General features: G+C 38.8%; 1 protein-coding gene and 1 long non-coding RNA gene across 3 annotated transcripts; both read left to right on the top strand.

Moving 5' to 3' along the window:
• Nucleotides 1-57888: 57888 nt before the first annotated feature.
• On the top strand, nt 57889-58170 carry SMIM36 (small integral membrane protein 36). The gene has a single exon (XM_060202440.1). The coding sequence runs from the start codon at nt 57889-57891 to the stop codon at nt 58168-58170; it is 282 nt and encodes a 93-aa protein (XP_060058423.1).
• Nucleotides 58171-70466: 12296 nt separating this feature from the next.
• On the top strand, nt 70467-138807 carry LOC132541733 (uncharacterized). 2 transcript variants are annotated; one of them, XR_009552830.1, is made up of 5 exons: nt 70467-70551; nt 81305-81369; nt 85342-85374; nt 118097-118325; nt 123720-124180. It is a non-coding gene; the product is annotated as an uncharacterized LOC132541733 (long non-coding RNA). The 2 variants fall into 2 exon arrangements; XR_009552831.1 differs by lacking the exons at nt 118097-118325; nt 123720-124180 and adding an exon at nt 138457-138807.
• Nucleotides 138808-144179: the final 5372 nt, after the last annotated feature.

Genomic DNA, 144179 nt, shown 5'->3' with positions numbered 1-144179 from the left:
CAAAATTTATCCTGGATTTCTTTTCATTATTTCTAAGCAGTTGAAAGTAAATTACAGTGAACATTAAGGATAGTCTCAAAGGACAAAGAGATTACACTATGGCAGTATGAAACTTAATAAGAGATGATTGGATATAGCAGAGAGTGTGTGTGGGCTGAAGGAACATGGTGCTGTTTGGGGAACATTGATCTCTGCTCAAACTTTCACTCAGTTCTAGTAAAAGGAAAATGTAGAACAGATTCAACTCTAAGAAGCTAATTCTCTAAGATGTATATTAGGAAGAAGGAAAAAAGAAGGAAGTGATGTAAAATAGGAAGAATGAGAAAACAAAATATAAAACATTCTTGATATTTTCCTTCTGTGCAGTCAATAGCAGTTTACCATCAGAAAATAGAAAAATCTAATGAAATTCTTGGAAAACCTTAAGAGCATAAACTAAAGTAGTTTATGTTGGCCTTTGAGGAAAATTTATGGGATGGTTGGCCACTAGTTCCAGCTTTGATGGCAAAGACTATGCACAAATTATTGATGACTTTTTCTACCAGAAGTAGTCATAAAGCTTTCTCTCATTCCTGACACAAGCTCTGGGGGCCCTTGTCTACCCACAATGCTATGCGGGACCTCTCTAATCTTGACTGGTTTCACAACTTTCCACCTTCAGTGCTGGATATGCCAGCATTGAATATTTCCATGATTTTCTTCCAAAGGGCACAAGAACATTGAGAACTGGGTCACAAGAAGCCAACATTATTCCCAACTCCATATATACTAGGTGTTTTTACATGAAGTAAACAAATAAGTCCTTGAAAACCAAATCACAGGGGCCAGCCGGGATCCTTGTGTTGGTCCTTGTCCTTCGTACTATGTGCACTTAACCTGGTACACCACTTCTGTGCACATAGTACGAAGGACAAGGACCAACACAAGGATCCCAGTTCAAGGCCCCTGCTCCCCACCTGCATGGGGATCACTTCACAAGCGGTAAGCAGGTCTACAGCTGTCTATCTTTCTTTCTCCTTCCCTATCTTCTCTCCCCTATCAATTTCTCTTTGTCCTATCAAATGGAAAAATTGACCTCCAGGAGCAAAGGGTTTGTAGTGCAGGCACCAAGCTCCAGCAATAACCCTGGAGGCAAATAATAATAATATTAATAATAATAAGAAAAAGAAGAAGGAGAAAAAAGGAGAAGGAAAAGAAGGAGAAGAAGAAGAAGGAGAAGGAGGAGGAGAAGAAGAAGAAGAAGTAGAAGAAAAGGAGAAGAAGAAGGAGGAGGGGAAGAGGAAGGAGAAGGAGAAGGGGAAGGGGAAAGCCAAATAACAGAAGTGTTAAGAAGAAGAAGAAGAAGAAGAAGAAGAAGAAGAAGAAGAAGAAGAAGAAGAAGAAGAAGGAGAAGGAGAAGGAGAAGGAGAAGGAGAAGGAGAAGGAGAAGAAAGAGAAGGAGGAGAAGGAGAAGGAGAAGGCCAAATAACAAAGGTGTTATGATCCCCTTTAACAGGTGAAGAAAGTAAGGTTATTGTGAACTTTTTTTTTTCTGTCACCCTACAAATAGAGGTTATGTCTTCCATCTGAATCCAAACACATTCTTCTCAATACCTGGGTACACTACCTCACATCATTCAGAGTGATATTTAAAAATATGTGGAATCTGCAAATAAACACATATATCATTCAGAATCACTGACAAAGAAGACAGAGATAAATATAAAACCACATCTTATCAAATAACTAACCAAAAAGTTTTCTTTTCTTTTTTCCTTTTGCTTTTTCTTTTTTTTTTTTTTTTTTTTTTTTTTTGCCTCCAGGGTTACTGCTGGTGCTCGAAGCCTGCACTACGAAAACACTGCTCCTGGATGTCATTTTTTCCCTTTTGTTGCCCTTGTTGTTGTTGGATAGGACAGAGAGGAATTGAGAGAGGAGGGGAAGACAAAGAGGGTGAGAGAAAGGTAGACACCTGCAGACCTGCTTCACCACCTGCTTCACCACCTCCCTGCAGGTGGGGAGCTGGGGGCTGGAACCGGGATCTTTCAGCCCATCCTTGCACTTTGCACCAGGTGTGCTTAATTCTTTTCTTTTTTCCGTATTTATTATTTGCTTATTTTTCCAGAGCACTGTTCAGCTCAGCTCAGCTCTGCCTTTGGTAGTGCTGGGGATTAAACATGGAAGCTTTGGTGCCTCAGATATGAAAGTCTTTTTTTTTTCTTTTTTTCTTTCTTTTTTTTTTTTTTTAACCAGAGCACTGCTCAGCTCTAGTTTTTGGTGGTGCGGGGGATTGAATTTTGGAGCCTCAGACAGGAGAGGCTCTTTGCATAAACATTATGCTATCTACCACCACCCCTGGAAGTATTTTTGCAGAATCATTATGCTGTTGATCCAACCCCCAAAAAGTTTTCTGTTGGTATGCATGAGACCCCTTCTGTTTCATTTGGTTTAAATCCCCCCTGCTTAACACTATTCTATTTACATAACCACTTCATTCTATTTACATAACCGCTGTTAACAAGCACCTCCCTCCAGGGCATTGGTTCAATCCCCACTGTTTCATGATATGTTTTTGCTCCACCCCCTCTCCTTGTCACGCCCTGATCCTCTCCTTGTCACACTCTGATTGTCGCCAGTCACTTTTCTCTCCACCCTCTCTATGTCACATCCTGTTTCCACCCTACTTGGCAAGTATATATAAAGACAGCATTGTGAGTTTTAGGGTACTTGAGTTTAGCTTAGCTCGTCTTAGATTGTGCTGGGTCCTGCATGAATAAAGAGATACTGCCTACAGCTCAACCATGAGTCCCTGGTCGTCTGTTACCCGCCCGTGAAGCCAGCCCGGCGAAAACAACATAACCCTTCGAAAACAACAGTTTTCTAAAGATGACTATCATACATACACACACACACATACACACACACACACACACACACGAAACTTTACTGATACAAAATACAAGGAGTAGAAAAGAAAGCTAGTCAAGGCACATAATAATAAAAATGCTTAAAACCAGTGAAACCTGGTAAAGTGCACACATTATAGTGTACAAGAACATAGGTTTAAGCCCTGGTCCCCACCTGCAGGGGGAAAGCCTCACAAGTGGTGAAGCAGGGCTACAGGAGTCTCTCTGTCTCTCTCCCTCACTATCTCCTCCTCCTTTCTCTATATCTCTCTGTCCATTGTCCGTATCCAATAAATAAAGAATTTTTTAAAGGTTTTTAAAGAGATTTTTAAAAAGAATGCAAACTTAAAAAAGAAGAGAAAGTCGTAAAAGCAGACAGAAGGAAAAAGAAGACACATTTCATACAAAGGAATATAGACAATACTAACATCAGACTGTTGAGGGAAACGGTAATACCCAGAAATAGGAGTGGTTACAAGTGTGGCTTGAAAGGTGTAAGCCAGCTTTGGGTATAAAAAGCTGAACCTGGCGGGTTAAGCGCGGGTGGCACAAAGTACAAGGACCGGCATAAGGATCCTGGTTCGAACCCCAGCTCCCCACCTGCAGGGGAGTCGCTTCACAGGCGGTGAAGCAGGTCTGCAGGTGTCTGTCTTTCTCTCCTCCTCTCTGTCTTCCCCTCCTCTCTCCATTTCTCTCTGTCCTATCCAACAAGGACAACAACAATAATAACTACAACAATAAAAAAACAACAAGGGCAACAAAAGGGAATAAATAAATAAAATAAATATATATATATAAAAAAATTTTTTAAAAAGCTGAACCTGGAAGTAGGACAGTAGAGCAGCGGATTAAGTGCACGTGGTGTGAAGCACAAAGACCAGCGTAAGGATCCCAGTTCAAGCCCCTGGCTTGAGCCCCGCCCTCAGGCTCCCCACCTGCAGGGGGTTGCTTCACAAACCGTGAAGCAGGTCTGCAGGTGTCTTTCTCCCTCCCTCTCTCTCTTCCCTTCCTCTCTCCATTTCTCTCTGTCCTATCTAACAAAGAGGACATCAATAACAATAATAATAACAACAACAACAACAATAAAAAAGGACAACAAAAAGCTGAACCTTATTCTCTTTTACTCTCTCTTCCCAGACTATCACCACAATGTAAGCTCTCTCTTGCTCATGCCCTAACACGTATATGTTTTTTAATAAAATTTAATTTACAGAATAATCATGCTTTTCCATTCAACTCTTTGCTGGGAAAAATATGTGATGAAACTTTAGAATGAGGTGGGGGGGACAGATGCTGTCTGCGCCCCCCCTCCCACCCCCTCCCCTGCTTTCCCTATAACAAGACTTCTTGGAAATTATGCAAGGTATTTTCTTGAACAAATATCTAGGTGTGCCACCTCCCGACCCCAATTTGTGACATCAACAACAAGATATTGACCTCCAATTTGTATATATGTTACATCAACAACAAGATATTGACCTCCAATTTGTATATGTTGTCACAAATTGGGGTCAATATGTAGTTACAAATTGGGGGTCGGGTGTTGGCGCACCTAGTTGAATGCACATGTTACAGTGCGCAAGGATTCCAATTAAAGCTCAAGGCCCCGCTTGCAGGGGGAAAGCTTCACGAGTGGTGAAGCAGAGCTGTCGGTGTCTCTTTCTCTCTCTCTCTCCCTATTATCCCCTTAGCTCGTTATTTCTGATGGTCTCTAGTAAATAAATAAAGATAATAATAAAAAAAATTGCTTCGCTCTCCTCAACATTGGCAGTTAGATTTAGAGTGTTCAGGCATGCGATTGAATGATTCTTCTCTGGAGAAATTGAGGGACTCAGGACTTTGGAGAATGTCCCCAAAAGATCATCCCAATTTTCCTAAAATGAAGCCAGAAAACCATGCCCCCATCTATGCCACATCTGGTGAGTATTCTAGCTCTCTCTCTCTCTCTGTGTGTGTGTCTCTCTCTGTCTGTCTCTCTCTTTCTCTCTGGCTCTCTCTTCTCTCTCTCTCTCGCTCTCGCTCTGTGTGTGTGTGTGTTTGTGTGTGTGTGTGTTTCTCTCCTTCCTCTCTGATCATATTAAACAAAGCAATATTTTGAAAAAACATATAAAATATAGATTACCAGATTATACACCTTACCATGCAGAAGATCCAGATCCGAGCCCCAAGGAGAAATCTAGCCTGCATCCCTGTTCCTTTCCTTTATTTAAATACTTTATTTTGTAATATTTTCCAATAGACATGGAAAAGCAGAGAGCGTTAAAGAAACCGCACCACTGAAACTTTCTTCAGTGTAGTAGGGACCAGACTTGAACCTGGCTTGTGCACATGGAAAAAGCAGCAGACTATCCAAGTTAGCTATTTTACCAACCCTCTTAATATTTACATATCTTATATATTATTTCATCCACTGAGAAAGTAAGAAAATAAATTACATTGGTATATATACATATATACTAATATCCCTCACTTAACATAAACTTCTTCCTCCCACTTTTCCAATGGAACAATATTTGTGTTAAGACTAACTTCAGTGTTAACAATGTTATGATCATTCAAGTATCTCACATCAGGAGTTCAGGAGGATGAAAACTGAGAAATCTATGTTCAGAATTAATATCTAGTACTGATTTAAAATCATTATTTTCGGCACAAGGAAATAAAATTTAGAAGTGTCAGCTAAGAGTTAAAAGTTTCTGCTCCAGGGCTGGGGAGATAGCATAATGGTTATACAAATGCCTTAAAAGCCTGAGGCTCTGGTTCTCAGGTTCAATCCCCAGCACCACCATAAGCCAGAACTGAGCAGTGTTCTAGTCTCTTTCTCTTGGTATCTTTCCCTCTATATCTACTCTTTCTCATTAAACTAAAGTAAATGAAAATATTTTTTAAAAAATCTTTTTTTAAAAAAGTTTCTTCTCTATAGCAACATGAAAAAACAGTTCTTGTAGTCTTATTTCACTTTTCACAATATACCTATTTCCTTTAATAATAAGTTTAATTAAGATTTTTTAAAAATAATAATCACCAAGAGTCAGGCGGTAGCGCAAGGCTAAGTCCACGTGCTGCAAAGCACAAGGACCCAGAGCCCCCCTGCAGAAGAGTCGCTTCACAGGTGGTGAGGCAGGTCTGCAGGTGTCTATCTTTCTCTCCCCTGTCTTCACCTTCCTCTCTCCATTTCTCTCTGTCCTATACAACAACGAACAACATCAACAGTAACAATAATAACCACAACAAGGCTATAACAACAAGGGCAACAAAAAGGGAAAAAAATGGCCTCCAGGAGCAGTGGATTCATGGTGCAGGCACTAAGCCCCAGCAATAACCATGGAGGCAAAACAAAAACAAAAACAATAAATAAATAAAATAATGATCACCAAGGAATTTAGCCTCCCCAGTTAGCCTTTTATTTTCTTTTTTTTTTCTTTTTTATTTAAGAAAGGATTAGTGAACAAAAGCATAAGGTAGGAGGGGTACAACTCCACACAATTCCCAACACCCAATCTCTATAACCCACCTCCTCCCATGGTAGCTTTCCCATTCTCTATCCCTCTGGGAGCATGGACCCAGGGTCGTTGAGGGTTGCAGAAGGTAGAAGGTCTGGCTTCTGTAATTGCTTCCCCGCTGAACATGGGCGTTGACTGGTCGGTCCATACCCCCAGTCTGCCTCTCTCTTTCCCTAGTAGGGTGTGACTCTGGGGAAGCTGAGCTCCAGGACACATTGGTGGGGTCTTCAATCCAGGGAAGCCTAGCCAGCATCCTGGTGGCATCTGGAACCTGGTGATTGAAAAGAGAGTTAACATATGAAGCCAAACAATTTGTTGAGCAATCATGGATCCCAAGCTTGGAATAGTGGAGAGGAAGTGTTAGGGAGGTACTCACTGCAAACTCTAGTGTAGTCCTGCTTTCAGGTATATATTTTGCAGTAGTTTATAGATACGTGTGCACATAAGCTCTCTCTCACAGAAACTGGTGTATATCTAGGTTATGGGACTTTGTTAGAAAGTGAACTACCTGAGATGAAATTAGAGTGTACTATTAAAGGAAAGGTCTCACCCGAGTAATGAAGCTGAAGGGTTGTCATTCCACACGTGAAGTCTCTGGATACATTCTGTGGTGAAGCATGTTGAGGTAGCAAACGTTGCTTTGGTTAGGTTGTGATCGGCAGATGCAATGTTATTTGGTTTGGATTGGGAGATGCATACGGGAAAGTGGGCCCTATCCAAGGGTTCCAGGACTGGGGGAAGTAGGGGCTCTATAGTGAAGATGTGAGGTTCCTGCTGTCTTAGGGTTCAAAAAGACAATCGATAGTTAATATTATCATCACATTATTTGTTAATTGGGTTACCTTTGAAAAGTCCCTTTCTTATGGTTTGCTGGACAGTACCCAGTATCTTGTATATAGCTGTGCTATTGGAAGCTTCTAATCTACTTGGTCTAGGATTTTGAGACAGTCTGCATATGAAATACATAGCCTATATATTAAAAAGATTCAGTTTGTCTTTTGAGAAACTTTGAGACATACAATTGATTTCCCCCTCTCATATTAATTAACTACTGATTTATATGTCTACATTTTGCTAGGAGTGTACATAAACACCATTCCAACCACCAAAGGACTGTGACCCATCCCTCCCGCCCACTCCCATCCCCCATTGGCCCAGGAAGCTACATGCCTACCCCTCACCACTGGGTTTTTACTTTGGTGCCCTACTTAGAATTTGATCAGGTCCTGCTTTTAGTTTCCCTTTCAGATCTTCTTAGTCAGCTTCTGTTGATGAGTGGGATCATCCCATACTCATCTTTATCTTTCTGACTTAGTTCACTTAACATAATTCCTTCTAGCTCTGTCCAAGATGGGTCAGAGAAGGTGGGTTCATTGTTCCTGATAGCTGCATAGTATTCCATTGTGTATATATACCACAGCTTTCTCAGCCACTCATCTGTTGTTGGGCACCTGGGTTGCTTCCAGGTTTTAGCTATTATGAATTGTGCTGCTATGAACATAGGAGTACACACCTCTTTTTGGTTGGGTGTTATGGAGTCCTTGGGGTATAACCCCAGGAGAGGAATTATTGGGTCATATGGAAGGTCCATGTCTAGCCTTCTGAGAGTTTTCCAGACTGCTCTCCACAGAGGCTGTATCAATTTACATTCCCACCAGCAATGTAAAAGGGTTCCTCTGTCCCCACATCCTCTCCAGCATTTGTTGCTGCTGTCCTTTTTGATGTATGCCATTCTTACAGGAGTGAGGTGGTATCTTAGTGTTGTCTTAATTTGCATTTCTCTGATAACCAGTGACCTAGAGCAGTTTTTCATATGTTTGTTAGCCTTTTGGATCTCCTCTGTGGTGAATGTTTTGTTCATTTCCTCTGCCCATTTTTGGATGGGGTCATTTGCATTTTTGCGGCTAAGTTTGCTGAGCTCTTTATATATTTTGGTGATGAGTTTCTTGTCTGATGTCTGGCATGTGAAGATCTTCTCCCATTCTGTGAGGGGTCTCTCTGTTTGTTTAATAGTTTCTTTGGATGTGCAGAAGCTTTTCAATTTGATGTAGTCCCATTGGTTTGTTTCTGCTTTGGTCTTCCTTGCAATTGGGTTTGATTCATCAAAGATGTCCTTGAGGTGTAGGTGGGAAAGTGTTTTACCAATGTTTTCCTCTAAGTATTTAATTGTTTCTGGTCTGACATCTAGGTCTTTGATCCATTTGGAGTTGATTTTTGTTTCTGGTGAGATAAAGTGGTTCAATTTCATTCTTCTGCATGTTTCAACCCAGTTTTCCCAGCACCATTTATTGAAGAGAGCCTCCTTTTTCCATTTAATCCTTTGGGCCCCCTTATCAAAGGTGCCCATAGGTGTTGGGATTTACTTCTGGGCTTTCAATTCTGTTCCACTGGTCTGTGTGCCTATTTTTGTTCCAGTACCATGCTGTTTTGATGATGATGGCTTTATAATATAGTTTAAGGTCTGGGAGTGTGATGCCTCCATTTCTGTTTCTTTTCCTTAAGATGGTTTTGGCAATTCTAGGTGTTTTCTGGTTCCAGATAAATGATTGTAGTGTTTGTTCTATTCTCTTAAAGAAGCCTGGTGGAACTTTGATGGGTATTGCATTAAATTTGTATATGGCTCTGGGGAGAATATTCATTTTGATGATATTTATTCTTCCAATCCATGAGCATGGGATATCTTTCCATTTCTTGGTATCAGTTTCTATCTCCTTGAGTAGCGACTCATAGTTTTCAGTATACAAGCCTTTCACTTCTTTGGTCAACTTTATTCCTAGGTATTTGATTGATTTTGCTGAAACAGTAAATGGGAGTGATTTCTGGATGTCTTCTTCTTCAGATTTAGTGTTTGCATAAAGAAATGCCACTGATTTTTGTACATTGATTTTGTAGCCTGATACCTTGCTATATTGCCTAATAACTTCCAGTAGTTTTCTGCTGGATTCTTTAGGTTTTTCTATGTATACTATCATATCATCTGCAAATAGTGAGAGCTTGACTTCTTCCCTTCCAATCTGTATCCCTTTGATTTCTTTCTCTTGCCTGATTGCTATGGCAAGAACTTCCAATACTATGTTGAAGAGTAACGGTGACAGTGGACAGCCCTGTCTAGTCCCCGATCTGAGGGGGAATGCTTTCAGCTTCTGTCCATTGAGTATGATGTTGGCTGTAGGTTTGCTATATATAGACTCCACTATCTTGAGGAATTTCCCATCTATTCCCATTTTTTGTAGAGTTTTGAGCATGAATGGGTGTTGGATTTTGTCAAAGGCTTTCTCTGCATCTATTGAGATAATCATGTGGTTTTTGGCTTTGCTTTTATTGATGTGATGAATGACATTGATTGATTTACGGATGTTGAACCAGTCTTGCATTCCTGGGATGAATCCCACTTGGTCATGATGAACAATCTTTTTGATGTGTTGCTGTATCCGGTTGGCCAAGATCTTGTTTAATATTTTGGCATCTATGTTCATCAGAGATATTGGTCTGTAGTTTTCCTTTTTTGTTCTGTCCCTATCAGCTTTTGGTATCAGGGTGATGTTGGATTCATAAAAGGTGGAAGGGAGTATTCCTGTTTCTTCAACCTTATGGAATAGCTTAACAAGTATGGGTATTAACTGTTTCCTGAAAGTTTTGTAGAATTCATTTGTGAAGCCATCTGGTCCAGGACTTTTGTTGTTGGGGAGATTCTTAATAACGGTTTCAATTTCTTTGTCTGTGATTGGTGCATTTAGATTTTGTAGTTCTTCTTGGTTCAGTTTTGGAAGTGCATAGGTTTCTAGGAATTGTTCCATTTATTCGAGATTCTCTAGCTTGGTGGCATATAGTTCTTTATAGAAGTTTCGCAGAATTCTCTGGATTTCTGTGGTGTCAGTTGTGATATCTCCTGCATCGTTTACAATTCTACTAATTTGAGTCTTCTCTCTTTTTTGTTTTGTGAGTCTGGCTAGGGGTTTGTCAATTTTGTTTAATCTTTCAAAGAACCAACATTTGGCTTCATTGATCTTTTGTATGGTTCTTTTATTTTCGATGCTGTTTATTTCTGCTCTAACTTTAGTGATTTCTGTCCTTCTGGTTGCTTTAGGGTTCCTTTGTTCCTCTTCCTCTAAGTCCTTGAGGTGTGTAGTAAGGTCGTTCATTTGGGCTTCTTCTTGGTGTTTAATATGTGATTGTATGGCTATAAGTTTCCCTCTCAGTACTGCTTTCGCTGTGTCCCAAATATTTTGATAGGTTGTGTCTTCATTTTCATTAGTTTCCAGGAACATTTGAATTTCCTGTTTGAGTGAGTCTCTGACCCAGTGGTTCTTAAGGAGCATGTTGTTTAGTTTCCAAATTCTATGTCTTTTAATAATTTTCCGTTTGTTGTTAAAAGTTAGTTTTACTCCACTGAGGTCTGAGAAGATACTTGGGATGATTTCAATGCTCTTGAATTTATTGATGCTGTCTTTGTGGCCTAACATGCAGTCTATCCTTGAGTATGTGTTGTGTGGATTTGAAAAGAAGGTGTATTCCAGTTTTTTGGGGTGTAGGAGTCTGAAAATGTCCAAGAGGTCTAGTCTGTCAATCTCTTCATTCAATTCTCTTGTATCTTTATTGGTTCTCTGCTTTGTTGATCTGTCTAAGTGTGAGAGTGGGGTATTGAAGTCTCCCACTATTATTGTATTACTATTGATGTATTTTTGAAATTCTTTCAATAGGTGTTTAATGTATTTAGATGGTCCCTCGTTGGGTGCATAGATGTTAATAATTGTTAAGTCTTCTTGGCTGATTGATCCTCTAATCATTATGTAATGTCCTTGCCTATCTTTTATTACTTTATTTAATTTAAAATCTATCGTGTCTGAGATGAGAATGGCTGTTCCTGCCCTTTTTTGTGGACCATTAGCCTGTATGATAGTTTTCCATCCTTTCACTTTAAGTCTGTGTTTATCTTGTTGTGAGAGATGGGATTCTTGCAAGCAGCATATGGTTGGGTTATGTTTTCTGATCCATCCCCCCACCCTGTGCCTTTTGATGGGTGAGTTTAAGCCATTGACATTTATTGATATTATGGATTTAATGTATTGTAGTGCCATTGTTCTAAAAAACAATTTGTTTACTCTGATATATTACAAGTATTATAGTGATGTTCTTGTTTATAAGAGGTCTTTTAGTACCTCTTTCAGGGCCGGCTTGGTGATAGTTGCCTCCTTTAACTGTTGTTTGTCTAAGAAGGTTTTGATCCCTCCATCTAGCTTGAATGAAAGTCTAGCAGGATATATTATCCTTGGTTGAAACCCTTTTTCATTCAGGGCTCGATAGATATCTTGCCACTCCCTTCTGGCTTTTAGAGTTTGAGTTGAGAAATCTGCAGAAAGTCTTATGGGTTTTCCCCTGTATGTGACTTTTTGTTTCTCTCTTGCAGCCTTTAGGATTCTTTCTTTATCCTTACTTCTTCTCATTGTGACTATGATGTGTCTTGGTGTTTTCAGGTCTGGGTTGATTCTGTTTGGTACTCTCTGGGCCTCTTGCACCTTGATATCCTTTCTGTTATTCAGGTCTGGGAAATTTTCTTGTATTATTTCCTCTAGAATGTTTGCTTCCCCTTCCTCTCTTTCTTCCTCTGGCAGGCCAATTATACGAATGTTACTTCTTTTGAGATCATCCCATATGTCTCTGTTGTTGTTTTCAGTGTCTCTCAATCTCTTTTTAAGCTCTTTCACCTCTTTCTTAGTTTTCTCTAACTCATCCTCTGTCTGGCTAATTCTGTTTTCTGCTTATGTTAGTCTGCTTTCCCTTGCCTCAGCTTCTTTCTTCATTACAGCTATTTCAGCTTTCAGTTCTCTAATTGTCTCAAGATAATCAGTATTTTCCTTGGGGGTCTCAACTGTTGTTTCCCTAATACTGCCATTCCTTTCCTCCAATGTTGTTTTCATTTCTGTGATTAATAAGTTTATTATTGCTTGCATACTTTTCTTATCTATGGTTACTTCTGACTGATTTGTGGTTTCTTCTGGGCTCTTGTCTTCATTCATTGGGGTAGCAGTTTTATTTGTTTTTAATCTTCCCATTTTTTTTTATTTATGTGTTTCTCTCTTTTTTTTTTTTAATGCTCTGTTGTTCCTCAGTTGTTGTGTTTTGAGCACAAGTAACACTGTACTAAATACCTTTATGACAATTGCACTCACCAACCTCCGGACTTACAGTAGCAACTGAAGTAAGTATTGAAGGAGTTTAATTGTTACCAGTTAGCCAAACAATGTCTCCAGTCCATGAAAAAATAGTAACCAAATCCCAGTGAAGAAAGAGAAAAGAAAGAGAGGATAGCAAGAATAGACAGTTATGCAAATCTACTATCCAGAGTATATTCTAGGGGTAACAAGAGTGTAAAGGGAACTAGAGCAGAGATACACACATAGAGAGTCCACTCTGGGTCAGATTTCTTCCCCAAAGTAATTCACAAATTCAGAAAGGCAAAGAAGAAAGAAGTGTATGACAAGATAAAAAAAAAAAGAGAGAGAGATAGAGAGAGATAAGAGAGAGAAAAGGGAGAAGATAAGAAGAAGGGTTGTAATTAAAGAGCAGTGTGAGGAACTTCCCAAATGTGTATCAGTGAGTTTAAAAAAAAAAAAAAAAAAAAAAAAAAAAACCCTGTTTGGTGGTATGGGGTATCCTGCTAGTAGCTGGTCCCAGGCACTGCTAATGGGGGTTGGGGGGGTGGCGGGAAGGATGTATGCTTGAAAATTAAAAGGAAGAAAAAAGAATTTTTTCCCCTATTCTAATTCTTAACCCAAATTAAGTTATAGACAGCTCCTTGGTGTCACTGCTATGGCCCCTTATTGGCTGGGCTGCTAAAGGCAGAAAATCCTATTGTTTACATGAGATGTGTCCGGAGCTCAAAGGCTAGCTGCTTCTCAGTCCGCCATCTTCCGGGAAACCCCCCCCCTCCAGACTTTTTTAAAGGATTTCTCAAAAATGAAAACTAGCTCCAAGTCCTTTGATCCAATGAGAGCTATACTCAAGAAGTCTTTGGATCCGCCCTCAGGGTCACGGTGGACCCTGGAGACTCGCAAGAGAAAGCCCCCGAGCTAAAGTGCTCTCTCCGGGTCCTCTGCCAGCCGCACTCTGCAACTGGCGGAGGAGCCGCCTTCCTGGGCGGGCGGAAGACAATGCCCGGCGCACTCGCCTTGCCCGGCGCCCTGGGAATTCTGGAGCCCTGCTAGTCCGTGTCACCTTTACTCTAATTCTTAACCCAAATTAAATTGTACTCACTTTTTGGTGTCACCCCTTATTAACTGGCCTGCTAAAGGCAGAAAATCCTACCGTTGCTGACGATGAGGTCAGAGCACTCGCTGTTAGCGACTTCTCAGTCCGCCATCTTCCTCTCCCTCCCCGTGTACACCAGCCTTTTATTTTCTAAGAAATTTGATCTTAAAGGTTAAAAAAAAAGATACATTGGGAACAAAATATTTTATTTTTGAAATTAAAAAAATATATTGTAATATATATTTAAAACTTGGACAAAATACGGTTCAAGAATTCAGAACTCTAACCATAAACCATTTGGCCAGAGTAGGTTGGCACATTGCACTGTTTTTTGTTTTTTTGTTTTTATGGTTTTTGTTTTTTGTTAGTTTCCTGTTTATCATCATGCTTCATTTCCCAAATAATTTGGAATTTTAAAATGCATATGGGAATTTAACATGACCATCTTGGATGGGTAAAATCACTTTAGTCTTATTTCCTACTTGATCACTGAGAACAAGGAAAAGAGAAAAACAGTCGGAGAGGCCGGGAACCCAGAGACAGCCCGCACTGCAGTTGTCTTTCTGTATCTCTCTATCTCTAGCTCTCCCTCCACACTCAATTTCTCTCTGTCTCTATCCAGGAAAAAAGAAACAAATTAAATAAATTAAAACTCTCTGTCTCATTAATTAAAATTAAATTGAAAATCTCTTTAAAAATGAAAGAAGTAAAATTAATTACAGTTATGCAATTTTGTTCTCATAGATTCACTGAACAAAGCAAAGTTCCCTATCTTCCTGGAAATAAGAAACTTAAGATTAATTTTCTCTATCAAAATAAAAAGCACAAGGACCAGGTGCCAGTGGACCTGGCTGAGCACACACATTACAATGCACAAGGACTCCGGCCCAAGCCCCAGTTCTCACCTGTAAGGGATAAGCTGTATTAGTGGTGGAGCAGTGCTGCAGGTGTCTCATTCTCTCTACCTGTCTCCACTTACCTTCTCAGTTCTCTCTGTCCTATCAGATAATTTCACTAACTAAATTTAAAAAAGGAAGACAAAAAGCAGAAAAAGAACATTTCATCTGCTATTTAATCATCTTGTACTGCTGAGTTATTATAGTAGTCACAGATTAACTGAAATAGAAAGTTATCTAAAGTATTTATACTCAGTGCTTAATAGATTATAAAATCCAGAGAATGGAGAAAGGTCATTTAAAAATGAGTGAAAATATAACTGTGGAGCAGTCATAGTATGAGCATTGTGAATTCTAGTAGTAGTAATAGCACATAATAAAAAGAAAATGAACCAGGGATCTTGGTCTTGAATCTGCTTCTCAAATATCATTTGAAAATGAAGTCATCATTTTCCCTTCCTGTGCTTCATTAGCCACTATAAAACAAGGGGATCTAACTGGAAGACCCTTCTATATGAATTAGATCTAGATCTTTCAAGATTCTTATAGCTCTTAAGAGAATACATGAGCATGATTAGAATTTGCTCTTTCTAGTATCCATCACATTGATTTATATAATTACCTGCAATGATCTGTTATAGCATCAATTATAGCAGGAAATATGGCAGTCTAATTTAAGTTAAATCTTAAACATCATCTAAAGGGCTAAAAAAAAAAAACTTGGCTACATCTCAATTATATCCCCACAAATTAATGGTATGCTGTCAGGAGTAATTCAAAATACTTTCACTTAGCTTTAGGATATGCATTCTGTTGCTGTTGTTTTGGTTTACAGTAAATTCAAATTAACAGTTTGGTTTGTTCAGGCTGCTTTTAAATGTGGTGCCCTAGTTGCATACTCAATGATTCAGTCTAAAACTATGCCTCTCTGGATAAAAGGGACACTGTCCTTGAAAATTCAACATAGCCCTTGTTGGTTCACATAGAGACCTAGTTTATATGGCAATAGAAGTCCGTTGTGTCTTCCCGACTCACAAGTCACACTATTTTGAGAACAGCTCTTCACTCTGATTTCTTGAGTCACAGAAATGGCACTCTAGAGGCCATATTTTTGTTTGCTTGCTTACTTGCTTCACTTCATTTTTATTAAACTTCTACTGGTTTATAGTATTACATTTTCAGATATACAGTCTTTGTATACTACATGATTATCACCACTAGAAGTCTGATTTCCATACATATACCCATTTTACCAAACCCTACATACATCATTCTTACCCTCTGGTAAGCACTGTTGTGCTTTCAGAAAATATGGTTTTGTTTCTGTTTTGCTTTGTTTATTTAGTTTGTTTCTTTTTCCTTTCACAGATAATCTGAAGTAATATGTTATTTATCTTTCTCCATATGGCCTATTTCACTTAGCACAATACCCTTTAAGTCCAGTCACATTGATGTGAATAGCAAGATTTAATCTTTTGTAATAGTTGATTAGTATTCTAATGTATATAAAACATCTTCATCTATTCATCCATTAACAGATATTTAATCATTTCCATATATGACTATTATAAATATTGTGATAATGAACACATGGCTTAATATCTTTAAAGTAATGTTCTCACTTGGATAAATACATTTATATGTGATAGCTAGATCATATCCTATTTCTATTTTTGTTCTCCATTTAACATCAATGATAGATCATCCAGACAGAAAATCAACAAGGAAACAATGACTGTAAATGAGGTATTAACTCAGAGTGACTTAATAAAAATATATGGAACATGACATCTAAACGAAGTAAAATGTACATTCGTCTCAAAAGTACATGGAGCTTTCCTAAAGATAGGCCATATGTTGGAACACAAAACAAGTTTTGAGAAATTTGTAAAGACTGAAATCACATCAAGCATCTTCCCCAGAGCCCTGCCCCACTATAGGGAAAGAGAGAGACAGGCTGGGAGTATGGATTGACCTGTCAACACTCGTGTTCAGCGGGGAAGCAATTACAGAAGCCAGACCTTCCACCTTCTGTATCCCACAATGACCTTGGGTCCATACTCCCAGGGGGGTAAAGAATAAGAAAGCTATCAGGGGATGGGATGGGATAGAGTTCTGGTGGTGGGAATTGTGTGGAGTTGTATCCCTCTTATCCTATGGTTTAGTCAATGTTTCCTTTTTATAAATAAAAAATAAAAAGAAAGCACACTACAGCCTGGACAAAAACATATAAGCACCATAAAATTCACAGGAGCTTTTCCACAGTAAAATCTACTTGGTTTTTAAGATAATGGTTGACTCCAGCCTGTGGGGAGTCACATAACCAACATGCGCGTATGAAGTATCCCTACAGTAGAAATACTTCTTAAAAAAAAAAATTTTTTTCTTTTTTTATTTTTGTTGCCCTTGTTGATTTATTGTTGTAGTTATTATTGTTGTTGTTGTTGTTGGATAGGACAGAGAGAAATAAAGAGAGGAGGGGGAAGACAGAAAAGGGGAAAGAAAGATAGACACCTGCTTCACCACTTGTGAAGTGACTCCCCTGCAGGTGGGGAGCCAGGGCTTGAACCGGGATCCTTACATTAGTCCCTGCACTTTGCACCACCTGTGCTTAACCGGCTGCGCTACAGCCCAGCTCCCAGAAATACTTCTTACACAAGATGGAAAGTATTCTTGTATGGTATCTCATCATCTTTTCGTTTTGTCACACCATTGTCTGGTTGGTTTAGATCATACTTGGGTCCTATTCAGGATTACTGTGTTCTTTAAGTTTATCATCACAGTGCACTTGTTTAATTATATCAACCATGAGTCTATGTTTATGTAAAACTAAGTACTGGTGTGCAATTAAAAGTAATTAGCACAACATAGAAATGAATTTCAAAGGGAAAAATGTTTGTTTTATTCCTTTAGCATTTATCTCCCTAAATATATAGCCAATATGAACTAACATTTCCACTTTTTTTTTTTTTAACAGAGCACTGTTCAGCTCTGGCTTATGGTGGTGGGAGGGATTGAACCTAGGACTTTGGAGCCTCAGGCATGAGAGTCTCTTTGCATAACCATTATGCTATCTACCCTCAGCCCAACATTTCCATTTTTATCAGTACCAAAATTTAAATTCCAAGAAATTCATTTGTTCCACAAATATATATAGTCTGTCTATCAACATATGACTGACACTGCTAAGAGGTAGGGCCTAAAGGAAAATAGTAAATAAGTCATAATTTAGTCAGGAAAAAGAAAAAGATAAAAATCCATGTGTACAAAATGCCAAGATGACACAGAGTTACATAGGACTCTAGCTTCAAGAAATGCAAAAAGTAAATACAATAAAATAAAGTTGCAACTTGATCTAGTTTTAAAAATTTCATGGGGCAAGGTGGGTGGTGGCACAGCTGGTTGAACACACATGCTACATTGCATAAGGACCAAGGTTCAAGACCCCGATCCCCACTTGCAGAAGGGGAGACTTCATGAGTGGTGTCTCTTTGTTTCTTTCCCTCTCTATCACCCCTTTCCCTCTCAGTTTCTGACTGTCTCTATCCAGGGCTGGTACTGGGGTGGGGGGGGGGTGAGCTCAGAAATAATCAAAGGATTTTCCTTTGTCCTCCTGACCTCCATTTGTCAGCCCAAGAGAGAGTTATGGGACTGTATTTTGGTGTCACTCTGACCAGCCAGTGTTCACCCTCCTACAGACAGCCCAGTATCCTACCCTATCCATAGGATCCCGGGTTGCAAGCTGCTGCCTCTTGGAGCTCAACAGCTGAGGCTCCCCTCAGTCATCTCTTCTATAATCCCCATCCTCCACCCATTCCCACTCCTACTTCTTGGCAACCCCATCTATTTTTGTTATCGCCGCAGTTTTTAATTTTCTACAATGTTGTATGGTTGGAATCACACAGTTTTCTCAGATTGACTTATTTTACTTTGTAGTATGCATTTAGTTTTTTCTATATTTTATCACGGCTTGGCAGCTCCTTTCTTTCTAGTGATGAGTAGAATTTTGGAGACTACACTCTGCAGCAGCCAGGACACAGTTCTGTCAGAATGTGCCACTGACTTGATTCTGTAGTTGAAAAAATTGTTAGTTGGCTCCCCAGAGCCCTACCCTACTGAGGAAAGACATAAACAGGCTGGGGTATAGATCAACTTGTCAACACCCATGTCCAGCTAAGAAGCAATTACAGAAGCCAGACCTCCCACCTTCTGCGCCCCCAAAAAGTCTCTGGTCCATACTCCCAGAGGAATAAAGAACAGGGAAACCTCCAATGGAGGGGATAAGATGCAGAACTCTGTTGGTGGAAACTGTGTGGAATTTTACCCCTCTTATCCTACAATCTTGTCAGTCATTATTAAATCACTAATAATTTTTTTTAAAAAAATGCTAGTTGGGACAACTACCTGAAATCTGCAAACGGAAGATGCATCTGCCAACATCCCAGGGACCAAGTCTCTCCTCCATGCTCTTCAAACATATTCCAAGAGATTGAGACCCTCAACCCCCAGAAATCCTATGGGAGAAAAACTGGAGTGAGAGCTCCCAAGAAACAGTTCTATTTGTCATCTATATATCTTCTTTAAACAGGTATCTTTGCCACATTTTTTAATAAAGTCATTTTATTAATGGTGAGCTTTAAGAAGTCTTTGCATAATTAGAATAGAATAACAGTCAATTAACTTTCCATTATATATTTGTTTATTTGGTCTGTTTGTTTTTTTTTTTTTGCATGTGTAATTCCTTTTCTTTCAAGTACCGTAACAAAAAAAGCAAAAAACAATTAAGCTAGAGTCTTCTGAAGGAAGAAAGGCAAAGGTACTTTGAACAGAGACCAACATAAGCTGGTCGAAGCTGTGGAGATGGAGTCTGCAAAGGAAATGTAATCTACAAAGACTACTTTCTGCCTCCCCTTCTGAGCTGAATGATTTCTGATGGTAAATACATGTTATATTGGTAGTTCTCATCTTCGGTCTCTTTAAAAATATTTTATTTGTTTATCAGTGAGAGGAAGAGGAAAAGCAAGAAAGAAACTCAGGACCTCATGCCTGAGATTCCAATACTTTACCTACTGCACTACCTCCTGAACCACACATCTTTAGTCATTTACTAGAAGTTAGTATGTTTATTTTTAAAAAATACTTTTATTTATTTATTATTGATAGAAGCTGAGAGAAATTGAGAGGAGGAGGAGATAGACACACCTGCAGTCTAATATCCCCACTTGTGAAGCTTCCCTCACCCAGGAGGGGGCCAGGGGCTTGAACCTGGGTCCTTGCACACTGTAATGTACGTGCTTAACCAGATGCACCACCACCTGGCCCCTGTATATTTCTTTTTTACTACAAAATGATCTTGGGGAAAAAAAATTGTCTAGAAGGGATCATTTCTGCTCACAGGATGCCACCTCTAGACTATTCTTCCCAATAAATAGGTAGATAGATGTCAGGTGATAGATAGACAGACAGACAGACAGATAGATATAGATGATAGATAGGATACAATAGACATACAAATATGATAAACAGATATAATGAGAGAAGAATGTAGATAGGATGAGAAATATTAGATTAGGATCACCTACTTCCATCCTCAGACAAAGATTAAAAAAGTCAACTTTCCTGAACGATTACTTTGATTAACAATAAAAATGAGTATAGAAGAAAGAATCACAAACTTAGAAGAATTAAGATCCAATAGGGTGAGCTTGGGCAGGTGGCTAAGTGGGCAGATCAAATTCCTCACATGCACAAGATCCTAGGCTCAATCCTCAGCACCTACTGCCGGGATAGCCTGAGGGTGCTTCTTCTCAAACTAGTGCTCTCTGGGTTGGAGAGAACTCAACTAGGCTGCTGCGTGGGAGAGGGATCAGGAACTCGTGCCACACTAACTTCGCAGGAGATACACTCTGGAACCCTCGGAGCCAGAAAGCAATTTCCAAGTGTCTTTAATCAGAAGAGCAGCTGTTTTTATACTCTCCAAGTAGGGTGGAAACAGGATGTGACATAGAGAGGGTGGAGCAAAAAGTGACTGGTGGAAAATCAGGGTGTGACAAGGAGAGGGGGCAGAGCAGGTGAGAATTCTACCACTGAACCACCAATGCCTTGGAGGGAAGGTGGTGCTTTATGTAAATGTAAAAGTGATTTATGTAAATAGACTGCAGCTTTGAATGGGATCAAATTAATCTCATATAGACATACTGGTGTTTAAGTTGGGGGGGAGCTGGCATACTATCCAACAACCTACCTGGGCTGAAATGGTGCTCTCTTCTCTCCCCCTCTCTCTCAATCTCTCTCTCTCTCTCTTTCTCTCTCATAAAAAGAAAAAGAAACTTTTAAAAATCCCATCAATTTAGTGACTTGAGACCTCTGGGATACTGTTTATAAAATCAATGGATCACATTGGCTTATTTTCATCCCAAATTTTTCTGCAAAGTTCTGATTACTAGAAAATATGGCTTATTATATCTTGGATTAAAATAAAATGCTTAGTACATAGACCATATTCACAGGAGCTAATTGCTTTGAATAAATTGCAGAATTCCTACTAGGAGAAAAATGTTGTTTCTGGCTGTGGAAGCATTGATCTCCTAGATATTTCCAGAGCAACCGGAGATAATTAGCCCAATCAATTTTCCTTTTCTCATCTCATATTTTGGCAATAAAAGTCTATGGGATTAGGGGGAAAGTGGACAGTGACAACATAGAACTTTCATGTTGAGTGTGGAACTATAACCCTATAATATTATAAAATTTCAAATAATTATTAAATCACTAATATAACTTTAATGAAACTACCAGTTTGAAGGAGTCAATTATCAGTGGTATTTTCCAGAAGAAAAATCTGTTTGAGATGTTAAATACTGTAAATTTATAAAAATCATGATAAAAAATTAAAGAAACTATCTCTAAGATTGTGAGAATTATAATGGTTATCATTGGGAGGATGGGGCACAGAACTTTGGCAATGGGTCCAGTATGGAACTATACCCTGTAATCCTATAATCTTGTAAACCACTATTAATCAGAAATTTTAAATTGGCTTAGACAAAATATAAACAAATAATATCATGAGCCATTCCTACAATACATACCCACCACTTCTTTAAATTATAAAATTGCCAAAGTACACATCAACCAAAAAATACTTCTTGTGCTTTGTGTGGGATTCAGGTGACATCTTTTTTCCTGAAAGATTCCATTTTTCAAGCATTTAATAAAATAAGCTTTGTGTATTGTTAGGTCCTTAGGTGTATTTCAGGTGATCTCTGAAACTCCTGGTATCTTGGGGTGTGGACATACCCCACAGACAACTTTAGTAAGTGCTTCATGGGGAAACAGCTCCTGGAAATGAAGATACCGCCATGAAGATAGATATAAACTATAAGTGATCATGTGAGGGGAACAAAAAACAGTTTAGTGGTTCCCGGAAGATGGTGGACTGAGAAGCTGCTAGTGGCTTGAGCTCTGACCACATCTTCTGGAAACTGTAAGATTTTCTGCCTTTAGTAGGCCAGTCAATAAGGGGCCCTAGCGGTGACACCAAGGAGGTGACTATAACTTAATTTGGGTTAAGAATTAGAGTAGAAAAAAAGGGGGAAATTTTTTTTCCATTTAATTATAAAGCACATCTCCTCACCTTCCCCCCCCCCAAACCAGTCCCTGGGGACCAGCTCCTAGCAGGCTCCCCTGCTGAGCTTCTGTCTTTACAAAATTCCTGTCCCACCAGGGAGTATCATTCATTCTAAGTCTATACCCTTCTGAAACCTCTGGCCTTCTTTCTTTCTAAGTACCCAACCCCCCCACCTCACCCCGCATAGCTAATTAAATAATTAAAAATAAATAAATAAATAAAAACTCTTTCCTTTCACCACTCTTTTATGACTGTCCTTTTTTTATCTTTTTCTTTTTTCTCTCTCTCTCTTTTTTTCCTTTTCTCATTCTTGTCATCCTTTCTTCCTTAATCGAACAGCTTCCAAAGCCACAGGCCCCAGCCCCACACCACAAAAGAGTATGCTTTTTTTGAATTCACTGATACACATTTGGGAATTATTTTGGGGAAGAATTCTGACTCAGTGTGGACTCTCATTGCGAGTGTCTCTGCTCAACTTCCCTTCCTCTTTTAGCCACCCCTAGAATATACAGTGGATAGTAGATTTGCATAACTATTTCAGCTATCATTGTCTAGTCCTGAGGTTTTTGTTTTTTTTTCTCATTCTTAACAATCAGCTGCCTCTGATCACGAGGTTTGAGATAATCTGGGACAGGATTTTTTTTTACCCTGGTCTATTTTATTATTAATATTATATAAAGACATATATCTTGCCCCCTTTAGGTTGATCAGAATTAACTCTTAGGGTATCTTTCATTGCTAGGGTAGTGGGCATCTTATCTACAGGCTCTCCCCTCCCTCCTCCTCCTAGCTAATTAAAAAAAATTAAATTAAAAATAAAGTAATCAAAAAAAAAAAACGTTCCTTTCACTGCTCCTTAATTACAGCTCTTTTTCTTATCTTTTCCCTTTTCTCTCACTTGTCTCTATTTTCTTTTTTTTCTTTTTCTTTTCTTTTTTTTTTATCTTGACATACACTTCTTCCTTCTTCTTTGCCTTTCTGAATTTATGAATTATTTTGGGGGAAGAAATCTGACTCAGAGTGCACTCTCTATGTGTGTATCTCTACTCTAGTTCCCTTTCCCCTCTGCATACCCCTAGAATATACAGTGGATAGTATATTTGCATAACTATTCTTGATATCCCTTCTTTCTTCTCTCTTTCTTCTTCACTGGGATTTGGTTACTATTTTTTCATGGACTGGAGACATTGTTTGGCTAACTGGTAGTGATTAAACTGCTTCAATACTTGCTTCAGTTGCTACTGTAATTCCTGAGGTTGGTGAGTGTAATTGTCATAAAGGTATTTAGTACAGTGTTGCTTGTACTCAAGACACAACAGCTGAGGAACAACATAGCATAAAAAAAAGAGAAACACATAAATCAAAAAAATGGGTAGATCAAAAACAAATAAAACTGCTACTCCAATGAATGAAGACAAGAGCCCAGAAGAAACTACAAATCAGCCAGAAGTAACCATAGATAAGAAAAGTATGCAAGCAATAATAAACTTATTAATCACAGAAATGAAAACAATATTTAAGGAAAGGAATGGCAGTATTAGGGAAACAACAGTATAGACCCCCAAGGAAAATACTGATTATCTTGAGACAATTAGAGAACTGAAAGCTGAAATAGCTGTAATGAAGAAAGAAGCTGAGGCAAGGGAAAGCAGACTAACAGAAGCAGAAAACAGAATTAGTCAGACAGAGGATGAGTTAGAGAAAACTAAGAAAGAGGTGAAAGAGCTTAAAAAGATATTGAGAGACACTGAAAACAGCAACAGAGACATATGGGATGATCTCAAAAAAAGTAACATTCACATAATTGGCCTGCCAGAGGAAGAAAGAGAGGAAGGGGAAGCAAACATTCTAGAGGAAATAATAGAAGAAAACTTCCCAGACCTGAATAACAGAAAGGACATCAAGATTCAAGAGACCCAGAGAGTACCAAACAGAATCAACCCAGACCTGAAGACACCAAGACACATCATAGTCACAATGAAAAGAAGTAAGGATAAAGAAAGAATCCTAAAGGCTAAAATCCTAAAGGCTAAAATCCTAAAGGCTAAAATCCTAAAGGCAAGAGAGAAAGAAAAAGTCACATACAAGGGAAAACCCATAAGATTATCTGCAGACTTCTCCACTCAAACTCTAAAAGCCAGAAGGGAATGGCAAGATATCTATCGAGCCCTGAATGAAAAAGGGTTTCAACCAAGGATAACATATCCTGCTAGACTTTCATTCAAACTAGATGGAGGGATCAAAACCTTCTTAGATAAACAACAGTTAAAGGAGGCAACCATCACCAAACCGGCCCTGAAAGAGGTTCTAAAAGACGTCTTATAAATAAGAACATCACTACAATACTGGCAATATATCAGAGCAAACAACAAAAAAAATTTTTTTGAACAATGGCACTACAATACATTAAATCCATAAAATCAATAAATGTGAATGGCTTAAACTCACCCATCAAAAGGCACAGAGTTGGGGGATGGATCACAAAACATAATCCAACCATATGCTGCTTGCAAGAATCCCATCTATCACAACAAGATAAACACAGACTTAAAGTGAAAGGATGGAAAACTATCATACAGGCTAAGGGACCACAAAAAAGGGCAGGAACAGCCATTGTCATCTCAGACACGATAGATTTTAAATTAAATAAAGTAATGAAAGATAGGCAAGAGCACTACATAATGATTAGAGGATCAAGAAGACTTAACAATTATTAACATCTATGCACCCAATGAGGGACCATCTAAATATGTCAAGCACGTACTGAAAGAATTTCAAAAATACATCAATAGTAATACAATAATAGTGGGAGACTTCAATACACCACTCTCTCACTTAGACAGATCAACAAAGCAGAGAACCAACAAAGACACAAGAGAATTGAATGAAGAGATTGACAGACTAGACCTCTTGGACATTTTCAGACTCCTTCACCCCAAAAAACTGGAATACACCTTCTTTTCAAATCCACATAACACATACTCAAGGATAGACCGCATGTTAGGCCACAAATAGAGCATCAATAAATTCAAGAACATTGAAATCCTCCCAACTATCTTCTCAAACCACAGTGGAGTAAAACTAACATTTAACAACAAACAGACAATTATTAAAAGTCACAGAGTTTGGAAACTAAACAACATACTCCTTAAGAACCACTGATTCACTCAATCAGGAAATTCAAATGTTCCTCGAAACAAATGAAAATGAAGACACAACCTATCAAAATATTTGGGATACAGCTAAAGCAGTACTGAGAGGGAAACTTATAGCCATACAATCACATATTTAACACCAAGAAGAAGCTCAAATGAATGACCTTACTGAACACCTCAAGGACTTAGAGGAAGAGGAACTAAGGAACCCTAAAGCAACCAGAAGGTCAGAAATCACTAAAGTTAGAGAAGAAATAAACAACATCGAAAATAAAAGAACCATACAAAAGATCAATGAAACCAAATGTTGGTTCTTTGAAAGATTAAACAAAATTGACAAACCCCTAGCCAGACTCATCAAACAAAAAAGAGAGAAGACTCTAATAGAATTGTAAACGATGGAGGAGATATCACAACTGACACCACAGAAATCCAGAGAATCCTGCGAAACTTCTATAAAGAACTATACGCCACCAAGCTAGAGAATCTGGAAGAAATTGAACAATTCCTAGAAGCATATGCCCTTCCAAAACTGAACCAAGAAGAACTACAAAATCTAAATGCACCAATCACAGACAAAGAAATTGAAACTGTTATTAAGAACTTCCTCAACAACAAAAGTCCTGGACCAGATGGCTTCACAAATGAATTCTACAAAAGTTTCAGGAAACAGTTAGTACCCATACTTCTTAAGCTTTTCCATAAGATTGAAGAAACAGGACTACTCCTATCCACCTTCTATGAAGCCAACATCACCCTGATACCATAAGCTGATAGGGATAGAACAAAAAAGGAAAACTACAGACCAATATCTCTGATGAACATAGATGCCAAAATATTAAACAATATCTTGGCCAACCAGATGTAGCAACATATCAAAAAGATTGTTCATCACGACCAAGTGGGATTCATCCCAGGAATGCAAGGCTGGTTCAACATCCATAAGTCAATCAATGTCATTCACCACATCAATAAAAGCAAAGCCAAAAACCACATGATTATCTCAATAGATGCAGAGAAAGCCTTTGACAAAATCCAACAACCATTCATGCTCAAAACTCTACAAAAAATGGGAATAGATGGGAAATTCCTCACGATAGTGGAGTCTATATATAGCAAACCTTCAGCCAACATCATACTCAATGGACAGAAGCTGAAAGCATTCCCCCTCAGATCGGGGACTAGACAGGGCTGTCCACTGTCATCGTTACTCTTCAACATAGTATTGGAAGTTCTTGCCATAGCAATCAGGCAAGAGAAAGAAATCAAAGGGATACAGATTGGAAGGGAAGAAGTCAAGCTCTCACTATTTGCAGATGATATGATAGTATACATAGAAAAACCTAAAGAATCCAGCAGAAAACTACTGGAAGTTATTAGGCAATATAGCAAGGTATCAGGCTACAAAATCAATGTACAAATATCAGTGGCATTTCTTTATGCAAACACTAAATCTGAAGAAGAAGACATCCAGAAATCACTCCCATTTACTGTTTCAGCAAAATCAATCAAATACCTAGGAATAAAGTTGGCCAAAGAAGTGAAAGACTTATATACTGAAAACTATGAGTCGCTACTCAAGGAAATAGAAACTGATACCAAGAAATGGAAAGATATCCCATGCTCATGGATTGGAAGAATAAATATCATCAAAATGAATATTCTCCCCAGAGCCATAAACAAATTTGATGCAATACCCATCAAAGTTCCACCAAGCTTCTTTAAGAGAATAGAAAAAACACTACAATCATTTATCTGGAACCTGAAAACACCTAGAATTGCCAAAACCATCTTAAGGAAAAGAAACAGAAATGGAGGCATCACACTCCCAGACCTTAAACTATATTATAAAACCATCATCATCAAAACAGCCTGGTACTGGAACAAAAATAGGTACACAGACCAGTGGAACAGAATTGAAAGCCTAGAAATAAATACCCACATATGGACATCTAATCTTTGATAAGGGGGCCCAAAGGATTAAATGGAAAAAGGAGACTCTCTTCAATAAATGGTGCTGGGAAAACTGGGCTGTAACATGCAGAAGAATGAAATTGAACCACCTTATCTCACCAGAAACAAAAATCAACTCCAAATGGATCAAAGACCTAGATGTCAGACCAGAAACAATCAAATACTTAGAGGAAAACATTGGTAGAACAGTTTCCCACCTACACCTCAAGGACATCTTTGATGAATCAAACCCAATTGCAAGGAAGACTAAAGCAGAAAAAAACCAATGGGACTACATCAAATTGAAAAGCTTCTGAACAGCCAAAGAAACTATTAAACAAACAAAGAGACCCCTCACAGAATGGGAGAAGATCTTCACATGCCATACGTCAGACAAGAAACTAATCACCAAAATATATAAAGAGCTCAGCAAACTTAGCACCAAAAAAGCAAATGACCCCATCCAAAAATAGGCAGAGGATATGCACAAAACATTCACCTCAGAGGAGATCCAAAAGGCTAACAAACATATGAAAAACTGCTCTAGGTCACTGATTGTCAGAGAAATGCAAATTATACAACACTAAGATACCACCTCACTCCTGTAAGAATGGCATACATCAAAAAGGACAGCAGCAACAAATGCTGGAGAGGTTGTGGGGACAGAGGAACCCTTTTACATTGCTGGTGGGAATGTAAATTGGTACAGCCTCTGTGGAGAGCAGTCTGGAAAACTCTCAGAAGGCTAGAAATGGACCTTCCATATGATCCAATAATTTCTCTCCTAGGCTTATACCCCAAGGACTCCATAACACCCAACCAAAAAGAGGTGTGTACTCCTATGTTCATAGCAGCACAATTCATAATAGCTAAAACCAGGAAGCAACCCAGTTGCCCAACAACAGATGAGTGGCTGAGAAAGCTGTGGTATATATACACAATGGAATACTATGCAGCTATCAAGAACAATGAACCCACCTTCTCTGACCCATCTTGGACAGAGCTAGAAGGAATTATGTTAAATGAGCTAAGTCAGAAAGATAAAGATGAGTATGGGATGATCCCACTCATCAACAGAAGTTGAGGAAGAAGATGTGAAAGGGAAACTAAAAGCAGGACCTGATCAAATTGTAAGTAAGGCACCAAAGTAAAAACCCTGTGGTGAGGGGTAGACATGCAGCTTCCTGGGCCAGTGGGGGGTGGGAGTGGGTGGAAGGGATGGGTCATAGTCTTTTGGTGGTGGGAATGGTGTTTATGTACACTCCTAGTAAAATGTAGTCATATAAATCACTAATTAATACGAGAGGGGGAAAATTAATTGTATGTCTCAAAGTTTTTCATAACACAAACTGAATCTTTTTAATATATAGGCTGTGTAATTGATATGCAGACTCTCTCAAAAGCCTAGATCTAGTAGATAAGAAGCAACCAATAGCACAGCTATATACAAGATACTGGGTACTGTACAGCAAACACTAACAAAAGGACTTTTCAAAGTTAACCCAATTACCAAATAATGTGATGATAACATTAACTATCGATTGTCTTTTGGAACCCTAAGACAGCAGGAACCTCACATCTCCACTATACAGCCTCTACTTCCCCCAGTCCTGGAACCATTGGATAGGGCCCACTTTCCTGTATGCCTCTCCCAATCCATATCAAATAATATTGCATCTGCCGATCGCAACCTAATCAACACAATGATTGCCACCTCAACATGCTTCACTTCAGACTGTGTCCAGAGACTTCACTTGTGGAATGACAACCCTTCAGCTTCATTACTCGGGTGAGACCTTTCCTTTCATAGTATACTCTAATTCCATCTCAGGTGGTTCACTTTCTAACAAAGTCCCAAAACCTAGACATGCACCAGTTTCTATGAGAGAGAGCATATGTTCACACGTATCCATAAACTACTGCAAAATATATACCTGAAAGCAGAAGTACACTAGAGTTTGCAGTGAGTACCCCCCTAACACTTCCTCTCCACTATTCCATGCTTGGGTCCATGATTGCTCAATTTGTTTGGCTTCATATGTTAACTCTCTTTTCAGTCACCAGGTTCCAGATGTCATCAGGATGCCAGCAGGCTTCCCTGGACTGAAGACCCCACCAATGTGTCCTGGAGCTCTGCTTCCCCAGAGACACACCTTACTAGGGAAAGAGAGAGGCAGACTGGGAGTATAGACCAACCAGTCAACGCCCATGTTCAGCAGGGAAGCAATTACAGAAGCCAGACCTTCTACCTTCTGCAACCCACAATGACCCTGGGTCCATGCTCCCAGAGGGATAGAGAATGGGAAAGCTATCAGGGGAGGGGAAGGGATGTGGAGATTGGGTGGTGGGAATTGTGTGGAGTTGTACCCCTCCTACCCTATGGTTTTGTTAATTAATCCTTTCTTAAATAAAAAAATTAAAAAAAAAAAAACAGTTTAGTCCCCAGTCAATGCCAGAATCATGTCATTAATGATATAAAGAAATGCAAAATGGGAAAAAACCCCACTATCACACAGCATCCACTTGCCCATTTCCTGCTCTACACGGAAAAAAAACTGCACCATAAACCTCACATTTAAACAGCGTTGTGGTCTTCTGGTGCCATCCACTGGCAGTAAGGGAGATTGCAGATGCCTGCACAGAGCAAAGTAAAAGAATCTAAACAGAACTTGGCACTGAACCAGAGACTTAAATAATAACTGATAAAAAAGAAAAGAAGCTGGAAGTATGCAATTTAACATGAAATTTTCAGATTCCTTCCGAGCCTATAACCAGATTTAAGTCTATCTTTCAAAAACTGTTTTCATTGTGTCCCATAGAACTGGAATAGTAAATGGTGAAAGAAGGAACTGAAATAGTAAAATTCTTTACATCAGATCCATGTTATAGGAAGATAATTAATAAAGAAAGAAGATAATTAAATGAAGAAATAGATAGACTAAACTTATTAGATATTTACACAGTCCCTCAGCCCAAGAAGCTGGAATATACCTTCTTTTCAGGTCCATGTGGGACATTCTTAATGATAGACAATATGTTAAGCCATAAAGACAATGTCAACAAATTCAAGAGCATTGAAATCATCCCAAGCATCTTCTAAGACCACAGTGAAATCAAACTAACACTTAACAGCAAACAGAAAATTCATAAAAGTCCCAAAACATGGAAACACAACAGTACACAACTTAACAACTCCTGGGCAAAGAAGAAATTAAGTAAGAAACAAAAATGTTCCTAGAATCAAATGCAAATAAAGACGTGAGTTATCAAAATAACTGGGACACAGCTAAAGTAGTACTAAGAGAGAAATCTGTATCCATACAGGCACACATTAGGAAAGAGGGAAAAACTTAAATAAATAACTTGACTATACACCTTAAAGACTTAGAAAGAAGAGGAAGAACAAAGGAACCCTAAAGCAATCAGGAGAACTAAAATAATTAAAATCTGATCTGGAGATCAAATCGATGGGGTTTACAGTCAACAATATTTATACACCTTTCCCATATTTGGGAGCTATTCTCTTCCCTGATCCAGCTTTCCAGCCCTTTTACCAGCCATGACATCATCTCCCCAGACAGTAACTGGGGTCCACCTGCATATCAGATGTCAGGCTCAGAAAAAAAAAAAAAACTAGTCTAGTCATGTATGTGCCCTTTGGAATATAAGTAAAATAGGCCTACTAACTATCTATAAAATGGAGATTTCCCCACACACACACACAACTCACCATCTGCACCACTCCAGCCTTTAGGTTCATGATTAGTCAACAATTTGTTTGGAAAATTACAGAAGCCAGACCGTCCACCTTCTGCATCCCACAATGACCTTGGGTCCATGCTCCCAGAGGGTTAAAGAATAGGAAAGCTATCAGTGGAGGGGACTGGATACGGAGTTCTGGTGGTGGGAATTGTGTGGAGTTGCAGCCCTCTTATCCTATGTTTTTGTCAGTGTTTCCTTTTTATAAATACAAATTAAAAAATTAAAATTAATGCAGAAATAAGTAACATCAAAAATAAAAGAACCACACAAAAGATCAATGAGGCTAAATTTGCTTCTTCACAAGGGTAAACCAAATTGACAAACTCTTAGCCAGACTCACTAAAATAAAGTGAAAAGACTCAAATAGCATTGTAAATGAAAGAGGAGATTTCTCAACAGACACTACAGAAATCCCAAGTATCATGTGAGGCTTCTATGAACAACTATATGCCACCAAGCTAGAGAACCTGGAAGAAATGGGAAAGTTCCTAGATACACAGAACCTTCCAAAATTGAACCAAGAGGAAATAGAACACATAAACAAACCAACCACAGCCAAATAAATTGAAACAGTTATTAAGAACCTTCCCCAAAATAAAATTCAGGCATAGATGGTTTTACAAATGAATTCTTTTTTTTTTTTGCACTTATTTTTATTTATTTACATTTTTTTTTAATTTTTTATTTAAGAAAGGATTAGTGAACAAAAGCATAAGGTAGGAGGGGTACAACTCCACACAATTCCCAACACCCAATCCCCATAACCTACTCCCTCCCATGGTAGCTTTCCCATTCTCTATCCCTCTGGGAGCATGGACCCAGGGTCGTTGAGGGTTGCAGAAGGTAGAAGGTCTGGCTTCTGTAGTTGCTTCCCCGCTGAACATGGGTGTTGACTGGTTGGTCCATACCCCCAGTCTGCCTCTCTCTTTCCCTAGTAGGGTGTGTCTCTGGGGAAGCTGAGCTCCAGGACACATTGGTGGGGTCTTCAATCCAGGGAAGCCTCGCCAGCATCCTGGTGGCATCTGGAACCTGGTGATTGAAAAGAGAGTTAACATACGAAGCCAAACAATTTGTTGAGCAATCATGGATCCCAAGCTTGGAATAGTGGAGAGGAAGTGTTAGGGAGGTACTCACTGCAAACTCTAGTGTAATCCTGCTTTCAGGTATATATTTTGCAGTAGTTTATGGATACGTGTGCACATAAGCTCTCTCTCACAGAAACTGGTGTATATCTAGGTTATGGGACTTTGTTAGAAAGTGAACTACCTGAGATGAAATTAGAGTGTACTATTAAAGGAAAGGTCTCACCCGAGTAATGAAGCTGAAGGGTTGTCATTCCACACGTGAAGTCTCTGGATACAGTCTGAGGTGAAGCATGTTGAGATGGCAATCGTTGCTTTGGTTAGGTTGTGATCGGCGGATGCAATATTATTTGGTTTGGATTGGGAGATGTATACGGGAAAGTGGGCCCTATCCAAGGGTTCCAGGACTGGGGGAAGTAGGGGCTCTATAGTGAAGATGTAAGGTTCCTGCTGTCTTAGGGTTCAAAAAGACAATCAATAGTTAATATTATCATCACATAATTTGTTAATTGGGTTAACTTTGAAAAGTCCCTTTGTTATGGTTTGCTGTACAGTACCCAGTATCTTGTATATAGCTGTGCTATTGGAAGCTTCTAATCTACTTGGTCTAGGCTTTTGAGAGAGTCCGTATATCAAATACATAGCCTATATATTAAAAAGATTCAGTTTGTGTTTTGAGAAACTTTGAGACATACAATTGATTTCTCATTCTCATATTAATTAACTACTGATTTATATGTCTACATTTTGCTAGGAGTGTACATAAACACCATTCCCACCACCAAAGGACTGTGACCCATCCCTCCCACCCACTCCCACCCCCCAATGGCCCAGGAAGCTACATGTCTACCCCTCACCACTGGGTTTTTACTTTGGTGCCCTACTTACAATTTGATCAGGTCCTGCTTTTAGTTTCCCTTTCAGATCTTCTTAGTCAGCTTCTGTTGATGAGTGGGATCATCCCATACTCATCTTTATCTTTCTGACTTAGTTCACTTAACATAATTCCTTCTAGCTCTGTCCAAGATGGGTCAGAGAAGGTGGGTTCATTGTTCTTGATAGCTGCATAGTATTCCATTGTGTATATATACCACAGCTTTCTCAGCCACTCATCTGTTGTTGGGCAACTGGGTTGCTTCCAGGTTTAGGTATTATGAATTGTGCTGCTATGAACATAGGAGTACACACCTCTTTTTGGTTGGGTGTTATGGAGTCCTTGGGGTATAACCCCAGGAGAGGAATTATTGGGTCATATGGAAGGTTCATGTCTAGCCTTCTGAGAGTTTTCCAGACTGCTCTCCACAGAGGCTGTACCAATTTACATTCCCACCAGCAATGTAAAAGGGTTCCTCTGTCCCCACAACCTCTCCAGCATTTGTTGCTGCTGTCCTTTTTGATGTATGCCATTCTTACAGGAGTGAGGTGGTATCTTAGTGTTGTCTTAATTTGCATTTCTCTGACAATCAGTGACCTAGAGCAGTTTTTCATATGTTTGTTAGCCTTTTGGATCTCCTCTGTGGTGAATGTTTTGTTCATTTCCTCTGCCCATTTTTGGATGGGGTCATTTGCTTTTTTGGTGCTAAGTTTGCTGAGCTCTTTATATATTTTGGTGATGAGTTTCTTGTCTGATGTCTGGCATGTGAAGATCTTCTCCCATTCTGTGAGGGGTCTCTCTGTTTGTTTAATAGTTTCTTTGGATGTGCAGAAGCTTTTCAATTTGATGTAGTCCCATTGGTTTGTTTCTGCTTTGGTCTTCCTTGCAATTGGGTTTGATTCATCAAAGATGTCCTTGAGGTGTAGGTGGGAAAGTGTTTTACCAATGTTTTCCTCTAAGTATTTGATTGTTTCTGGTCTGACATCTAGGTCTTTGATCCATTTGGAGTTGATTTTTGTTTCTGGTGAGATAAAGTGGTTCAATTTCATTCTTCTGCATGTTTCAACCCAGTTTTCCCAGCACCATTTATTGAAGAGAGCCTCCTTTTTCCATTTAATACTTTGGGCCCCCTTATCAAAGGTGCCCATAGGTGTTGGGATTTACTTCTCGGCTTTCAATTGTGTTCCACTGGTCTGTGTACCTATTTTTGTTCCAGTACCATGCTGTTTTGATGATGATGGCTTTATAATATAGTTTAAGGTCTGGGAGTGTGATGCCTCCATTTCTGTTTCTTTTCCTTAAGATGGTTTTGGCAATTCTAGGTGTTTTCAGGTTCCAGATAAATGATTGTAGTGTTTGTTCTATTCTCTTAAAGTAGCCTGGTGGAACTTTGATGGGTATTGCATTAAATTTGTATTAGGCTCTGGGGAGAATATTCATTTTGATGATATTTATTCTTCCAATCCATGAGCATAGGATATCTTTCCATTTCTTGGTATCAGTTTCTATCTCCTTGAGTAGCGACTCATAGTTTTCAGTATACAAGTCTTTCACTTCTTTGGTCAACTTTATTCGTAGGTATTTGATTGATTTTGCTGAAACAGTAAATGGGAGTGATTTCTGGATGTCTTCTTCTTCAGATTTAGTGTTTGCATAAAGAAATGCCACTGATATTTGTACATTGATTTTGTAGCCTGATACCTTGCTATATTGCCTAACAACTTCCAGTAATTTTCTACTGGATTCTTTAGGTCTTTCTATGTATACTATCATATCATCTGCAAATAGTGAGAGCTTGACTTCTTCCCTTCCAATCTGTATACCTTTGATTTCTTTCTCTTGCCTGATTGCTATGGCAAGAACTTCCAATACTATGTTGAAGAGTAACGGTGACAGTGGACAGCCCTGTCTAGTCCCCGATCTGAGGGGGAATGCTTTCAGCTTCTGTCCATTGAGTATGATGTTGGCTGTAGGTTTGCTATATATAGACTCCACTATCTTGAGGAATTTCCCATCTATTCCCATTTTTTGTAGAGTTTTGAGCATGAATGGGTGTTGGATTTTGTCAAAGGCTTTCTCTGCATCTATTGAGATAATCATGTGGTTTTTGGCTTTGCTTTTATTGATGTGATGAATGACATTGATTGATTTACGGATGTTGAACCAGCCTTGCATTCCTGGGATGAATCCCACTTGGTCATGATGAACAATCTTTTTGATGTGTTGCTGTATCCGGTTGGCCAAGATCTTGTTTGATATTTTGGCATCTATGTTCATCAAAGATATTGGTCTGTAGTTTTCCTTTTTTGTTCTGTCTCTATCAGCTTTTGGTATCAGGGTGATGTTGGATTCATAAAAGGTGGAAGGGAGTATTCCTGTTTCTTCAACCTTATGGAATAGCTTAACAAGTATGGGTATTAACTGTTTCCTGAAAGTTTTGTAGAATTCATTTGTGAAGCCATCTGGTCCAGGACTTTTGTTGTTGGGGAGATTCTTAATAACGGTTTCAATTTCTTTGTCTGTGATTGGTGCATTTAGATTTTGTAGTTCTTCTTGGTTCAGTTTTGGAAGTGCATAGGTTTCTAGGAATTGTTCCATTTATTCGAGATTCTCTAGCTTGGTGGCATATAGTTCTTTATAGAAGTTTCGCAGAATTCTCTGGATTTCTGTGGTGTCAGTTGTGATATCTCCTGCATCGTTTACAATTCTACTAATTTGAGTCTTCTCTCTTTTTTGTTTTGTGAGTCTGGCTAGGGGTTTGTCAATTTTGTTTAATCTTTCAAAGAACCAACATTTGGCTTCATTGATCTTTTGTATGGTTCTTTTATTTTCGATGCTGTTTATTTCTGCTCTAACTTTAGTGATTTCTGTCCTTCTGGTTGCTTTAGGGTTCCTTTGTTCCTCTTCCTCTAAGTCCTTGAGGTGTGTAGTAAGGTCGTTCATTTGGGCTTCTTCTTGGTGTTTAATATGTGATTGTATGGCTATAAGTTTCCCTCTCAGTACTGCTTTCGCTGTGTCCCAAATATTTTGATAGGTTGTGTCTTCATTTTCATTAGTTTCCAGGAACATTTGAATTTCCTGTTTGAGTGAGTCTCTGACCCAGTGGTTCTTAAGGAGCATGTTGTTTAGTTTCCTAATTCTATGTCTTTTAATAATTTTCCGTTTGTTGTTAAAAGTTAGTTTTACTCCACTGTGGTCTGAGAAGATACTTGGGATGATTTCAATGCTCTTGAATTTATTGATGCTGTCTTTGTGGCCTAACATGTGGTCTATCCTTGAGTATGTGTTATGTGGATTTGAAAAGAAGGTGTATTCCATTTTTTGGGGGTGGAGGAGTCTGAAAATGTCCAAGAGGTCTAGTCTGTCAATCTCTTCATTCAATTCTCTTGTATCTTTATTGGTTCTCTGCTTTGTTGATCTGTCTAAGTGTGAGAGTGGGGTATTGAAGTCTCCCACTATTATTGTATTACTATTAATGTATTTTTGAAATTCTTTCAGTAGATGCTTAATGTATTTAGATGGTCCCTCGTTGGGTGCATAGATGTTAATAATTGTTAAGTCTTCTTGGCTGATTGATCCTCTAATCATTATGTAATGTCCTTGCCTATCTTTTATTACTTTATTTAATTTAAAATCTATCGTGTCTGAGATGAGAATGGCTGTTCCTGCCCTTTTTTGTGGACCGTTAGCCTGTATGATAGTTTTCCATCCTTTCACTTTAAGTCTGTGTTTATCTTGTTGTGACAGATGGGATTCTTGCAAGCAGCAAATGGTTGGGTTATGTTTTCTGATCTATCCCCCCACCCTGTGCCTTTTGATGGGTGAGTTTAAGCCATTGACATTTATTGATATTATGGATTTAATGTATTGTAGTGCCATTGTTCTAAAAAACAATTTGTTTACTCTGACATATTGCAAGTATTATAGTGATGTTCTTGTTTATAAGAGGTCTTTTAGTACCTCTTTCAGGGCCGGCTTGGTGATAGTTGCCTCCTTTAACTGTTGTTTGTCTAAGAAGGTTTTGATCCCTCCATCTAGCTTGAATGAAAGTCTAGCAGGATATATTATCCTTGGTTGAAACCCTTTTTCATTCAGGGCTCGATAGATATCTTGCCACTCCCTTCTGGCTTTTAGAGTTTGAGTTGAGAAATCTGCAGAAAGTCTTATGGGTTTTCCCCTGTATGTGACTTTTTGTTTCTCTCTTACAGCCTTTAGGATCCTTTCTTTATCCTTACTTCTTCTCATTGTGACTATGATGTGTCTTGGTGTTTTCAGGTCTGGGTTGATTCTGTTTGGTACTCTCTGGGCCTCTTGCACCTTGATATCCTTTCTGTTATTCAGGTCTGGGAAGTTTTCTTGTATTATTTCCTCTAGAATATTTGCTTCCCCTTCCTCTCTTTCTTCCTCTGGCAGGCCAATTATACGAATGTTACTTCTTTTGAGATCATCCCATATGTCTCTGTTGTTGTTTTCAGTGTCTCTCAATCTCTTTTTAAGCTCTTTCACCTCTTTCTTAGTTTTCTCTAACTCATCCTCTGTCTGACTAATTCTGTTTTCTCCTTCTGTTAGTCTGCTTTCCCTTGCCTCAGCTTCTTTCTTCATTACAGCTATTTCAGCTTTCAGTTCTCTAATTGTCTCAAGATAATCAGTATTTTCCTTGGGGGTCTCAACTGTTGTTTCCCTAATACTGCCATTCCTTTCCTCCAATGTTGTTTTCATTTCTGTGATTAATAAGTTTATTATTGCTTGCATACTTTTCTTATCTATGGTTACTTCTGACTGATTTGTGGTTTCTTCTGGGCTCTTGTCTTCATTCATTGGGGTAGCAGTTTTATTTGTTTTTAATCTACCCATTTTTTTTTAATTTATGTGTTTCTCTCTCTTTTATTTTTATGCTCTGTTGTTCCTCAGTTGTTGTGTTTTGAGCACAAGTAACACTGTACTAAATACCTTTATGACAATTGCACTCATCAACCTCCGGAATTACAGTAGCAACTGAAGTAAGTATTGAAGGAGTTTAATCGTTACCAGTTAGCCAAACAATTTCTCCAGTCCGTGAAAAATAGTAACCAAATCCCAGTAAAGAAAGAGAAAAGAAATAGAGGATAGCAAGAATAGACAGTTATGCAAATCTACTATCCAGTATATATTCTAGGGGTAACAAGAGTGTAAAGGGAACTAGAGCAGAGATACACACATAGAGAGTCCACTCTGGGTCAGATTTCTTCCCCAAAGTAATTCACAAATTCAGAAAGGCAAAGAAGAAAGAAGTGTATGACAAGATAAAAAAAAAAAATAGAGATAGAGAGAGATAAGAGAGAGAAAAGGGAGAAGATAAGAAGAAGGGTTGTAATTAAAGAGCAGTGTGAGGAACTTCCCAAATGTGTATCAGTGAGTTTAAAAAAAAAAAAAAAAAAAAAACCCTGTTTGGTGGTATGGGGTATCCTGCTAGTAGCTCGTCCCAGGCACTGCTTATGGGGGCGGGGGGGCGGCGGGAAGGATGTATGCTTGAAAATTAAAAGGAAGAAAAAAGAATTTTTTTCCCCTATTCTAATTCTTAACCCACATTAAGTTATAGACACCTCCTTGGTATGACCGCTATGGCCCCTTATTGGCTGGCCTGCTAATGGCAGAAAATCCTATTGTTTGCACGAGATGTGTCCGGAGCTCAAAGGCTAGCCGCTTCTCTGTCCGCCATCTTCCGGGAGACCCCCTCCCCCTTCAGACTTTTTAAGAGGATTTCTCAAAAATGAAAACTAGCTCCAAGTCCTTCGATGCAATGAGAGCTATACTCAAGAAGTCTTTGGATCCACCCACAGGGTCGCGGTGGACCCTGGATTCTCCCAAGAGGAAGCCCCCAAGCTAAAGTGCTCTCTCCGGGTCCTCTGCCCACCGCGCTCTGCAACCGGCGGAGGAGCCGCCTTCTTGGGCGGGCGGAGGACAATGCCCGGCGCACTCACCTTGCTCGGCGCCGCTGGGGAATTCTGGAGCCCCGCTAGTCCGTGTCACCTTTACTCTAATTCTTAACCCAAATTAAACTGTAATCACTTCTTTGGTGCCCCCCCTTATTGACTGGCCTGCTAAAGGCAGAAAATCCTACCGTTGCCAATGATGCGATCAGAGCACTCGCTGTCAGCGACTTCTCAGACCGCCATCTTCCTTTATTTACCTTACAAATGAATTCTACAAAACCTTCAAGGAAGTGTTAATACCTCTACTTCTAAAGTTCTTCCAAAAGACTGAATACACAGGATTACTCTCTTCCACCTTCTATGAAACTAACATCACCCTAATACCAAAAGCAGACAGGGACACAAAAACAAGAAATGAATAAATAAATGAATAAATAAATGAAATTACAGACCACAAATTTAAAAATTTTTTAAAAATTACAGACCAATATTTCTGATGAAAATACATGCCATAACACTGAAAAAAATTCAACCGAATACGGCAGTGTATTTAAGCACAGCGGGTTAAGCTCAGGTGGTACAAAGTGCAAAGACCAGCTTAAGGATCCCGGTTCAAGCCCAGGCTCCCCACCTGCAAGGAGGGTCACTTCACAAGTGGTGAAGCAGGTGTCTATCTTTCTCTCCACCTCTCTGTCTTCCCTCCTCTTTCCATTTCTCTCTGTCCTATCCAATAACAGCAACAGTTATGACAACAATAACAACTACAACAAGGACAACAAAATGGGAGAAATGGCCTCCAGGAGCAGTGGATTCGTAGTGCAGGCACCGAGCCCCAAAGATAACCCTGGAGGAAAAAAAAATTAATAGAATAAAACAAAAGCTATAAGCATTCATCTGGAACCAGAAAAAAATGTAGAATCGTCAAAACAGTTTTGAGAAAAAAGAACAGAGCTGGAGGCACCATACTCCCAGACACCAAACTATATTGTAAGGCCATTATAATCAAAACTGCTTGTTAAAGGAACAAAAATAGACACTCACCAGTGAAATAAAAGTGAGGATCCAGAAATAAGTACACATGTCTGTGGACATCTAATTTTTGACAAGGGGGCCAAAACTACTAAATGGCAAAAGGAGAGTCTATGCAACAAATGGTGTTAGAAAAAGTGGGTTGAAATGTACAGAAGAGTGAAATGGAATCACTTAACTCCAAATGGATCAAGAACTTAGATTTTATATCAGAAACTATTAAATATTTAGTGGAAAGTATTGGCAGAACTCTTTTCCTTCAAAATTTTATAGGCATCTTCAATGACTGAAATCCAATTACAAAGAAGACAAAAATAAACAAACAAAAAAACAATGGAACTACATCAAATTGAAAAGCCTTTGCACAGCAAGAGAAACAACCACCAAAACAAAGAGATTCCTTATATAATGGGAGAAGATTTTTTTATTAGTGATTTACAAAATTACAAAATAGGGGCCAGGTGGTGGCACACCTGGTTAAGTTCTCACATTTACAAAATTACAAAATAAGAGAGGTACAGTTCCATACCATTCCCACCATCAGAGTTGTTTATATCCCCATTCCCTTCATTAGAAACTGCAGTGTTGGGGGGTCCTCCATTTTGCCTGCAGCTAGTAGGCATAGTTTAGTTATATTTCAACTATTCCAGCCCTTAGGTCCATGACTGTTCAACAATTTGTTTGGCTTTATATGTTAACTCTCTTTTCAGCCACCAGGTTCCAGATGCCAGCATGATGCCAACCAGACTTCCCTGGACAGACAACCCCACCAATGTTCCTTGGAACTCCACTTCCCCAGAGTTCTTCCCCACTAGGGAAAGAGAGAGACATGTTAGGAATATGGATTGACCTGTCAATGCCCATGTTCATTGAGGAAGCAATTACAGAAGCCAGACCTTCAACCTTCTGCATCCCATAATGATCTTGGGTCCATACTCCCAGAGGGGTAAAGAATAGGGAAGCTGGGAGTCGGGCAGTGGCGCAGTGGGTTAAGCACACGTGGCGCAAAGCGCAGGGACCTGCGTAAGGATCCCGGTTCGAGCCCCCGGCTCCCCACCTGCAGGGGAGTCGCTTCACAGGCGGTGAAGCAGGTCTGCAGGTGTCTATCTTTCTCTCCCCTTCTCTGTCTTCCCCTCCTCTCTCCATTTCTCTCTGTCCTATCCAACAACAAAGCAACGTCAACAATGGCAATAATAACCGCAACGAGGCTGCAACAACTAGGGCAACAAAAAGGGGGAAAAATGGCTTCCAGGAGCGGTGGATTCATGGTGCAGGCACCGAGCCCAGCAATAACCCTGGAGGAAAAAAAAAAAGAATAGGGAAGCTATCAAGAGAGGGTATGGAATACAGAGGTCTGGTGGTGGGAATTATGCGAAGTTGTACCCCTCTTATCCTATGGTTTTGTCAGTGTTTCCTTTTTATAAATAAATTTTTTTTAAAAAAAAACCTTATTCTTCTGGAAAATAAAACCCTATCTTTCTCCATGAAAAAAGAAAGAAAGAAAGAAAGAAAGAAAGAAAGAAAGAAAGAAAGAAACTGCAGTGTTTTCTCTATGTTACAGATATGGGTTAATTATTATTTCTATAACTATATATATGTATATATACATATATATAACCATTTTTCTAGAACCCCGCCTTCTTTTCCTTTTTAAAAAATTTTATTAGTGGTTTAATATTTACTTACAAAATTACAAGATAACATGAGTACGATTCTTCACCTTTGCCACCACCAGAGTTCTGTACCCCCATTTCCTCCACTGGAAGCTACAGTAGTTCCCTTAAGGTTGTAGATATGGGTTAACCAATATTTCTATAACTCTCTGTCATATTTGTATGTATTTGCCCATTTGTTTTCCATGGTCCTAGCTTCTCTTCCTTTCTAAGTCACACATATACCTATTAGCACATTCAAATGTCCCTCCTTTTTTCATCTTCTCTCTCTGGGTCTTGAAAGAGCTGGAGTTCAGAGTCCTCTGTTTATCTTCCCCTACCATTTCTCCCCCATTGGGAGTATAGAGCAGAATTCTTTTGGGGGTGCAGAAGGTGGGAGTTTTGGCTTCTGTAATTGTTTCTCTGTTGCACATGGGCATTGGCAGGTTGATCCATACTCAAACAAGAGACCCATGTGTCAACAACTGTATTGTAAATCATTAACAGTTGTTGACACATGGGTTAAATTTCTCACCTCACCACAATAGGTGTCTGCAAAATACTTTCATCCACAACCTAGATCCTTTTCCACTATCATGCACCAGGACCCCAAATAACTCCCCAACACTCCCCAGAATCCTTTGCTTTGGTGCAATACACCAAGCCTAGTCCACGTTCCTTGTGTTTCCCCTTTCTGTTCTTATTCCTCAACTTCTGCCCATAAGTGAGATCATCCCATATTCACCCTTGCCCTTCTAGTTTATCTCACTTCAAGCACAAACTATAAAGTATATCTAATGTTAATTTTCCTCAGTTATAAAATAACAACACTAAGTATACTGTTTGTAAGAAATAAACAGGCTAATATATAATGTATTCCAATATAGTGCTAGCTATTAATTAGAATGATCATGCTTACTATTTTCATAAGAAAAAGCAAGATTAAATCCCACATTAGTTGTGGGGGATTTAATACAATGGAATTTTCAGAGAGAGATAATGTAAGACTTCCTGGTGAGGCAGCATTTGTATTCAAGAGTAGGTTTTAGATGAGGATAACAATGAAGAATGTGCACAGAAGGTATTACAAGGGAGCAGACTATTGTTTAACAAAGTGAAGATCCATTTGGAATTTACTTCTGTGTTTGGTGAAATATAGTAGTGGGAATGTAAATTGGCCCAACCTCTGTGGAAAGCAGTCTGGATAACTCTCAGAAGGCTAGAAAGGGACCTACCTTATGACCCTGCAGTTCCTCTCCTGAGGACATATCCTAAGGAATCAAACACACCATCCAAAAAGATTTGTGTATGCCTATGTTCATAGCAGAACAATTTGTAATAGCCAAAAACTGGAAGCAACCCAGGTATCCAACAACAGATGAGTGGCTGAGCAAGTTGTAGTATATATACACAATGGAATACCTATTCAGCTGCTAAAAATGTTGATTTCACTGTTTTCAGCCCATCTTGGATGGATCATGCTTGAAGAAATCATGTTAAGTGAGATAAGTCAGAAAGAGGATGAATATGGGATGATCTCACTCACAGGCAGAAGTTAAAAAACAGGATCAGAAGAGCAAACGCTAAGCAGAACTTAGACTGGAATTGGTGCATTGCACCAAAGTAAAAGACTCTGGAGTGGGTGGAGGGGAGAGTTCAGGTCCTGGAACAGGATGGCATAGGACCTAGAGGGCATGGTATCGTTATGTAGAAAACTGAGAAATGTACAAACTATTCTATTTACTATCAACTCTAAAACATTAATCTCTCAATAAAGAATAAATAAATTGAATATACAGAAACAGAGTAAGGAAAAGTTGAAAGGACAGGAATTGTACAGTTTTCCTAGATGGACAAAAATAGTGAAAAATAAAGATGGGGAAATAATTTGGAGTTAATAAAAGGTAAGCTAAGGATGGTCTTGTCTGTGTGCACCAGTGACCAGCAAATCTAATTGTGCAGAAAATACCTTCTGTAAGTAACATATAAGGAAGGAGAGCATGAGAGACCAAAACACAACTGTAGAGCTACTGCCCGGTACAGACCTTGGCTCTCCATTTAAAATGTGTGTCATAAAGAACTTTAACAACATCTATGTCTCATAACTTTTTCACCAGCAAAATGAGATAATAAACTTCCATAGATCTTTTGTAAGGACTATGCTTGATGCCCATGAAGCAGTTGCAAGAAAACATGGTGTTTGGACAGCCCTCGGTCCTTCTGATGATAATGGGACAATGGGGGCTGGCCTCTTAGGAGACCCAACATTATTTCAGGGCTGCATCTAATCTAGCCTTAGACAGTGGCTATTATTCATAGGACACCTTCAACCTCAGTAATAATGAAATCTATGGAACCACTGAACCCTTAATTTATCTTTTAAAATTTTTTATATTTATTTATTTATTTTCCCTTTTGTTGCCCTTGTTGTTTTTTTTATTGTTGTTGCCATCGTCATTGTTGGATAGGACAGAAAAAAATGGAGAAAGGAGGGAAAGACAGAGAGAGGAAGAGAAAGATAAGCACTTGCAGACTTGCTTCACCACCTGTGAAGTGACTCCCCTGCTGGTAAGGGAGCAGGGCTTGAACTGGGATCTCTACATTGGTCCCTGAGCTTTGTACCAAGTGCGCTTAACCCGCTGCGCTACCCCCCAGCTCCCCCTTAATTTATCTTTTCATAACATGTTTTTATTTATTTATTTCCTTTTGTTGACCTTGTTGTTTTATTGTTGTAGTTATTGATGTCATTGTTTTGAATAGGACAGAGAGAAATGGAGAGAGGAGGGGAAGACAGAGAGGAGAAGAGAAAGACACCCACAGACCTGCTTCACTGCTTGTGAAGTGACTCCCCTGCAGGTGGGGAGCTGGGGGCTAGAACCGGGATAATTATGCCAGTCCTTGTGTTTTGTGCCACTTGAGCTTAACCCTCTGTGCTACCGCTGGACTACCCTTAATTTATCTTTAATGATCTCAGATTCCCTATTTGGCTTCCTACAAGCAAGCCCCAGAATCTTGGAAGCCCAACTGAAGACAGTACTTTTCCCAGGAGTCCGATGTATTTGTTTTCTAGGTCTGCTATAAATAGAGAGGCCTGACAGAAAGTAAATTTCTTGTATTTCTAGAGACTAAGAGTCTAAGATCAAGGTTTTGGCAGCCTTGGCTTGTTCTAGGCTTCTATTCTTTTTTTAAAATGTTTATTTGTAAAACTGAAATATTGACAAGACTATAGGATAAGAGGGGTAAAGTTCCCACGCCCAAAACTCAGTATCCAATCCCCTCCCTTGATAGCTTATGAAGGTTCTAGGAGGGGATCACAGCTACTCATATACCCTCGATGAAAGACTGGTCCATCTCTATTCAGGGAAGGTCATCCTCTTCAACTGAGTACATAGCTTCAGGAGGGACAAACATGGAGCAGTGAAGGAGGAAGGAGATACCTGCCCAGACAACCAGATCAGCTGATGCAACCCTGGAGATCAACAGGGTGATCACTCTCACATCCTAGGCCTCCAGTCTTTAATTATAGGTTTATTCCAAAAACATTGTCATTGCTTACAGACAATCAGATGCTTTCTTACTGTGTCTTCACATATAGTATTTCCTCTGTGTATGACTACCCTGGTGTCTCTGTGTGTGTACAAATTTCTCTTCCTATTAAGATACCATTCAGATTGGATTGTGGTCCACCTTATCAGTTTCACTTGAGTTAAATCATGCCTCTTTAAATGTTTATTTATTAATGAGAGTAAGAGAGACCCAAAGCTTCATGCTGGCATATGTGATACGAGGGATGGAACTCAGGACCTTGGGCTTGGAAGTCCAACACTTGATCCACCTCATCATCTCCCAGGTTACTATAATCACTTTTTTTTCTTTTGAGAGAGAGAGAGAGAGGGAGAGAGAGAGAGAGAATTTAGGAGGGAATGGAGAAGAGATTGGGGGAGGGAAAGAGAAACACCTGCAATCTTGCTTTACCACCTTGTGTCGCTTTTCTCTTGCAAGTGAGGACCAGAGACTTAAACCTGGGTCCTTGCTCATGGTAACATGTTTGCTCAATCAGGCACATCACCACAGTGCTCCTGCAGGAGACTCTGTCTCCTGGTGCATGATGATGGGAAAAGGACTTAAGTCATAAGTAAGAAGAGTGTTTTGTAGACACTTATCATGGGAAGATGAGAAATTATACCTATGTATCAACAAATATAAAGTAAATTATTACCCTCCTTCTTCTTCTAGAAACCCTCCTCATAAGAGTGATATAAAGAAATACCCTATCTCCAAGTAGAGTCACATTTTTTGATAAACTAAGTGCTAGGCTTCAACATAAGGTGTATTTGTAAACAGTTCATTCATTTCTTCATTTCCTGCATGTGTGTTCAATGATTCAGATGTACTGTGTTCTGGACAGAGTGCTGGGACACTCTCCACAGTGCATAAAGCAAACCTACCCCAGCCAAGATGGCACGCTAGTGGGAGGAGCCATACCTCACAGAGAATGCATGAGGACTCTTGAGCTCCACTAGATATGAATAATCACTACAGAGAGAGAGAGAGAGAGAGAGAATGAGAACAAAATAGGAGAGAAAGGGAGCACCCTGGGCAAAGCAGGTGATTATGTTGTAAAGAGCAGTCATAGAACATTTTCTCGTAAGGTCACATTTTAGCAGTGATCCAAGGAGGTCAGGGAACAAGCTGTGCAGATAACTGGAGGATGAATGTTCAGACTGGCAGAACAACAAGTTCTAGGATACTGAAGTGAGAGTGACTGGGGAGTAGGTGGGAGGGGGGTAGGAGGAGAGGTGGCAGGTGTGCAGGTAAATAATAGCAGAGAAGTAGGTTAGGCCAGGTATGCAGTACCTTAATGTCACTAGAAAAATTCTGACCTTGACTGGAGTGAAATGGGAAATTGTACGATGATTTGAGCAAAGAAATACCATGGACATAGTCTAACATGTGTCTGTAAAAGCTCCCTTGGGGCACACCTAGTTGAGCACACACATTAGGATGTACAAGGTGGAGTAGTGCTGCAGGTATTTTCTTTCTCTGTCTCTATCTTCTACTCTCCTCTCAGTTTCTCTGTCCTATCATGGAGGAAGGAAGGAAGGAAGGAAGGAAGGAAGGAAGGAAGGAAGGAAGGAAGGAAGGAAGGAAAAAAGAATAGCTATTGGTCACTGTACAGGCACTGAGTCCCAGAGATAACCTTGGTGATTATATATATATGTATATGTATATGTATATGTATATGTATATGTATATGTATACGTGTATATATATATATATATATTAAGCTCTGTCAGGTTATTATGTTGAGGAAAAACTAGGAAAGGAAACTAGTGGCAATAATCAATGCAGGAGGTAACAGGGGTGTGGGTGATGCAAAGTGGAAGCAATGAAGATGTTAGGAAAGGTTTGATTCTTGACGTATTTTGAATATAGAACCACCAGAATTTTCTGTCATTCCATATGGTACTCATATCTCCCTCTGGGTTGTTTTTAACACCCTGACAATTAACACAGTAGAGTTCCAGTTGCCTCAGAGCATTCTTATATCTTGGAGCCAAGTAGACATCTGAAATCCATGCATATCCCCCTAAGTCCAAACTACACATCAAAATAAATGAACACTAAGATTACATAAATCCTACATAGGAAACTGGGCATCTTTAACCATCTACACCCTAATCATAGGTTATAAAAAGTCTAAAGCCAAAAGGAATACAGAATGCCTCCAGATGGTGTGATTTTCAGATAAGGAAAAAGAGAATGTCACCATGGGTGTGAAACATTTCTAACCAGAGAAGGGAGAGAACAGAAGAAAGGAAGGCAAATAAGAAAGTGATAAAATGTGTTGTCCCTAAAAATCAGGATCCCAGTCACTTTCAAAGCCAGCAACAAGCAGACATCAGGCTCAACCTGACGCTGTTGACTGGCTACGGAAGAAGGGCAAACGCTAGAAGAAGAAGTGATTAGGACAGCACAATTATTTTTTCATAGCAGCTCCTGTCAATACTTTTGAAAACAAACTAAAAAATCTCAAATTGCTAGACTTAAGAATAAAATTCTGGGAGTCAGACAGTAGCTCAGTGAGTTAAGCGCAGGTGGCACAAAGCGTAAGGACCGGAGCAAGGACCCCAGTTTGAACCCCTGCCTCCCCAGCTGCAGGGGAGTTGCTTCACAAGCGTTGAAGCAGGTCCACAGGTATCTTTCTCTCCTCCTCTCTGTCTTCCCCTCCTCTCTCCATTTCTCTCTGTCCAACAACATCAATAACAACAATAACTACAACAATAAAACAAGGGCAACAAAAAGGAATAAACAAATAAATATTAAAAAAAAGAATGAAATCTATCTTGAGTTTTTCCCATGTAGGATGAAAAATTTAAGATTCATCTTTCCCTTCTCTGGTTTGTTCAGATAAGCATGATTTTTTTTATTGTGTGAAACTTATTATAATAGTTACTAGCATTATTTATGTTTTTATAAATTTATATATTTATAGTATTGTTTAAATACAGGGCCTTCTCAAACAAAAGCTGATTTTTCTTTCACAGTCTTTATGTAGGCTGAAAATGACCTTCCAAGAAATAATTACATTATGATCCCTGGAACCTGTAAGTATTATCATATATGGTAATTTTTGTAAATGTCATTGAGCCCAGTATTATCTCTTTTTTTTTAGCTTTTATTTTTCTTTTCCTTCTTTTTTTTTATTGGGGAATCAATGTTTTACATTCAATAGTAAGTACAATAGTTTGTACATGCATAACATTCCCCAGTTTCCCATATAACAATACAACCCCCACTAGGTCCTCTGAATCCTTCTTGGACCTGTATTCTCCCCACCCACCTACCCCAGAGTCTTTTACTTTGATGCGATAAGCCAATTCCATTTCAGGTTCTACTTGTGTTTTCTTTTCTGATCTTGTTTTTCAACTTCGGCCTGAGAGTGAGATCATCCCATATTCATCCTTCTGTTTCTGACTTATTTCACTCAACATGAATTTATCAAGGTCTATCCAAGATCAACTGAAAACGGTGAAGTCACCATTTTTCACAGCTGAGTAGTATTCCACTGTGTACATATATACCACAACTTGCTCAGCCACTCCACTTCTGTGAGAATATCATACACCAGTATTATCTTTAATAGATGGAGAAATTGTCCAGGATTATCTGCATATGCTCAAAATAGAGTCACAGGAAACCCCATAAGAATTAAGTAAAAAAAATTCCAATGCTCCAGCAGAGAAAACTGAGCAGTTAGTACATCTGTCTTTTATGCTTACTGTTCTAGAGGCTCTATCTTCAATTACCAAGCATCACTGTATTCAAGAGCTTTAACAGTACTTTAACCTCTATATCCTTCTATCTATCTATCTATCTATCTATCTATCTATCTATCTATCTATTTATCTATCTATCTATCTCTTCCTCTTAGCCTCCCCTTCCCACTCCCTTTCCTTCCTCTTCTCTTTGTCTCCCTATCTCTCTATCTTTCCCCCTCGCTCATAAAAATAAATAACAAATATATCTATTTTAACAACAGCAACAATAAAAGAGTGCTATTTCTCAGGGAGTTGAAAATCCATACATAGGGTGGGAGAGACAGCGTAATATGTATGCAAAAATCTTTCATCCCTGAAGTCCCAGGGTCAATTCCCCCAATCAGAGCATAAAAGTACTTTAATAATATAATATAATATAATATAATTTTAAAATACCCATACATAAGTACAGTTGGAACTCAGCATTCACAATGATTGGTTACAGGACAACCACCAACACCCCATACCAAAAATTCATCAGTGTGCAAATTCTCTTATAGTTGACTCTCCATATCTACAGATTCTCCAGCCACAGAATCAACCAACCAATGTCCATTACTGATTGAATCCATGAGTGAAGACCTTAATAATAGAAAAAAAAAAAAGTGTGTGTGTGTGTAATTAAACCTTCATAGTTCAAACCTGTGTTGTTCAAGGATAAATTGTAAATTCTATATGTTTCCATTTGTCATTCTTCCTGGCTTCTTTCTAGATTTATCTAATTCCCAGAATTAAAAATATTGCTCTATCTTTGGGGAAAAAGGCATGCAATTTACAAATTATTATTTGAATTCCCCTCTCCCCCAACCCTTGAGCTGGTCATCCCCTCCATTCTTGAACTTTAAACTTTGTGCCAGACTTCCAGTCCCATTTTTGTCAAATCTTATCATTCTGTGTCCTTCAAAAATCGTATGCCTTTTTCACCTAGAGATCTCTCAACTCTAATTTCAATCCCACTTTTGAGTCTTGATAGCTCCTGGTTATTTTCCCAGCACCATCTTGGAATACTTTGAATTGTAAGTGAGTACTGGTATATCCACTTAATCACACTTCTTGGGGATTGTTTTCTATTATCACATTGCTCTTCAGTGTCATACAAAGAAAGGGACTTCTCCAAGAACTGGCAGTCACCCAAGCAATAGTCTGGAACTGAGGTTTAAAACTTAAGTGCAGGCAAGGACCAGAGTAAGGATCTCTGTTCGAGTCCCCCGCTCCCCACCTGCAAAGGGGGTTGCTTCACAAACAGTCAAGCAGATCTGCAGTTGTTGGTCTTTCTTGCCACCTCTCTGTGTCCCCTCCTCTCTCCATTTCTCTCTGTCCTATCCAACAACAGCAATGACAATAATAATAATGACAAAAGCAAGGGTAACAACTAGGGCAACAAAATGGGAAAAATCGCCTCCAGTAGAGGATTCGTAGTGCAGGTACCAAGCCCCAGCAATAACCCTGGAGGCAAAAAAAAAAAAAAAACCTTGTGTGTGTGTGTGTGTGTGTGTGTGTGTGTGTGTGTGTGTGTGTGTGTGTGTGTGTGTTGGGGCAGGGGGTCCACCCAGTAGAGTGTGTATGTTATAGTGTGCAAGGATTTGGGTTCAAGCCCTTTATAGGTCCCCACAAGCTTCACAAGGTGAAGCAGTATGGTGACTCTCAGCTCTCTCCCTCTGTCTATCTATCTCAATTTCTTTGTCTCTATCCAAAATTAATTAAAAGATATTCACTTTGTTTTGTGGTACACACATGGGTGATTCTATAGTCTATCCACCAACAGATGTGTATAGGGGAGGAAAGGGCCTTCATAGGTGCACCCTAACATCTAAACTCTTGTTACCTCCTTGGCATCATTTTCAATTCTTTTTATCTTAAAACAAGGAGAACTTCACATTCTTCATTTTATCTTATCTATATTGTAGCTTTTGGTACAAATTTGCTTTATGTAATCTCTTAGTCAATACAAAGGAGCCGAAGAATAAAGAATTTGACTCTTCAAGATGATACCTCTCCTGAAATCACTGCCTTTTCAAATTCTGGGTAATGAAGAAGAAAAAAGCATGTTCAAATAACTCATAAGAAGACAAGAGAGAAGGAAGAATGTCATAAAACCTTTAAAATATTATTCACTGCCATACTGTTTTTCACTTTTTATATAATTATTTATATTTTTTGAGTCTCTGACAGATTTTACTGGAAAGACATCACTGTCTATATCTGGATGTGCCAGTTTCTATTTTAAATTGAAAGTCTTATGCTTATTTATTTATTTTTAATGGGATGAAATTTCACAAACAGAAATTTCATTTCATATCAGTCATTCTCTTCATGGAACCACACTCAAGAAGAAGCCAGGAATGACACACTGGATTAGATAAGTGGATGTTAAAAGAAAACACAGGGAGGGGGGAGTTGGGCGGTAATGCAGCCAGTTAAGCGCACGTGGCGCGAAGCGCAAGGACCAGCCTAAGGATCCCGGTTCAAGCCTCAGGCTCCCCACCTGCAGAAGAATCACTTCACAAGCAGTGAAACAGGTCTTCTGATGTCTATCTTTCTCTCCCCCCTCTCTGTCTTCTCCTCTCCATTTCTTTCTGTTCAACAATGACAACATCAATAACAACAATTATAACTACAACAGTAAAACAAGGGCAACAAAAAAGAGAATAAATATTTTAAAAATTTAAAAAGAAAAAATACAGAGAGGGTATAAAAGATATGCTGTTTTGGATATTTTAGCTTGTTCATTTGTTAGTTTTTCTTTATCCAGAGTAATGCTCCATTCTGGCTTATTATGGTGCCAGAGATATAACCTCAGAACCTCAAGCATCAAAGTCTTTTGCATATTCACTAGGCTATTTCTTCAGTACTAAAACTGCAATAAGTATCTGGTGGGATTTTCTTTGTTCTGTTTTTCAATGTTGTACCAAAGAAAGAAAGCCAGGGCCTCATTATCACTGCCGAGTGATCTCCCTGACTCCGTTTTTTTTTTTTTTTTTATTCTTTGAGAGGAGAGGTTAGAGAGAAGACTACCAAAATAAATAAATAAATAAATAAAGTAAGAAAGAAAGAAAGAAACAAAGAAAGAAAGGGAAGAAGGGAAGAAGGGAGTCGGGCAGTAGCGCAGGTGGCACTAAGCGCAAAAACCCGCTTAAGGATCCCGGTTCAAGCCCCTGGCACCCACCTGCAGGGGACTCACTTCACAAGCAGTGAAGCAGGTCTGCAGGTGTCTGTCTTTCTCTCTCTCTGTCTTCCCCTCCTCTCTCCATCTCTGTCTGTCCTATCCAACAACGAATGACAATAATAATAACTACAACAATAAAATAAGGGCAACAAAAGGAAACAAATAAATAGATATTTAAAAAAAAAAAAAAAAAAGAAGGGCTGGGAGTCGGGCTGTAGTACAGCGGGCTAACCGCAGGTGGCACAAAGCACAAAGACCGGCATAAGGATCCCGGTTCGAACCCTGGCTCCCCACCTGTAGGGGAGTCGCTTCACAGGCGGTGAAGCAGGTCTGCAGGTGTCTATCTTTCTCTCCTCCTCTCTGTCTTCCCCTCCTTCTCTCCATTTCTCTCTGTCCTATCCAACAACAACAACAATAATAACTACAACAATAAAACAACAAGGGCAACAAAAGGGAAAAAATAAATAAAATAAATATAAAAAAAACTTAAAAAAAAAAAAAAAAGAAGGGCCAGGTGGTGGTGCACCAGGTTAAGCTCACACACTACAGTGCTCAAGGACCTGGGTCCAAGCCCCTGGTCCCCACCTACAGGGGGGAAAGCTTCATGAGTGGTGAAGCAGGGCAGCAGGTGTCTCTCTGTCTCTCTCCATCTCTACCTCCCCTTCCCCTCAATTTCTCTCTGTCTCTATCTAATAAAAAATAAAGTTTAAAAAAAAGAAAAGAAAGAAAGAAAAGAAACACCACAGCATCATCCTACCATCTGTGGTAGCCCCTTCAGTGTTGTCCAAGTTGTTCCCTTGTAGTGCTCGTGGTCAAACCCAGGGCCTCACACAAAGTAAGGCATGCACTCTACTAGATGAGATCTCTCACAGCCCAAAATCTCTGCCTGCTTTTATTTAGACATGAGATACATACTATTGCTTTATGTGCTGTGTCTGCTTCAGCAAAATGCCATAAAGGAGGTCACTTAAAACAACAGAAACCTTGTTCATTTACAGTTGTAGGGACTAGAAATCTGATCATGACATTGGTAGGATTCCTTCAAGAGGTTCTAAAAGAAAATCTGCACCCCATGCCTCTCTCTGAGCTTGTGGTGACTGCCCACAATCCTTAGCACGCCTTGGTTTATCAGCGCCTCACTCTAGTCTTTGTCTCTATCTTCATATAACTTCATATGGGCACCAGTTACTGGATTTAAGACCCACCCTATCAAATATAATCCCATTTTAACTAATAACATCTGCAATGACCCTGTACTCAAATAATGTCACATTCTAAGTTTTCAAATGGATGTAAATTTAGAAGAAGGCATTGGGAGTCAGGCGGTAGCACAGCGGGTTAAGCGCACATGGCGCAAAGCGCAAGGACCGACATAAGAATTTAGAAGAAGGCATTATTTAGCCTAGAGCACGCAGGAACAAATATCTTGAAGTTGTTCTGTGATGAAAAAAAAAAAGTGGCAAAATCCCTGAAGAGGCTTCCAAGTGAGTCACAACAAATTCTGACTGGAGGATTGAAATAGCACAGAAGGTTAGGGAATCAAGCTATATGCTGTCTTTGTAAAATATTTTATTTAACCAAGTAGACTTTGGAAAATATGGATGACTAAAACTATTTCTAAGACTTTGTGAGAACTGTGGGGGTAATCTACCATTTGAAGGCCAAAAAACTTTGATGGTGCAAGTGGTATGGAACTGTATCTCTGCAATCTTATAATCTTGTAAACCACTAAAATCACTAATAAAAATAAAACGTATTCAAGAGCCGTAATTAAAAAAAGAATAAAGGTGACTGACATTAGGTTTTTTTACTATTATTTTATATTCTAACTTTCCAGTATCAGTAGCCTCTAGTTCATTCATTTTTCTGCTCAGTCTAGTTAATAAGCACATGAAAAAACTCTAGATTGAAATTCAAAATTTTTGGCTTAAAGTTGAATTTCTATTATGTATCACCTGTCTGGTCCTAAACAACTCATTTCTCTAAGTTCCAATATCTTCAGTGATAAAATTGTAAAAATTCTGACAATTTTTCATTAGTCTATAGCATTTTTATCTCTGAACTCATTTAAACCAAACCTGAACTTAGAATGTTGGTGCTGTGAGGCACCGTGTAAAGTTAAAAATACAGTCCAGAAAAGTTGAAATACAAAAAGGTAGTATTGTTTTATGAGAAAAATTCTAGTCACATTAAGGTATATTTTCAAGAAAAACATTTTTATCTGATATTATTCAGTAATGTTTCAGCAGACAGAATGGACTAGCCTATAATACAACTTAGAGTCCTTGACATACCTATGTCCATGGTTTCCACATTCCCCAAAGCACATGACATTGGGTATTCTACATAGATATTTTGTTTCAATCTAAGGTAGCAGAAAAGAGATAGAAAGGAGGTGAAAAGGAGTGGAAATGAGCTAATTAACACTCTGCTGTCTCTCTGAGTTTCAATTTCTTCATTCCCAAAATAGAATCAATAACTCATCTTTCATTAATGTTATCTAACACTAGGTACAAGATATAATTTCAGTATAGACACCAAAGCACCTTGCAAACCACCAGCACAAGGTAAATGTGCAGTACATGTTCATGAATTCATGAGGGAATAAATATGTCCTAATTCTATGTTACCCTCTCCAGCTGATTAGAAATGTCAGTAGCCTAACAAGATTTTTCTTTATTTAGCAACCTCTACTTTGGCCACTAGATGGCAGGTAAAGAAAGTTTCTTAAAGATTGGAGAGGACAGTTTCTTCTTCTAGCGTTTGCCCTTCTTCCATAGCCAGTCAACAGGTAAGGTTGAAAGCTGTCAGGAGCTGCTTGTTGCTGGCTTTGAAAGTGACTGGGATCCATGTGGATTCAGTCGGCTAGGAAGGATCATCAGTTTCCCCAATGAATGGGTACTCACGGGATGCACCACAAGAAGGTCGATCCAATGCATCCCAGGAGAGGACAGTGAAGCAATATGAATAAAACAGTCATCTCTGGGGTTAAGTCAGCAAAACAGGTAGCCAGTCTCTCACCAAGAATAGCACAGGAAGCAAACCCTCAACAAGAATAGGCTGAAAATGAACTTTTAAGCACTTGTAGATACAAAGGCAAAAACAATCAAACAAACTCTCTCTGCAGATAGTAATAAGATACTGAACCAAAAACAAAAGCTTTAAGGTATTTTAAGGCCTCTTGGACAGAATCAATAGAACTGGGACAATGCAAGAAAAAAGGAAGCCAGACCAGATTAAGGGTTATAACTGTTGCACAAATAAACTGAAAACTTATGAGAATATTCCACTCAAAAGAGAAGAGTTGCTGCATGAATTTCACATGAGCAGAAATGCATGAAGTTCTCATTTAGCTTAGCAAATTCTTCTGTCATTAAAGAACTGCCCTATTATTACAAGGAAGAACCTGCATTGAACATACTTTGCATTACCACAGAAACCAAGACTCCAGAGTTCAGAGTGGGTAAAAGAAAAAATTAATTGGTACATCATGTTATCATTTCAATACCTGTGATCTTGGAGTACTAAATATGACGCACAGCTGAATCAGGCAGCTCTTTTCGCTGGTATTCTGTACTTAACATGAACTGATGATGGCTGAATTTATCTGTAGATTTGACTCTGTCCTGTCAGATAAAATAGAAAAGAAAAAAAAGTAAAAAATGGCTGCCAGGAGAGGTGAATTTGTAGTGCCGGCATTGAACCCCAATAATAGCCCTGGTGGAGGAAAAAAAAACTTTCTTTTTTATTTTAATTAATTAATTTTTTTTACAGAATCCCTGAATGCTCAGGCTCTCAAGATGGCTGTGCATAAAGCATCCAGACAGGAAAGTAGTAGGTCATGAAAACTTAGAAAAAATGAGAAACAGACTTCCAGAGCTTTGCCCTTTAAATAGGACCCTCAAAGTGTCCCATCAGCTCATGAAGAAATGGTCGGGTCAGGTAAAATAAGCATACACATTTTGAAAGTCAAGTGCAAAGTAATTATCAAAGGCCAGAGAGATGACACACTGGCTAGGGTGCATGCCCTTTCCGTGCACACAAGCTAGTTGCAAATGTTGGCACCACTTAGGATGTGCTATATCCCCAGAGAAACTCTAGTGCTATAGGGTTTCTCCCTCTCTGTGTCTTTCTATCTGAAATAAAAGGTGAGCCAGACTGCTGAAGTTTCAAGCTGATGACAGTGGAGCATTAAAACAAGTCCTACTGGGAGTCAGGCAGTAGTGCAGCGGGTTGAGCACATGTGGTGCGAACCTCAATGACCGGCTTAAGGATCCTGGTTCAACCTCCTGGCTCCCCACCTGCAGGGGAGTCGCTTAAGCGGTGAAGCAGGTCTGCAGATGTCTATCTTTCTCTTCCCCTCTCTGTCTTCCCCTCCTGTCTCCATTTCTCTCTGTCCTATCCAACAACGATAACAACAATAAAAAAAAGGGCAACAAAAGAGAAAATAAATAAATTTTAAAAAATGAAAAAAAAAGTCCTACTAAGTGTAGAGCCCCATGCAAACACACTGGTCACAGCCCATGAACGTAGTCATACTGGACTGCTGTGAGTCAGCAGGATTCTCATCCTGCCTCCCTCTGGTGATGAGAATTCATAAAGAATGAGAATTTATACAGCAAGAGATGAGAAGCAGGAGGAGAATTTATAAAGGCAGGATAAGAATTTATAAAGCAAGGGATGCCTATATTCCCCTCAAGTTGCTTGCTTTCTGGCACCCACACAGCTGCCACAGAAATCTCCTTAAAAGGTAAACCTGATCCTGTCACTCCTCCACTTGAAATGCTTCAACAACATCTCAGTGCCACAGGATCAAGAATTAAGCCTTTAGTATGGCTCACAAGTTCCTTTGTGATTGAATCCTGCAGAGTTACAGGCCCCTTGCACTCTCTTTGATCCAGTCAAGCTGTCCTTGCTTTATATCTTCTGATTGTTTAGGTTTCCTTTGGCTCAGCCCTTTCCCAAATACTGTTCTCTGAGGCTAGAGGATTCTTTACTAGCTAATTCTGTACATCCTTCAGCTCATACGCAAAAGGCCTCTGTCTCCTGGAAACTTGACTCACATTGTGAGACACTCTCTTCATGCTCTCCTTGTCTTTTATAGACATATCTCCACTATTCTTAAGTGTCAACTTTACAATTATTGAAGAACTATGTCCCTTGATAAACTAAGTGCTTCACTGTCAAACCATTATTTACCACAGTGATTAGGGTATACACTCAAAAGATTTTCTTAATTAATGAATGATAATAAACAATGGTGAAAATATCAAGCACTGGAAATCTGCCTCTTTTTATTAAAGAAGCCTTCACTCACAGATCCACTGACCTGATTTTCCAAATCACTCCAAATGTGAGAATTTAGCCTTTTAATCTCCCCTATATAACAGATGACCATACTGCACAGTATTCCCTGAATAATTCATTTTTTAACGATGTACTTATTAATAGCACTTATATCTGCTCACCAAACTACCTATTTGGACTATAAATTATATAAAGTAAACCTGCTTTAAAACCACACTGTGGCAACATATGATCTCTCTCTCTCTGTTCTCTCTCTCTCTCTCCTCTCCGCTTCTCTCTCTCTCTCTCTCCCCTGGTGAACTGATGAAAAACATTTCCTATGCTTTGGTGGCTGTAGTATTAAGAACAAGAGCTTAAGTTATTAAACTGAGCAGATTTAATCTGTGCAGTCTCTGGGAGCATTGGGGATTAGTGTATTTTTACTCCAGAGCCAATGTAGCTGTCCCAATGAGCAGTCCCCAAACTGGTTCCACTACCTTTCACTAGACTCATTCCCCCACCTGAGAGATGCCATGGAGTTTTACTTGGAGATCGACCCTGTCACCTTGAACCTGATCATCCTCGTTACAAGTTATGTCATCTTGCTCCTGGTTTTCCTCATCTCCTGTGTGCTGTATGACTGCAGAGGCAAGGACCCCAGTAAGGAGTATGCTCCCGAGGCCACTCAGGATGCCCAACCTTCCATCCACTTGGTGGTGATGCAGCAAAGCACTCCAGAGGCCACCTGGGCAAGGGGTCCTGGGCTTCATTTGGGAAATCCTGCTCCACTAGGGAAGAAAAGCACTATGGTCTGAGACTGGGAGAGCTCACTAGGCATTCTGGATAATTAGTTCTCCCTGTGACTGCCATCCTTGCCACAGGCAATTCTTGTTTGACTATGTAAATGGAAACTGCCTTCTCATCACATTCCTTGTGGATAAAGCAACTGCTGAAGGTAAGACATCCAAAGCGCCCTTTGGCCAAGTCCTCCAGGTACAAAATTTTAGGAATAGGACTGTATAATAAAGTTGTTAGTGGTTGCAATCCCGCTGTCCTTGCAAGTCTAACTGAAATTGCACAAAGCTTAAAGCAAAGAATGTGTACCCAGAAATGAAACTAACTTAAATCTGCCTTGCCTTTCTTTTCAAGGCAACCAGTAAACCTTTTCAGACTAAAGGTGATTGTCCCTATGTATACTAACTCTTCAAATTTGATTCCCCACTAGGCACCCAATTATTGTAGCGCCCAGAGGTTAAACAATGAAGCTTACAACCTCAATTCAAACCCTGCTTTGTCCACATAATAGCAGTGTGACTAGAGTTACCCGTTTGTTTCTTGGGATTTAGTGGGAGGACTACAACCTGCTTGAGGGTATTTCAGCTACCACTGAAAAAAACAGACACTGCTTGATACATAGAGCAAGCTGTTGTGATGATGATTAGTATTATTCCTTTCCACAATTCTTATCAAGGACTTTCCAGTCCTCAAATTTAACCTGCTCCAAATTAAAAGTTGCTGAAGGGAGTTTGAGGGAATCATGTTAGAAGAGGCAAGTCAGAAAAAAGAAGGATGAATATGGGATGATCTCACTCGTAGACAGAAGTTGAAAATAAGAACAGAAGGGAAAATGCAAAGCAGAACTTAGACTGGAGTTGGTGTATGGCACCAAAGTAAAAGACTCTGGGGTGGGGGAGGGGTGGGGTGGGAGAGTTCAGGTCCTGGACCATGAAGGCAGAGGAGGACCTACAGGAAGCTGAATTCTTATGTGGAAAACTGAGAAGTGTTACATATATACAAACTACTGTATTTTTCTGTTGACTGTAAATCTAGGTCCTCCTCCAGGACCTAGATTTACAGTCACGTTCCAGGACCTGAACACCCCTCCTTACCCCCCACCCCAGGGTCTTTCACTTTGGTGCCATACACCAACTCCAGTCCAAGTTTTGCTTTGTGTTTTCCCCTCTGTTCTTATTTTCAACTTCTGTCTATGAATTATAACATCCTATATTCAACCTTCTTTTTAATCCCCCCAATAAAGATAAATAAATAAATAAACAACCAAAAAATTACTGAAGACTCACTGCAAAGTTGTATGATTCCCAAGCTTGGTATTTTAGTCCCCAAACACTGCTAGCTTTCTTTCTGATTCCTTTCATTGTTACAGTTAGCTAATAACTTTGTTACTTTGCTCTCTCATCTTCACCCACAATTTCAAATTATTATCTCCATTATATTTTTGTTAATCCTCCCTTCCCCAACTCACTCAGAGCAATGTACTTGTTCACTTACAGGATCATTCAATCCCTCCTTCCAGTGAAAAAAAGTAAAAGAGAAAGAAAAGAAAGTGTCTCGTGGCCCCTGTGCTCCATCCTTTGCTGGGGAACAGGAAATGGAATAAGGAGACATGAGTAAAATGAAGGACATGAGCATTGCAACTGCCCTGCTAAAGTCAGCACAAGGTATGAGAGTCCTCAGAGACTCAAGTGCCTTGCACAAAGAAGGAGCCCAAGAATCATTAGAATACTATTGAATGGTCATTGTCATACTGTTCAATGGCCATTGTCATCTTAGATTCAAGCATGAGGGCAAAGCAGTGTCAAGTGAAAAAAATAAAATAAAATAATTTACATAAAATTTAAGTGAGTTTACTAATGAATAAAACTGAAGACTTGTGTCCAGGAGGGTCTCAAACTCAGGAGTAATCTCCATATTGTTCTAAGAGAACTGATCTAAAGACTGTCATGTTGTGGAGACTGTATATATGTAAAGGGAATTTACAACTAACATCTAAGGAATTCTACAGCATAGTAGCTGTTAGAATGTATTATTCTTGAAGCACTGTTTTCTCAGCATTGAGGCAACCAAGCATGTTCATTTTTATCTTTCCTTCCTATCTCACTGCCAACTGGCTCTTCCAGGAACTTGGGTTTTTGTTTTTGTGTGTGTGTGTGTGTGTGTGTGTGTGTGTGTGTGTGTGTGTGTGTGTGTGTGTGTGTGCGCGCGCGCGCACACGTCCTTGATGGCTGATGAATATCTGTGTCAGATCACTGTGCTCCTGCTCCTTCACATAGTCATGAAATTTTGCAGTGCAGCCTTTTTCACAGAACTAGACTGAGTTCTGATTTTTGGATCTCACGTATGTCCAAGAAAGATGGTGAACTTTAACTAAGTTATTTGTTAATTCATGCTTTTTTTTATAGTAGTTTTTTTTTTTTTTTTTTTAAAGAAAGAAAAAAGTATATTGTGGGTTTATGGGATAAGACAGGGATCACTTTTTTTTTTTTTGGTGGCTAAAGGTTTCTTTTTTATTTTTTATCTTTATCTCTTTTTATTACTGATTTAATATTGATTTACAAATTGCAAAACCATACCATTCCCACCACCAGAGTTCTGGATCCACATTCCCTCCACAGTTCTCCTAAGGTTGCAGATATGGGTTGAATAGTATCTCTACAGCTGTCTTGTCTATATTTGTATATAATTACCCCCCTTTTTTAGTTAAATTTTTAAAAATTTTAAAATTTAGTGACTCATAGTTTTCAGTATACAAGTCTTTCACTTCTTTGATCAGCTTTATTCCTAGGTATTTTATTGATTTTGCTACAACAGTGAATGGGAGTGATTTCTGGATGTCTTCTTCAGATTTAGTGTTTGCATAAAGAAATGACACTGATTTTTGTACATTGATTTTGTAGCCTGTTACCTTGCTATATTGCCTAATAACTTCCAGTAGCTTTCTGCTGGATTCTTTAGGTTTTTCTATGTATACTATCATATCATCTGCAAATAGAGAGAGCTTGACTTCTTCCCTTCCAATCTGTATCCCTCTGATTTCTTTCTCTTGCCTGATTGCTATGGCAAGAACTTCCAATACTATGTTGAAGAGTAATGGTGATAATCAGTAGCCCTGTCTAGTCCTTGTTCTGAGGGGGAATGCTTTCAGCTTCTGTCCATTGAGTATGATGTTGGCTGTAGGTTTTCTATATATGGACTCCACTATCTTGAGGAATTTCCCTTCTAGTCCCATTTTTTGTAGCTTTTTGAGCATGAATGGGTGTTGGATTTTGTCAAAGGCTTTCTCTGCATCTATTGAGATAATCATGTGGTTTTTGTTCTTGCTTTTATTAATGTGGTGAATGACATTGATTAACTTACATATGTTGAACCAGCTTTGCATCCCTGGGATAAATCCCACTTGGTCATGATGAACAATCTTTTTGATATACTGCTGTATCCTGTTGGCAAGGATCTTGTTTAATATTTTGGTATCTACGTTCATCAGAGATAGTGGTCTGTAGTTTTTCCTTTTTTGTTGTGTCCCTATCTGCTTTTGGTATCAGGGTGATGTTGGCTTCATAGAAGAAGGGAGTGTTCCTGTTTCGATGATCTTGTGGAAAAGCTTTAGAAGTATAGGTATTAACTGTTTCCTGAAGATTTTGTAGAATTCATTTGTGAAGCCATCTGGTCCAGGACTTTTGTTTTTTGGAAGATTCTTAACTGTTTCGATTTCTTTGTCTGTGATTGGTGCATTTAGGTTTTTTAGTTCTTCTTGGTTCAGTTTTGATATGCTTCTAGGAATTCTTCCATTTCTTCCAGATTTTCTAGCTTGATGGCGTATAGTTCTTCATAGGAGTTTTGCATGATTTTCTGGATTTCTGTGGTGTCACTTGTGATTCGTCTCCTCTATCATTTACAATTCTCTTTATTTGAGTCTTCTTTTTTTTTTTTTAAGTGAGTTTGGCTAGGGATTTGTCAATCATGTTTAATTTTTCAAAGAACCAATATTTGGCTTCATTGATCTTTTGTATGGTTCTCTTATTTTCGATGTTGTTTATTTCTGCTCTAGTTTTACTGATTTCCATCCTTATGGTTGCTTTAGGGCTCCTTTGTTCCTCTTCCTCTAAGTCCTTAAGACATGCAGAAAGGTCATATATTTGAGCTTTTTCTTGTTCTCTAATATGTGATTGTTGGCTCTGAGTTTCTCTCTCAGTACTGCTTTAGCTTTGTCCTAAATATTCTGATAGTTTGTCTTCATTTTCATTTGTTTCCAGGAACATTTGAATTTCTTGGTTGAGTGTCTCTCTGACCCAGTGGTTCTGAAGCAGTATGTTGTTGAGTTTCCAAATTCTGTGACTTTTAGTAATAGTCTGTTTGTTGTTAAATGTTAGCTTTACTCCACTGTGGTCTGAGAAGATACTTGGGATGATTTCAATGCTCTTGAATTTGTTGATACTGTCTTTGTGGTATAACATGTATTTGAGTATATAACATGTATATGAGTATTTGAGTATATGCTGTGTGGATTTGAAAAGAATGTATATTCTGGTTTTTTGGGGTGAAGACCTATGAAAATGACAAGGAGGTCTAGCCTGTCCATTATTCATTTACTTCTCTTGTTTCTTTGTTGATTCTCTGCTTCGTTGATCTAAGTATGAGAGTGGAGTGTTACAAAGTCTCCCACTATTATTATATTACTATTGATGTATTTTTGTAGTCCTTTCATTAGGTGTTTGATGTATTTAGAGGGTCCCACATTAGGTGCATAGATGTTAATAATTGTTAAATTTTCTTGGTTGATTGATTGATCCTCTAATCATTATGTAATGGCCTTTCCTATCTTTTACTACTTTATTTAAAGTCTATGATATCAGAGATAAGAATGGCTGTTTCTGCCTTTCTTTTGTGGTCCATTAGCCTGTATGATAGTTTTACATTTTTTCATTTTAAGTCTCTGTTTGTCTTGTTGGGTCAGATGGGATTCTTCAAAGCAACATATGGTTGGGTTGTGTTTTATGACCCATCATCCCATTCTGTGCCTTTTAGTGGGTGATTTTAAGCCCTTGACATTTATTGATATTATGGATTTAATGTACTGTAGTGCCATTATTCAAAAATTTTTTATTTGCTCTGATATATAGCAAGTATTATTGTCATTTTCTTCTTTATAAGAGGTCTTTTAGAACCTCTTTCAGGGCAGGCTTGGTGATGGTTGCCTCCTTTAACTGTTGTCTGTCCCTCCATCTAGTTTGAATGAAAGTCTAGAGGAAATATTATGTTTGGTTGAAATCCTTTTTCATTCAGGGATCGATAGATATCTTGCCATTCCCTTCTGGTTTTTAGAGTTTGAGTGGAGAAGTCTGCTAATAGTCATGGGTTTTTTACCTTATGTGACTTTTTGTTTTTCTCTTGCAGTCTTTAGGATCCTTTCTTTATCCTTACTTCTCTTCATTGTAACTATGATGTGTCTTGGTCTGGGTTGATTCTGTTTGGGACTCTCTGGGCCTCTTAAATTTTAATGTCCTTTCTATTGTTTAGGTCTGAGAAGTTTTCTTCTATTATTTCCTCTAGAATGTTTACTTCCTCTTCCTCTCTTTCTTCCTCTGGTAGGCCAATTATACAAATGTTACTTCTTTTGAGATCATCCCACATGTCTCTGTTGTTGTTGTCAGTGTCTCTCGATCTCTTTTTGAGCTCTTTTTCCTCTTTCTTAGTTTTTGCTAGCTCATCCTCTGTCTGGATGATTCTATTTTCTGCTTCTGTTAATCTGATTTCCCTTCCCTCAGCTTCTTTCTTCAGTTCAGTTACAGTATTAGCTTGTTTTGCTGATTGGACTTTTAGCTCAGCTATTTCAGCTTTTAGTGCTCTAATTACCTTGAGGTAGCTTGTATTTTCCTCGAAAGTCTCATCTGTTGTTTCCCTAATTCTGATAGCCCTTTTCTCCATAGCTATCTTCATTTCTGTGATTATTAGGTTCATTATTGCTGGCATACTTTTCTGGTTACTTCTGACTGATTTGGAGTTTCTTCTGGACTCCTGTCCTGATTCATAGTAGTAGCAGTTTTATTTGCTCCTGATTTAACCATTTTTTAATTGATGTGTTTTTTCTTCGGTTTAATTGATGTGTTTTTTTCTTCAGTTGTTTCATTTTGAGTTCAAGCCATGCTATACTAAAGACCTTTATGACAAATGCAGTCACCAACCTCAGAAATTTCAATAATAGTAACTGAAGCAAGGATTGGTGCAGTTCAGCCAATACCATTTAGCCAAACAACACCTCCAGTCCAAGAAAATTATCAACCAAATCCAAAAAAAAAGAAAGAGAAAGGAAAAAAATGAAAGCAAGAATAGACAGTTATTTGTATCGACTGTCCACTATAAATTCTAGGGATAGCAAGAGGAGAAAGGGAAGTAGAGAAGAGAGACACACAGAGAGAGAGAGCCCACTATGAGTCAGATTTTTTCCCCAATATAATTCACAAATAAGTATCAATGAATTCAGTAAGCAAAAGAAGGAGGAAGGAAGAAAAGAAGAAAAGAACAAGAAAAAAAAGTGCAGTGAAAGGAAAGAGGTTGTTTTTCTTTTTTTAATTAGCTAGGAATAGGGAAAAATGAGCGTGGAAGGAAGAGGTAGAGAGAAATAAGTTCCTCTCACAATGGATATGACACCCAGTCACCTAGCAATGGAAAAAACAAACAACAGATTTTGGTCAACCTGAAGAAGGAGGAGGGAAAGGGGACACACATATATAATAATAGTAATAATAGTAGTAATAATAATAATAAAATAGAGTAAAAAAAAACCCTAACAGTCAGTCTATAGCTTAGACAGCTCCAGATTGGCTCAGGCAGCCTGAACAAAGACAGCCAATTGTAAGAACTATCCAAAAAAAACACCTCCAGGTAGTCTTTCTCAGGCAAGTTTTAGGCTCTGATTGGTCGAGTATTTTGTCACTCAAGTAGAGCTCCAGCCACTAAAAAAAAAAAAAAAAAAAAAAAAGAGAAGAAAAAAAAAAAAAGGAAGGAAAAGGGTTGGAATGATACCCCTGGTGAACTAGGAATCTTGGTAAAGAAAATAGTTCAGCAGGAAGCCTGCTAGGAGCAGCTGTCCAGTCCTGGGGGCTGGTTCTGGGGTGGGGCGAAGGGTGAGCTCAGAAATAATAAAAATATATTCCTTTCTTTGTCACCCTGGTCTCCATTTTCCAACCTAAGAGTGAGTTATAGGAGTCCTTCTTGGTGTCACCCTAAGAATGCCTTATTCACCCTCCTGCTGACAGCCCAGTATCCTACTCTATCCAGAGAATCCCAGGTCACAAGCTGCTGCTTGTTGAAGCTCACACCAGCTGCTGCTTCTAAGTCGCCATCTTGGCTCCCAGGGATGACATTTTAAACCAAACAAATAACATTAAAAGAAAAATAGAAGCTTATAAGCACCAATTATAAATTCATTAACCTGAAAGTTGGATGACTTCCAGAATTACAAGGAAAGAGCGAGAAATTAAATTCAATATATCCTAGAGATAGCTGAATATGAGGGTTGGCTCAGCCTGCCCTGCCAATTTCAGCAGTGGGCATTCTTTTTATTTTGGTTTTTGAATTAGATGTATCCAAAATAAAGATAATTCCAGTTACACTATCTTAAGAATTTAATATCTTAGACAGTAAATATAATAGTTTGTACATGCACAACATTTCCCAGTTTTCCATATAACAATACAACCCCACTAGGTCCTCTGTCATCCTTCTTGGATCTGTAATCTGTAAAACATTAATTTCCTAATAAAGAAATTTAAAAAATTAATATCTTAATTTTACTCGTTTTACCAGCATATCACATTTTCTGTCAAAAAAAATTGAATTATACTGCAAATCCTTCAAGAATTTCTTTGTCATATGGTCACGAAGCCTTCTCCACTAAGTAATGAAAAATAATGTAAACAATAAAATACAGTAAGTTCACCATTTTAAAACCCCACCTTTTTTTGTTTGTGAACTTCACCTGGACTAGGTAACTTCTTGTTTATTTTTGCTTTCATGTAGACAAAATATATCTGTGAATAAGAATACCAGTGGTCTGCAAAAAAAAAAAGTATTAAAAAGGGTAGTAATTTAACTTTTAGGAAAAGTGTAAAATGTTTGACTCATCTAATTTAACATAGCAATGTGAAGTTAACATTTTTCAACATTCATAAAAATGCAAATGTGGTCATTATTTCAGTTCATGTTAGGACTAACCAAAAAGGGTAAAATAACAGAAATTGAGGGAGGAAAATAAGTTTTAAGAGAAAATAGGAGGGAAAGGAAAAATACTACTACTAATAAGATCAATGCAAGAAATGAGAACAATAGCATATATGGGGAGCAGAAATGAATTCAGGCAAGAGAAAGAAGAAAAAAGGAAACTGAAAAGACTTTCAGATAAATGCTGGAATGAAAAGATACTTCTTCAACAATTCAAAGCATCCATTTGATTTGTATTTCCTTTGTCTTGTGCTTTTCAAGCAGAACCAACTTTCTTCATTAATATTTTCTGCATAGCATGCAGGCATAGGATGTTATAATAACTAAAAATGTCTTTTAAAATGTTCTCAGTGGGAGGGGCTGGATGGTGGGCACATGCAATTGATCATGCTCATTACCATGCACAAGTATCTGAGTTCAAGTTCCCACAGTCCCCACATTCAAGGGGACGTTCATGAGTATTGAAGCGGAGCTGTAGGCATCCCACTTTATGTATCTATCTCTGTCTCCCCTTCCTCTCTCAATATTTCCCTGTTCAAATATATCAATATTTTTTTAAATGTTACCAGTAAGGAGACTGAGAGATAACTTACCAATAGAGCTCACACGCTATCATGCCCAAGGAGCCAGGTTCAAGACCCCTGACATGTCATGACATAGAAGCAACAAACAAAAGGGAAGCTTCACAAGTGATAGAACTGTGCTGTGGTGCCTCTAAATTTCTCTGTCTCTTATTTTCCATTAAAAAAAAAATTCTAGTGGTAAGGAAAAAGTAAGTGTTACCATTGAGGAAACCACTCCAAAATGCAGGTGACTCCCAAGAGTATTTGGCTTCAAATCAGGACCAAGATTCTATTTTCCCCTTTCATCTACCCCCCCCCCCCACTACACACCCCTGGTCCTCTTGCTATAACAATCTTCCTTATATGGTGGTATTTAAAACCTCATGTTCTATTTCTTTTTACTTTTATCTAAGTCTCCTTTTCTCAACAGAATTATTAGTTGCATAACTGGGAAATTATAGTGTTCTCAAACTGAGTGAAATATGTTGCTAATTCAAACCAAGATAGTCTTGATATTTGTTTTCTTAAGAGATTAGAAGCCCATTACTTATTCTTTTCATTCATTGTCTCCTCATCACAGTGTTTAACAAAGAAATGAAATATTATAGCCAAATTTGGATGATAGCTATGGGAAGGTCACAGATAAAAAGTCTTCCAAGGAAGGGAAAAAGGGTAGATGTATCAAGAATCTGTTACCCACCAGATTCTTTTTATTACTATCTAGTCAGTGCTCAACCTCCTTTATGATGAAAACAATAGAAACTTGTTAAAAATTAGATATCAGCCAAGAAAAGTGCCGGAGCCAGTGAAAATCTGTACAACTGGTCCACATAGGAGGCAGGACTTGACCTTGGTTCTAGATATGCCACCTTCTGATATTTTTTTCACAACTATTAAGTAACAGTTATTAAGCCCATGTTTATTCCTCACCATCTCCCTCTCATGCTAGGATTTCAAATCGAGAAAACTGCTCATTTAATTCGGTTCAGTAATCTGGTGGTCTTAACTAGTTTCTCCTCTAAGAAAACCATAGTTTTTATCAGAAGAAGCATGAAATCTAAATTGGCTACAACACTGTTTTCTGATATTCCAGAAGACACCTGCGTGGAGTGGATTGAAACTGGGCTTTGAATCAAGAAGTCTGACTTCTTACATGTCTGCCACTACCTGCTGTTGAACCCTTAATGTGTCACTTAACTTCCTAATCTTTGTTCCTCAACTTCAAAATGGGTGGAATGTCAATGTTAGTGAGGTTTACCATAATACACATAAGGTAACTGACAAATGGCCGGATTTCAATATAATGAAAGTCATTCTTATTATACCAGTATGTAAGGTAGGGAACCTCATCACTTTGAGCCAGAGATTTTTTTAAATTTTATTTATCTATTATTGGATAGAGACAGAGAGAAATTGGGGGGGAGAGATAGAGAGGGAGAGAGACAGAAAGACACCTGCAGCCCTGCTTCACCACTCTTGAAGCTTTCCCCCTGCAGGTGGGGATGAGGGGCTTGAACTTGGTCCTTGCACACAGTAGTGTATGCGCTCAACCAGGTTTGCCACCAGATGGCCTCCAGAGCCAGAGACTGTTGAGGCAGGTTCAAGTCTCATTCATGGAGATGTTGAAGAAAAGAAGTGAGCTGTTGGAGTGTAGTCATATATCACAAAAATCTGAAATGAGGGGAAAGTATCATTAACAGTTTCAGCTGTGCTCCCCAACCCCCAGTCCACACACTGAAGTATTTATCAGGGCTCACAATGTAGCCTTATTTTAAAAATAGGGCTGTGGGTGGAAGGTGGTGGTACACCTGGTAGAGCATGCAGGTTCAAGTCCCTAGTCCCCACATGCAGAAAGGAAGCTTCGAAAGCAATGGAGCAATGCTGCAGGTGTCTCTCTTCCTCTTTCCCTCTCTGTCTCCCCCTTCCTTCTATTTCTCTATCTTTATTAAAATTAACTGATTAATTAGGGTTGTTACTGGTATGACTAAGATGAAGTCATACTGAAATATTATAGGTCTCTAATCCAGTGTGACTTGTGTCTTTATAAAAAGGGGGAATACACACAAAGAATGCCTTGTGAAAATTTGAGTTATGAGATCAGTTGCTAAAGAATTACCAAATTGTAGAAGGATTCTTTTTGTTTTGTTTTGTTTTGTTTTGATCAGATTCTTTACCAGTATATTCAGTGAGCACTCGACCTTACCAGCACTCCAAAACCTTGAACTTTTTACCTCCCTTATCATAGGTCACTAAATAGGTTTATGTATGTTAAGCCTTGCCTAAACTTCTTTTAAGATTCAGCCTGTGTGTTAGAGCAGCCCTGATGAGTGAATGCAGTGTTTAAATGAATGTTTAGTGCACGTGATGAGAGATTTACTCTTTGAGGTGGTCTGTCAGAGTTAGTGACATGATTCTTTGAGCTGTGATGCCATACTGCTTTGGAAACTCTAGCAGAAGCTGAAAAGTGACCTTTTGTCAGAGTTATCTAAGAAATATAACTTGGGATTCGGGCAGTAGCACAGCGGGTTAAGCGCACGTGGTACAAAGCTCAAGGACTGGCATAAGGATCCCGGTCCGAGCCCCCGGCTCCCACCTGCAGGGAAGTCGTTTCACAAGTGGGGAAGCAGGTCTGCAGGTGTCTTTCTCTGCCCCTCTCTGCCTTCCCCTCCTCTCTCCATTTCTCTCTATCCTATCCAACAACAACAACAACAACAATAATAACTACAACAAAAAAACAACAAGGGCACCAAAAAGGGAATTAAAAAAATCTAAAAAATAAATAAATAAATAGAACCTGTACAAGTAGTGTCACCATTTGTTGTATTTTTGAAGAGGATGAATATGGGGGAAATGTCATTAGGAGAAAAATATATTTGTAATTTTGCTACATTGGATGTAAAGGATGATTCGGAAGACTAGGCCTGAGAAACTCAACTCTCTAAAGGAAAGCAAGGCACAAATAACAAAAGACAAACAAACAAAAACAGAGTCCAAAAACAGACCTAGTAATTTGAAACAAACTAACAAAAAAAAAAAAAGCTCAGAATTAATCATAAAACAGCCAAGTGTATCCCCCGCCCCACCCCAAGATCACGTAGGCACTCCAAATATCATTTAATGAATATTGGCCACATCTTTTCAATCTGCCTGAAAATTTGTAGATGGATCAAGTATTATTCTAATTTTAGGGACATGAATTTCATGCTGTCTTACATAAAACTTTCAGCTAACAGAATAGGATTCACAGGACCTAGAGTTTTCAAGTTTACATTGAAATTCCATAACCACCCCAAATCAGACGAGATCAGATGTGTTAGGGGTGGTATGGCTGTAGATACTATCCAATATCTATGCAAAGTAACAGGGTGATTCATCGAGCTGATTCTGAAGGGCCACACTTTCATATTTGTCTCTGACTGTCTTTAATGTTGATGAGCACCAAATTACATAATCCTCTCAAGTGACACAATTCTCTTGATTAACACAGTCCTCTTGAATAGGGCAAAAGTCTCTGAGAACCAGAGGGCAGACACAGTTGAGTCATGCTCAAGATTATGAAGAGCAGTCTTTTCTCATTACTTCATCTTCCTTGAGAACACTACTGGCTGTGATCTTGTAAGTGAGAAAACATTTATTATCTACTTCTGTTCATTTTACCTTTAACCCTCTTGGGCTATCAATATTTCATATAAGGGGTTTGCGGCCTCAGGATTGAGAAAGATTATAGCTATTTCACATTCTCCCAAGATAGTGAGAAGCTGTCTACATATTACTGTTGTTCAAGGTGTCTCTGTACTCAATCATTATTTAGAATTCGACTTCCGGAGGCGGAGCTACGAGCAGCAGATCGCTTTCTCTCCTCTCCTCTCCTCTCCTCTCCTGGATCAACTAGGAATACCAAAGGAGACCACCCGGACCGAAACAAGACAGGACTAGAATGACCACAGGAACCCAGTAAATCACCTGTGAGTACAAACACGCGTGGATGGTGACAGAGAGGAGAGAGGGGCCTAAGGAGAGATTAAGTGACTGCTAACAGTTCAACAGTTTATCAGTGGAGACACCACCTCCAGTCTGCTCCACAACAAGGGGACAGCTGAAGGGAGGAAAGGACTCCCCAGAGACTCACCAAGTGCAACTCTGAGTCTCCATTGCTACTACCCTCAGAATCTGGAGCAGCAACAGGGAGGGACACCAGGGGACAGAGATCTAACCAGGAAACTCAGGAGAAGACCTATACCTCGGTGGCATAGCTGAGGGGCTGTGAAAGTCTCTTTGCATAACCACTGGATTATCTCTGCCACACCCTGCTTTATCTCTTGGTCAGGAGTCAGTGATTAAGCGAAGAAGCCTATTGACAGTTTAAAAGCCCTCAGGCTCCCATAGCCTACAGGGAAGAAAAAAAAGAGGCTTTTACACCACTGAGCTCCAACTCAGGGATTGAAAAAAAACTGTTAACTTCCACCATGGTAAACCCTTTAATTAAATTACTTAGACACAAGTCAATCCAGGCAATAGTGATCAATAATTTGAAAAGTACTGATAAAGGGAACTCATAACATAATATATAAAATGGTTAAAACAACAAGAAAAAATATTGTAGACTCGAACCAGGACAAGAGTCCAGCTAAAAGTCCTCCAGAGGGTAAAGCACAAAACAACGATTTCAACATCCAAACATTAGCTAAGGAAATAATAACAGGAGTGAGTAAAGAATTTGAAAAAATGTAATCAGAACTGCAGGAACAACAAATGAGAATATGGAAGAAAATTCTAATTATCTCATGGTTATTAGAGAGCTGAAAGCTGAAATCTCTGAGCTAAGAAGGCAACTAGCTGAACAAGCTAAAACAGTATCAGAGCAGGGCAACAAAATAGATGAACTCCAGAAAGCAGCAGAGGGCAGAGAGAATAGAATCTATGAGGCTGAAGACAGAATTAGCAAGATTGAGGATGAATTAGAGACAACTAAAAAAGAAGTAAGAGATCTCAAAAAGAGATTAAGAGATGTTGAAAACAACAACAGAGTCCTATGGGATGACTTCAAAAGAAACAATATACGCATTATTGGCTTACCAGAGGAAGAAAGAGAAGGAGAGGAAGAAAGCATTCTCCAGGCCATAATAGCTGAAAATTTCTCTAGTCTAGACAACACCAAAGACATAAAGATTCAAGAAGTCCAGAGGGTCCCAAACAGAATTAACCCAGACCTAAAGACACCAAGACATGTCATACTTAGAATGGAAAGGAATAAGGATAAAGAAAGGATCCTCAAGGCTGCAAGAGAAAAACAAAGAGTCACCTACAAAGGAAAACCCATAAGATTAGCAGCAGACTTCTCCATACAAACACTACAGGCCAGAAGAGAATGGCAGGATATCTATCAAGTGCTCAATGAGAAAGGCTTTCAACCAAGAATACTATATCCTGCTAGATTGTCATTCAGACTAGATGGAAGCATCAAAACCTTCTCAGAAAAGCAACAGTTGAAGGAAGCAACCATCACCAAGCCTGCCCTGAAAGAAGTTCTGAAAGGTCTCCTATAAACAACCAGACCACCACAAATAGGACATATATCAAAACACTCTAAAACTCTACAAGAATGGCGTTAAAATATCTTCAATCTTTGATGTCAATAAATGTCAGTGGCCTAAATTCACCTATTAAAAGACACAGAGTAGGAAGATGGATCAGAAAACACAACCCAACAATATGTTGTCAACAGGAAAATCACCTAACCCAACAAGACAAACACAGACTTAAAGTGAAAGGATGGAAAACTATCATTCAAGCCAATGGCCCACAAAAAAGGGCAGGAACAGCTATTCTCATATCTGACATGATAGACTTTAAAATATATAAGATTAAAAAAGATAGGAATGGACACTACTTAATGCTCAGAGGATCAGTCAATCAAGAGGACTTAACAATTATTAATATCTATGCACCCAATGAGAAGCCATCTAAATACATCAAACTTCTACTGAAAGAGCTACAGCAATATATTAACAGTTACAATCATAGTAGGGGACTTCAACACCCCCCTATCTCCACTTGACAGATCATCCAGGAAGAAAATCAGTAAAGACATAAGGGAGCTAAATGAAAAGATAGATAAACTAGAACTATTGGACATTTTCAGAGTCATTCATCCCAAGAAACTGGAATACACATTTTACTCAAATCCACATGGATCATTCTCAAGGATAGACCATATGGTAGGCCACAAAGATGGATCAGCCTATTCAAGAGCACTGAAATCATCCCAAGCATCTTCTCAGACCACAGTGGAATTAAACTAACACTTAACAATCAACAAAAAATTAGTAACAGTGCCAAAATGTGGAAGCTCAACAGTACACTTCTTAACAACTTCTGGGTCAAAGAGGAAATCAAGAAAGAAATCAAAATGTTTTGAGAGTTCAATGAAAATGAAGACACAAGCTATCAAAATATTTGGGACACAGCTAAAGCAGTCCTAAGAGGGAAGTTCATAGCTATACAAGCACACATTAGGAAACAAGAAAAGGCACAAATAAACAGCCTGATTGCACATCTCAAAGACCTAGAAGAAGAACAACAAAGGAATCCTAAAGCAACCAGAAGGACAGAAATCACTAAAGTTAGGGCAGAAATAAATAACATTGAGAATAGGAAAACCATACAAAAGATCAATGAAAGTAAATGTTGGTTCTTCGAAAAAGTAAACAAAATCGACAAACCTTTAGCCAGACTCACAAAACAAAAAAGGGAGAAGACCCAAATAAATCGGATAGTAAATGAAAGAGGAGAAATCACAACAGACACTGCAGAAATTCAACATATCATGCGAGGCTTCTATGAACAACTATATGCCACCAAGCTAGAGAACCTGGAAGAAATGAATGATTTCCTAGATACCTACCAACTTCCAAAACTAAGTAAAGAGGAAGTGGAATACATGAACAGGCCCATCACAGCTAATGAAATTGAAACAGTTATCAAAAATCTTCCCAAAAATAAAAGTCCTGGACCAGATGGTTTTACAAATGAATTCTACAAAACTTTCAAAGAAGAACTAATACCTCTACTTTTAAAAGTCTTCCAGAAGATTGAAGACACTGGAATACTCCCTGCCAGCTTCTATGAAGCCAACATCACTCTGATACCAAAAGCAGACAGGGACACAACCAAAAAAGAAAACTACAGACCAATATCTCTGATGAACATAGATGCGAAAATATTGAACAAAATTCTAGCCAACTGGATACAGCAGTATATCAAAAAGATTGTTCATCATGACCAAGTAGGGTTTATCCCAGGCATGCAAGGTTGGTTTAATATACGTAAATCAATCAATGTGATCCACCACATCAACAAAAGCAAGACCAAAAACCACACGGTCATATCAATAGATGCAGAGAAAGCCTTTGACAAAATACAACATCCCTTTATGATCAAAACACTAGAAAAAATGGGAATAGATGGAAAATTCCTGAAGATAGTGGAGTCTATATATAGCAAACCTACAGCCAACATCATACTCAATGGTGAAAAACTGGAAGCATTTCCCCTCAGATCAGGTACTAGACAGGGCTGCCCACTATCACCATTACTATTCAACATAGTGTTGGAAGTTCTTGCCATAACAATCAGGCAGGAGCAAGGAATTAAAGGCATACAGATTGGAAGAGAAGAAGTCAAACTCTCCTTATTTGCAGATGACATGATAGTATACATGGAAAAACCTAAGGAATCCAGCAAGAAGCTTTTGGAAATCATCAGGCAATACAGTAATCTGTCAGGCTATAAAATTAACATTCAAAAGTCAGTGGCATTCCTCTATGCAAACACTAAGTTAGAAGAAATTGAAATCCAGAAATCAGTTCCTTTTTCTATAGCAAAAAAACAATAAAATATCTAGGAGTAAACCTAACCAAAGAAGTGAAAGACTTGTATACTGAAAATTATGAGTCACTACTCAAAGAAATTGAAAAAGACACAAAGAAGTGGAAAGATATTCCATGTTCATGGGTTGGAAGAATTAACATCATCAAAATGAATATATTACCCAGAGCCATCTACAAATTTAATGCTATCCCCATCAAGATCCCAAGCACATTTTTTAGGAGAATAGAAAAAATGCTACAAATGTTTATCTGGAACCAGAAAAGACCTAGAATTGCCAAAACAATCTTGAGAAAAAAGAACAGAACCGGAGGCATCACACTCCCAGATCTCAAACTGTATTATAGCGACATTGTCATCAAAACTGCTTGGTACTGGAACATGAACAGACACACTGACCAGTGGAATAGAATTGAGAGCCCAGAAATGAGGCCCCACACGTATGGACATCTAATCTTTGACAAAGGGGCCCAGACTATTCAATGGGGAAAGCAGAGTCTCTTCAACAAATGGTGTTGGAAACAATGGGTTGAAACATGCAGAAGAATGAAACTGAATCACTGTATTTCACCAAATACAAAAGTAAATTCCAAGTGGATCAAGGACTTGGATGTTAGACCAGAAACTATCAGATACTTAGAGGAAAATATTGGCAGAACTTTTTTCTGCATAAATTTTAAAGACATTTTCAATGAAACGAATCCAATTACAAGGAAGACTAAGGCAAGTATAAACCTATGGGACTACATCAAATTAAAAAGCTTCTTCACAGCAAAAGAAACCACTACCCAAACCAAGAGACCCCTCACAGAATGGGAGAAGATCTTTACATGCCATACATCAGATAAGAGTTTAATAACCAACATATATAAAGAGCTTGCCAGACTCAACAACAAGACAACAAATAACCCCATCCAAAAATGGGGGGAGGACTTGGACAGAATATTTACCACAGAAGAGATCCAAAAGGCCGAGAAACACATGAAAAAATGCTCCAAGTCTCTGATTGTCAGAGAAATGCAAATCAAGACAACAATGAGATATCACTTCACTCCTGTGAGAATGTCATACACCAGAAAAGGTAACAGCAGCAAATGCTGGAGAGGGTGTGGGGTCAAAGGAACCCTCCTACACTGCTGGTGGGAATGTCAATTGGCCCAACCTCTGTGGAGAACAGTCTGGAGAACTCTCAGAAGGCTAGAAATGGACCTACCCTATGATCCTGCAATTCCCCTCCTGGGGATATATCCTAAGGAACCCAACACATCCATCCAAAAAGATCTGTGTACACATATGTTCTTGGCAGCACAATTTGTAATAGCCAAAACCTGGAAGCAACCCAGGTGTCCAACAACAGATGAGTGGCTGAGCAAGTTGTGGTATATATACACAATGGAATAATACTCAGCTGTAAAAAATGGTGACTTCACCGTTTTCAGCCGATCTTGGATGGACCTTGAAAAAATCATGTTGAGTGAAATAAGTCAGAAACAGAAGGATGAATACGGGATGATCTCACTCTCAGGCCGAAGTTGAAAAACAAGATTAGAAAAGAAAACACAAGTCGAACCTGAAATGGAATTGGAGTATTACACCAAAGTAAAAGACTCTGGGGTGGGTGGTTGGGTGGGGAGAATACAGGTCCATGAAAGATGATGAATGACATAGTGGGGGTTGTATTGTTAAATGGGAATCTGGGGAATGTTATGCATGTACAAACTATTGTATTTACTGTTGAATGTAAAACATTAATTCCCCAATAAAGAAATAAATTATTTTTAAAAAATCATTATTTAAACACTAGGCACACACTGGGATCTCATGCTTTGGAGTTTGGCACATCTTCACCTTGGTGGACTCATCTATAATGTTGATGGGCTGCTAGGGTCAGGAAATAATAGAAAGATGGGACTTGATTTGGAAGAATGAAAGGAATCAAGGAAGAAAAAACTGTGCTGTTCTAAAGGAGGGTTCAAAATTGCACAAGTCTTTTAGTGGACACATAGCAGTGGAATTTGAAATCTGAAGTGAGAAAGATATTCATATCATGAAAATTATTTGCAATTAGAAAATGGAGAAAAACAAATAATCTGATAGTTGTTTAGAAAAAAATAAATACTTAGAGTGGTCTGGGAGATGGTGCAGTGTATAGAGCACTGGACTCTCAAGAATGAGGTCCCGAATTCAATCCCCAGCAGCACATGTACCAAAGTAATGTCTGGTTTTTTCTCTCTCTCCTTTCTCATTAATAAATAAAATAAAATAAAAACTTAGATACATTCTCAGGGGGAAAACCCAGAGTTTTAGATAAGGGAACAATTTCTTCTTCTTCTTCCTCTTCTTCTTCTTCTTCTTCTCCTTCTCCTTCTCCTTCTCCTTCTCCTTCTCCTTCTCCTTCTCCTTCTCCTTCTCCTTCTCCTCCTTCTCCTTCTCCTTCTCTTCCTCCATCTCCTCCTCCTCCTCCTCCTCCTTCTCCTTCTCCTCCTCCTCCTCCTCCTCCTCCTCCTCCTCCTCCTCCTCCTCCTACTCCTCCTCCTCCTCCTCCTCCTCCTCCTCCTCCTCCTCCTACTCCTCCTCCTCCTCCTCCTCCTCCTCCTCCTCCTTCTCCTTCTTTCATTGGTGAGGTCGTCTGCCCAGGGATGTCAGGTTGGCATGATGGTAGCAATTGAAACTTGGTGGTTGAAAACCATAAAGATATAAAGCAGAAAAAATTGTAAAGCTATTTTCTAAACTCATCACTGTCAACTTACTATAAGTATGAATTCCTTCTGGTGAAGAAAGTTTTAGTGCGTATGTTTATGTGCCTTATGACACATGGAGATATGCATATATTTATAAAGTTTAAGTGTTTTATACATATCTTTTTGTATTCACCTTAGAAACCACTGCTTTGCCTCCCCTCCCCCCATGTTGGCACTTGATTTTTTTTATGTGAAATGAGAATACTAGAGGGCTGCGTGGTGGCACATGTGGTTGACTGCACATATTACAGTGCACAACAACCCAGGTTCAAGCCCCTGCCCACTCTCCTTGCAAGGGGAAGTTTTACAAGCAGTAAAGCAGTAAACCAGTGTTGCAGGTATTTCTCTATCTCTTTCCCTCTTTCTCCCCTTCCTCTTAATTTCTCTCTGTTTCTATCCAATAAATAAGTAAAATTTTTAATAAATGAAATGAGAATGCTTTCTCTTCAGTCTTCCCAATCCTAACCTTAGGTTTTGATCTGCATAAGTGGGAGTAAGATCCTAGTCTCAGAAATGTCCTCTTTTTCTTAAATAAGAAGCAATAATTGTTCAAGTTTGAACTTGATCTTCATATTGCTAAAAGTTCTAGAAGAATTTCTTCATGAGCTACTTACTTATTTACATTACACAGAAGGATAAATTCTTCTGTTCATTTTTAAAGCCCACTCTTCCTATAGGATCTATTCCTTCAATACCTCCAACAAAAGAGAAGAAGCCTTGAAGCACAGCATGGGGGTTACTGATGTGGGTTCTCATTATAACCAAGTCACTAGATTCCTGGAAGGCAATAGACCTCACCTGTTTCTCCACAGAAGAAAAGCATTGATGTTAGCTAACAATTTCCCAAGGTCCTTCCAGATCAATCATTTTGACCCTTTCATCTTTTATTTTTTGATATCTTCTACTCTCTTTACACCCAGACTGGTTATAATTAAGTAACTTGTGACAGGATTTGTTCTGGAAAAAAACAAACAAACTGTGGTGTGACATTGTCGTTGATCACGGAGCTGCAAAGGAAAATTAAACAGAGGGTTTGAGTCCTTTTCTTTCACAATATGCGTGTGCATCTCCACTTTGGAGCATGTTTTCCATCTGATATTTCAAGTAACTATCCCCATGTTGGTGCTTCTTCAAGTCAAGCTCTGTTTTGCACTTTCTAGAAGGAGCATAAACTGTGACAAATGGCTTCAGTGTAGGCATATGGTGATGTATTGAATTCCTAGTTGTTGGGACATATTAACAAAGTATTTTCCCCAAATGTAAAAAATAATTAACTTACCACTGTGATTGGAATGTTAACAATGTGACACAGATTAAACTTATTAGTTTCAAAGACTTTTTTTAAATTTTTGCATTGCATTTTATTTCTATAATAAAAGAATTCCAATTGTCTTCCCCATAAAGCTTATTTTTAAGATAGAATTTTAAATTTCTTGAAAGTTAACATATCAGATAGAAATTTCACTTGAGGGGGGCAGGTAGTGGCACACCTGGTTAAGTGAATGTATTATCATGCACAAAGGGCCAGGTCCAAGCAGTGCTGCAGGTAGCTCTATTCTCCCTCTCTATCTCCCCCCTACCTCTCAACTTCTCTGTTCTATCAAATAAAGTTTATTTTTAAAAAATAAATTTCACTTGGTCATAACTTAAAAAAAATAAATAACAACAAAAGACCTATGGTAAAAGAAGCTAGCAAGTTGGTGGAGGGTTTGGTATGCTGATATCTATCCTGGGGAAACAAGAAACCATACAGTTATGACAGTTATCCTTTTTTAATATTTTATTTATTTAATTGTTGAACCTTTTTATTTTTTATTTATAAAAAGGAAACAAAATCATAGGATAAGAGGGGTTCAACTCCACACAATTCCCACCACCAAAACTTTGCATACCATCCCCTCCCCTGATAGCTTTCCTATTCTTTAACCCTCTAGGAGTATGGACCCAAGGTTATTGTGGGATGCAGAAGGTGGGAGGTCTGACTTCTGTAACTGCTTCCTCTCTGAATATGGGCATTGACAGGTAGATCCATAGTCCCAGCCTGCCTCTCTGTGTCCCTAGTGGGGCAGGGTTCTGGGGAATCAGAGCTCCAGGACACACTGGTGGGGTCATCTATCCAGGGCAGTCTGGTCGGCATCATGCTAGCATCTGGAACCTGGTGGTGGTTGAAAAGACACTTAACATATAAAGCCAAACAAGTTGTTGACTAATCATGAACCAAAAGGCTGGAGTAGTGCAGATGAAGAGTTGGGGGGTCTCCATTCTGTAGATAGCTAGTAGACATATTTTAGTTATATTCCAAAGGGGCTGTGGCTAGACTTAGCCTCCTCACCTATCCTTATTATATTTCCCTTACTCACTGCCAAGCTATCCTCATAAAAGCAAGGACTGTAAAAGCTGAATAAGGGCAAGAGACTGGCATACTTTCAGGATGACTCTTTAGTCACTATCAAGCCACACCATCAGCTAGGGCCCTATTCGGGGAGTCCTGAGATTCCCAAACAGACATGGTGGGCCTATACCACAAATAGATCCCTCTCTCCAGTGTTACTGGTCATCTATATCAGGAATAACCAAACAGACCACTTTGTGGACCCCATTGGACCTTGCCCTCAACTTGGATCAACAATGGTAGAGAATTTACCATCCTCTGAAGGGGAGGCTGGATAACACACTCTATGTTACACCTGAGCAAGATGGGTCCTGACATTGGGAGAGCTTGGAACGTTCCTACTCATGACACAGAATGTGAGGTCTCTACAAGGATGCAGAGGTCATATAGGCTTCTAAGCTAAATATGGGCCCCAGATCAGATCAAATCAATGGGGTTTACAGTCAACAATATTTATACCCTTTTCCCATATTTGGGAACTATTCTCTTCCCTGATCCAGCTTTCTGGTCCTTTTTCCAGCCATGGTATCATCTCCCCAGACAATAACTTGGCTCCACCTGCATATCAGATTTCAGGCTCAGGGAAAAAAACCTAGTTATTTATTTAATTTTAATGAGAGAGAAAGATATGGACAGAGATCAGATCACTGCTCTACTCTGGCTTATGGTAGTACTGGAGATTAAACCTGGAACATCAGAGCCTCAGTTATGAAAGTCTTTTGTATAACCATTATACTGTATCCCCTTCCTGACAACAACTGTTTTATTTTTTATTTTATTTTATTTATTTATTTATTTTTATTTAAGAAAGGATTAATTAACAAAACCATAGGGTAGGAGGGGTACAACTCCACACAATTCCCACCACCCAATCTCCATATCCCACCCCCTCCCCCGATAGCTTTCCCATTCTCTATCCCTCTGGGAGCATGGACCCAGGGTCATTGAGGGTTGCAGAAGGTAGAAGGTCTGGCTTCTGTAATTGCTTCCTCGCTGAACATGGGCGTTGACTGGTCAGTCCATACTCCCAGTCTGCCTCTCTCTTTCCCTAGTAGGATGGGTCTCTGGGGAAGCTGAGCTCCAGGACACATTGGTGGTGTCTTCAATCCAGGGAAGTCTGGCCGGCATCCTGATGACACCTGGAACCTGGTGACTAAAAAGAGAGTTAACATACAAAGCCAAACAAATTAACAACTGTTTTATAAACCAACATTTCTCCAGGAAGTTGTGTGAAACACACACACACACACACACACACACACACACACACACGCATGCACGCATGCACACACGTGCACAATGACACACACACAAAATATAGTAGGTAAACTTGTTTTCTTTCTTGCAGTTTATAGTTGGGAGGAAGATGGCTCAGCCTTACATAGTAGCTCCAAGACACCATCTGTGTCCCAGGTACCTGCCTATATTTCTGTTCTGGATTTATTTCATGATGTTTGTCTCTGAACTTGCCTTTTCATTACAAGATGGCCATTGCAGCTCCAAATTGTGTGTGTAAGCCCCAGACAAGGAGAGTGAACTCACCCAGAGTAGAAAGCCAAACAGGGAGTCAGGCAGTAGCACAGCCGGTTAAGTGCAGGTGGTACAAAGTGCAAGGACCAGCGTAAGGATCCCAGTTCAAGCCCCCGGCTCCCCACCTGCAGAGGAGTTGCTTCACAGGTGGTAAAGCAGGTCTGCAGGTGTTTGTCTTTCTCTCCCCCTCTGTCTTCCCTTCCTCTCTCCATTTCTCTCCTATACGACAATGACATCAATAACAACAATAATAACTACAACAAAGGAAACAAAAGGGAATAAGTAAATAAATAAATTCTAAAAAAAGAAAAACAGGGTTAAACTTATCAAGCAACAAGCACATTCAACATCTGTTTATGTTTTATTGACCTGGAGTTATGGGATGTCTACTTCTATCTGCAAAGAGGTCTAACAGGTACAGATTTTTGTTGGATTCCTTGATATTTTCTCCAAATTCTGGGTTTTATAAGAAAGTTAAAAAGGAGGACTAGAGAGATAACTTACTGGGGGTATATAGCATAATGGTTATGCAAAGAAACACTCATGCCTGAGGTTCCAAATCCCAGGTTCAATTCCCTGCACCACTGTAAACCAGAGCTGAGCAGTGCTAAAAAAAAAAAAAAAAGGTGGCTGGGGGTGGTAGATAGCATAATGGTTATGCAAACAGATTTCTCTTGCCTGAGGCTCCAGAATCCCAGGTTCAGTACTCCATAACACCATAAACCAGGGCTGAGCAGTGCTCTGGTTAAAGAAATTAACTAATCAATTAATTGACTAAAAAGATAATTTACTGTGGTTGAGTGCACATAGTACCATACCCAAGCTCCTCACCTGCAAGGGGAAAGCTTCATGAGCAGTGAAGCAGGCATGTAGTTGTCTCTTTGTCTCTCCCTCTCTATCTTCCCATTCTTCTCAGTGTCTCTGTTGTTATTCAAAAAAAATTAATGAATAAATACATTTTTGGAGATTAAAAAGAGAGAGAGAGATAACAGACAGAATGCATCCCTTGCCATACATGCAGCCCAGACCAGAGTCAAACCCTGGCACAACAAAGAAAATGCCGTGATGGAGGCAGGTGGTGGCTCACTTGGTTGAGAGCACATATTACAGTGCACAAGGACGCCAGGTATGAGCCCCCAGTCCCCACCTGCAGGGGGAAAGCTTTACCAATGGTGAAACGAAGCCTGCAAGTGTCTTTCTCTGTCTCTGTCTCTCTCTCTCTATCTCTCTCTCTCTCTCTCTCCTCCTTCCCCTTCGATTTCTGGCTGTCACTATCAAATAAATAAATAAATATAATTTAAATTAAATAAATAAAATAAAATGTCATGACACTGGAGAAGGCTCCAGTGCTTTCCCTGTCACTCTCTCTGTGACACTATATCTGGATGAAAAAAAAAAAAGGAGGTAAAATTTAGAACATGAGTTTGAAGTGGGTAAAAGTTGAATAAAGTTCTCTTCTAAAATTACTAGGGATTTACTAAGATACATTTGAGAGATATAGAAAAGGAAAAGAAAGATATGATCATTTTAACTGTCAAAAATGATCTCTACCAGCACTTAATGTAATTATAATCTTGCTTTTATTAATATTTTAAATATGTTTAAATCATATTTTTTCTGATTTTTACATAAATACCCATTCGTGGAGAAAGTATAACAAATACAAAAGAGCACAGGTGGACCAGTGAAATAGCTCACTTGGATAGAGTGCTGCTGGTCCCCACTACATTGAAGAAAACTTTGGTACTATGTTCTCTCTCTCTACTTCTCTGCCTTCTCTGTCTCTAACTAACAAGAAAAGAAAGAAAAAAAGAGTGAGGAAAATTAGGAATCACTTATAATGCTACTGATATTATCCAGAAGCTACTATTTCCTGGCATTTTCCATGCTTTATGCATACCTTACATTGTTACAATCATGTATGTAGACATTAGCACCTTTAATCATTTCTAAATAAAGTAGGTGAATTTACATATGACCTTAGACCTTTATAAATGAGCATTCCAAATAATAGTTGCAAAACTATAGGGAAAAAGTTTAAAGGAGAAGAGATGATTGGCATAGACTAGCTTTTCTCTTGTTCTGCTTCTGGGAGACCAGAAGGCAGTGTTGGCTCACTGTGCACTCTCACTCTAAGACTGTATCATATCCTTTTCTTTCTGTAATTTTCCATCTTAAAAAATGTCAAGTATACATGCCAAGAGTTGAAATGATCCTCCAGGGAACATGAACTGTCATGCCCAGTCTTACTTCAGGATTTACCGAAGGGGATGTTGCTCTGACTAGTAAATTCAGAGAATGTCAAAGTGAGATCAGGTCCTCCACACCTACCTCACAGTCCAAACCCCTAGTGAAACAGCAAAGAAGCAGAATGGAAAAAGGACTTGTTCAGAGTTATATTTGGATATGTACCAGGATCCAAGCTTTCTGAGAGTTTTTCTAGTGTTTTTTTTCCACTTTACTTGAGATATTTTGGATGATGCAACTAATGGGTAGACTTCAAAGGCACTATGACTACTGCAAAAATACACCACCAACTATAGCCAGTTACTAAAGGCATTAACTGAAAAGCCTGGGGATTTAAAACTTGTTTAGAGTGGTATTACTATCAAATTGTTAATTTCATTTGATCAACCTAACTTTCAAGAGAAAATATATTCTATAGAAAGCAATATTTTTCATTCAGTGTTCCCTGGCTATGAACTCAGATAAATATCGTTGAGTTGTGCTGTAAATGCACAAAACTTAGAGCCTGTTTGGGGAGTTTAAAAGACATGAGCCAATATGGCATATTCATACAATGGACTGCTGTACACATGCAAAGGAGAATGAGTTTGTGAGGGAAAGATGGCCATATTGTACTGTTAGAAGAGATACATAGGCTGTGGTAGATGTAAGATGATGTGTAGCAGTATCTCTTCTGTGGTTTAAAAAAAAACAAAAAAAAAGTACATTCAAGGTCAGTGAAATAACTCACTTGGATAGTGTACAGCATTGCTATGTGTACTCAGGTTCAACACTGGCCCCTACTGCATTGAAGGCTATGGTCTCTTTCATTTTCTCTGCCTTTCTACCTCTCTGTTTCTATCTTTACAAAAACTATATATCTTTTATATGTATAGACAATGCCTAGACAAATAAAAACTTTTCACAATCTTTATTCAACACTGGCCCCTACTGCATTGAAGGCTATGGTCTCTTTCATTCTCTAGGCCTTTCTGCCTCTCTGTTTCTATCTTTACAAAAAATATATATATATCTTTTATATGTATAGACAATGCCTAGACAAATAAAAATTTTTCACAATCTTTATTCAGTAGACTGGAATTTTAAGATGGTGGAAATAAAAATTTTATTCCTTTTTATTTTTTTAATTTTTATTTATAAAATGGAAACACTGACAAGATCATAGGATAAGAGGGCACATAATTCCCACCACCAGAAATCCCATTCCCTCCCCTGAGAGCTTTCCTATTCTTTAACCCTTTGGGAGCATGGACCCCAACTTGCATATTTCTACTTTTAAAGTATAATCATCTAAAATCAGTGCCCCACTATCTATGTTTAAAATATCATATTTCTATAACAAAGTTATTGTGATAATTAAATGAGTTGCTGGGAATAGCATTCTTGGGACTTTGACAGGCACTGGTAAGAAGATCTCAATAACATTAGCTGCTATGATGATGGTGGTGGTGGTGGAAGTTGAATATATAGGATATATATAACTGTAAATAACTTAAATATATCCTATTTAAGTTATTTACAGGGAAATTTGATTATATACATGTGTAAATACTCCAAGAACCCTAAAATCTGTGAAGAATTTTGACCCATCCAATGTTTTAATTCCAGAAATTTCTCCTTTGGAAAAAATTGAATAAATATGTAAGTATGCACAAGGATGAAAAAAGAGCAAAATGTTGATAACAACTAAATGTTCAAAAAAAGAGATGGTTTAATAAATGGTGGCGAAGGAGTTGGGCGGTTGTCCAGTGGGTTAAGTGCATGTGGTGCAAAGCGCAAGGACTGGGGTAAGAATCCTGGTTCGAGCCCCCGGCTCCCCACCTGCAGGGGAGTCGCTTCACAAGTGATGAAGCAGGTCTGTAGGTGTCTATCTTTCTCTCCTCTTCTCTGTCTTTCCCTCCTCTCTATCCTATTCAACCAACAACGATGACAACAATAATAACCACAACAATAAAAAGGAGCAACTAAAAGGAATAAATTAATTTAATTAAAAATAAATAAATAAAAAATAAGTGGTGGCGAATCTTTACAATGAAAGCATGTACATCCATTCTAACCTATGGCAGTATGTTAACAATGTGATATTATTTGAGAGATATAATTTCCAAATAAGATATGTGATATGGTCCTGTGATGGTACAAAAATATGACATGCATTTTTATGTCAAGAAACAAATATAACAACATTAGACTTTGGACAATTGTGAACATTTGCTCCTTTATGTATAGGTGTAGTTTGAAATTTTTCTGCAGAACCTGGACTGAAGTTCATGTATTGTACCAAAATAAAAGACTCTAAGGTGGGTGAGGGGGAGGGTACAGGTCCTGGGAAAGGATGACAGATGACTTAATGGGGGTTGTATTATTATGTGAAAAACTGGGAAATGTTATGCATGTACAAACTATTGTATTTACTGTCAAATGTAAAACATTAATCCCCCAATAAAGGGGGAAAAAAAGAATTTTTTTCTGTAGTAAATACCTATTGCTTGGGCTAGTATTTAAAGAAAGCAGGTTACGTGACCTCTTGGGGGGTCACATTTCATAATGTAACCTCTGTACCAACAGAATGGCATAGGAACACTTCTACTTATTGCCTAGAGGATATGCAAGTGCTTTCAGCCTCTAAGAATCAAGTGGGTCATTTTGTTTTAGTCTCTATTGCAGACTCAGCAGACACAGGATTAGTATCCCAACCTGACTCAGGAGACAAACTTTTGGATGTTGGTTGAAGCCTAAAAGAAAATAGGTGAGCAAAATTGGGTCATGTCCTCTACTATGAAGAGTAATGTGCTTCACTCAAGAGACCTACCGATTTAAATGCTAATCTCACCTAAATATATACCTCTATACCAATATCTGTACTATACCATGACCTAACCATTATCTATCACCGAGGGTGGTGAGATAACTTACTTGGGAATGTGTTTACTTTGCCAGGCATGTGACCCAAGTTTGAGGCCAGACCCCATTTGGGAAAGTTTCAATGTTGTGAAGGAACCCCCACCACATAGCTTTAGCTCTCTTTTTCTTTCTGAAAAAGTCAGCCTGGAGTGGTGAAACCCCAGTGACAACAACAATAAACATTACCCATCACTGTCTCTTTGTTTAAGACAAAACTAGCAATACAAGATAGGAAGTGCAAAATCAACAGTAGAATCCATGCTTGCTGTGGGTGTTCAAAGATGGAAGAGAACACTTGGGCTAAACCAAAGAAGAAAACTCTAATATTAATATATATATAATTAGTAATTTCTGTGTTTAATGACTTGGGTGTCAGAATTAGAATTGGTAAAATGGCCCTATTCTGCCACTTCAGTTGTAATCTTGCATAATTCATATTAGTTCAATGAGTTTTAGTATTGTTAAAAAGCAAGGATAGCATCAGTTCTAGCTGACCTTATATTGTGTTATAGCAGTAAAAAATCAATTGTGTATGTCTAAGCATTTTGTAAACATTGTAGATTATGCAAATAAAAGATCTTATTAGGCTACTTCTGTTAAGAATCAATGACTCACAAAGTGTCAAGAAAATGTGTTTTGAAACTATGGCCTGAAGTGTTATGCCACACTGTGATGTTCAATGACTTCCCCTTCATTAGAGAAATGCCATCACTCTTGGGTTCTGCATTTTAATAAAGAGCAATTTCTCATTCCCTTAAGGGAAAAGGAACCAGCAGAGTAGAAATTTTCCATATGAATGGTTTTGTCTGTAAATTATAGTTTCCTTGTAAGTCCCCAATTCTTTATGTCAACCTTGTTATATAAATAAATGGAAAGAAGAAATAACTGGTGAGTCTGGTTCACCAATTTATCCATTCAATAAGCAGTTATCAAATATCCATTATATGAGGGCATAGCTCAGGGGTAGAGCATTTGATTGTAAATATCCATTATTTGTGACACTGTGCCAAGTGCTATGAAAGATACAAGGGTGAATCAAACCCAGAGTCTATTCTCAAAGCCTTTTGCACATTATTAAAAGGAAGAAGTCACAACTGGGAAAAGAAAAACCCATAGTACATTATAAAAATTGAAACATACAGTGGGAGATACCAGTAAATTTTTAGGGAAGTTCAGAGAAGGAGAGAGGTAATTTTAAACTGAAGTTTCTAGATTGTTGTTGAAAGAGATAGAACTAGAATTAAACTGAAGAATAGGCAAAGGTTTGCGCCTGAGAGAAACAGGTGGAATGGGGAAGGAGTATCTATAAATGTAGTAGAGAGTACTAGATACTTGAAGGAAAAGAGGGAGAATGTTTTGGACATCTAGTATTATGACAATCAATGAATTCTCTCCTTAACCTTTAGCTTCTTTTTCTAATTCTGTAAGAAAGGTAAGATTCATCTAGGGTGATTATGCAGTAGAGCTTGTGCTTTTCATGTGTGAAGTCCTGGATTTGGTCTAAAGCACCACATAAGAGCACTAAAGACAAAACAAGGCTAGAATTCCATAGATGATGAAGCAGTGTTAGCATCTTTCTCTCTTTCAAAATATAGAATAAAAAAATGGACCTGTGAGTTGGCTCAGCTTTATCACACATGCGTGAGGCCCTGGATTCCTTCCCAAGACTACATAAAAATTTTTAAAAAGAATCTCTAACACTGAGATAGCAAAAAAAGACATCTCTACTTTCACAAGCTTTGAATAAAGGGACAAAACTAGTTGGTCAACTCAGTGGAGAGGGTTATTGTCAAATATCCATTCAACAAAATGTAAGATTTATTGTGCTTATAATTTTTCTTTTAGATGCAAAATTTTCTTAACTATAACAACCATGTCTATTTCCTAAACAGAAAGTACAGAATATAATTTCTCTTTCCTAATGACTCAAAACCATCCTCAAACTCAGAAGGGGTCAGACTGTGCTGTGTACATCACAGCCAGGATCCAAGAAGGAACAAATTATTATTTATCCCTGTATCCAGTGGTTTCAGATTGCTCTGTTTATTGAAGTTTTTTTCTCTCTCTTTTCTTCTGTTTTATTACTAGACAATCAAATTTCATATATAAGGTTCTCAATATCTATTCATTGACTCTCATTTTTTGTTCTTTCTGCTTCTATTCTACTTGAAGCTTACAAGTTTGTTAACCACGTTCTGTTATAATTCCATGTAAAAGAACAGTAAGCAAGCTCTGAGTAAGAGTTTAAGAGGATTGCCTGTATGTAAAGTATCTTGAGACTTAGTCCCATCTGGTCTGGCTGTTAATTAAAGAGGTGTATGGGGGATGAGGGGTCTGAGGGAAAAGAAGGGTGTATGTCTTTATACGTGTGTTCACGTAAACATGCTTTTCCCTTTATTGTGAATGTGTGACAGCTGAATTTAAGATAACAAAATGTGACTATGATGTGCCTAGAAAATTTGAACAATGTAGACAATTTTAAGATTAGAAATGTTGTAATGTCTATATAAGAGATAATTGCAGATACCTTGCTGCTATGTAGATATAACCTGTGCTGATTATAAGGAAGTTTTGTAAGGAAAACTGCCGAAGAATAAGGTAAACACACTAGATATGAGTCTTCATGCCCACATTTTCCTTGCTGTTAGGCTCTGTAACCCATTATTGAGGCTGAAAATGCCATATATTCATCTTCACAGCCTCCTTTGTATCTAGAACATGAGAATGTGGCCCATCTAAAGGAGTTCTGGAAGGAATATGGTAAAGAAGGAGCAGAGAGGACTGGGTGGTGGCACACCTGGTTAAGTGCACATGTCACAGTGCTCAAGAGCCCCCATCCCCACCTGCAGAGGGAAAGCCTTGCAAGTGGTGAAGCAGGGCTGCAAATTTCTCTCTGTCTCTCTCCCTCTCTATCACCCCTACCCTCTCAATTTCTGTCTCTATCCAATAAATAAACATAATAAAAAATTTTAAAGGAGCAGAAGAGAAAGAGGACAAGAAAAAAAAGAAAGTGATATGTTCCTGAAAGTGACACACATTTGATAAAATTTATCATTATGATAAAGAAGCAATCTCACCTACCTTACTAGGGAAAGATAGAAACAGGCTGGGGATATGAATCGACCTGCCAACATCCATGTCCAGTGGAGAAGCAAGTAAAGAAACCGAGAGCTCCCAACTTCTGCACCCTATAAAGAATTTTGGTCCATACTCCCAGAGAAGTAGATCATAAAAGTAAACCAGAGGGCTTGGTACTCCCATTCCACCAGGACCAGAAGCTTTCATCAGAATTTTGTTTTTATACCATCAATGAAAGGGAAGCAAGTCTGGAAAATGCCAAAAGAACCCAGGCACTGTTCCTCTTATCCGAAAGAGAAGATGAGGGAAAAGGAATGATACCTAGAAGTAGTGATAGGTATAGGAGTGGCTTGGAAAGGAAGTGAAGGCAGGGCTGTTGAAAAAAAAATGGAAAAAAGATAGATAGATAGATAGATAGATAGATAGATAGATAGATAGATAGATAGAAATACAGACATAGATATAAAGGGGACAGGTGGTGGTTCACCTTGTTGAGTGCACATATTACAGTGCACAAGGTTCTGGGTTCAAGTCCCCAATCCCCACATGCAGTGGGGAGAGCTTCACAAGTGGTGAAGCAGTGCTGCAGGTATCTCTCTGTCTCTATATCTCTCTATCTCCCACTGCCCTCTCAATTTCTGTCTCTATCCAATAAATAAGAAATATATAAATAAAATATATTAAAAATAGATATATAGATAGTTAAAGAATCAGCCTTTATCAATGACCTTGGGAAAACTATTGTAGTTTCCAATGCAGGGAATGGGACAGAACTTTGGTGGCAGAAACCATATGGAATTATACCTCTGTTGTATTACAATTTTATAAATAAATATTAAATTACTAATACAAAAAGGGAAAAAGAAAGACTCAAGCTCACATCAAAAAGTGTTTTAATCTGATTTGTTGATCATTGCCTTCCTGGGACAAAGGACAGAGCTGGACAAAGAGTAAAAGCTATAGCAAGGCTTGTATAAATCTATAAATCAGTTAAGATCCTTTTCTAGCTTCAAATCATAAACTATTAGAATATGCTAGCTGGAGGGAAAAACCCTTAAAAGCCCTTTAATTTAATATTCTCCTTCTGTAATCTCATGAGGTAGTTAATATATTTCTTATTTTAGAGATAAAGAAACTGAAACTTAAGTGAATAACTTGACCAAGATCTTATCTAGTAAATGGGAGAGTCAAGATTTAAACCCAGCTCTATATGATTCCTATAGTGGGTTGAATTGCATTCCAAGAGAAAGAGAGAGAGAGAGAGAGAGAGAGGGGTTGAGGTCCTAATTGCCAACACCTCACAATGGACCTTATTTGGGAATTTGGTCTCTCTACAGAGGTAAGCAAGTTAAAATAAGGTCATTAGGATAGCGCCTAATTCAATATAAATGTAGACCTTATAAAATGGGAAAATTTGGCCATGTACAGAGTGAAGACAGTAAGGAGGAACACAGGGAAAAGACAGCCATGCAACAGAATGAAACAACTACAAATCAGGCAATTTCTTTTTATTTATTTATTTAAATTTATTTATAAAATGAAAATAGTAAATATCAGCAAAACCATAGGATAAGAGGGGTAAAATTCTACACATTTCCCACCACCAGAGCACTGTGAAGCAATATACCGGCCAGCCATAGGAACTTGGGCACAGCGCTCACTGCAGCCTTGGTGACAGAGCATACAATGATCTGCACAAACACACAATGAACTGTGGGTGGGTCTAGTTGTGCAAATGCACAAAGCATTGTGGGTGGACTGAACAGACTTAAAAGCACAGCCAGCTGGAAGTCCAGTCACTTTGGCTGCTGCTCTTTCTCCTGGTCAGATGCATCTCAGAGGAGGCTATTTGAGGTGCCCACCATGGCTACTTCTCCTAAGAACTGAACACATGTGACTTAGCTAGCCAGTAAACTCTTTAGACTCCTCTATAGTCATGAGTAACCTATACCTCAGCTGATAATTTTTTATCTCATAGGACTGAACTTTTGATAACTAACTCATGGACTTTATGGACTTAGCATATTCTTAACCCCTGCTAATAATTGCTTATTTTGCAGTACCTAAAATATATGCCTCATACCTCTGTACCTCCCTAACAAAACCTTGATTTGTTTAAACCCACTCCCAGCTGCCCCACAGCTGAATCCATTATACACCACAGCCAAAGTCCTTTTAATTTTAATTACAACACCAGAGTTCCACATCCCATCCTCTGCATTGAAAACTTTCCTATTCTTTATCTCTCTGGGAGCATGGATCCAGGATCATCATGGGGTGCAGGAGGTGAAAGGTCTGCCTTCTCTTACTGCTTCTTTGCTGAATATGGGCGTTGTTGGCATGTTGATCCATACTCCCAGCATGTTTCTATCTAGTTGGATAGGGCTCTGGAGAGATGGGGCTCCAGGGTACATTGGTGGGGTCCTCTGCCTTGGAAAGTCAGGTTGCCCTCATTGTAGCACCTGTAATTTGGTGTCTGAAAAGGCATTAGGATATAAAGAAGAACAAAACGATTAATAATCTGGAACCTAAAGTCAAGAATATAGCAGATGAGATTTGGGGTCTCCAATTTGGAAAAAGTTAGGTCTACTTTAGGTATAATCCAAAGGGCCCATGACTTTAATAACTTTTTGCCTGAGCCTGACAACTAACATGCAGGTGGGCCAAAGGTATTAACTGGGGAGATGGTATCAGGGTTGGAAATAAGACTTGATCAGGGCAGAGTAGCTCCCAAATATGGGAAAAGTATATAAATACTGTTAATCATAAAACCCCATCGATTTGATCTGGGGCCTATATTCAGTGCAGGAGCCTGTGTAACCTCTGCAACCCTGTAGGTCTGATTTCACATTCTGTGGTCATACCTAGGAACATTCTAGGCTGCACCCGTTGCCAGACCCATCTTCCTTGAGTAGTAAAGAATTTTGATCCAACCTTCAAGGAATTTCAAGAATTGAAGACAAACATCAGAAGTAAAAAAAAAAAAAAAAAAAATTCCCGGGAGTCTCAGCCGGTGGTGCAGTGGGTTAAGCGCAGGTGGCGCAAAGCGCAAGGACGGGCTTAAGGACATCATGGTCACTTCACAGGTGATGAAGCAGGTCTGCAGGTGTCTATCTTTCTTTCCCCCTCTCTGTCTTCCCCTCCTTTCTCCATTTCTTTCTGTCCTATCCAACAACGACGACATCAATAACAATAACACTAATAACTAAAACAATGAAACAACAAGGGCAACAAAAGGGAATAAATTTTTTTAAAAATTCCCATCCCACCACCCTCTAAAGACATAAGGAAGAGTCAGCATGCCCACAGCAACTAAATATCAGATTTCTATTCTCTAGAACTATGAAACAATGTATTTCTATTGTTTTAAGCCATCTAGGTTTTAGAAATTTCTGATTACAGTCATAGAAAACCAATACTACTCCCATATTTTAAAACACATTATACTGTGCCTTCCCACAAGGATGTAGATTTAGATATGTTTGACTGGGAAGTTTACTAGAATAGCAGAGGCAATCCAAGAAAATGATGATACCGGGAATCAGGTGGTAGCGCAGCGGGTTAAGCGCACGTGGCGCAGAGTGCAAGGACTGAGTAAGAATTCCAGTTTAAGCCCAGGACTCCCCACTTGCAGGGGAGTCGCTTCACAGGTGGTGAAGCAGATATGCAGGTGTCTATCTTTCTCTGCCACCTCTATCCTTCCCTCCTCTCTCCATTTCTCTCTGTCCTATCCAACAATGACGACAACAACAACTACAACAATAAAATAACAAGGGAATAAATAAACAAATATTTTTTTAAATCTTTTTAAAATGATGATACCTTCCTGAAGGCAATAAAAGAAGCATCAAGAAAATCATCTGTTGACTTCACAAGAAAACCAGTTTGCAATGGGAAACCTCACAAATTTAATCTTTATATATGAAATTGGATTATGAGCCTAAAGTGCTTACCACTCCAGACACCCAGCACACTACAAGGCTGGTATCTCTATATTCTTTTTACAGGTGATGGAATTCACTATATGCAAATTCCACAGCTAATGAAGAAAAGAAAGCCCTCAAACATATAGTTCTGACAAGTTCCACTATTCTTGCTACCAATGATGATTTATTCCCACAGGAAACCTTCAGGGACATTGCCTCAGAATGTGGGCAGATACTAGAAGGACATTGTGTATGTACAATATTTGTCTCGTGTTTTTGTACTTCTATATATCCTTGACACAACAAATTTGGGAGTAGGTTTGTTTTTAGACTTTTTCCCCTCAATCGCTCCCTCCCTCTTCTCACCCTAGACATATTATAAAAGGCTTAAATTGGTCAGTGTGATCAGTTGCGCCCTCTCTATGCTGTCTCAGAACATCCAATGGCATCTCCCTGGTGGCTTCACTTCCTCTTTCTGTTATTGTGCATTCTACTGCAGTGGAGCTGACAATTACAACTAATTACCTTAAGAATTGCCTTGAAATAAAAACAAAAGCTTACAATGAGGAATTCAGTAGGTTGGACTCAGGCAGAGTACCTTTCTCCTTAAAAGAAAGGATGAACATGAGATGATCTCATTCACAGAAGTTGAAAATACCACCATGAGGCCAACCTGACTTCCCTGGGTAGACAACCTCACCAATGTATCCTGGAATACCACCTCCCCAGAGTCCTACCCCACTAGGGAAAGACAGAGACAGGTTGGGGGTATGGCTAGATCTATCAGTGTCCACACCCAGTGGAGAAGCAATTACAAGTCAGACCTTCCTCTTTCTGTACCCCATAGAGATCTTTGGGAAACTTCTAGTGAAAAGGATGGGATATATCACTTTGGTGATAGAAATTGTATGGAACTGTAGCCCTCTTATCCCACAATAAAAATAAGTTGAAAATTAAGAAAACATAAAGCAGAACTTGGACTGGATTTGGTGTATTGCACCAAAGTAAAAAATTCTGGAGTGGGGGAAGGGTTCAGGTCCTGGAACATGATGGCAGAGAAGGACCTAGAGGGTTTGAATTGTTATGTTGAAAACTAAAGAATGTTACACATGTACAAACTACTGTATTTTACTATTGACTGTAAACTATTAATCCCCAATAAAGAAAAACAAATTTGAATCTTGGCTTCTGCCCCTGGCACATGTGATATCATAAAGCTTGTGATCTTGAAATTGTGGAGTTTCAGTTGAGTCTAGTGATTGGTTCTCCTCCTCCTCCACCTTCCCCACCTTCACCTTCCCTTTCCCCTCCCCCTTTCTCTCCCCCTTTTCTTTCCTCTGCCCCTCCCATCCCCTTCTCCACCCCTCACCCTTCCTCTTTCCTTCCCTTTCTTCCTACCCTCCCCCTTCCCCTTCTCCTTCTCCTCTTTCTCCTTTTCCTCCCCCCCTTCCCCTTCTTATCCCTCTTCTTTTTCTTTTTCTCCTCCACCTCCTCCTCATCATCATCCTTCTTCTAGCTGGGAGCACAGCTTAAGTGAAAGCCATTTCTTATTTTCACATGCTGGAGATGGAAAGGAGAATAAATGTCCCTGATCAATCATGAGACATTGTCTCATTAAGAGTAGTTCTGAAATGAAGTTACAGGTTCCAAGATGATAGATTCCAAAAAGGATAGAATATTGTGACTGGAATTGCCTTATTCATCATTTAGTTTGCCTTTCCAGAAAAAGAAACTTTTCTATCATTGTACTGTGTTCATCATGGAATCCTGCTTGATCTTCTCCAAATTCCCATTCCTATTATCTATCTGTACTGTGAGAAAATTCATAATGTATTTTTTACGTAGAAAAAAATATATCGTGTGGGGCCAGGTGGTAGCATACCAAGCTGAGTACACGTGTTACATGTGCAAGGGCCTAGGTTCAAGCCCCTGATCTGCACCTGCAGGGAGAAAGCTTTGTGAAGTGGTGAAGCAGTGTTGCAGGTGTCTCTCTGTTTCTCTCCCCCTCTCTCTTTTTCTTAAATTTTATTTATTTATTTTATTATTGGACAGAGACAGAGAGACATTGAGAGTGAAGGGGGAGATAGAGAGGGAGAGAGAGAGAGAGAGAGAGAAACCTGCAGCACTGCTTCACCATTCCTGAAACTTCCCTCCTGTAGGTGGGACCAGAGGCTTGAAGCTGGGTCCTTGTGCACTGTAATGTGAGCACTTAACCAGCTGTGCCACCACCCGGCCGGCCCATGTCTCTCTCCCTCTCTAACATCCTCTTCCCTCTGAATTTCTGTCTTTATTCAATAAATAAATAAATAAATAAATAAATTTTTTAAATATTTAAATGTAAATTTGTTTTTTAAAAAGTGAAAGAAGGAAAGAAAAATACACAATTACTTTTCCAACAACCCAATAAACATTTTACACACATTGGTCTTGACTTTTTTCTAACCACTCTCAACCATTCTTATATTTAAAGCATCCATGCTAACTGAATGACTACTTTAAATCCCCCTACTCATGGTACTCCCTCACCAGAATCCCTTATAGCTTATATATATATGAATTCTTATAGGTGCAAGAGACCAGTCCAAAGGGTCTAAACTGTCTATGCAAGGGCTGAATATATATATATATATATATTCATATATATATTTATATATATATGAATATATAAGTTATATATATGTATATATATATATACATATATATAACTTATATTAGCCAAGGATGAGGCACAGTAGGTGAATCATAGAACTGGCATATCATTAAACTGGCAAGTTTAATCCCTGACACTGTGCATACTAGGGTGGTGCTCTAATCTTGCTGAAAAATTAGAAATTCCTCAGCTTTACTCCTATATTGACCCAAACTCACTTATCCTCTATGGGACTCCCTTCTGCACCACCCTAAGATATGGAAATCAGGGTCTGCTTGAACATTCTTTGTGGTATTGAATTCCATTTTTATTTTTTTTAATATTTACTTATTCCCTTTTGTTGCCCTTGTTTTATTGTTGTACTTATTATTGTTGTTGTTGTTGGATAGAACAGAGAGAAATGGAGAGAGATGGGAGAAGACAGAGACGGGGAGAGAAAGACACCTGCACACCTGCTTCACTGCTTGTGAAATGACTCCCCTGCAAGTGGGGTGCCAGGGCTCAAACCCGGTCCTTTCGCTTTGCATCACTTACAATTAACCTGCTGCACTACAGCCGGACTCCCTGAATTCCATTTTTAAACAATTCAGGTTGTCAAATATTTTGCTGAATTTGTGTTGAGGCAATACCACCTTCTCTGCAAATTCTGTTACATAATCTAATCTTGTCATAAAAATCTACAGTAAAATAAGTTCAATATCTCCTTCCAATAGCAGTTGTTCAAATATCTAAAGATGAGTGTCTTCTATTCTCTTCCCTCACCCACTCCATTCCCAGTCCCTCAAATATTCTAGATAAATAATACTAACTCCTTCATAAGCAAATGATCATCCTGAATCTCATTAAGTGTGAAATCTAAAATGGAAAACAGTCTTTGTGAACTCATCTGCCTAGCAAGGTCTAGAGTTCTCTCACTGCCCAGTACACACTTCCATAAACAGAGCCTAAGGTGATCTTGGTATATTTTAGTAGTTCTATAAATACAGCTGGTCCATTTTCACATGGTCAGATGAAGTTACATACTATCTGTTATATGAATTTGTAAATATTATCATGTGCAAATTAAAAGAATTGTGAACCAAGGGAACAGAAATATATACAGTGTAAAATTTGGCACACTCTGCTTTCAAAAGAACAAATGAAAAGAAAGGAAAAGAGAAATGTGGCACTGTGATCAAGAAACAAGCTCAGGCTGAGGCAGTCTATGTCTGACATGATCACCATTGCCTTCCCAGGATATAGCACAGGGCTGGCCAAAAAGTAAAAGCTACATCAAGGTTTGTGTAAATCTATCAATTAATTAATATCTTTCCCAGTTTCAAGACATAAATTATCAACATATACTAACTGGAAAGAATCTTAAAAGTCCTTCAATTCAAGACCCTTCTTTCATATAATGAAATCAAGAGGTGTCGGGCTGAGCTTCATTGATGGGAGACAGACGACCCGGGACACATGGCTGGGTTGTATGCAGTATCTCTTTATTCATGCAGGACACAGCGCAATCTATACCAAGCTAAGCTAAAACTCAAAACTACAAACAATCTTGTCCTTATAAATATACTAGCCCAGTAGGGTGGGAACAGGATGTGATGCAGAGAGGGTGGAAAGAAAAGTGACTGGTGAAAATCAGGGTATGACAAGGAGAGGGGGTGGAGCAAAAACATATCATGAACCAGTGGGGATTGAACCAATGCCCTGCAGTGGTTATGTAAATAGAATACAGTAGTTATGTAAATAGAATGCAGTGTTAAGCAGGGGGGATTTAAACCAAATGAAACAGAAGGGGTTTTTAGAAGCATACCAAGAAAGAATAATAATTTACCTCATCTCATCCACTAAACTATTTAACACATTAATGGCCCAAGTTTCCCACTTTCTAATGCAAAGCAATTCCTACCACACCAAGCAGAGATTTACTCATCAACATTCTCCTAATATACTGTTCACTCCACATTTGTACTCACTGTCAATATCTACCCTGCAGGTTTCCACTGAAGTGCTCATCAGGGCAGAAGAAATACCTTTTCCATATAACTAAGAGGCCAGATGATCTTATGTCGTATGCTTTACATTGGTTTGTTCTAGCCCTCCCCCGCCAAGAGAATTGGATCAGTCCTGTTAATTTCCCGGGCCTGCTTGGCCCCGCCCCAAGGAACCCTGAGAGAGGGTTCCTGAGTCCGAGAGTTCCTGAGTTCCTGAGTTGGAGAGTTTCAGGGTTACAGAGTAAGAGAGAGTTGACAGTGGAAGAGTTTCAGAGGGTTCCCGAGGACGAGAGTTCAAGAGTTCCAGAGTGACAGAGTTCCAGAGTAAGAGGGAGTTCCTGAGTTCGAGAGTAAGAGAGAGAGTGCTTGCGCTGCCGCAAAGAGACAGCAGAGTTCTGTTTGGTGATTAGTTTGTCTTAGTTTGTGAATCGTTGTTCCTGAATAAAGAAATACAGCTTCCCTGCCCAGCCGTTGTCTCCGCGTCTCTGTTACCTGCTGTGAAGCTAGCCCGGCCGGCAAGAGCCTCCGAAATTTTAACAACAATCTTAGGTGAATAAAAAGTAATCTCTTACTCACTAGGCACTAAGTTTATCATAATATGGGAGATGATCTTGAACAAAGAATTGCATAAAATAACTTGGGAATGCTAGAGGAAATAAATCTTCCACCATACTTCATACAAAGCTATTACACTCAAAAGGATCTTACTAGGGTTCTACACTACATTAGACAGCCATTATTTCACTGACCTTAGAATTCGATCTCTAGGTCTGGCCTATTATGAATTCTACTAGTCAAATCATAAGGAATATTAATGCTACATATAATTGAGTACCTATGAAGTGCCAGTTCTCCATAGTGTGGTTTTTACATTTTTTTATTTCAAATACTCATGACAACCCTGTATGCTAGCTTTATTAGCTTATTCTTCAAATGAGAAAATAAAGTTTCAGAAATAGAAAGTAACTTTTTTCCCCCTTTTGCTGCCCTTGTTTTTTATTGTTGTTGTTATTGATGTTGTCGTTGTTAGAACAGAGAGAAATGGAGAAAGGAGGGGAAGTCAGAGAGAGAGAGAGAAAGATAGACACCTGCAGACCTGCTTCACCACCTGTGAAATGACTCCCCTGCAGGTGGGGAACCAAGGGCTTGAACCGGGATCCTTACTCCCGTCCTTGAGCTTTGTGCTACATGCATTAACCCACTGCACTACCGCCCAACTCCCCGAGAAAGTAACTTTTCTAGTAATATTTGAAGAAGTCAGTATTGTAGGCCATTTATAGCCATCTAAATTTAAGATTTAAGTCAATGTCATACACAGTCCACAATGCCAGACTCTTTGCCTTCAAATATGTACTAAATTATCTCAGATTCTATCTCAACTAAATCCCAGATACTTAACCAGAAAACTATTAAATTTGGGTTGCCAATATCTATAGCCCCTCCCATCTGTTGCTCTAGACAAATCTCCCAAGAAATTCCTAATTCCTACATTTGCAGCATCTCTCTGCAAGAACTCAATGCTCTAAATTGTTCTATTTGCTAATCACATTACAGGGTCAAAAACAATACGCTATCAAAAACTACATTTTACTCATTCAATATTAGCAATAGGTGAAGGGGGATTCAGGTTTTATCTTTCTTAATTAAAGAAATGATAATAATAATAATAAATTAAGTTACTTTTTCCCGATACTCTTGGGAATGTATTGGTTCTCTACTCTCCCCCCCCCCCAAGGTTATTGCTGGGCTTGGTACCCACATTATAAATCCACTGCTCCTGGAGGCTATTTTTTTCCCTTTTGTTATCCTTGTTGTTGTTATTATTGTTATTGTTGTCATGGTTATTATTGGATAGGACAGAGAGAAATCAAGAGAGGAGGGAAAGACAGAGGGAGAGAAAGACAGCTACAGACCTGCCTCACTGCTTGTGAAGCGACCCACGGTCCTTGTGCTTTGTGCCATGTGTGCTTACCCTCTGGGCTACCATTGGGCCCCATGAATAATTATTTTTGTTATTGTGGAATAAGTCACATGGAATAAAATACACTCTATTAAGCTGCACACTTCTATAAAATTTGATTATACAGTTGTTGTTATGGCCTGAATTATGAACCCTCAAGTTTGATATGTTAAAATTCTAACACAGGGTATGATTATATTTAAAGATAAGGCTTTAATCAGGTAAATACAGTTAAATGAAGTCATTTAACTGAGACCCTAAGATGGACCCTGAGTCCATCAGAATTAGTGTTCTTATAAACATAAAGAAAAACTATAAGGATTGCGTTCACACTGATGAAAGGCCAAGTGAGGACACAGCAAGAGGCCAGTAAATGGTCTTTGAGAAAAACTGCCTTTACCAGAAACTCTGTCATGGATTTCTAGCCTCCAGAACTAAGAAGAAATATGTTTTGTGTTGACAATACTAGCTGCCTAATATAGTTGTATCACTATCATCCTAATTAAGCTGTAGAATCATTTTGACTGATAAAAAGCAGAAGGAAATGTATTAATACCAAATGATCTCATTTATAGATGAATCTAACCATCAAAGCAAAGAACAGTACAATAAACCATAGTCTATAGCACAAGATTTGGGGACTTGGGGAAGAGGTGAGCTCTAATGAGAAACTAGGGGTGTAAGTCCCTGTGGTGGAACAGGAGGGCAGTTGGTAGAAGGTGAAATGTACCTACACCTTTCTTGTGAAAATGTGCCTGCCTAACAACAATAATACTGTCAGCCAACATTCCCTCAACAAAATTGGGGGGAAAAACTTGTATAGTGTAGATTTGTATGTTCATATTTTTGTCATTTCCTCAATAAAGTGATATTGAGGCTGAAAAAAATAATTAATGCTAGTAGTCAAACTGTCACTAAGACTTTGTAAAAACTGTCGTGGTTATACTTAGTGGTAGATGAAGGAAAGCTAGACTGGGGCAGGGGAGTAGTCACAGAATTGTAGTGAGGGCTGTGGTGTAGAACTATACCCCTGTAGTCTTATAATCTTGTAAACTATCATTAAATCACTAACAAAAATTAATTAGGTCTACAAAAATGGTATTATGATATAGAGCTTCTGCTGTTTCTGTGCTACTCATCACTGTGTATGCAAGTTCTATCCATGGTGAAATAGTGAGGAATACTTTTTTTAAATTATGTTTATTTATAAAAAGGAAACATTGACAAAACCATAGGATAAGAGGGGTACAGCTTCACACAGTTCCCACCACCAGACCTCCGTATACCAACCCTTCCCCTGATAGCTTTCCTACTCTTTAACCCTATGGGAGTATGGACCCAAGATCATTGTAGGATGCAGAAGGTGGAAGGTCTGACTTCTGTAATTGCTTCCCCTCTGAACATGTGCATTGACTGGTCGATCCATACTCCCAGCCTGTCTCTTTCCCTAGTGGGGAAGGGCTCTGGGGAAGCAGAGCTCCAAGGCACATTGTTGGGGTTGCCCGTCTGGGGAAGTCTGGTAGCATCCTGCTAGCATCTGGAACCTGGTAGCTGAAAAGAGAGTTACTATAGAAAGCCAAACAAACTGTTGTACAACTATGGACCTAAAGGCTGGAGTAGTGAAGGTGAAGCATTAGGGGGTCCTCCATCTTATAGATAGCTAGTAGGCATATTTTAGTTATATTTCAAAGAGCCTGTAGCTATACTAGTGTTGTTTTTTGTTTTTGTTTTTGTTTGTTTGTTTGTTTTGCCTGAGCCTGAAATCTGATATGCAGGTGAAACCTAATTATTGTCTGAGGAGATGATGTCATGGCTGGGAAAAGGACCAGAAAGCTGGATCAGGGAAAAGAGTAACTCCCTAATATGGGAAAGGGGTATAAATATTACTGTAAATCTCATCAGTTTGATGTGATCTGGGGCCCATAATTAGCTTAGGAGCCTGTGTGACCTCTACATCCCTCTAGACCTGAGCTCACATTCTGTGATCATGAGTAGGAACATTCCATGCTGCCCCAATATCAGGACTCATCTTCCTCAGGTTTATGATAGAGTATGTTATCAGTCCTCCCTTTGGAGGATGGAACATTCTCTACTGTTGTTGATCCAGGTCTAGAGCAAGGTCCTATGGGGACCCACAAAGGGGTCTATTTTGTTTTTCCTGATAGAGATGACTGGTAACAATGGAGAGAGGGATTTATTTGAAGTTTAGGCCCATCAAGTCTGTTTGGGAGACTCAGGACTCCCTGATTAGGGCCCCAGCTGGTGGAATGGCCTGATAGTGACTAAAGAGTCATCGTTAAAGTATGCCAGTCCCTTGTCCTTATTCAGCTTTTCCTTGTTTTGCTAAGGTTAGCTTTGGAGTGAGTGAGAGAACTGTAATAGGAAGTAGGTGAAGAGGGTATCTAAGTGGACACTATTTCATTATGAACTTGATACTGACTCACTAAAGACTATTGTGTATTTTTGCTTTCAGGTATATGTTTTGCCCTAATTTATAGATACATGTGAACATATGTTCTGTCTTACGGAACCTGGCCTATATCTAGATTTTGGGACTTTGTTAGGAAGTAAACCTCCTGGAATGGAGTTAGAGACTACCATGAAAGGAAAGGTCTCACCTGAATGATGAGGGTGTAGTGTTGGCAATCCATGCCTGATGTCTCTGTACACAGTCTGAGGTGAAGCATGCTGAGATGGTACTTATTGCATTGATTACATTGGGATTGTTGGATGCAATATCATTTGGCCTGACTTGAGAGAAGCATGCAGGGAAGTGAGCCCCACCCCAGAGTTTCCAGGATTGGGAGAAACATAGGCTCTGTATACCAATTGGGAGATTCCTGTTGTCTTAGGGTTTAAGAAGACAATAGATAGGTATTGCAATAATCACATTGTTTGGCAATTGGGTTAACTTTGAAGAATTCCTTTGTTAGGATTTGCTGTATCATACACACCCTCACCATATTTCATGTCCTTTGACGTTGTTTGCATATAGCTATGCCACCAGTTGCTTTTGTTCTCCCTGGACTAAGCTTTTAAGAGAGTCAACATATCAAAGACTCAGCCTATGTATTAAAAAGATTCAGTCTGTGCTTTAAAAAGTTTGAGATAATCAATTTTCCCCCTCTCATATTAATTAAATAGTAGTTTATATGACTGCAAATTGATAGGAGTGTACATAAACACCATTCCCACCACCAAAAGTTTGTGTCCCATCGCCTCCCCCTAACCTCCCACCCCTGCCCCATGAATCTGAACATTCACCCTCACCCTCCACCCAGTGTTTTTTCTTTGGTGCCCTACTCCAAATTCAGTCAACTCCTGCTTTGAATTTCCCTTTCTGTTCTTCTTTCTCAACTTCTGTTTATGAGTGGGATCATCCCATATTCCTCTTTATCTTTCTGACTTGGCTCACTTAACATAATTTCTTCTAGCTCCATCCACGATGAGTCAGAGAAGGTGGGTTCATTGTTCTTAATAGCTGTGTAGTATTCCAGGAATACTTTTAAAATTGTAACAAACTCTACAAATAATTACCACTACTCCCAGTAGTGATAAAATACAATAATAATTTTATCTTCTCAGTCTTTCTGAACATTTTCTATATTCAAGGTCTAGAGAAATCCTTGTTAAAAATATCTAGTTATTTATGGGGAAAAATAGAAATGAAATTATTGTATAATTGTCTATATAATTATGATTGTAATAATCCTAGAACTGTTAAGAACTAAGAAGGACAAGTTCTAACCTAACCTCATCTAGAGACGCAAGGACACCTTCTCTGAAACAGAGACACATAAATTCACTTTTTGTCCTTATGTTCATACTTTCACAAACTATGTATTGTATGCATATGCTAAATGGGTTTTGCTTTTTTTTTCCAGAAGGGTAAATTTAAACAAAATTCTAGGATTGAATGACAGAAAAGTGGGCCTACTTCCTACTTTGGAGAATGAGTTAAACCCAGGTGATATGGAGATGACTTAGCTCTTATACATTATACAGATCATTTAGAACTGAAAGCATCAATAATGTGAGTCAACTTTTCAACCTGTGAAAGTAGATGCTATAGATAACACACATCAGCAGAAATATTAATTAAGCTCTTGTTACTTTGTGTTGTGACTATTGGCTTGATTGTTTGGATGGAAGTGCAATTAGAGACAAAGTAGTAGAATGCCCAGACACAGGATGGAGTCATTATTCTTACCATTAGTACTAAATAGCACCAAGAGAGAGGGAGGAAAATGTTCAAAACAAAGGATTCATGCTGGCAAACTGACTCAGCAGTTCACATTGCTTTAATTACAATTTTAGATGAAGTCAAAAGGAGGAACAAAACAGGGGGAAAAAATGGATACTCTAAAACAGGGAGCTGAATTGGGATTCCATCCTGACTATCCTGGGCAGAGGACCTCACCATTGTGTCCTGGAACCTCACCTCCCCAGAACCTTATCCCACTAGGGAAAGATAAAAATAAGCTGGGAGTATGGATCAACCTGCCAATGCCCAAGTCCAGTGGAGGAGCAATTAAGGAAGCCAGAACTCCTACTTTCTGCACCCCAAAAAGAATTTTGATTCATACTCCCAGTGGGGGAGAAATGATAGACAGAAGATGACCAGAGGGCTCTGAACTCCAACTCCATCGGGACCCAAAGAGAGAAGAGAAAAAAAGGAAGAGACATTTGAGTGTGTAATATGTGTATGTGTTACTTTAAAAAGGGAGAGAAGGTGGGGCCATAAAAAATGAATATATATATAAATATAGACAAATAGTTGTAGACAAATATGTTAACCCATATTTGAAACCTTAAGAGGACTGCTGTAGCTTCCAATGGAGGAACTGGGGATCTAGAACTCTGATGATGCAGAGTTGTACCCCTGCTATCTTGTAATTTTGTAAATAAATATTAAATCATTAATTTTTAAATAAATAAATTGAATAAAGAGGGAAAACATAAAATAAGGAACATATACTTAAGTGCGGCTATTTAGATAACAAGAAAATCCCAACTCTATGCCCCATTAACCTCCACAGCAAGTACAATTCTATGGGTTAGTGCTAAATACAAATATTGTTCCCTTTAGTGAGATAGCCAGATAAAAATCTTGAGATTTATATATAGAATTTTTTAAGTTTTTATTTATAAAATGGAAACACTGACAAGACCATAGGATAAGAGGGGTACAACTCCACACAGTTCCCACCACCAGAACTCCGTATCCCACCCCCTTCCCTGATAGCTTTCCTATTCTTTATCCCTCTGGGAGCATCAACCCAAGATTATTATGAGGTGCAGAAGGTGGAAGGTCTGACTTGTGTAATTGCTTCCCTGCTGAACATGGGCATTGACAGGTCAATCCATACTCCCAGTCTCTCTCCTTCCCTAGTTAAAAGAGCTCTGGGGAGGTGGGGCTCCAGGACACATGGTGGGGTCATTTGCCCTTTGAAGTCTGACTGGCATCATGTTAGCATCTGGAACCTGGTAGCTGAAAAAGATGCAAACATCATTCTTCATTTAGAGAGCATCTATGTATTTTCTAATAACAGAGACTGATTTGAAACTATCTGATTTATCTTTTCTCAACCCACTTTTACTAGATGAACTAATCCCTGAAAAATGTATGCCCCTGTGTTGTAGTAATAGCATTGCATTATAACTGCATACTGATTTGCAATCCTCTGCTAAGTAGGATTCACCAAAATAGTTGACATTTAATGACATATAAAAGATTAAATGCCATGGTCTATTTCAAAATATTTGAAAATTTCTCAACTAACTCTTTTTTTACACATTGGCATGAATGGAAAGTAATAAAATGCATACATAAATCCCCAGAGCAAATTCACACAATATTTGGATACCTTGCTGTGGGGTATGATTCACAGTAACAAATACTTATTGAACTGTCCTACTATATTCACCAGAAAAATGAAAATCAACAAGACAAAGACTTGGCTAGACATATTCAAGCCTAGAAGGTGATACAGTGGATACAGCATTGAATTTTCACATGTAAGGTTCTGAGCTAGATACACATCAGATTTTCTGGAGTATCTTTTGGCTCTCTCTGTCTCTCTCTGCCTCTCTTTCATATTAAGAAGGAAAGAAAGGAGGAAAGAAAGAAAGGAAGAAAGAAAGAAAGGAGAGAGAGAGAGAAAGAAAGAAAGGAAGAAAGAAAGAAAGAAAGAAAGAAAGAAAGAAAGAAAGAAAGGGAATGACACAACTCTTAATCTGAGGTCTTTGTCTCATTTATGGTTTCATAGCCATGTCATTATCAAGTATGCTTACTTCTAAATTCATTTGGAAAAAATAGGACCCCAAAATTTCATCAGATTTTCAAAGTTATCTGTGGCCTCAGGATATTTAAGAATCACTGTCCTAGTTAGTTGTGGAATAAGTCTTATACATAAAGGCCAAATGACAAGTTGGTAAAGGTGAAAATATACTTAAAAAATCATCTAGCTCAAATTAGCATCCCATAGTTTATAAATGAGAATACTGAGGCATAGTAAGGAAAATAACTTGCCCCTAGTGCCATTAAGCAGTGATCTACATTTAAAGCATTGGACTTAATAGTATGAAATTCTGACTTTGATCCCCAGCATCATATGTGCTGGAGTGATGCTCTGGTTCTCTCTCACTGTCTTTCTCCTCCTTTTCATGGTAATAAATCAAATAAAGGGATGAAAGAAGGAAGGAGAGAGAGAGGAAGGATAGGAGGAAGGAAGGAAGGAAAGGAAGGAAGGGGGGGAAGCAGACCACCTTTGTTTGGAAGGGAGAGGGAGTGTCAAAAAAGGACCTGATGAAGAATGTAACCTTTGAAATAGTCTCTCAAATGATGAATTTGGAGTTATATCATAGGAAAAGTAAGGAGAAAATAAATGGGATATAAGTATAACCTAAGGAGAAAAAAAGAGGAAAAATAAGCTTTGGAAGGTATAAATTCTGTTTGAACAAAATTTATTCTCTCTCTGTCTCTCTGTCTCTCTGTGTGTGTGTGTGTGTGTGTGTGTGTGTGTGTGTGTGTGTGTGTGTGTGTGTGTGTGTGTGTGTTTAGAGGAACAGAAGCAGAATAAAAAGCTAGGTGGTGACCATATTGTGAAATACAAGAGGGATCAGATGAGAACTTAGGCTTCATGACAAAACAAGTTAAGGAATCCACATAGAACCAAATATCACAGATCAAATTTCCAGCCTTCTTTAAAAGATAATACTGACTTCGTATTGGCAAACACCCATAAAATTTGCTGGTGGATATACAGATTGGTTCAACCTCTCAAGAGGGCATTTTGGAATTCAGTATCAAAATGGTTTTATTCTTATTATTAATGTTTTAAATTCAACAGTAAGTACAATAGTTTGTACATGCATAACATTTCCCAGTTTTCCATAAAACAATGCAACTCCCACTAGGTCCTCTGTCATCCTTTTCCAGCATCTGTACTCTTCCCCCCAACCCACTCCAGAGTCTTTTTACTCTGGCACAATACACCAACTCCAGTTCAGGTTCTACTTGTGTATTCTCTTCTGATCTTGTTTTTCAACTGCTACCTGAGAGTGAGATCATCCCATATTCATCCTTCTGTTTCTGACTTATTTCACTTAACATGATTTCTTCAAGCTCCATCCAAGATGGACTAAAAATGGTGAAGTCACAATATTTAATAGCTGGGTAGTATTCCATTGTATATATAAACCACAATTTGCTCACCTACTCATCTGTTATTGGACACCTGGGTTGCTTCCAGTTTTGGGCTATTACAAATTGTTCTGCTATATGTGTACACAAATCTTTTTGGGTGGGTGTGTTGGGTTCCTTAGGATCTATCCCCAGGAGAGGAATTGAAGGAACATAGGGTATGTCCATTCTTTAACATACAGTTGGTGGTAGTAACTTTAGAAAAAATATAATACAGTTGGACTGGGGAGACAGTATAGTGGTTATGCAAATGACTTTCTTTGCTCTTTTTTGTTAGTGATTTAATAATGATTAACAAGACTGTAGGTTAAGAGAGATAGTTCCCACTACCAGAGTTCCATATTCCATCTTCTCTATTGGAAGTTTCCCTATTCTTTATCTGTCTGGGAGTATGGACCAAAGATCTTTATGGAGTACAGAAGGTAGAAGGTCTGACTTCTGTAATTGTTTCTCCACTGAGCATGGTCTTGGTAGGTCAGCCCATACTTCCAGCCTGTTTCTGTCTTAGCCTAGTCAGTTATGGCTCTGGGGAGGGGAGGTTCCAGGACACATTGGTGAGGTTGTCTGCCCAGAGAAATCAGAATGTTATCATGGTAGCGTCTACAATTTGGTGGCTGAAAAGAGGTAAAATATAAAGCAGGATAAATTCTTTAATAATCAGGAACCTAAAGGTAAGACTAGAGTAGATGGAACTAAAGGTCCTCGTGTGGAGAGAAGCCAGGAAGTTTATTTTAGGTATATTCCAAGGGGGCTGTGACTTTAGTAACTTTTTGCCTAAGCCCAATAGCTAACATGCTATATAAATAAAATAAAATTATTGTCTGGGAAAATGGTGTCAGAGTTGAGAATAGGACTAGAAAGCTGGATCAGGGCAGAGAGTAGCCCCCAAATATAGGAAAAGCATATAAATACCATTAATTGTAAACCCCAGTGATCTGAAACAGGGCTGATATCTATTCATATTTAGCACAGGAGCTTGTGTAACCTCTGCATCCTTATAAGTCTGAGTTCACAGTCCATGGTCACTGCTAGGAACATTCTAAGCTGCACTCATTTCAGGACCTGTCTTCTTTGAGAAGCAGAGTATGTTGACCCAGCCTCCCTTTCGAGAGTGGGGCAGTCCCTAACATTGCTGTTCTACACTGGGAGCAAGGTCACTTAGAGACCTATGCAAATGACTCTCATGCCTGAGGATCTGAGATCCTAAATTCAGTCCCCAGCATTACTATAAAATAGAACTGAGAAGTGCTCTGATAAATAATAATAATAATTACTACTATTAAAAATTTTTAAACTACAGATGTGTTGTATTTTTGTAATTTCACTTTATTTTCTATTTAAAAAAGGCATTTTTTAAATTTCTTTATTGGAGAATTAATGGTTTACAGTCAACAGTAAAATACAATAGTTTGTACAGGCATAATATTTATCAATTTTCCACATAATAATTCAACCCCCACTAGGTACTCCTCCACCATCATGTTCCAGGACCTGAACCCTCCCTCCCACCCCAGAGTCTTTTATTTTGGTTCAATACACCAACTCCAGTCCAAGTTCTGCTTATTGTTTTCCTTTCTGCTCTTATTTTTCAACTGCTATCTGTGAGTGAGATTATTCCATATTCGTCCTTCTCTTTCTGACTTATCTCACTCAACATGATTCTTTCAAGCTCCACGCAAGATGAGGTGAAGAAGGTGAATTCACTATTTTTGATAGCTAAGTAGTAGTCCATTGTGTAATATATATGATAACTTACTCAGTTACTCATCTGTTGTTGGACACCTGGGTTGCTTCCAGGTTTTGGCTATTACAATTTGTGCTGCTATAACTTTCTTTCTTTCTTGATGGAATAATCCCTGAAGAATTTTTGGTGAGGAAGTAAATCTAGTCAGAATAATTTCTGACCACACTAGTTCCTTCTCTTTTTTTATTACATATCAAAACAACACATGATAAGTTTCCTTTCTCAGACCCCCCTATCTTATTTCCTAAAACGTGTTTTTTCTGGGATAATTTATTTAGGGGCTTCATTTCTTTCTTGATGGAATAATCCCTGAAGAATTTTTAGTGAGGAAGTGAATCTAGTCAGAATAATTTCTGACCACACTAGTTCCTTCTCTTTTTTATTACATATCAAAACAACACATGATAAGTTTCCTTTCTCAGACCCCCCATCTTATTTCCTAAAACTTTTTTTTTTCTGGGATAATTTATTTAAGGGCTTCATTTATTTCATTACTTCCTCTCTTTAATGAGCATCATTATAAGTCAAGTTTTAAAAGAAGAATATTTTTAAGACTCTAATTAAACAATATTCAAAATCTTCCTAGGAAAGTTACTTCTGGCTTTGCCAAAAGTCCCATGGCTGACTATAGGACACTACGCTGCCAACTTACAGTGACCCTTCTATAGGAAAGAAAAGGAAACAGTACTGACTCTTGACTTCCCCTGGTTTCTTTGTGCAGACTAACTTCCTTGCCTTGGGGGTTGATAAGATCATAGCAAAAGACAAATTCCCACAATGCCATGTGTGTAAATAGGATATAGGTTCTATAGAATCAGAGCTCTGCAACTCACCCTCAAAAGTGGAGAAAAAAAAAACTATAGGTTGACCCCACCAATGTGTCCTGGAGCTCAGCTTCCCCAGAGACCCACCCTATTAGGGAAAGAGAGAGGCAGACTGGGAGTATGGACCGACCAGTCAACGTCCATGTTCAGCAGGGAAGCAATTACAAAAGCCAGACCTTCTACCTTCTGCAACCCACAATGACCCTGGGTCCATGCTCCCAGAGGGACAGAGAATGGGAAAGCTATCAGGGGAGGGGATGGGATATGGAGATTGGGTGGTGGGAATTGTGTGGAGCTGTACCCCTCCTACCCTATGGTTTTGTTAATTTATCCTTTCTTAAATAAAAAATAAATTTTTAAAAAACTATAGGTTGATTCAGCTATCACCCAGTGAAGAAGCTACTACCATGCTTAAATAGTCTTGACCAACTGCTCTGAATAAAATCTGTGGGGCTTATAGTTAAAGTTTGGGGGCCTGCTATCAACAGTAAACTAAATAAATACAATGTGTATATTCATACTAGAAGAAGATGAAAGTGTATTTGGGAGTTCCAAGGAAGTGGTAATGTTCTCTTTCTTATTAGTGCTGCTTAAAGGTGTCTTCTACTTCTAAAAATCCACTCAGCATGCATGTGTTCTTTTGTGTCTCTGCAATAGTCTTCAATTACAAACAAAAAAATTAATCCAGGGGCCAGGTACATATAGTAAAATGGACATGTTGTAATATGCAGGGACCTTCAGGGAGAAAACTTCACAAGTGATGAAACAGTACTATTTATCTCTATCCCTTCTTCCCTATCTTTTTTTCTATATCTGTATCTAGCCAATAAATAAATATTTTAAAACAGGGGCCAGGCGGTGGTGTACCTGGTTAAGCACATACATTACAGTGTAAAAGAACCCAGGTTCAAGCCCTTGGACCCCACCTGCAGGGAGAAAGCTTCATGAGTAGTAATGCTAGTAATGCAGGACTGCAGGTGTCTTCATCTTTCCCCCTACCTCCCCTCTCTTCTCAATTTCTCATTGTCTCTATCCAATAATAAATAAAAATAATACAAAAAGTTTAAAAATATTTTAAAACATAATCCAAAGGAGGAGGAGGAGCCGGGCAGTAGCGCAGTGGGTTAAGCGCACATGGCACAAAGCATAATGGCCGGAGTAAGGATCCCAATTCGAGCCCCCAGCTCCCCACTTGCTGGTGGGTTGCTTTGCAAGTGGTGAAGCAGGTGTCTTTCTCTCCTCTTCTCTGTCTTCCCCTCCTTTCTCGATTTCTCTCTGTCCTATTGAACAACAACAGCTGTGACAACAATAACAACTACAACCAGAGTAACAAGGGCAACAAAATGGGGAAAATGGCCTCCAGGAGCAATGGATTCGTAGTGCAGGCACGAGCCCCAGTGATAACCTTGGAGGCAGAAAAAAAAAAAGAAAAAAAAGAAGAAGATGGAGATGGAGAGATGGAGGAGGAAAAGAAGGAGGAGGAGAAGGCTCAATCCAACTGGGGGCACTGCTGCCATTCTCAGAGCAAGCTCTTAGGGGGGGTTGTATTGAACTTGCCTGGAGACCTGTGGGATGATTAATATGGCATGCAATCTCTGTAAGAGTGAAAGACAGAGAAGAGAGTGGACAACAAAAGTGACCAATATGCTTAGAAACCAAGACTGGTGGTATCACCCAGGATGTGTACTTAAGAGTGTAGGCACAGTCATCTCTTTCCAGCTACCCTTGTGGAAACCTGGAGTACTGAGCATAACTTTTCCTTTCTGAATTTCAATTCAACTAGTTATATAAAAGGAGGGTATTTGATCTTACTATGATCTAATGGTTGTGTTATCACTGGGGTTATGTGTTTTAAGGGTTATGTGTTTAAGAGTGGAACGGTATTTATCGGAGACTATTGGGAGAGAAAATTGGGGAGTTGCTATTCTACAATAAAATTGTAACTGTGCATGATAAATAAGTCCCAGTGATCTGCTGTAAATTATAGTATCTATAACTAAAAAATTGTATTATATACTGAAAATGTGTGAATAGTAGATCTCAAGTTAAATGTTCTTATCACACATACATACATACACAAAGGAGCAGGGATTATGAGAAAACTTTTGGACATGCAGGATAGGTTATGCTTATTACCTTAGTTATGAAGTTTAAGAAGTACAAGAAATATACACTATGTTCAAACCTATAAAGGGTACATATTAAATATGTTACTTTTTAAACTAAAGATTAGATTTTTTTAAACTATTGGGTTTTTTATTTTTATTTATTTATTTGATAGAGACAGTAATTGAGAGGGAAGGGTGTGGTAGAGGAGAGAGACAGAGATACCTGCAGCCCTACTTCACCACTTGTAAAGCTTTCTCCCCCATAGTTGGAGATCATGGGCTTGAACTTGGGTCCTTGCATATTATAACTTGTGAGCTCAACCAGGTGCACCACCATCCATCCTCAAAGATTCAATTTTTCATTCCTTGTAGTTGCTACAAAAATTATAATGAACTGATTCTTTTTGTTAAGCCTAAGTTTTTTTTAAAAATTCAGTTATCTTTATTTACTTGATAGAGGCAGTCAGAAATAGAAAGAGGGAGATAGAGTGAGAAAGACAGACACCTGCAACACTGCTTCACTTCTCGGGAAGCTTTCCCCATGAAGATGGGAACCAGAGACACTCAAACCTTGTGCTTTGTAACATATGCACTCAATCAGGTGTGCCACTACTCAGTCCCCAAACTGATTCTTCTCTTTCTTAGTCTTTTTTTTTTTTTTATCACTGGGGCTCAGTGTGTATGTGACCAATACACCATGCCTATCAACTACTTTTTTCTTTTTATTTATTTTTTTAGTTTGGATAGAAACAGAGAAATTGAGAAGAAAGGGGGAGATAGGGAAAGAGAAAGAGAAACACCTGTAGCCCCGCTATAGTGGGAATTCAAACTGGGATCTTTGCACATGGCAATGTGTTCGCTCAACTGGGTGCTCCACTGCCTGGTCCCACAAACTGAGAGTCATAGCTGACAGGAATTTATTCTCTTCCAGCTTCTGGTGGCTCACTGAGTTCTTAGTTTTTGGCCATGTTGTTTCAGTATCTGCCTCTGTGGTCATTTGCCTTTTCTGTGTCAAAACTCCCTCTTGACCAAGGACATACATAATTCATTGCCTGGGAACATGCCTCCCATGTGTGAGGCTCTAGGTTCAATCCCCAATAGCACACACACAAATACACACACACACACACACACACACACACACACACACACACACACACACCTCCCTCTGCCTCTTTCATATAAGATTCTTGTTACTACATTTAGAGCAATCCAGAAAAATGTAAAAAAAAAAAAAAAAAAGCTCTTATTTTCAAGATCCCCCACTTTCTTATATTGTCTTCTATGTAAAACAAAGTTTCAGTCTTTTACCAGATTTGGAGGATTCATATGTCGACATATCTTTTTTTGGGGGGGTCCCAAGGGGATATTACTAAGCCCACTATAGCTGAAATTCACATGCCTTCACACTATCATCAGCTATGAATTTATCCTCTCCAGGGTTTGCATTAGATCATAATTTTTCTATTTTTCCATTTCTTCATAATGCCCAGCTATGCATAAGGTAGATTAATTGATTAAAGTACAATAATCCAATACAATACAATAGTTATTAAGACTAACCTGGGCACTCCCATTATAATTTAAGGGTTGAAGAATCAGTTAAAGCAACAAAAGTATACACCCAACTATTCAGCTACGAATCAGGCAAGGCTTAAGTGTGTGTTCTATACATCTTTTATGACTCTGCTGGGACAGAAGTCTCCAGCTGTCTAGGCACTAGTGCAATTGGCTTCCGGAGGCTCTTGCACAGCTTCAACCACAAGAATAATTTGCAGAAGAGGAGGAATAGTTATTTTCCTTTTCTCATCCTTGGTTCATTGGCTGCAGGCCTGCAACTCCTGATAGCAAAAGGTAGATTAGCAAAAGAAAAATATACATGTACTAATACATGCATCCTACATACACACAGAAGTATTCTGAGATAAGCAAAGGGAGTGGCTAGAATTCAGCCTTGCACGGCATCTTAACAAAATAAACATACAGAAATGTGACAGACAAAAGAAAAGGACAGGATTTGAGTGGTAGCAAATGTTAGGAAAGCAAAAATATGGGAAAAGTAAAGGATACTTAGTAAACCTGAATCATGTAGATTCTTCTGGTGCCAGCTTAAGGTGTTACGAGTCTAGTTATTCCCATGACTAGGAATCGCCCTGCCCTTTCTTGTAGAGGGGAACTAAAGACCTCTTCCATGGTCTGCTTTTACTCCATTGCTCTCAACTCAAAATTACCCTTACATTAGAGGATAATATTATAGAGTGGCATATGCAGAACCTCTTCATAATTAAGAATAAATATGTTTTTTCTGAGGGTCCTTTGAAAAAAACATTTTTCTTCTGAGTTGTGGAAGATAAACAGAGACTTTTGCCCTCTCCCACTGCAATTTAGAGGAAGCATCTGCCCTAGAAGGAGGGAATGGATTAAAGTGAGATAAAAATCTTCATTTTCCGTTCCTGATGGCCCAGATCTGAACACTTGAGGATTTTGCAATAAGGCAGGTCAAGTTTCAAAGATCACTATCTCTATAGAAAACTCTGCTGAAGGTTTGAAGGGGAAAAAATAGCAAGTCCTTTAGCTAACACATGTTCTTAGAGTGAACATTAGAACAACCAACTGGATATGGGTTTCTGTCTTCTACTCTGAACCTGTTCTGTTTCCCACTCCATCCATTCCCACATTTTAATATATCCTCAGGAAAACTTCCTCCATAGGTAATTTAAATATCCAAGCTATTAATCTGAGAAACTGCAACAGAGTATCAGAAGAGGCATCAGAAAGCAAAAGAATTATCTTGTTCTTGTCTAGGGAAATAATTCAACAGTTAAAATGTAGGACTTGCATTTCATCCCCAGCATTATACTTCAGTGATTCTCTCTCTCTCTCTCTCTCTCTCTCTCTCTCTCTCTCTCTCTCTATCTATCTCTCTCTCTCTCTCTCATTCTTTACAAATATATTTTTAAAAAAGAAATATTTTGGGAGTCAGGCAGTAGTGCAGCCGGTGAAACGCAGGTGGCACAAAGCACAAGGACTGGCATAAGGATCCTGGTTTGAGCCACCAGCTCCCCACCTGTAGGGGAGTCACTTCACAAGGGGTAAAGCAGGTCTGCAGTTGTCTATCTTTCTCTCCCCTTCTCCGTCTTCCCCTCCTCTCTCCATTTCTTTCTGTTCTATCCAATAATGATGACATCAATAACAACAACAATAATAACTACAATACAACAAGGACTACAAAAGGGAATAAATAAATATTTTTAAAAGAAATATTTTAATGGCTACATAATTTCTTAATATTTTAGTACATGTAATGCATTAAACAAACAACATACTGAGAAATAAGGCTTCAATAAGTGACAATTGCAATAGTCTGATAATAGAATAAAATTCAGGACGATTTATGGTGATAAATTTGTGTCAGAGTCATAAAAAGCAACTTCTTGAAGATTTAGTAAATCAAACATTTTTTTGAGAGCAAAGAGTATGCTTCCTACCGATAAAAAAGAATTCATAACTTCATCATCATACTCTCTTCTTTAAGTCCTAGAGGAATTATATGGCATTTTATGCCACGGAGAAAGGAAAGAAAATGGCATTAACTGAGCATCTATTATGCACCACATCTTTTCTTTGTCACCTTTATCCTTTAATATTTATTTATTTATCAGCAAAATCTACAACATGTGATACCAGATCAAACTAGAGACCTCACATGTTCAATATATATAATTTATGCCTGATTCATCTCCCTGGTCTCTTTTGCAGATTATCTTATCTTGCTACGCCCTGCTGAAATGAATATGTTAGTGTCCTCCTTAAAATATATAGATGTAATATACAAGAAGCAGCAACACAAATGTCCACCACCTGTTGAATGGGTTGAAAAAAAAATGTTGGAGTAGGGAAAAAAAAGTAAAAACCCTGGGTTGAGGGCAAGAGTGGATTTTCAACTTCACAGGGTGGGGGGGCAGGGCTTTGGTATGGGGCACAGTCTATTGGTGGTGGGAATGGTGTTTATGTACACACCTATTAAATTGTAGTAATATAAATCACTATTTAATTAATATGAAAGGAGGAAAAAATGATTGTATGTCTAACAAAGGGACTTTTCAAAGCTAACCCAATTACCAAATAATGTGATGATAACAGTAACTATCCGTTGTCTTCTCGAACCCTAAGACAGCAGGAACCTCACGTTTCCACTATAGAGCCTAAACTTGCCCCAGTCCTGGGACTCTAGGGTAGGGCCCACTTTCTCGTATGCGTCTCCCAATTCTTATCAAATAATATTGCATCCGCTGATTGCAACCTAATCAATGCAACGAGTGCCACCCCAGCATGCTTCACTTCAGACTGTGTCCAGAGACTTCAGGTGTGGAATGACAACCCTTCAGCTTCATCACTTGGGTGAGACCTTTCCTTTCATAGTATTCTCTAATTCATCCCAGGTGGTTCACTTCCTAACAAAGTCCCAAAACCTAGATATAGACCAGGTTCCAGGAGATAGAGCATATGTTCACAGGTATCCATAAACTAGGGCAAATATATACCTGAAAGCAGTAGTACACTAGAGTTTGCAGTGAGTACCCCCCAACACTTCATCTCCACTATTCCAGCTTTTGGGTCCATGATTCTTCAACAATTTGTTTGGTTTTGCATGTTAACTCTATTTTCAGCCACCAGGTTCCAGAGGCCAGCAAGATGCCAGCCAGGCTTCCCTGGACTGAAGACCCTACCAATGCGTCCTGGAGCTCCACTTCTCCAGAGACTCACCCTACTAGGGAAAGAGAGAGGCAGACTAGGAGTATGGACTGACCAGTCAAAGTCCATGTTCAGCGGGGAAGCAATTACAGAAGCCAGACCTTTCACCTTCTGCAACCCACAATGACCCTGGGTCCATGCTCCCAGAGGGATAGAGAATGAGAAAGCTATTGGGGAGGGGATGTGATATGGAGATTGGGTGGCGGGAATTGTGTGGAGTTGTACCCCCCCCCCATCCTATGATTTTGTTAGTCTCCTTTCTTAAATAAATAAATAAATTTAAAAAGAAATGTTGGAGTAGGGGAAAAAAAGTAAAAACCCTGGGTTGAGGGCGAGGGTGGATTTTCAGCTTCACAGGGTGGAGGGGCGGAGGGTTGGTATGGGGCACAGTCTATGGGTGGTGGGAATGGTGTTTATGTACACTCTTATTCATTTCTAGTCATATAAATCACTATTTAATGAATATGAGAAGGGAAAATTCATTGAATGTCTCAAATTTCTTAATGCACAGTCCATGCTGAGTCTTCGATATGTTGACTCTCTCAAAACCAGAGAGAATAGAAACAACCTGTGGCAGTCATATACAAATAATGTCAAAAGACATAAATTATGGTGATGTTTTGTATGATAAAGCAAAACCTAACAAAGGGATATTTCAAAGTTAACTTAATTGTCAAATAATGTGATAATAGAAATAATTATCTATTGCCTTCTTAAACCTTAGATAGCAGGAAATTCCCGCTTCCTCTACAGAGCCTATATTTCCCTCAGTCCTGGAACCTCTAGATTGGGGCTTACTTTCCTGCATGCTTCTCTCAATTCATACCAAATGATATTGCATCTGCCGATCACAACCTAATCAATGCAACGAGTACCACCTCAGCATGCTTCACTTCAGACTGTGTCCAGAGATGTCAGGCATGGAATGTCAACCCTTCAGCCTCATTACTCAGGTGAGACCTTTCCTTTCACAGGATTCTCTAATTCCATTCCAGGAGGTTCACTTCCTATCAAAGTCCCAAAACCTAGATACAGACCAGGTACCGTGAGATAGAGCATATGTTCACTTGTATCCATAAATTAGGACAAAATGCATACCTGAAAGCAAAAATACACAATAGTCTGCAGTGAGTCAGTATAAACTTCATAATGAAATAGTGTCTACTTAGACTTAGATAAACTCCTCACATACTTCCAATTACACTTCCCTCACTCACTCCAAAGCTAGCCTTATCAAAACAAGGACTACAAAAGCCGAATAAGGGCAAGAGACTGGCATACTAAAGGATGACTCAAGCCACTATCAAGCCACACCATCAGCTAGGGCCCTATTCAGTCCTGAGATTTCAAAACAGACATGATAAACCTAGACCTTGAATAAATCTCTCTCTCTCCATTGTTACTTGTTACAAAATCTCTAACAGGAACAACACAACAGACCCCATTATGGGCCCCCATAGGACCTTGCCCTCAACTTGGATCAACAACAGTAGAGAATGTTACATCCTCCGAAGGGGGGATGAACAATATACTCTATGCTACACCTGAGGAAGATGGGTCCTGATATTGGGGCAGCTTGGAATGTTCCTACTCATGACCACAGAATGTGAGCTCAGATACAGGGATGCAGAGGTCACATAGGTTCCTAAGTTGAATATGGGCCCCAGTAGAAATCAAATCGATGGGGTTTACAGTCACCCCTCTCCCATATTAGGGAGCTACTCTCTTCCCTGATCCAGCTTTGTGGTCCTTTTTCCAGCCATGACATCATCTCCCCAGACAATAACTTGGATCCACTTGCATATGAGATTTCAGGCTCAGCAGAAAAAAAAAAAAAAAAAAAAACCTAGGATAGCCACAGGCCCTTTGGAATATAACTAAAACAGGCCTGCTAACTATCTACAAAAGATAGACCCCCCCCCCCCAACTCTTCATCTGCACTATTCCAGCCTTTAGGTTCATGATTATTCAACAATTTGTTTGGCTTTATATATTTTTTTATTTTTAAATTATCTTTTTTTATTGGATAGAGACAGCCAGAAATCAGGAGGGAAGGGGATGATAAAGAAAGAGAGAGACAGAGAGACACTTGTGGCCCTGCTTCACCACTTGTAAAGCTTTCCCCCTGCAGGTGGGGACCAGGGGCTCGAACCCGGGTCCTTGAGCATTGTAATACATGCGCTTAACCAGATGAGCCACCACCCAGCCCCTGGCTTTATATATTAACTCTCTTTTCAGCTACCAGGTTCAGATGCTAGCATGATGCCGACCAGACTTACCTGGACAGACAACCCCACCAATATGTCCTGGAGCTCTGATTCCCCAGAGCCCTATCCCACTAGGGAAAGAGAGAGACAGGCTGGGATCGACCTGTCAAAGTCCATGTTCAGTGGGGAAGCAATTACAGAAGCCTGACCTTCCACCTTCTGCATCCCACAATGGCCTTGGGTCCATATTCCCAGAGGGTTAAAGAATAGGAGAGCTATCAAGGGAGGGGATGGGATAGGGAGTTCTGGTGGTGGGAATTGTGTGGAGTTGTACCCCTCTTATCCTATGGTTTTGTCAGTGTTTCCTTTTTATAAATAAAATAAAATGTGGAGGGAGCTGGGTGGTGGCGCAGCGGGTTAATCGCACATGGCACCAAACACAAGGACTGGCATAAGGATCCCGGTTCAAGCCTCAGGCTCCCGACCTGCAGGGAGTTCGCTTCACAAGCAGTGATGCAGGTCTTCAGGTGTCTATCTTTCTCTCCCCCTCTCTGTTTTCTCCTCCTCTCTCCATTTCTCTCTGTCCTATCCAACAACAATGACAGCAATAACAACAATGACAATAAACAAGGACAACAAGAGGGAACAATATTTTTAAAAAGATGTGGAATGGAAATGCAATTGAATATTACTCAATTTTCAAAGGAAATAAAATTTTGAAACTGCTACAACATGGGAACCATTATGACATCTGATTAAGATACTGTGATAAATAAAATACATAAAGATAAATATAATATTAATTAATTTCTTTGCTATACTTTAAATATATAAATTCATAGAGACAGAATAAAGGTTAAAGAGGCTTAGGGGAGTGGAAAAGGGGGAGTTAATGTTTAATGGTTAACAACGTTCTGTTTGGGATAGTGAAAAATGACCTACAAAAACACAGTAGTATTGGATGAACATTTCAAATATACTTGATGCCAGTAAACTGTAAATTTAAAGGTGATAAAAATATATATGTTATGCATATTTTCCACAAATTTACATTAAAATACAGAAATTGTGAGACTAACTGTCCAAAACCACACAGCTACAAAAAAGGCAAGTCAGAGCTTGAGCACAACTGTTTGACATGTGACATACTATATACAGAAAAAAAATCAGTGAACATTGCAAACGCAGATCTCCAAACAAAGTGGAAACTGTAATGAATTAAAAGAAGCTTCTCATGTCTATGCCAAGCTAATTTCCTGGCCTGCCTGGGGTTGTTTTAAGATGATGACGACTGGGTGAGTGAAAAGAATGTTGACACATCCCTCATTGGACATTATCTAACCACATCCTACTGAGTCTCTTCTGAACATGGCCTCATCTGTTATGTTATTCCCATGGTTCCATCTCTGCTTGAACTTTGAAAATAATGAAAGAACTAAAGGAAAGTTAAATATCAATCCTAAACCCCTCAAAGAATGAAATTAATGACGTCAAATATTGCAATTCCACTAGCTGGTGTTAGAGAATGTGAGGAAGTTATTAGACTTCAATGCCCGTGTTTATCTTTTTCTCCCATGATAAGTAATCAGGTCAATAACAATATTCAGGAAAATTGTAATTAATTGATTTAAATTTTGAAATGTTAACATCCCTCAGGCTAGATGAGACATTCAATGTAACCAACCCAGATAGTAAATACTTCAGAATCTCTGATGAATATCAGTAATCTAAGTTTTTATTTGGGGGGAGGGGAAATAGCACCATTGGTAGTACAGCAGACTTTCATTCCTGAAGCACCAGAGACTCCAAGTTCAAACCCTGGCACCACCACAAACCAGAGTTGAGCAAGTGTTTTGGTAGTAAATACATAAATAAATAATTTTCCCTTTTTAAAATTTTTTATTGGGGAATTAATGTTTTACATTCAACAGTAAATACAATAGTTTGTACATGCATAACATTTTCTGGTTTTCCATATAACAATACAATCCCCACTAGGTCCTCTGTCATCCTTTTTGGGCCTGTATTCCCCCCACCCACCCCAGAGTCTTTTACTTTGGTGCAATATGCCAATTCCAGTTCAGAATCTACTTGTATTGTCTTTTCTGATCTTGCTTTTCAACTTCTGCCTGAGAGTGAGATCATCCCATATTCATCCTTCTGTTTCTGACTTATTTCACTTAACATGAATTTTTCAAGGTCCATCCAAGATCGGCTGAAAACAGTGAAGTGAAACATTTTTAATAGCTGAGTAGTATTCCACTGTGTATATAAACCACAACTTGCTCAACCACTCATCTGTTGTTGGACACCTGGGTTGCTTCCAGTTTGGGGCTATTACAAATTGTGCTGCCAAGAACATATTTGTACACAGATCTTTTTGGATGAATAAATAATTTCTTATTTGTGTGGTAGGCATGGCCCTTCTACCACTACTACAGCTACACACAGAGATAAGCTCTATTTTTGTCACCATGTCCTACATAAATTTATCAAGAAACTAATGAAGAAGGTAATAATAGCTAATGCTGACAGTTTTACAAATAATGACTAGCCAAGTGATACTATTAGAGATGTCTAATATTACTAAAGAAAAGCTAATTTTTGCCCAAAACAGTTATTCTAAACAAAATGAGCGTTTTAGATATGGTTTTCAATTATAAGAGACATTAAAGGCATAGAAATACACCAAATAACACCACCAACAGCTAAGTAATGATAGGATATATGATGTTTTAAGACAATTGGCTTTACTTTAAAGCATTAATGCTCTGGGAGAGTAAGCGGGGGGTACAATTCAGGATTAGAGGAAACTATAGAGAAAAAAAAAGACTCATACATTATATGTGAGTCTTCAATGGATTCTGGGTTATAAAGCTATAAAGTGAACAATTAAGATTATCTAATTAGGGACTGGAAATTAGACACTAGGGAACTGGTATTCATTTATCTTATGTGGTATAATAATGACTATGGAAAAAAAGTTTTCTCTTTAGGGCGTGCATTCTGAGGTATGTAGGGCAGAAGTATAAGGATGATTAAACTGATGTTCAAAGAGAATAGCCCCCTCCCCCCAAAAAAAGGTACATGTACTCAGCACACATGTAAATAGTTGATAAATGGAGTTGAGCATTTAGGTGATCATTGTACTCTTTTCACAAGCTTTTCATGCATTTTAACTTGGTCAGAAATAAAATTTATCTTAAGGAAATAGATGTTACAGTCTTTCCCTACATAAAATCCTGTTGTCTACTGCATATCCTACATGCTAGGCAATGCTGTAAGACTTTGTATTAGCAGCTCATTCAATCCACACAACAATGATATAGGTCCAAATGTTCTACTCACTTCAGTGATGAGGAATGTATTCAATTATGAAGTACAGATCTTTTGAGGAGAGACCTAGGACCACTTTCAGACTCATTTATAATAAGTCTGAAGTGAATTATTTCATTTTAAAATACATGCAAAAAACAAACATGATGTAAGTGAGTTTGGAATGACTCCCTCCAGACATACACATACATTTGAAGTCTAGATTATTGGGTGCTCTCCTAATCTAGGGAACATGCCCTTCATTTTTATCCTGAAAATTATCATCATCCAAATTACTGATGTTGCTTAACCTCCATCTCTTAGGAAGTTGTGAAACAAAATGGCCTCCATCTTGCCAGAATATTGCTTACTTTTTAACTTAAAGGTCAACTCATTTAGTTTTGACAGCAGGAAGGGGAAGCAGTCAAGTGGGCTTAATACCCTGGCTGGTGTGATCCACTTCAGTCAGTGCCTGACAGCTGTAGGAGCCAAGAATTTTACCTCTCCGGATCCTTTTCTTGTGAAATGAAGAGCTGATCACAAAAAAAATATGTAAGATTGTTTTTAATTAAGCCGTACTCTGAGCAGAGCTTAGAATAATCAGTTCCTCAATCAAGCTGTTTTGTTTTGTTCAATTATAGATTTTTGTTTCACCTTCACTATATTTTACTAAACAAATGTTGATTTACAGAGCTTCCATTAACATGAGAGTACATTTCTATATTACCCCAATATGTATTTATTTGTTTGTTTGTTCATTTCTTTACAGAACTGGAACCTCATGCATGTGCAGTTTCATTACTCTGGGTCACTTTTTTTTTTCAGAAAGAGGGAAAGAAAGAGGCAGAAGAAGAGACACCACAGCACCAGAGCAGCATCTTCTAGTGCCATAACATCTCCCATGTGGTTTGAGAATCAAGCCGGAATCAAGTGCACATGCTGCAAGTGATTTTCTTTCTCTTTCCCTATCACTGCCTTCCTTTTTTTTTTTTTTTTCTTAACTTGTCATTGGATAGAGACAAAGAGAAATTAACAAGTGTTAGGAAGACAAAGAAAGGGAAAGAGACAGAGGGACACCTGCATCCCTGATGCACCACTTGTAAACTTTCCCCCTGCAGGTGGGGACCAGGGGCTTGAACCTGGATCCTTGCTTGTTGCAATGTGTGCACTTAAACAGGTGCACCACCACTTGTCTCCTTATATTCCCCTTCCTTATAGATTTTTGTCTGTCTCTATATAATAAATTAAAAAATGTTTGATTATAGTGTTACATAGATTTCACATGCATAGTCTTGTAAATGACCATGAATTTGCTCTGCTTAATATATATGTCAACCACCAAAACTCTATATTCTACACATAACTATACAACCCATCCTTTCAGCATAAAACTATCTTCTCATGTGGAATTAAAAGAAAATATATTTCTCAAGGACTGGGCAAATGACTGTGCTTCTAAAGTTATATGACTATATTTTTAAAGTGTCCTCTGTGGCTGCTCTCTGACCTCTTTTTCACCATGTTTATCTGACAACCAAGTGCAGAGACCACTTGTAATCTGAAAGTGGGTCAAGGTTCAAACTGTGAAGTGTGGCATGGATTTTGAATTGCAAACCTCTCCGTTTCGTCAGAAACAACGTGGCACACCAAACTTAAACTTCAATCTTTGTCACTTTCTCAATTTCATATTTCAATAATAGTAGGAAACATATTATGTAAGTCTTGGACTACAGGTTAGGAGGAGTCAAATTGACAAGCAGAGTACACACCAATTCTAATAAAATTATACCCCCAGAGAATCATATTGGGGAAATATGGAAATATACCTCAGTGACAATCCTATAAATCAATATTTCCTCAATAAACTGAGACTGAAATTATACTTGGAGAACACTCCTCCAAGTGGCTAAGAAGTAACACAGATTCTAACCCCCTGAATCATGAAAATGGGTGCTGGACACAATTTCTTTAAGTTTCATTCAAGCCTGTTAAAATCTCCAGGCAAACTGCAGTGCAGATGGCCTGGCCGGAACTGGGATAAATGGGAGAGGCAACAAAGTAGGGGTTGAGCTTCCACCTACCTGCACAATTTCTGTCCATATTTCTTCCAGCCCCATCCCAACAGCCCTATGGAGAGGAGCTGTATTTTATAACTTAAGACACTGGTTTTATAGGGACTGGGTGGTGGCATACATGGGTAAGTGCACATATGTGCAAGGACCCAGGTTCAAGCCCCTGGTCCCCACCTACAGAGAGAAAGCTTCACAAGTGGTGAAACAGTGCTTTGTTTTTGTCTCTTCCTCTCTATGCCCCTTCCCTCTCAATTTTTCTCTGTCTTATCAAATTAAATAAGTAAAGTTTGAAAAATCTTTTAAAAAATGAAACAAGTTTTAGCAAAAGTGATTGTGCATACAGTTGATTTTTCTCCCTCATTTTATACAAAGTTTTGCTTTTTTTTTTTTTTTCCCCAGAAGATTGCTCTGCTCTGGAATTTTTGTATAGGCCTAGAGAGATAGCATCATGATCACGCCTTAGACATGAAAGACTTTTTACATAAATATGATGATATCTTACAGGCCCTATACAGTGTTTTGAAAAGGGGCCAGGTGGTGATACACCTGGTTAGCAAATAAGTTATAGTGTGCAAGGACCCAGGTTCAAGCCCCTGGTCCCCAACTTCAGGGGAAAAGCTTCACAAGTGGTGAAGCAGGGCTGCAGGTGTCTCTCTGTCTATTTCCCTCTCTAACTACTCCTCCCCTCTCAATTTTTCTGTCTCTATCCAATAATAAAAAAATAATAATAAATAAACATTTAAAAAGTTTTTTGAAAAGACTTCAATGAGAGTGTTTCAAACTTCTTTTGGAAGGGACTCAAAGCTTCCAGTACTGTTTGTTGTCATTGCTAATTTTTAAATATATATAGTGTAGATATCAACTTTAAGATGTAGCATTACAACTCAGTGAGAAAACCCATAATGAGAAGTCTCTTTATCACCCCCACGCAGCAAGAAAGCAACTGTGGGAAGCTGAGACTCACCTATTGTCCAGCTTGGCTGAGAACAAGGGAAGACCTTCTCCTACTTTGATAGAGCTATCTTTAATCAGAACCTAGAGGTCCCTCCTTCTACTAGGACATTCTATAACAGTATTTCTAAGATCAGAGAGAAACAAAGTATGAATTCTGAATTGTATTCCTTCTCTATGGTAGTCATGTGACCACCTCCTTCTTGACAAAGGAGAACAGAGATAGGTGTGGGGGAGCAGCTGCATTATTGCATGCTTCCAAGTAAGTTATTATTATTATTATTACTATTATTACTATTATTATTACTATTATTACTATTATTATTATTACTAGTATTACTATTATTATTACTATTATTATTACTATTATTATTACTATTATTACTATTATTATTACTATTATTATTATTACTATTATTACTATTACAAATGTTGGTTTGGTGGACAGTCATGATGTCTGGTATCAACCAATCTAGACGTCATCAGCATATCATCATTTCCTTGCTATTGGACTTGAAAATTGACTTCACTTCTCTGAATCATCTTTTAAAGCAAGATAAAATTCCAACCTCATGAGAGTACTGTGAGGACGAAATAAGTGAAGTTGCTGCCTGATACCAAATGGGAGCCTGGTGAATGGTAATTGGCACTTATAAACATGACATTTTGTACAGTAGAAGGTGTGCAGTACTTTCCAGAGCCTGCCTCCTATAAGAAAAGAAGGCTGTATCCCCTGAGATGTTGGAAATATTGCCCAAAGATAGTCCTCAGTGCTCATCCCGTTTAAGGAATTGTTTTGACTGAAAGAGCAGTTGAAGAGCCACGTGGTCAAAGGAAATGCCCATCCTTAGAGCACCAATGGAAGGTGTAGGTCTTACAAAGATCCCACTATGTATAAAAGCAGCTTGAAGGAATAGCTCAGCTTCAGAACTTCCCATGGGCTTACTAAGGCCTCTTAAGACTGTACTGCAACCTGTCTTCCCCAAGAGCAACCCCCTAGAAATTTCCTACAAAAGGGGCCAAGTGATGGTGTATACCTGGTTGAGTGCATATGCTACATGCTCCAAGACCCAGGTTCATGTCCCCAGTACCACCCTGTGGGGGGAGGAGCTTCACAAGCAGTGAGACAGTGTGGCAGATGTCTCTTGTCATCTCTCCCTGCCCACTTCCCGTCTCTTCTCAAATTCTCTGTCCTATCAAATAGAAAATTAATTTAAAATTTTTAAATAATGAACCTGCACATAAATTCCCACCTCAGAATTAGCTTTTTGTGGGCACAGCCCCACTGTGATTCTCAGAGTCTGTAGTCCATAAGGACTTTAACAACAAGAAAAAGAGGACTGCATGACTCATAGGACCTTACCATAGACTTGATTTATGTCTCTAATTAAGTATGAATTCCTTTCAGAAATGCATCCAGTGCCAAAATAATGTCCTGCTCATCACTAACTGCAAAACTCTGCCTTTTATAACTGAAGGATGTCTTGTTGTTTAATCCCATTAAGTATCACCTGAGCAACGTAAAAATAATAGACCTTACCAAGTGTATTCCCAGAGTAACTTATGAAGAGATCTGGGGTGATACTGAGAACCATATTTGTAACAAGTCCTCCAAATAATGCTGAAGCAGGTCATCTTGAAGCACCCTTGTAGAATCAGCACCACAAATTTCTATCAGTAGATAATAAATATCCTAGATTTGACAAATCATGTAGTCTCTGTACCAGCTACTCAAATTTCCCATGACAGCACCAAACAGCCACAAAGAAATTGCTACACAAATGAGCCTAACTATATTCCACTAAAATTTTGCCTACAAAAATACCAGGTATCTGGCTGGATGATTATCTGTGTTTTATTGATCCTAGTCCTAAACTCTTAACAGTTAAAGCCTGTCCCTAAAATCTTAACTGCCAAGGTGGCCCCTACTAGAAAATGCTCTCTTATAAGCAACTCCAGAGTCACAGAATCTGAAGCTGAAATTTAATGAGATGATCAAATAATTGTTAGTACATCTGTGTTCAAAAAAATAATGCTATGTAGTATCCTCTGGAGCAAGGTCCCACGAATCAATATGGTCATAAACTGACTAGCTGACTGGCTTCCCTCTGCTCTATGATTAAAGAAAAGACATGAACCTAGGTTGTGCCAAATGTCTTACAAAAATGTACTACTTCTACCTTATGGTTTTGTTCATTAATCCTTTCTTTAATAAAAAATTTTAAAAAATGTACTACTTAAAGCAGAATACCCCTTGTGCCCCTTTAATGAGCAAATCATGCAAGTTCTGACTTTCTAGCAAGGTCTACAGACCAGTGGTTAATTTATGTAACATATACACATCTGTGTAAAAAAAAAAAAAATGACCAAACTGATATTGAAAGAAGGAACACATGAAAACAAGAACAACAAAAATCCCTTTGATCTTTAAAAGAAGTGTAATAACAGAGATCATCTGGATTGTCAGGCATTAGAGTTTATCTTCCTGATTCATGCAGTCCTGTTTTTCCAGTAGAGACTTTGCAATATTGCATTAGTCAAATGATTCTGCAACATCATTTAAATGACAGAAAATATCTGTGTCTGAGCACGATTCTGAGGGTGGACTTGTGCTGGCCCATCTGTTTCTCTGAAGGATATATCCAGAACTAATTCTATTAGAAATAGCAAGTGCATTTTGGAAAGAAGCTCTATGCTCATCACTGTATCATCAACCCACCAACAGGTGCATTTTGGCAGGACAACTGTGGTAAATGGTGATGAAAGGCCTGTGTGTTGCCTTCAAAAGGGATGTCACCAGCCTAAAGACAGATTGCTGTTGACCTCCCTTTCACCCAAAGATAATATTTTAATTTTTAATAATATTTATTTATTATTTGGTTAGAGACATCCAGAAATCAAGAGGGAAGGGGGAGATAGGAGGAGAGACAGAGAGACACCTGCAGCCCTACTTCACCACTTGCAAAGTTTTCCCCTGCAGGTGGGGACCTGGGGATCAAACCTGGTTCCTTGTTCACTGTAATGTAAGCACTCAACCAGGTGCGCCACCACCTGGCCCTGCAAAGATGCTTTCTTGCCTGAACCTAACCATTCCATCTTCCCAAGGAGTGATCAGTAGACCCTTCCTTTTAAAGAACTAGATAGTTGGGGTCAAGTGGTAGCTCAGCGGGTTAAGCGCAAATGGCACAAAGCGCAAGGACAGGCCTAAGGATCCCGGCTCGAGCCTCTGGCTCCCCACCTGTAGGGGAATCGCTTCACAGGCGGTGAAGCAGGTCTGCAGGTCTGCGGGTCTTTCTCTTCTCCTCTCTGTCTTCCCCTCCTCTCTCCATTTCTCTCTGTCCTATCCAACAACGAACGATATCAACAATAACAATAATAACTACAACGAGGCTACAACAAGGACAACAAAAGGGGGGAAAAAGAACTAGATAGTTTAGGCATTGTTTAAGTCTCTATTAAAACTTCTAAACGCTGTCCTAGCAGCACTTAGAAAGATGCCAGAACCAATATATAAATGAATGGGAGTGACCTGCTTAACAAAATTTTATTTACTAAAGCAAGCAGAGAGTTGAATTTGGCCCATGGATTTTAGCTTGTTGTTTCCTGCCTTGGGATATGTTCTGAGTCCTTTCCTTATATTTTAATATGCATAGAAATCACCATATTCTCTTAGTAAAAAATACAGGTTCTGTACAGGTGTAGATAACATAATGGTTATGCAAAGAGATTCTCATGTCTGAGGCTCCAAAGTCTCAGGTTCAATCTCCCACACCAGCCAGAGCTGAGCAGTGCTCTGGTGAGAGAGAGAGAAGAAAGGAAGAAAAAAAGAAAGAAAGGAAGGAAGAAAAAAGAAAGAAAGGAATGAAGAAAAAAAGAAAGGAAGAAAGAAAGAAAGAGGGAAAGAAAGAAAGAAAATGAAAATTCTGATTCAATAGGAAGGACATGAGATTCTACATTTTAAACTGATTCCCAATGATGTTAATGGTATTGGCCCAGGACCACACTTTGAATGGCAAGAATTAAGTTTAGACCAGTGGTTCTCAATATAGGATGCCTTCTGAAATCAGCAGGAGAGCTTTTAAAATGGCCTTTGCATGGTTCTTGTTATCACTACCTGGAATTTTTATTTCACTGGTTAAAGATATGACCCAAGCACCAGAAATTTTATCTCCAGGTAATTCTGACATACAGAAATTAAAAGAAAGAATACCCCATAGTAGATGAATTAAATAGTTAGAAAGTTTTTTCGTTTGTTTTGTTTTCATAAGGAGTCAGTTAACTACTCAAATGTCTAAAATGTCACATTTGTTCATGAGTCCACTCTGAGAGGAAATAAAATATTTCTACCCAAGAAGAACAACGTTTTTTTCTTGCACATGAAGTCAACAAAGTGTATTAGATTTAAATCCTGCATTAATAAGAAGGGATGAGCTCCTACCTTTGAAATTGGGGCAAGAAGAGAAAGGTAAAATTTTGTTGGCATAAAACCTAGAAGTTGAGACATGGCAACTATTTTACAAAGGAAGGGCTATTCAATCAGCAAACACTTTCTGGACATTTAGCATGTGCCAGAAAAAGTCATCTGCTGAGTGTAGTTAAGTGTAGTGAATGACTTGAAGAAACTTGTCAACATTTGGAAAAGGTTCTAAGAATTCTAAGCAAAGATTGAGAGCAGGAGACAACTGGATTTCCTAGTCCTAACATGGAGCATTTGCCGCTAGAGATGTTTTTCAACAGCATAAAAGGAAGAATTTGCTGACAGTAAGCTACTCAAAGTTGCCATAGCCTTCGTGAACTCCCAGTCTGGCTGATTTCAACCATGGGTTCAAGTCAGCACTTTTTATTTGCTAAACTTATGTATCATGAACAGGCCAATGGGGTATGACTAGATATTTTGGCTACTTACAGTTAATTTGCTTACCTTTGAAAATATATTTTTAAAAATATTTTTTTATTTATTTATTTTTGGAAAGAGACAGAGAGGAATTGAGAGAGGAGGGAGAAGTAGAGAGGGAAAGAGAAAGACAGACACCCACAGCCAGCCCTGCTTCACCACTCCCTTCAGGTGGGGACCAGGGGCTTGAACCTGGGTCCTTAAACACTATAATGTGAGTGCTTAACCAGGTACGCCGCTGCCTGACCGCTGCGTTTTGGTTTTTTGGTGATTTTTTTTTAGAGTTGTTTTTTACTTTATTATTTTTTTATGGAACTACTTTTTTGTATTATTTTTTAATTTTATTTATAAAAAGGAAACATTGACAAAACCATAGGCTAAGAGGGGTACAGCTCCGCACAATTCCCACCATCAGATCTCTATATCCCATATCCTCCCCTGATAGCTTTCCTATTCTTTAACCCTCTGAGAATATAGACCCAACGTTATTGTGGGATGCAAAAGGTGGAAGGTCTGGCTTCTGTAATTGATTCTGCAACAATTTGTTTGACTTTGTATGTTAACTCTCTTTTCAGCCACCAGGCTCCAGATGCTAGCATGATGCTAACCAGAATTCCCTGGACAGACAATCTCACCTATGTGTCCTGCAGCTCCACTTCCCCAGAGCCCCATCCCACTAGGGAAAGAGAGAGGCAGGCTGGTAGTATGGATCGACTTGTCATCGCCCATGTTTTTTTTTTTTTTATTAATTTGTATTGCATTTTAAAAATTTTTTATTTATAAAAAGGAAACATTGACTAAACCACAGGATAAGAGGGGTACAACAATACACAATTAAAACCACCAGAACTCTGTCTCCCAACCCCTCCCTTGATACCTTTCCTATTCTTTGATCCTCTGGGAATATGGACCCAAGGTCATTGTGTGATGCAGAAGGTTGAAGGTCTGGCTTCTGTAATTTCGTCCCCGCTGAACATGGGCATTGACAGTGACTAAAGAGTCATTGTTAAAGTATGCCAGTCTCTTTCCCTTATTCAGCTTTTGCAGTCCTTGCTTTGATAAGGTTAGCTTTGGAGTGAGTGAGAGAACTGTAATAGGAAGGAGGTGAGGAGTTTATCTAAGTCTAAGTAGACACTATTTCATTATGAAGTTTATATTGACTCACTGCAGACTATTGTGTATTTTTGCTTTCAGGTATGCATTTTGCCCTAATTTATGGATACATGTGAACATATGTTCTATCTCATGGAACCTGGTCTGTATCTAGGTTTTGGGACTTTGATAGAAAGTGAACCTCCTGGAATGGAATTAGAGAATCCTATGAAAGGAAAGGTCTCACCCTAGTAATGAGGCTGAAGGGTTGACATTCCATGCCTGACGTCTCTGGACACAGTCTGAAGTGAAGCATGCTGAGGTGGTACTCATTGCATTGATTAGGTTGTGATCGGCAGATACAATATCATTTGGTATGAATTGAGAGAAGCATGCAGGAAAGTAAGCCCAATCTAGAGGTTCCAGGACTGGGGGAAATATAGGCTCTATAGAGGAATCAGGAGGTTCCTACTATCTTAAGGTTTAAGAAGACAATAGAATGTTTTAAAAAGTTTGAGACATACAATCAATTTTCCCCTCTCATATTAATTAAATAGTGATTTATATGACTACACTTTAATAGAAGTGTACATAAACACTATTCCCACCACCAAAAGAATGTGTCCCATTCCACCCCATCCCAGCCCACCCCGTGAGGCCAAACATTCACTCTCACCCTCACCCCAGGGTTTTTACTTTGGTGCCCTACTACGAATTCAGTCAAATCCTGCTTTTAGTTTTCCTTTCTGTTACTCTTTCTCAACTTCTGCTTATGAGTGGGATCATCCCATACTCATCTTTATCTTTCTGACTTAACTCACTTAACATAATTCTTTCTAGCTCCATCCAAGATGGGTGAGAGAAGGTGGGTTCATTGTTCTTAATAGCTGCATGGCATTCCATTGTGTATATATACCACAGCTTTCTCAGCCACTCATCTGTTATTGGGCACTTGGGTTGCTTCCAGGTTTTAGCTATTACAAATTGTGCTGCTATGAACATAGGTGTACACATTTCTTTTTGGTTGGGTGTTATGGAGTCCTTGGGGTATATTCCTAGGAGAGGAGTTACTGGGTCACATGGAAGGTCCATGTCTAGCCTTCTGAGAGTTCTCCAGACTGCTCTCCACAGAGGCTGGACCAACTTACATTCCCACCAGCAGTGCAGAAGAGTTTCTCTATCCCCACAGCCTCTCTGGTATTTGTTGCTGCTGTCCTTTTTGATGTATGTCATTCTCACAGGAGTAGGTGGTATCTCAATGTTGTCTTTATTTGCATTTCTCTGATAGTCAGTGACCTGGAACAATTTTTGATGTGTTTCTTAGCCTTTTGGGTCTCTTCTGTAGTGAATATTCTGTTCATATGATCTGCCCATTTTTGGTTGGTGTCATTTGCTTTTTTGTTGCTAAGTTTGCTGAGCTCTTTGTATATTTTGATTATTAGTCTCTTGTCTGTGAAGATCTTCTCCCATTCTCTGAGAGGTCGCTTTGTGTGATAGTTTCTTTGGCTGTGCAGAAGCCAAAAAAGTGTTCCTCCAATGTTTTCCTCTAAGTATTTGATAGTTTCTGGTCTAGCATCCATGTCCTTGATCCATTTGGAGTTGAGTTTTGTTTCTGGGGAGAGAAGGTGATTCAGTTTCATTCTTCTGCATGTTTCAACCCAGTTTTTCCAGCAACATTTGTTGAAGAGCGCCTCCTTCCTCCATTTAATACTTGGGGCCCCTAAGTATTAAATGAAGGAAAACATTGGAGGAACACTTTCCCACCTACACCTCAAGGACATCTTTGATGATACAAACCCAGTTGCAAGGAAGACTAAAGCAGAAATAAATAAATGGGACTACCTCAAATTGAAAAGCTTCTGCACAGCCAAAGAAACTATCACACAAAGCGACCTCTCAGAAAATGGGAGATCTTCACAGACAAGAGACTAATAATCAAAATATACAAATCAAAGATTGGATGTCTCTAGGAATGGGTGGTTAGTTCTGGGCTTTCAATTCTGTGAAAGTCAGTGGAAAGTCTGTATGCCTTTTCATTCCAGTACCAGGCTGTTTTGATAATGATGGCCTTATAATATAGTTTGAGATCTGAGAGTGTGGATGCCTCCATTTCTGTTTCTTTTATTCAAGATGGTTTGGCAATTCTAGGTGTTTTCAGGTTCCAGATAAATGAGTGTAGTTTTTGTTCTATTCTCTTAAAGAAGCTTGGTGGAACTTTGATGGGTATCGCATTAAATTTGTGTATGGCTCTGGGAAGAATATTCATTTTGATGATATTTATTCTTCCAATCCATAAGCATGGGATGTTTTTCCATTTTTTGGTATCAGTTTCTATTTCCCTGAATATTGACTCACAGTTTTCAGTGTACAAGTCTTTCACTTCTTTGGTCAGCTTAATTCCTAGGTATTTTATTGATTTTGCTGCAACAGTGAATGGGAGCGATTTCTATCTTCAGATTTAGTGTTTGCATAAAGAAATGCTACTGATTGTTGTACCCTGATTTTGTAGACTAACACCTTGCTATATTGCCTAATAACTTCCAGTAATTTTCTGCTGGATTCTTTAGGTTTTTCTATGTATACTATCATTTCATCTGCAAATAGTGAGAGCTTGACTTCTTCCCTTCCAATCTGTATACCTTTGATTTCTTTCTCTTGCCTGATTGCTATGGCAAGGACTTCCAATACTATGTTGAAGAGTAATGGTGATAATGGACAGCCCTGTCTAGTCCCTGATCTGAGGGGGAAATGCTTTCATCTTCTGTCCCAGTATATGTATTGCCAAATATCTAACCCAGACCTCAGAAGACTTGTGTTCTACCACTAAGCCACGTCTGCAATAGCAAATATACAAGATTAAAAAGACATTTTAGGCTATCCATGGTGTGTAGGGTAGTGGCGTAGTGGCAAAAGACTGAATTGCTGAGGCAGAAAGTAATGTAGCAGTGAGAGATTCAAGTTGAAATCAGAATAAAGATATTGAACTAAACAAGTTAAACCTCTCTCTGGCGGTTACCCCACCTATGCACCTGCTAAAAAAAACTTCCCCTTGCCCTTTTACAACCCCTCGTACAATGTGGATGAGTCAGTTGTGTTCTAACAAAGTTCATCCTCAAGACTGAGTTCACTGGATCAAGCTGCCAGTTCACAGAAAGCCTAGTTACCTATGGCCTCTTGAGATAAGACAAGCTCAACCAATGGCTTTCTCCACTGAGAATTTTGAATTGGGACTTGGAAATACCCAACCAAGAGCTATAAACACGGGAGTTGCTATAATAGTGCAAACAACAACAGCAACTGCATTTATAGGCATGTATGAAGTGTGATCACTTCGCTGAGCACTTAGAGGCATTGCCTTATTTATCCCGTATAATATGTTATGAGGGTCCAGTTGTTAGTTCCATTTCATAGATAAGGAAATCCTTTAAAGGAGCACCTTAAAGTTAAGTGGTAAATCAAGTGTCAGACTCAGGCCTGCTCTCAAGTCTGTGCTTTTAACCTCTGCAAAACAGGTCAAGATGAAAAGACATGAAAACTAAACAATGTCCCCATTCAAGCCCCTGGCTCCCCACCTGCAGGGCGGTGAAGCAGGTCTGCAGGTGTCTATCTTTCTCTCCCCCCTCTCTGTCTTCCCCTCCTCTCTCCATTTCTCTCTTTCCTGTACAACAATGACAACATCAATAACTACAACAATAAAAAAGGGGGAACAAAGAAAGGGAATAAATCAATAAATATTTTTTAAAAGATGTAATTCTTAAAAAAAAAAAAAAAAAGGAAAGAAAGAAAACTAAACAATGAGGGGCATCTTGTGAGCATTCCTGACTGACCAGTGAGTAAGCAGAGGAAGCCAGTGTATAGGAGAGACAGCAATAGGAGGAGGAACCAAGAAATAAATGTAAATAAAAGATTATATAGTCAGTGAAAGACCTCATTTCCTGCCAACTGTAAAATTTCCATACTGTGTTTCCTGCTTTAGCAGTTTGTGAGTCCTACTGCTTATGATAAACTGACCTTTGTGCACACTAACTGCCTTGGGGCTTCCTTGCAGTGAAAAGAACCTGCATGTCCTTGTTAGAAGCCTGTACCTGTACCGGCTGGGAGTATGGATCAACCTGTCAATGCCCTTCTTCAGAGGGAAAGCAATTACAGAAGCCAGACTTGCCACTTTCTGCACCCCATAATGATCCTGGGTCCATACTTCCAGAGGGATAAACAATAAGAAAGCTATCAAGGGAGGGGATTGGATAGAGTTCTGGTAGTGGAAATTGTGTGGAATTGTACCCCTCTTGTCCTATGGTCTTGTCAATATTTCCGTTTTATAAATAAAAATTTAAAAAGAAGAAGGAGGAGGAGGAGGAGAAGAAGGAGAAGAAGGAGAAGAAGGAGAAGGGGAAGGAGAAGGAGGAGAAGTAGGAGAAGGAGAAGGAGAAGAAGGAGAAGGAGAAGGAGAAGGAGAAGGAGAAGGAGAAGGAGAAGGAGAAGGAGAAGGAGAAGGAGAAGGAGAAGAAGGTCTGTACCTCCATACTGAATGTGGACTTGAATTTAAAAGTCATACTGTGTGAACCTCAGCTCTGCTCCAAGTCTACAGACCCTCCCACTCAGGAAAGCATTCTTGAGGCCAAGTGAGAGGAACTTGTTGGAGTTCTAGCTCTGCCACTTCATTAACCATGCAGCCTTGAACTGGTTCTTAATATGCTTGAAGCCCCATAGCTTCATTTATAGAATGGATGCCAGGAAAGGAAGGCTAATCGCAAATGTATTCCTTCTGCAGCCTGCCTTGTTTCTTCTGCATTTTGTCTCTTATCAAGAGTTATCCAGAGACTCTCATGCCTGAGGCTTCAAATTCCCAGATTCAGTTCCCCACACCACCATAAACCCGAGCTAAGTAGTGCCCTGAGGGAAAGGGGAAAAGAAGAAGAAGAAGAAGAAGAAAAAAAAGCTGTGGCTGCAGCTTGACTATGACAGGAGTATGTGAAAAAACTGCAAATATGAAACTTTTTTTCTAAACTAATACTCCATCAGATTTGTGTACATGTAAACCATGACTTATATCAGTGGTGTTTGGCTGGTCAGTAAAGAAAAAGGTAACGTTATCGCCATGGCATTTCCTTCACTCTCGTGTCTTTGTTTACACAGTCATGGGCATTGCCAGAAAATACTCACATTTCTTTGTTCTCACAAATGAGTCAACTCTGGAAACACTAGTCTCTTTATCATAGGACCAATCTACTTTTTTCCACGGCTCTGTTTACTTTTCAGCAAAAACACTCTCCTGTGCTGGTTCTCCAGACTTGGCTCTGAGTCCATTCATGTTTATCTGCTTTTCTAAAACTTACCTCCTCTGCCAGCTTAGGCCTAGATGGACACCTCTGCACCCTGCAACAAGCATTGTGATTCTTGTCCAGCAGACCAGGCTCCTTACCTGGTTGTTTTGGGAGAAACTTGCTGGGCAGCAAAGATATGGCAAATGTTCAATAGATAGCAGCTAGAGAGTTCATCCAATTGTATTATTTGATCTAGTTAACTTTACAAGACACAGAGGGATTTAAACATTCAGTTAATTTTTCAGGGTGAATTTGCTTGTAAATAAATCATGTTGCCCTCATGAATATTACTTGGTCGGGTTTTCCCTATTTCAGAAACATTTCTTGACTTATCAAAACCACAAAGCTCATGAAATCATCATCCTATCTTGTAACTCATGGAAGCATAACCATAATTTACTACAAAAAAATTATGAGATGGGAGTCGGGCGGTAGCGCAGCAGGTTAAGTGCATGTGGAGCAAAGCGCAAGGACCAGCATAAGGATCCGGGTTTGAGTCCTCAGCTCCCCACCTGCAGGGGAGTCGCTTCACAAGCGGTGAAGCAGGTCTGCAGGTGCCTCTCTTTCTCTCCTCCTCGTTGTCTTCCCCTCCTCTCTCCATTTCTCTCTGTCCTATCCAACAACAACAACAATAACAACTACAACAATAAAACAACAAGGGCAACAAAAGGGAATAAATAAATAATTTTTTAATTATGAGATATCTGATGATTATTTTCTTAAGTTATAGTGTGGGAAGGTCCCTGGAAGTAAACATCTTGAGATGGCATAGTCAGATAAAATACAGGATGCTGAGTTAAATTTGAATTTCTGATAAATAATGAATAAACTTTCCTACTCATGACCACAGATTGTGAGCTCAGACATACAGAGATGCAGAGGTTACATAGGCTCCTTTGCTGAATATGGGCCCTAGATCAAGTTTACAGATAACAATATTTATACATTTATCCCATATTTGGAAGCTATTCTTCTCCCTGATGCAGCTTTCTAGCCCTTTTATCCAGCCATGACATCATCTCCCCAGACAATAACTTGGATCCACTTGTATATCAGATGTCAGGCTCAGGCAAAAACTAGTAAAGTCATGGACCCCTTGGAATATACCTAAAATAGACCTACTAGCTTTTTCCAAAATGGAGACCCCAATCTTCATCTGCAATATTCTTTCCGTTAGGCTCATGATTAGTCAACAGTGTGTTCTGCTTTATATCTTAACTCTTTTTCAGCCACCAGGTTTCAGATGCTACCATGATGCCAACCAGACTTCTCTGGGCAGGAGACTCCACCAATGTGTCCTGGAGCCCCTCTTCCCCAGAGCTCTGCTCCACAAGGGAAAGAGAGAGACATGATCAACCTATCAATGCCCATGTCCAGTGGGGAAGCAATTACAGAAGCTAGACCTTCCACCTTCTGCACCCCATAATGATCCTGAGTCCATACTCCCAGAGGGATAAAGAATAGGAAAGCTTCCAATGGAGAGGATGGGATACAGAACTCTGGTGGTGGGAATTGTCTGGAATTGTACCCCTCTTATCCTATGGTATTGCCATTGCTTCCATTTTATAAATAAAAATTATTTTAAAATAACTATCAATACTTCATACAGCAGATTTGCACTAAAGCATTCATTTGTTATTAACTGAAATTCACATTTAACTCGGTGCCTGTATATTTTTTTGTTAAATCTAGCAACCCTCCTTAGTTCTGATCCTTACAACAGATTATAATTAAATTCTCCCGTCTAGGGTCAGCAAAATAGCCCACTTGGATTGTGAATGTACTTTGCCATGTGCATCACCCAGGATCAAGCCTGGCCGCATTGGAGGAAATTTCAGTGTTGTGGTGTCATTCTCTTTATAACTGAAATAGTTGGTTCAGAGTAGTGAAGCTTTGGTGAAGATACATAATTAAAAAACAAAGTTCAATAATATTCTCAAGTCCTCCAAATATTCTTTTAAAGTCTTCTGTTCAGAAGAATGAAAAAGATAAAAGATAAACATGAAAGTTTTCTACAATTCAATAATTATGTAGAGATATGATTCAAACACTAATGAACTACAATTGTGATACTGGGGGCATTGTTTAATTTCTAAAATGGTCAATTTTCTCACCTTCAAAATAAAGATAGTAGTTTAGAAGATAGCACAGCAGTAGAACATGGGACTTACAAACGTCAGATCCTGAGTTCAATTCCTGGCACCTCAAATACTAAAGCGATGTTCCGGTTCTCCCTCTCTTTCTCTCTTTCATAAATAAATCTTAAAATAAAATAAATTCATTAATAAAAATAAGAATGATAAAGCCAATTTCATAGGGTTGTCAGAAGCAGATGAGTGAGTTTGACTCATTTGTTAAAGTGATATAAAGTCTGACATAATTCAAGTGGTGAAAACAGATTTTATTCAATAACTATAGATGACCAGAAAATTGTTGAGTTTCATCCTGATTTGTGCAGAGGTGATTGCACTGTTAAGAAAAGGATGAGATTATCAGCAGTGGAGGAAAAGTGAGGGCTCATAGGATCATCTGTGTCTGCTAGCTGGCAATTACTGAAGTGAGTTCTTTGTTCCCACCAAGATTGGAGTACTGAAGCCCTAAACTTCCTGGTGGTTACATTGCAAAGAAAAAGCTTTCAAATCCCCAAAAAAGAGAGTCCAGATTTGTTGAGGTCTACTTACACCTCAAAGAAACAGAGGGAGGATTCACAATTATAAAGATTTTTCTTTTAGTAAATAATCTAGGAAAGAGAGGTCAGAAACTATGCCAGGTGCTGGCTAGTACATCTGGTAAGTTATTGTGGCTGTCGTTAAGCTTTTCTGGACAGGAACTCTTAAGAGGGTTTAGCAGGAACATGGCCTTAGGCAACTAGATGTTACATTATGCTAGGTTTAGTTGGGCAAGTCTCTTTGGTGTAGGGGGCTGGAATAGTATGCACAGTTCTTTGTCATCTTCATTGTTAAATGTGCCTAGGTAGGAATGTATGCTTAAAAAATATTCATTTATTTGTTCAATATGCTGTAAGATCCTTCACTGTCAAATTGCATCCAATCAAAATATTTTACAACTAATGGTGTGTGAAAAAGGACCAGGGATGTAAAGCTTTAATGTAAGGGAAAAAAAATTTTAAAGCAACATAAAACTTACATAAATATCACTAAATCTTACAAAAATGATATCAAACTATTCACAAGCAATGCACATGCTCAGTTCAATAATTTTTTTTGAATGGAGAAATAAAAGAATTTTGGTGATGGCTGCTATGAGTTATACAGAGACGTGTGGAAGTATGAAACAACACCCCTGAAATTTTATAATTTTGGAAAGCAATATTAAATCAATACTGATGATTTTTCATAATAATTTTTAATAAATAAAATGAACCTTAACTGTTTTCACTAAGGCACTTCTTATGATATGCCATTGTCAACTTTTTTATTGACATAGAGTTGTGATTTATGGACACAAATACACATAGTTAGATTATTCTAGAACCTGGTGATATACAAGGTGACCGGGGACTATAGTGCTGGACTCAGAAGCATGAGATCCTGAGTTTGATCAACTTTGGTGTTACATGAGCACAAGTGGCATTCTGGCTCTTTCTTTTTCTTTCATGCTAATGAATTGTTGGTATGCTTCTAAAAACCCCTTCTGTTTCATTTGGTTTAATCCCCCCTGCTTAACACTGTATTCTATTTACATAACCACTGTTAACTAAGCACTACCCTCCCTCCAGGGCATTGGTGGTTCAGTGGTAGAATTCTCACCTGCTCTGCCCCCCTCTTTGTCACACCCTGATTTTCACCAATCTCTTTTTGCTCCACCCTCTCTACGTCACATCCTGTTTACACCCTACTTGGCAAGTATATATAAGGACAGTATTGTGAGTTTTAAGTTTAGTTTAGTTTAGCTTAGCTTGGTTTAGATTGTGCTGCGTTCTGCATGAATAAAGAGATACTGCGTACAGCTCAGCCATGAGTCCCGGGCTGTCTGTCTCCCATCAGTGAAGCTCAGCCCAACAATGAATAATTTTTTTTCTAGATTATTCTAGAACTTGTACTATATACTGGCTCTCAGCTTGCCCTTTCCAAATAAAAGCACATGTCAATTACTAAGTAGGTCAGGATACTACAACTATTTAATTATATCTACATTGGAGCAGATCAGAGGTGGGTCTGAAAAAGTGATGTGTCCTGCTTTTGTTTCTTTTTACCCATAAGATTTCTATTTTTACAAGGCAGTGACTAGTGAGTTTAACATATAACTTGCAGAAAATCAGTCATGGGTAGAACTGCATGCTACTAGAGTTTTCACAGAGTTTGGCTCCTTAGAGGAACTCTTTCTTCCTCCTCCTCTCCCTCCTCCTCCTATTCTTCTCCACCCACTCTACTTGTGGTTGCCTTAATTCTCACCTTCATAGCTTCTTGTCTAGATTATTTTACTTGTACTATAACTGGTCACTCTACTTTCAGTTTCACTCCCAGTATCTGTTTAAGATGATCTCCATGTGACAGAAGTCCCACATAGGAATAGTACAAGATAGAAATTTCTTTCTTTTGTGTTTAAAGTCTATCTGGCAAGGTCACTCTGGACCTACGCCATCAAGGCCCAAGTCCCTTTTATCTTAATGTCTCTACTGTGCTATATTATTCAAAGGCCTCTCATCCACACTCACATTTCAGCATTTGAAGAAAAGAAAATGGATGACAACAACACAGAATAAACTTTAAAGACATAAAGGTTTCATTCTGCTCACATTTCATTATTGGGAACTTAATTATGACTCACACTTAGCTAAAAGGCCAGCAATAAGTGTGATCTTTATTCTGGACAGCCACGTGCTGGGATTTAAATTGAAATTTCTATTAGTACAGAGAAAGAGAAGGAGGATATATAACAGTGATGTCCAATATGGTAGCCACTAATGGCATGTGGCTCTTCAAATTTAAATTTATTAAAGTTAAATAGCACTACAAATTCACTTTCTCAGAGGCACTAGCCACGTGTCTAGTAACAAGTGCACAACAGTATTAAGTGCCTAATTGCTGTAGTACTAGACAGCACAGATATAGGACATTCCTATGATCATTATACATTCTTCTGGATAGAGCTTATGTAGACAACCATCAGTTTCATCCACATCCCTCCAATCCATCCTCTATTTAAATTTTATGGGAGGTCTTTCTAAAAATAAAATCAATAACTTCATTTGTGTGCATATAGTTGGTCAACATGTCTCTATTGCCTTCAATATGAATTCTACAAGTCACTTTCAAATAAATAGAGATGAACAGTCAAGAATATAAAAGAATGAATAAAAACTTGTCAGAAAAAAATATTACTACCTAATACAAACTCTTAACAAAACTTCTCATGATTCTTTTCTTCTCATATTTCAGTTTAATGAATCCTCTCACTTGACTAAGTCCCTCTCCACTTCACAAAATACATTTAAATTTTTCCCCTGGTTTATAGAATGTTCTTTTTCTTTCATTTATCTTCATCATATAGATCCATATAGCTTATCTCCCTAAGTCATTTGCTTTCTCTCAAAAATCTCTTACTCCTCATTGTTTGCTCTCCAGTTGTGTTCATAACAAAAGTAGAAGAACTGGACAGGAGAGACAGGTGTCTTAGTATATTCAGGCTGTTGTAACAAAATATCACAAGAGGCTGGATGTTCTAGAGACAGAAATCCAAGATCAGTGGGCCAACAGACTGATTCTGATGAAGGGACTCTTCTTGGTTGCAGGCTGCTGGTTTCATTCCATGTCTTCATAGATATTCTTCTTCTTCTAGCGTTTGCCCTTCTTCCATAGCCAGTTAATGGCTTTGAAAGTGACTGGGATCCATGTGGATTCAGTCGGCTAGGAAGGATCGTCAGTTTCCCCAATGAATGGGTACTCACGGGATGCACCACGGGAAGGTCGATCCAATGCATCATAGATCTGATGCACAAAACCAGACATAATCCTCATTCATGAAGGTGGTGGCTCATTTAACCACTACCCAATGGCTCCACCTACTACTATCATCACATTCTAAACATTGGTGGTCTCTCATAAATTTTCCAGTATTTGCCACTGTCATCTGAGTTCAAGTCATTCTTCCTATACGAAAGGTGACAAAAAAAAAATTTTGTGCCAAAGTTGTACCATTAGCTTTTTGAAAATCCATTTCCACATATCTCTCTCTTCTCTAGCAGAGCCAGGCCTTCATGGATATGCAATTTCATTAGCATCTGGGCCAACTTTTCCATTTAGATCAAGACAAGAAAAAGAGAAACAGAGAGAGAAACACATCCCATCTCCAGAGCATGACATTCTCATGTGGTATCAGGGCTCTAACCCAGACCCTGCATATAGCAAGGCAGGCGTCCTATCAGTAAGCCATCTCTCCAATGCCTTTTTTCTCTTTTGAATCCCATTCCTTACTTAGCTCTATCACATTCTTCTTAACTCTTCATATTCCTAATTCATTGGCATCTGTTAGCTCACTGTTTTTTTTTAATCCCTTCATAAGCTATTTCATATTGCTATAACTATATTAGTTCCTTATTTTGTAACTTCCCCCACCCCAACAATTCACATCTGGCATAGCAAATAAGTAAACTTCCAGTCTATGCTGATTTTCCTAACTTGATGTAAAAAAAAGTAAATTTAAGAGATAAAGATCCCTATCTAAACTTAGAACAAGTCTATGGTACTGAAAGGATCTTGAATATTGCCATTAGAAAGCATAGGTGTAAAATCTAGCTACACTTTTAGCAGTTTCCTAAACCTCTCAGCCTTATCTGTGAAAATGAGTAAGTTAATGCCAAGCTCTTGGGTTTCCTGGTAAAATTAGAAAGATAAGCATGGAAAGCACCTCACTAAATTCTACCCCTTGGATGGTGTTAGAAGCAGTACTTGTAAGCATGAGGTCCTGAATGTAAACCCCAAATGCCAGA

Source organism: Erinaceus europaeus, chromosome 12 (genome assembly GCF_950295315.1).
Source record: "Erinaceus europaeus chromosome 12, mEriEur2.1, whole genome shotgun sequence".
Taxonomy (NCBI): Eukaryota; Metazoa; Chordata; class Mammalia; order Eulipotyphla; family Erinaceidae; genus Erinaceus; species Erinaceus europaeus.
The sequence above is the reverse complement of the archived record's forward strand: the minus strand, read 5'-3'. Positions and strand labels throughout refer to the sequence as shown.

Coding starts and splice junctions, on each gene's coding strand:
- SMIM36 (XM_060202440.1), top strand. CDS start 57,889: ATGGAGTTTTACTTGGAGATCGACCCTGTCACCTTGAACCTGATCATC.